The 144,179-nt window shown below is 46.6% G+C and overlaps 4 protein-coding genes across 6 annotated transcripts in view; 2 read left to right on the top strand and 2 right to left on the bottom strand.

Annotated features, from left to right (window-relative positions):
- The first annotated feature begins 31,166 nt into the window (after positions 1-31,166).
- Positions 31,167-41,277, top strand: LGALS3 (galectin 3). Its single transcript, XM_073638798.1, has 6 exons — positions 31,167-31,302; positions 37,731-37,751; positions 37,868-38,287; positions 38,449-38,531; positions 39,012-39,177; positions 40,972-41,277. Exons 2-6 carry the CDS (start codon positions 37,734-37,736, stop codon positions 41,125-41,127), a joined length of 843 nt encoding a protein of 280 aa, XP_073494899.1. The 5' UTR covers positions 31,167-31,302; positions 37,731-37,733; the 3' UTR covers positions 41,128-41,277.
- Positions 41,278-41,730: 453 nt separating this feature from the next.
- On the bottom strand, positions 41,731-75,471 carry DLGAP5 (DLG associated protein 5). The gene is made up of 19 exons (XM_073638797.1): positions 75,321-75,471; positions 69,353-69,607; positions 64,806-65,011; positions 63,860-63,946; positions 63,663-63,753; positions 62,946-63,041; positions 62,261-62,325; positions 60,387-60,607; positions 51,866-52,017; positions 51,256-51,379; positions 50,577-50,662; positions 49,814-49,974; positions 48,443-48,541; positions 48,068-48,290; positions 47,688-47,874; positions 46,321-46,381; positions 45,974-46,229; positions 43,409-43,464; positions 41,731-42,522 (listed from the first exon to the last, which is right to left on the bottom strand). Exons 2-19 carry the CDS (start codon positions 69,591-69,593, stop codon positions 42,466-42,468), a joined length of 2,469 nt encoding a protein of 822 aa, XP_073494898.1. The 5' UTR covers positions 69,594-69,607; positions 75,321-75,471; the 3' UTR covers positions 41,731-42,465.
- Positions 75,472-103,648: 28,177 nt separating this feature from the next.
- Positions 103,649-131,419, top strand: FBXO34 (F-box protein 34). Of its 2 annotated transcripts, XM_073638795.1 has the most exons (3): positions 103,649-103,906; positions 126,923-127,078; positions 128,432-131,397. In XM_073638795.1, the coding sequence occupies exons 2-3, from the start codon at positions 127,011-127,013 to the stop codon at positions 130,533-130,535; spliced, it is 2,172 nt and encodes a 723-aa protein (XP_073494896.1). In that variant the 5' UTR covers positions 103,649-103,906; positions 126,923-127,010; the 3' UTR covers positions 130,536-131,397. The 2 variants fall into 2 exon arrangements, with proteins under 2 accessions (XP_073494896.1, XP_073494897.1); XM_073638796.1 differs by lacking the exon at positions 103,649-103,906 and having other exon boundaries at positions 126,996-127,078; positions 128,432-131,419.
- An 8,498-nt stretch (positions 131,420-139,917) lies between these two features.
- Positions 139,918-144,179, bottom strand: part of ATG14 (autophagy related 14) — a 22,599-nt gene continuing 18,337 nt past the window's right edge. For both annotated transcript variants that reach the window (XM_073638792.1, XM_073638794.1), the window contains exons 8-10: positions 142,330-142,420; positions 141,296-141,381; positions 139,918-140,540 (exon numbers count right to left, since the gene is read on the bottom strand). In XM_073638792.1, coding sequence (XP_073494893.1) covers positions 140,234-140,540; positions 141,296-141,381; positions 142,330-142,420 — 484 coding nt within the window. In that variant the 3' untranslated portion in view covers positions 139,918-140,233. The remainder of the gene's footprint in view (positions 140,541-141,295; positions 141,382-142,329; positions 142,421-144,179) is intronic.

Genomic DNA, 144,179 nt, shown 5'->3' with positions numbered 1-144,179 from the left:
AAGTGTCCTATTACTGCTATGGTTAACTTGAATAATATTGCACTATTAATGGGAGATCAATCCGATATTATTGCACCAATGCCCCCTCAGGTATATTTTTAGGAATATTGCACCGTGTCCTTTTGTGCTATGGAGCACAATTATATTATGCAAAATTCCAATCTCACAAATTCAGCTCTTGGTCCTCATCCTAAAATGACCTTATTACTGCAAGGGTTAACTAGAATGGTGTTAGGAGATCCATCTCTTATTATTGCACAAATGCTGTCTCAGGTATACTTTGTTTGGAATATTGCACTATGCCCTTTTATGCTATGGAGCACAACTATATTATGCAAAATCCTAATCTCAGGAGGAATTAAACCCTTGGTCCTGATCCTAAAATGACCCTGAGCTAATAAGCAGGACACACAGGGGTGAACCCTAAAGGCTGCCCGATGTAAACACTCCTATCCTGTTATCAGAGCCTCCTATTTACTAGGAGCAGGGTTTATTGTTCACCTAATCCCTGTGCTAATCTAACTAGTATCACCTCAACACCCCCCCCCCAATGTAATAGTTATTTGATTTTTTATCAAAAATGATGGATAACGCACGTACTAAAAAAAACTGATGTTTTCCAAAATCGCTTGTGTGGCTAAAAGCTATAAGTGACACTAAGGCTATGTTCACGCGACCATATTTTCAGTCCAGGTGCTGTCCATGATAAAAATGAGCAGTACTCGGACCAATGTTATTCAATGGGGCGGTGCGGATGAGCGATTTTTTTTCATTGACCGAATTTACATATGAAAAAAATCCCAGCATGGACTGGTTTCCTCCATAAATCGGATGAGACTCAACCATTCAAATCTACGAGTGCGTGAAAAAAATCAGATGCCGTACGGACACAGAATATAGCGTCCCTATTTGACGGATAGATTGCAGTTCTGTAACATAGGAAAGTGTAAAAGATTTCGTAAATTATTACTAGCTGCTGTAAAAAAACGGATTTGATACCGGTGACGAGTGAGAAAAAAATTGGCCCGAGTTCTGTGGATGAAACTGGACGATTTTTTATTTGCTTGTGTGAACCTGGCCTAATCCTGATAGCAGAACACTGGGCCCAGACTGCTGAGACGGGATCATATAATAACCAACTATGGTTAATTCCTATACAAGTCCGTTGAAGCAGCAGTGTATGAAATCCTACATTGTTTCGCAGCCTCCGCAGACCCTGCTGGATACATTACTCCGGCCATTACAGAACACGTACAATCCAGTTTTACAGGCTTACTTACTCTTGAAAAATGTCAAATATTCTGCTATCCCTGGGGCGATAAATGGGTGAATTCTGCACAGGGTTTCCATCTCTGCCTGCAGAACGAGGCAGATGTAGTTTATGGGTGATGACTAGTGTTGAGCGAGCACTAAAATGCTCGGGTGCTCGAAGCTCGGGCCGAGCTCGCCGTGATACTCGGGTGCTCGACCCGAGCAACGAGCCCAATGTTAGTCTATGGGAGACTCGAGCATTTTTGCGGTGGCGCCCCCGGTAGTCTTTTAAAAGCCTAACAAGTGCCCAAAACGATAGTGACAGTGCTCAAATGACATGGGGACAGCATGGGGATCGCCCCAGGAAGCATTTCTGACCCCCAGGTCACTGCTGTCAACAACGTGGTCAGAGATATTAAGCCACTTTTACGGGCTCACAATAAAACGTTCAAAAACGAAAGTGAAACTTTTTTCCTGTGAAATATGTTAAGGAACATCCTTTCCAGGGTAAAGACTTGAGTATAAGTTAAAATAAATGACCAAAAACAAAAATACTCCTCCACACCTTCGGCTATGTTCACAAGTAGCATTTTTTATGCGTTTTTGCACTTTTGTATTGCTTTCAACTATGACAAATGCATTCACCGTGAAATGTCATTTTAACATTTTACAACCTTATCTGGCCATGTGCTGTGTGACACATGCATAAAGTGCTGAAAAGACAAGGGAACAGCATGGGGAAGACCCCTGGAAGCATCTCTGACTCCCAGGTCACTGTCTAAAAGTGTGCCCATCATAAGTGATCCTTACCGCATCAGAAGATGCAGACTTGCAACTATCCCCATGCAAGTTCTAGTCCCAGGGCAGTGTTCAATTGTACCTCCCCCATTCCTTGCAATACAAGCTCAAGTATGCAACCTGCCACCCACCCACCCACCCACCCCCAGGCTGCAATACCATACTGCTTGCTTGCTTGAACTTGAAATTGGGCCTTTTAGGCATGTGGAGGCGGAATCTAGCCACCACGTCATGGCTGTGTTGGCAGCCTGGAATCCATACTCAGTCCCCAGCCGCCCGGCGGCCGGGTGTCCATACTCGGTCCCCAGCCGCCCCGCGGCCGGGTGTCCACACACGGTCCCCAGCCGCCTGGGGGCAGCCGGGTGTCCATAAACGGTCCCCAGCCGCCCCTATTTCTCCTTGGAACATCCCCCCACACACTTTTCTTAGCCCGGCCTGCTTTAGGCAGCATTGGACGAGCCCACCAGAGAACCAGACTCCTCCGGTGGGCCCTGACTTCTCCATCGGTGGAGTTGAGAGTGCCAAGGTGAGGAGCATGATGATGATGACAGAAGTTAGCATCTGCTATGTTTTCTCTTAATGCAAGTGTAAGTGTGCAGCCTGCCACCCACCCACCCCCAGACTGCAATTCCATACTGCTAGCTTGCACTTGAAATGGGGCCTTTTAGTTTGGAGGAGGCCGAAGCTGGCCACTACCTCATGGCTGCTTCGGCAGCGAGGTATCCATACTCAGTCCCCAGCCGCCCATATTTGTCCTGGTGTGCCTTATACATAAGATTAAGCGCGTATACCAAAACATTACCTGTGCCCTCCCCAGTGCATTTAGTGGGAAGGAGAGCCTATTCCGCTGTAGTGTGTGCATGCCAAACCCCTGTTCATGGTACATGCGAAGATGCCTCCCACCTTGCACCTGTCGTTGCAGACTTGCAACTATCCCCATTCAAGTCCTTGTCCCAGGGCAGTGTTCAATTGTACCTCTCCCATTCCTTGCAATGCAAGCGCAAGTATGCAGCCTGCCACCCATCCACCCCCAGGCTGCAATACTATACTGCTTGCTTGCACTTTAAATTGGGCCTTTTAGGCATGTGGAGGCGGAATCTGGCCACCACGCCATGGCTGTGTCGGCGGCCTGGTATCCATACTCAGTTCCCAGCCGCCTGGTGGCCGGGTGTCCCCGCTTGCTCCCCAGCCTCCAGGGGGTGGCCGGGTGTTCATACTCGGTCCCCAGCCACCCCTATTTGTCCCGGTAACCTTTCCCACACTTTTCTTAGCCTGGCCTGCTTTAGGGCAGCATTGGCCGAGCCCACCGGACTATCAGACTCCTCCGGTGGGCCCTGGCTTCTCCATCAGGGGAGTTGAGAGTGCCAAGGTGAGGAGCATGAGGGAACGGCAGATGCTTTGGGACACGTGCTTGTGTAGTGCGGGGATGGCACACCGGGCAAAATAGTGTCGGCTGGGGACCGAGTACCGAGGGACGGCCACCGCCATAAGATTGCGGAAGGATTCCGTCTCCACCAGCCTAAAAGGCAGCATTTCCAATGCAAGCAGTCGTGAAATGTGCGAATTTAGGACTGTGGCCTGTGGGGCGTTAGCTGCGAATTTCCGCTTTCGTTCAAAGGTCTGGGATATGGACAATTGAACGCTGCGGTGGGACGTGGACATGGACGTTGATGCTGTTTCTTGAGAAACTGCCATAACAAGTGAAGACTGAGAGGAGGGGGCATCTTTACATGCAGTATGGACAGGGGATTGCCTCGCACACACAACAGGGGGTTCTATTGCACACACAACAGTGGAAGAAGCAGTGGTGACACCCGCTGACACTGGTCGTGGACCCTGGGTTTCGCCCCACAAAGTCAGGTGCTTTGCTGCAATGTGCCTGATCATGCTGGTGGTGGTCAGGCTGGTAGTTTTGTCACCCCTGCTGATGCTGGCATGGCAGGTGGAACATATGGCCTTTTTGGGGCTATCAGCAGGGTCTTTAAAAAAATTCCAGACTGTGGAAGACCTACCGCTTGTACTGGCAACGTCCCTCGTGTTGGTGTTACGGGGAACGGTTGCCTGCCTTCTGTCTGCGGCCACCACACTGCTTCTTCCTGCCTGGTTTGGTACTCTGCCTCCCTCCCCCTGTGTGCTGCTGGCCTCACTCTGCATGTCCTCCTTCCACGTTGGGTCAGTTACTAGATCATCCACCATCTCCTCCTCTTCCACTTGCACACCACGATCCTCCTCCTCACTTCCTGGCAATTGTGTCTCGTCATCGTCCACCTCTTGTGACAGATTGGCAACGTCGACTTCCTGTGGCCGTGGCTGTTCAAATATTTGGGCATCGCAACATGGGATCTCCTCTTCCACCACTTCAAGCGTATCAGGCGAGGGGCCCAAATATGGAAATGGACCAGTGAACAGCTCTTCAGAGTATCCAAGTGTGGGATCACTTGCTGTCTGACGACACTCGGCATGGTGGGAGGAAGGAGCATCAGGGTGAGGAGGAGTATGCGGTCGAGACTCACGGTTACTAAGAGTTGACCGTGTGGAAGACAGACCGGAGGTGGTGGTGCCCAGGTAACTGGAAGTATTATCTGTTATCCAATTAATAACCTGTTCACACTGATCAGTTCTCAATACTGGTGTTGTTCTGTGGTTCCCTAGTAATTCGGTCAAGAAGTGGGAGCGAGAAGATGTGGCTGTTGGTTGTGGCACATTTTCATCTTGGCCACGGCCCCGTCCTCTGCACGAACCATCACCAGAACGTCCACTTCCACGTCCCTTGCCACGCACCTTGTCCATTGTAAATTAAGTAAAATAGCTTACACTTGCACTATCAATGGAAAAAGGATAATAAAGAGTAGATTAGAACCGTGGAAGAGGAAAACCACAGTTATTGTTTACTGGGGTATACCACACATTTTTAAATAGAGATATTTGCGGCTGAACAGTGAGCGACACACTCAAACAGCTTTTTTTTTAGATACCAAAGGCCCAAAACTGGATAGTACAGCGATTTGACCCATGGAACTGCGAAACCACACTGGGATGTCGGGTCTACACAAGACTATTTTCAACAGATATATTTTTGTGTCACAACAGTCAGGAGACACTACTGTTTTTCTTTACAGAAAAAACTACCAAAAGCTGAATAATAGAGATTTTTTACCGTGGGATGGCAAAACCACAGTTATTGTTTACTGGGGTATACCACACTTTTTTAAATAGAGATATTTGCGGCTGAACAGTGAGCGACACACTCAAACTGCTTTTTTTTTAGATACCAAAGGCCCAAAACTGGATAGTACAGCGATTTGACCTGTGAAACTGCGAAACCACACTGGGATGTCGGGCCTACACAAGACTATTTTCAACAGATATATTTTTGTGTCACAACAGTCAGGAGACACTACTGTTTTTCTTTACGGAAAAAACTACCAAAAGCTGAATAGTAGAGATTTTTTACCGTGGGATGGCAAAACCACAGTTATTGTTTACTGGGGTATACCACACTTTTTTAAATAGAGATATTTGCGGCTGAACAGTGAGCGACACACTCAAACTGCTTTTTTTTTTAGATACCAAAGGCCCAAAACTGGATAGTACAGCGATTTGACCCGTGGAACTGCGAAACTACACTGGGATGTCGGGCCTACACAAGACTATTTTCAACAGATATATTTTTGTGTCACAACAGTCAGGAGACACTACTGTTTTTCTTTACTTAAAATATACCAAAACCTGAATAATAGAGATTTTTTACCGTGGGATGGCAAAACCACAGTTATCGTTTACTGGGGTATACCACACTTTTTTAAATAGAGATATTTGCGGCTGAACAGTGAGCGACACACTCAAACTGCTTTTTTTTTAGATACCAAAGGCCCAAAACTGGATAGTACAGCGATTTGACCTGTGGAACTGCGAAACCACACTGGGATGTCGGGCCTACACAAGACTATTTTCAACAGATATATTTTTGTGTCACAACAGTCCGGAGACACTACTGTTTTTCTTTACGGAAAAAACTACCAAAAGCTGAATAATAGAGATTTTTTACCATGGGATGGCAAAACCACAGTTATTGTTTACTGGGGTATACCAGACTTTTTTAAATATATAGATTTGCGGCTGAACAGTGAGCGACACACTCAAACTGTTTTTTTTTTTTAGATACAAATGGCCCAAAATGGATAATACAGAGGTTTGAACCGTGGAAGTGCAAAACAACACTTCTGTTTCTCTAGCCTACACCAGACTATTTTCAACAGTTATATTTGTGTCTGAAAAATCAGAGACACGCTTTTTTTTTTTTTGGGGGGGGGGGACACACCAAAAGGTTAATAAGACGGGTATTTGTACAGTGTGAAGGAGGGAAAAAAAAGGAGGATTTAGATGAAAAAAAAAAGGATTTTTCCTGGCCCCCGACACCTGGTGCTAAGTCCAGCAATTTCAGCAACAGGAGCACACAGGACTGTAATGCAGCGTTTGCTGGTATAACCACTGTGTCTCCTATACAGCCTGCCTGCCTGGTATCTGGGATGGATATTAGTCCTGGAAAGGACTGTTTGTTTGTTCTGGCAGCCTTTACACTAACTATTTTGCAGTTTATATCTCTCCCTAAATCAGCAGCGCTGTCCCTACACTGTCTAATCCGGAGCGACTGTGTCCAAGATGGCAGCGCCCGGTTTTAAATACTCGAGGTGACGCTGTGCGGCAACCCAATCACTGTAATGCCCACAACCAACATGGCTGCAGCATTACAGTGACTGGCTGGCAATCCCTGCATGTTCATTGGCTCTGTAAAGAGCGCCAAACATGCAGGGCGGAGACCCGAGCTCCCGCCCGAGTAACCCGGAAATGCTCGGTGCTCGCCGAACATCCCGAGTAGCGTGATGCTCGGGCGAGTACCGAGCAGTGTCGAGCATGTTCGCTCAACACTAGTGATGACTAGTGTTGAGTGAACATGCTCGACACTGCTCGGTACTCGCCCGAGCATCACGCTACTCGGGATGTTCGTCGAGCACCGAGCATTTCCGGGTTACTCGGGCGGGAGCTCGGGTCTCCGCCCTGCATGTTTGGCGCTCTTTACAGAGCCAATGAACATGCAGGGATTGCCGGACAGTCACTGTAATGCTGCAGCCATGTTGGTTTTGGGCATTACAGTGATTGGCTGGCCGCACAGCGTCACCTTGAGTATTTAAAACGGGGCGCCGCCATCTTGGACACAGTCGCTCCGGATTAGACAGTGGACAGTGTAGGGACAGCGCTGCTGATTTAGGGAGAGATATAAACTGCGAAATAGTTAGTGTAGGCTCTGTAAAGGCTGCCAGAACAAACAAATAGTCCTTTTCAGGGCTAATATCCATCCCAGATACCAGGCAGGCAGGCTGTATAGGAGCCACAGTGGTTATACCAGCAAACGCTGCATTACAGTCCTGTGTGCTCCTGTTGCTGAAATTGCTGGACTTAGCTCCTGGTCTCGGGGGCCAGGAAAAATCCTTTTTTTTCATCTAAATCCTCCTTTTTTTTTCCTCCTTCACACTGTACAAATACCCGTCTTATTAACCTTTTGGTGTGTCCCCCCCTCCAAAAAAAAAAAAGCGTGTCTCTGATTTTTCAGACACACATATAACTGTTGAAAATAGTCTGGTGTAGGCTAGAGAAACAGAAGTGTTGTTTTGCACTTCCGCGGTTCAAACCTCTGTATTATCCATTTTGGGCCATTTGTATCTAAAAAAAAAAAACAGTTTGAGTGTGTCGCTCACTGTTCAGCCGCAAATATCTCTATTTAAAAAAGTGTGGTATACCCCAGTAAACAATAACTGTGGTTTTGCCATCCCACGGTAAAAAATCTCTATTATTCAGCTTTTGGTAGTTTTTTCCGTAAAGAAAAACAGTAGTGTCTCCTGACTGTTGTTACACAAAAATATATCTGTTGAAAATAGTCTTGTGTAGGCCCGACATCCCAGTGTGGTTTCGCAGTTCCACGGGTCAAATCGCTGTACTATCCAGTTTTGGGCCTTTGGTATCTAAAAAAAAAAGCAGTTTGAGTGTGTCGCTCACTGTTCAGCCGCAAATATCTCTATTTAAAAATGTGTGGTATACCGCAGTAAACAATAACTGTGGTTTTGCCAGTCCACGGTAAAAAATCTCTATTATTCAGCTTTTGGTATTTTTTTCCGTAAAGAAAAACAGTAGTGTCTCCTGACTGTTGTGACACAAAAATATATCTGTTGAAAATAGTCTTGTGTAGGCCCGACATCCCAGTGTGGTTTTGCAGTTCCACGGGTCAAATCGCTGTACTATCCAGTTTTGGGCCTTTGGTATCTAAAAAAAAAGCAGTTTGAGTGTGTCGCACACTGTTCAGCGACAAATATCTCTATTTAAAAAAGTGTGGTATACCCCAGTAAACAATAACTGTGGTTTTGCCATCCCACGGTAAAAAATCTCTATTATTCAGCTTTTAGTAGTTTTTTCCGTAAAGAAAAACAGTAGTGTCTCCTGACTGTTGTGACACAAAAATATATCTGTTGAAAATAGTCTTGTGTAGGCCCGACATCCCAGTGTGGTTTCGCAGTTCCACGGGTCAAATCGCTGTACTATCCAGTTTTGGGCCTTTGGTATCTAAAAAAAAAGCAGTTTGAGTGTGTCGCTCACTGTTCAGCCGCAAATATCTCTATTTAAAAAAGTGTGGTATACCCCAGTAAACAATAACTGTGGTTTTGCCATCGCACGGTAAAAAATCAACATTATTCGGCTTTTGGTAGTTTTTTCCGTAAAGAAAAACAGTAGTGTCTCCTGACTGTTGTGACACAAAAATATATCTGTTGAAAATAGTCTTGTGTAGGCCCGACATCCCAGTGTGGTTTCGCAGTTCCACGGGTCAAATCGCTGTACTATCCAGTTTTGGGCCTTTGGTATCTAAAAAAAAAGCAGTTTGAGTGTGTCGCTCACTGTTCAGCCGCAAATATCTCTATTTAAAAAAGTGTGGTATACCCCAGTAAACAATAACTGTGGTTTTGCCATCCCACGGTAAAAAATCTCTATTATTCAGCTTTTGGTAGTTTTTTCCGTAAAGAAAAACAGTAGTGTCCCCTGACTGTTGTGACACAAAAATATATCTGTTGAAAATAGTCTTGTGTAGGCCCGACATCCCAGTGTGGTTTTGCAGTTCCACGGGTCAAATCGCTGTACTATCCAGTTTTGGGCCTTTGGTATCTAAAAAAAAAGCAGTTTGAGTGTGTCGCTCACTGTTCAGCCACAAATATCTCTATTTAAAAAATGTGGTATACCCCAGTAAACAATAACTGTGGTTTTCCTCTTCCACGGTTCTAATCTACTCTTTATTACCCTTTTTCCATTGATAGTGCAAGTGTAAGCTATTTTACTTAATTTACAATGGGCAAGGCGCGTGGCAAGGGACGTGGAAGTGGACGTTCTGGTGATGGTTCGTGCAGAGGACGGGGCCGTGGCCAAGGTGAAAATGTGCCACAACCAACAGCCACATCTTCTCACTCCCACTTCTTGACCGAATTACTAGGGAACCACAGAACAACACCAGTATTGAGAACTGATCAGTGTGAACAGGTTATTAATTGGATAGCAGATAATACTTCCAGTTACCTGGGCACCACCAACTCCGGTCTGTCTTCCACACGGTCAACTCTTAGTAGCCGTGAGTCTCGACCGCATACTCCTCCTCACCCTGATGCTCCTTCCTCCCACCATGCCGAGTGTCGTCAGACAGCAAGTGATCCCACACTTGGACACTCTGAAGAGCTGTTCACTGGTCCATTTCCATATTTGGGCCCCTCGCCTGATACGCTTGAAGTGGTGGAAGAGGAGATCCCATGTTGCGATGCCCAAATATTTAAACAGCCACGGCCACAGGAAGTCGACGTTGGCAATCTGTCACAAGAGGTGGACGATGACGAGACACAATTGCCAGGAAGTGAGGAGGAGGATCGTGGTGCGCAAGTGGAAGAGGAGGAGGTGGTGGATGATCTAGTAACTGACCCAACGTGGAAGGAGGACATGCAGAGTGAGGCCAGCAGCACACAGGGGGAGGGTGGCAGAGTACCCCAACATGCAGGAAGAAGCAGTGTGGTGGCCGCAGACAGAAGGCAGGCAACCGTTCCCCGTAACACCAACACGAGGGACATTGCCAGTACAAGCGGTAGGTCTTCCAGAGTCTGGAACTTTTTTAAAGACTTTGCTGATAACCCCAAAAAGGCCATATGTTCCACCTGCCATGCCAGCATCAGCAGGGGTGACAAAACTACCAGCCTGACCACCACCAGCATGATCAGGCACATGGCAGCAAAGCACCCGACTTTGTGGGGCGAAACCCAGGGTCCACGACCAGTGTCAGCGGGTATCACCACTGCTTCTTCCACTGTTGTGTGTGCAAGGCAATCCCCTGTCCATACTGCATGTAAAGATGCCCCCTCCTCTCAGTCTTCACTTGTTATGGCAGTTTCTCAAGAAACAGCATCAACGTCCATGTCCACGTCCCACCGCAGCGTTCAATTGTCCATATCCCAGACCTTTGAACGAAAGCAGAAATTCGCAGCTAACGCCCCACAGGCCACAGTCCTAAATTCGCACAATGCACGACTGCTTGCATTGGAAATGCTACCTTTTAGGCTGGTGGAGACGGAATCCTTCCGCAATCTTATGGCGGTGGCCGTCCCTCGGTACTCGGTCCCCAGCCGACACTATTTTGCCCGGTGTGCCATCCCCGCACTACACAAGCACGTGTCCCAAAGCATCTGCTGTACCCTCAACAACGCAGTTACTGGGAGAGTCCACCTGACAGCGGACACGTGAACAAGTGCTTGTGGCCAGGGACGGTACATCTCTCTGACGGCACACTGGGTAAACATAGTGGAAGCCGGGACCCAGTCGGACACTTGGGACGGAACACATCCTCCCCACACCGAGGATTGCGGGCCCTATGTCAGTCAGAGTTGCCCCCACAGTGTACAGCTCCTGCGCATCCTCCTCCTCCTCCTCCTCTTCATGTTCAGCCTCCATCTCAGATATCACCACATCAGTTACAAGCTGGAAGCATTGCAGTACTGCCTCCGCCAAGCGGCAACAGGCTGTGCTGAAACTCAAAAGCTTAGGTGATAAACCTCACACTGCTTGTGAGATGTGGGCAGCTGTGAAAGAGCAGGCAGATCTGTGTCTGAGACCGCTGAACCTACATCCCGGCATGGTCGTGTGTGACAATGGCCGTAACCTGGTCTCGGCTCTGAGGCGAGGTGAGATCACACACGTACCATGCCTGGCTCATGTGCTTAACCTCGTGGTTCAGCGGTTTCTTAAATCGTACCCCGAGTTGCCAGATCTGCTCGTGAAAGTACGCCGCCTGTCAGCTCATTTTCGCAAGTCCGCTACAGCTTCCGCCGCCCTTGCTGTGTTGCAGCAGCGTTTGCAGCTTCCGGCACACCGACTGGTGTGTGATGTCCCCACACGTTGGAACTCTACCCTCCACATGTTGCAAAGGATTTGTGAGCAGAAGAGAGTAGTTGTGGAGTACCAGCTGCAACAAGGCCGTCGATATTCAGGTCAGACTCCACACATAAGACCTCAGGAGTGGACCTGGATGTCTGACATATGTACCATCCTGACAAACTTTGAGGAGGCCACCAAGATGGTGAGTGGCGATGACGCCATCATTAGTGTCAGCATCCCACTTGTCTGTCTTTTGCAATGCTCTCTGCAGAGAATTAAAGAGGAGGCATTGCAGCCAGAGTATGATGAGATGGATCAAGAAGCCGTAGCGGGCGATTACACACAACCCAGCCTCATCTCATCCCAACGTGCATTGGGGGACAATGCGGGAGAGGAGGAGGAGGAGGAGGAAGAACAGGAGCTGCTATCATGCGTTGTAGACGGTAGTACCTGTACAAGTGTCATACCATTGGTTCAGCGTGGGTGGCCTGAGGACAGGGGGGAGGAGGAAGAGGAGGAGGAGAGCGAGAGCATGGTCAGTTGTCATCTTGGTGAGGACACGGAAATCTTGCAAGTTACCAGTCTGGCACGCATGGCTGACTTTATGTTACGCTGCCTTAACCGTGACCCTCGCGTTGTCAAAATGTTGGGTGACAGTCATTACTGGTTGGTGACACTTGTAGACCCCCGCTACAAGGAGAACTTTCACTCTCTTATTCCTGAGGTGGAGAGGTCTACAAAAATGGGGCAATACCAGAAGGCCCTTGCTGCAGAACTCTTAAAAAAATTCCCATCTGAACACGCTAGCGGCAAAGGTCACAGTTCGTTGCCCAACCAAGGCGTACAGGCGAGAGAGATGCAACTCCAATCCAGCAGAGGCAGGGGAACACTGTCAACGTTCTGGGACAGTTTTCTGACACCCGCCCAGCTTACAGGCCCTGAGGCGCGGGGTACTCTCACAAGGAGTGGAAAGTTTCAAAAGATGGTGAGGGAGTACCTTGCCGATCGTACCAGCGTCCTCCGTGATTCCTCTGTGCCTTTTAATTATTGGGTATCCAAGCTGGACACTTGGAATGAACTCGCTCTGTACGCCTTGGAGGTCCTGGCCTGCCCTGCCGCTAGCGTGTTATCGGAGCGTGTTTTTAGTGCCGCTGGGGGAATTATAACTGATAAGCGCACTCGCCTGTCAACTGACAATGCTGACAAGCTGACCCTTATCAAAATGAACAAGGGCTGGATTGGGCCAGACTTCTCATCACCACCAAATGACAGCAGAGTAACATAAAGTCAAATCCACTGTGTTATTTCGGGAGGTGCATTCACATGCACCGCTTCACACCCACACATGGGTATACGCTTCCTCGTTTCGGCTGTTTAATCTTCTTCTCCTTATCCTCAGCCTCCACCACCACTATACCACCTGGGTGCCAGCACTGCAAGTTCCTCCGTCCTTATTTTTGGCAGCTTTTGCTTGCAAGGCATAAGCAAATACTATGGGACACCCACTCCCCAATAATGGGACTTATGTTTGTAATATGCTGTACTGCATGGCTCTTGTAAGGGGCGTTGCAAGTTGCTCCGTCCTAATTTTTGGCAGCTTTTGCTGGGAAAGCATAAGCAAATACTATGGGACACCCACTCCCCAATAATGGGACTTATGTTTGTAATATGCTGTACTGCATGGCTCTTGTAAGGGGCATAGCAAGTTGCCCCATCCTAATTTTTGGCAGCTTTTGCTGGGAAAGCATAAGCAAATACTATGGGACACCCACTCCCCAATAATGGGACTTATGTTTGTAATATGATGTACTGCATGGCTCTTGTAAGGGGCATTGCAAGTTGCTCCGTCCTGATTTTTGGCAGCTTTTGCTGGGAAAGCATAAGCAAATACTATGGGACACCCACTCCCCAATAATGGGACTTATGTTTGTAATATGCTGTACTGCATGTGACGCGCCCCCTGGGCCGTGTGTACACGTGTGTGGGATACCCGGTGCCGGGTCTCTGGGGTCTATAGTCTCCGAGGCGGTGACCCGGTCCCGTGGCTCAGGCTGTTCAAACCAGTGGCAGTCTTTCTTAGGTTTTGAGGTTAATTGTCCGACTGCGCCACCCGTGGATTGCGGTCAGGGAGTACCACCGCTGCGAGGCAGACCGCTGAGGCTGGTGTTGTGTGCGCAGCATAGAATGGGATAACTCCCCTCGGGAGGAGTATAGCCTCAGGGCAGTGAGTGTGGATGATGGGGGTGATGGTGCATGAGCGCAGCAGGAATGACTCAGAGTCTTTGCAGTGCAGTTCAGGGTCTTTACTGATGATTATAAGGTAGACCCTCCCGGGAGTACTGGCTAGCATAAGAGGCCTGGTCAGTCTGTGAGCAAGCAGGAGTTCCCCTGGCCAGGTGGAGTTGTAGGCCTCCCCGTCTGTCTGCACTCTTCCTGGCTACCTTGCTGTAAGCGGGTAGAAGTAGCCCACGTCCCTGAGTGTACCGTGTAGTGCTCATCCGTATGGCTGGTGACTTGGGGCCTTCTGTTAGCCTCCGCTCCACGACGGCGGTGCTGGTCCCTTGTTTGTGACTGAGCCTCCGGGCTTCTATGGCCAGAGCACCTGAAATCCCCTGCCGGCTGGTTTCTGCTGCTGGATATATAAGTCCTCACAGCTTCGGACTCCTGTGTCCGGTTCCTATTGTCTTCTGCCAGGGCGAGCTCTGCTCAGCTTCCAGCCCCTGGTCTTTAGCTCCTAGCTCCTACAGAGCTCCTTGCTGTTACTTTCCCTTGCTCTCACTCTGACTCTGACTGTTCTCTGACTCACTCAACCCCGCCCCAGATCCAGTTTATAAGGGCAGAATTCTCCCCTCCCAGAATTGGGGCAGGAGGATGTTGCATGTTTAAGGGATCCTGACCAGGAAACCTCCCACTTGCACTCCGACGTAATATCTCTATTACTGTGGTGACCAGACCCCTGGGGTGCCACACATGGCTCTTGTAAGGGGCATTGCAGTTCCTCATAATTTTTGGAAAGCCTTCCATTCACTGCTTAGGCCAACAGTGCACGGGAGACCCAGTTGCTATAAATGGAAAAAAAGGTTTAGTTAACGCCCTCTGACCTCCATGTCATTTCCAAGGGGCATTGGAGTGGCTCGAAATTTTTGGCAGGCATTGCACTCACTGTATGCCCTATAACTGTGTAGCCGAACCGCTCCTTTTGTTACAGAAACATATCCTACAAGACATATCTGGTTGACTGGCCTGATATTGATGTGAATGGTCCCTGTTCCTCCTGCTCTTTCTCCTTTGCCACTACCTCATCCATCATTTATCACCTGAAGCTTTGTTTTAACGGGAGTCATAGAACTTGGATAGTAGCAGGAAAACATCCAGCAATCCTCGGAGGAGGTAGGATATGCGCCAAAACGCTGACCACCTCAGGCCTAGCCGCTACTACATACATGCGCTTGTGACTCGCCCCCTGGGCCGTGGGGCACTCGGATCTGGGCAATAGGGGGAACGATGGGAGTAGTAGTGGCAACCCGGCTCCGTGGCTCAGGGTGGTCAGGCCAGTGGTAGTCTGTTATGTGCTATTGATTATGTCCGACTACGCCACCCGTGGATTTGCGGTCATTAGGAACCGCCGCTGCATGCAGACCGCTGGGGCTGATGAGGTGTGCAGCTAGGGTAGTATGACTCCCCACGGGAAGAGTGCGGCCCCAGGGCAGTATAATGGATGGTGGGAGTGATGGTAATGAGAGTCCCAGTGCTGATAGTGCTGGAGGAGCAAGGAGCACGCAGACAACAGGTTGCAGTCCAGGGTCTTTACTAGAACAGGTAAACTGACCCATAAACAGTCCCGGCTAGGAGGGGACCTGGATGTCTGAGAGCAACGGGGAAATTGGCCCTGGTCAGGGTGAGGGTGTAGGCCTACCGTGCTTTCTGCGCTCCTTCTGGCTATCTCCTCGTTATAGGGTAACAGCCCACGTTTCCGAGCTTTCCGTGTATTCTCGACTGTATGGTCTGCGACGTGGGTTCCTTTCTGCTCCCAGCCTTGTACGGCTTTTCTGGTCCCTTCGGTTGTGGCAGGGCCTCCAGGCTTCTTAGGCCAAGGAATATACAGTCCCTTGCGGACTGGTTATCTGCTGGAGGATGTAGAATCCTCCCAGCCTCAGACACCAAAGTCTGGTAAAGTAAGTCTTTTTTCTGCCAAGACAGGCTCACTTCGCCTCTTGTCTCTGGCTTGTGGCTCTCCTCCTGCCACACTTCCTCTTAGGTGCAATACAAAGCTGTCTGTCCCTGCTCTGCTCTGCTCTGGGACAAGTCTCAGTCCTGAGACAGGCCTTCAAGTTCTCTCTAACCCAGCCCCCAGCACCAGCTTTTATAGGGGCAGCCTGCTCCCCCTACTGGCCTGAGACAGGAGGTACTGCATGCTAATGTTCCCCTGACTAGAGAACCTCCCCCTTGCTCTCAGACACAGCTTTAATTACACTTGTGGCATCCAGGCCAGGGTGACACATTCCCCCCTAGTAAAATTTAGTACTCCGGGACTAAACAGTAAACAAAGATAATATACATGACTATAAAACCTTAATAGTCAAATGACGCACAGGTTGAGTTTTTAGGGTCACAGTGTGGTCTGTGACCGGGTGTCCATATCACCAATACAACGGGGAGCCTTAACCAGGTGGGGGTCTGTCCTACCCCAAGTCCTTTACAGTCTTAGTTCATTCCTTGGTTAGGCTCCGAACGCAGTCCATACAAGGTCCCGGTTATAAAAAGTCCATAACCTTTGAGTCCTTACGGTAGCTGCAAGAAACTGAAATACACTATTAATAAAAATGCAGGTAACTTGGCAAACATTTCAACATTTGGCAACAGGGTTATTTACAATCTTAGTACACTCTATATTCTCCAGCGAGCAGGTATCTGTCCCTTTGTGCACCTGGTTGACCTCCTTAACCCACTGTCTGGTGGTGGACCGACTTGGCTTTCCCCACTAGCGTTAGGGGTGCAGCTACCAACTGGGTGTACAGGTAGGGCAGGCAGCTGTCTGTGGGTCCTTTGGCTTACCGCAGGCATGGCAGGCTCACTGTCAGCAGAGGGTTGACTCTCCTGGGCTGCTGGTACAGGCTCTTCTGCCTCTGGAACTGCTTGCTCCTCTTCACCTTCCGGCTCTGGTGTTGGTTGTTGCTGTGCCGGTTGCAGGAAATGCAGGACGGGTACCACTATGGCATCATTTATGCGAGTCCAGGACTGAGGGAACTCTCCGAGAACGGTGCTGATCATTTCTTCCTTGTCCTCTGTGGGTTCAGGGTCACTCTGATCCTCTTCTGCACTACGGAGTTGCTCGGGGCATCTTTTGAGGTGGTCTCTGGAGACGACACTAGTGGTTTCTCCTCCGTCCTTGGTGATTACGCACACCTTTGGGTTGTCGTGGTCAGACTGCAGTACGGTGTAGGGTTCCCTTTCCCACTGGTCGTCCAACTTATGTAGCCTTCTTTTTCGCTTTAGGACTTGCTCACCAGGTTCTAGGGGACCAGCAGGGGCGTGTTGATTGAAGAGTTTTTCTTGCCTCTCTCTCACCTGGGCCAGGCTCTTCTCCACACTCTCCTGTACCTTCTTGTACTGCAGTTGCCTTTCCGTATCCCAGTCCGCATCCGGGGAGGTGTCCTCAGGCGTCAGGACTCCCATCTCCAGGTCTACGGGCAGCTTACCTGGTCTGGCTCGCATCAGGTAGGCCGGGGTGCAGTTGGTAGCATTCACCGGGATATGATTGTATAAGTCTATCAGGTCCGGCAGTTTTTCTGGCCTCAGGCTGCGTTCCTCCAGGGGCAACGTCTTCAGGAGATCAATGACTATATTGTTCATCTTCTCACACATCCCGTTGGTTTGGGGGTGGTAAGGCGTTGTACGAATCTTCTTACAGCCATAGAGGTTGCAGAACTCCTGGAAGATTTCAGCCTCGAACGCTGGACCCTGGTCTGTCAGGACCTGTTCCGGATACCCGTGTGGACGGCAGAAATATTGCTGGAAGGCTCTGGCCGCTGTTTGGGCTGTCAAGTCCTTTACCGGGACCACCACTAGAAAACGGGAATAGTGGTCCACGATTGTCAGGGCATAGATGTATCCAGACCGGCTTTGAGCCAATTTGACGTGGTCCAGAGCTACCAGCTCAAGAGGCTGCGTGGTGACGATGGGCCTCAAGGGTGTCTTCTGGCTGGTACGGTCCTTCCTCCTCAGGTGACAAGGGCCACAGTCTCTGCACCACTTTTCTACAGCTCCTCTCATGCCGACCCAAAAGAACCTTCCTCTTAGCAGGAACTCCACTTTCTTCCAACCGAAGTGTCCCGCTCTGTCATGGTAAGCCCCCAGGACCATAGCTGCATCCCGCCTTGGGACCACGACTTGCCAGGTCAGCTCGTGCGTCCGGTGGTTAACAATCCTTCTGCACAACTTGCCTTCGTAGAGGAACAGCTTGCTCTTCTCCTTCCATAGCTGCTTGGCTTCCTCTGGGGCATCTGGATCTAGGCGGGCGTCTTCCCGGGTCAGCAGATCTTTCACCAGGCGGACTGCAGGGTCACTATCTTGGGTCTCGGCCCAGCTGTGGTGAGGTAGGGGATTGATCATCACAGTTGTTAGATCCTCCTCCTTCACGCGGTGAGAGTGTTGAGCGGCTCCATACCGGTGAAACGCGGGGAGTTCTACCTCCTCCAGCTCTTCTGGGTCTTCGTCACTTTCAGGTAAGTGAGGCATCCTCGATAGGGCGTCCGCGTTGGCATTGGTTTTGCCTGCCCGGTACTTGATCACGAAGTCATAGTTGGAGAGACGGGCCATCCACCGCTGTTCCAGGGCACCCAGTCTTGCATTGTCCAGGTGTGTCAACGGGTTGTTGTCCGTGTACACGGTGAACTTCGCGGAGGCCAGGTAATGCTTGAAGCGTTCCGTCACGGCCCACACCACCGCCAAGAATTCTAGCATGAAGGAGCTGTAATTCTCCGGGTTCCTCTCGGTGGGCCTCAGCTTCCGGCTGGCGTACGTGATCACCCGTTCTCTGCCCTGTTGGTTTTGGGACAGTACGGCTCCCAGTCCCACATTACTGGCGTCCGTGTGGAGAATAAAAGGCTGGCCATAATCAGGGTAGGCCAGGATCTCATCCCCCGTGAGGGCCATCTTCAGCTGGCGGAAGGACTCCTCTTCCGGTTTATCCCACTTGAAGGGTGGCTTTTGACTTCTGGACTTAGACTGTCCGATCAGGAGGTCCTGCATTGGAGCTGCCATCTTGGTGAACCCGGGGATGATCCTTCGGTAGTAGCCTACCAACCCGAGAAACTGTCTCACCTCTTTGATGTTCGAGGGGCTTGGCCAGCTCTTGATTGCCGTGACCTTGTCAGGGTCGGGGGCCACTCCTTCCGCGCTTACCACGTGCCCTAGGTACTGGACCTTTGGTTTCAGCAGGTGACACTTCGATGGTTTCACCTTCAGGCCATAGCCTGCCAGGGCTTCGAACACCTCGGCCAGGTACTTTAGGTGGTCCTCGTAGGTCTTCGAATAGACGATCACGTCGTCCAGGTAAAGGAGAACCGTCTCGAAGTTTCGGTGCCCTAGACAGCATTCCATCAGCCGCTGGAAGGTCCCTGGTGCGTTGCAGAGCCCGAAAGGCATGCAGTTGAATTCGCTCAGTCCCATCGGGGTGGTGAAGGCGGTCTTCTCCTTGTCAGCCTCTGCCACAGGAACCTGCCAGTACCCGCTAGTAAGGTCCAAAGTAGAAAAGAAGTTAGCAGATTTTAGTGCGGCTAAAGACTCCTCTATTCTAGGCAGCGGATATGCTTCTTTGTAGGTGATACGGTTGATTTGTCTATAGTCCACGCACATTCTCATGGTGCCGTCTTTCTTTTTGACCAGAACCAAGGGGGCTGCCCAGGGGCTACAGCTGTCTCTAATAACCCCAGCTTCTTTCATCTCTCTTAGCATGCCCTTTGCGTTCTGATAATGTGCAGGGGGTACAGGTCTGTGCCTCTCTTTTATTGGTGAGTGGCTCCCGGTGGGGATGTGGTGTTCTATCCCCTTTACTCTGCCGAAGTCTAGTGGGTGCTTACTAAAGACTCTCTCGTACTCCTGTACCACCCGGTAGACTCCTTGTTTTTGGTGCAGGGGAGTGGAGTCAGCACCCACATGGAGTTTCTGGCACCAGTCCTCCTTTTGTTTCTGGGAGCCATTACCCTCCGCCTGTGGAGATGGAGGCAAGGGTTCCACGGCCCTGATAGCTTTGTGTTCGACGACAAACAGTTTGGCGAGGGTAGCGTACCTGGGTAAGTGTACTTCCCTCTCCCCAATGTTGAGGATGCGGACGGGCACCCTCCCATGACGGACATCAACCACCCCCCGAGCTGTCAAAATGGTGGGCCTGCTGTCTGAGTACACGGGTTCTACCATGGCTTGGTAGTCTCTACCTCTCAACCCGATTGCAGTCCGACACCAGATCATCATTTCACTTTTGGGAGGCATGGAAATGGGGAATGGGTCACTCAGTCTTACGCTACCGATCTCACCACCAGACAGTTCTACCTGCTGCCGTCTCATCAGGGCTTTTATCTCCTTGTTGAGGACTCTCTGTTGGCTGGAACTAGCATTCACCGCCACCTGTTGTAAGATTACAATTACCTCTGAAAGACAATTTTCAATCATGTTAATACCCACAGTTATTTTAGGGTGACTTTCACGACGGTCAATGTCCACAATAATCACTCCCTATGCTGGTAGTTCAACTTTACCAATTTTAATGGTCATCTCCTTGAACCCCATCTGCGGCACGGGTAAGCCATTACTGGCGATGATGCTCAAGTTACTGTCTGGATACCGTGTGATATCAGCATCAGTCCAATACTGCTTAAAAAGTACATAAGGGATAGTGGTTACTTGTGACCCAGTATCCAGCAAGGCGCTCATGGGGATACCGTCCAGCACCACGGGTAAAACCGGGCGCCCCCCAACGTACTTATTACGCCAATTGTAAGTGCCTGGTGATCTTATGCCTGGGGGTTGGCCCTCTGCCCCAGGTTGGACCCGTTTAAATTACAGTACCTGGAAATGTGTCTGGGCTGGTTGCATCGACGGCAAATGGGCTGTCCATCCTCTGAGTAGCGGTCTGTGGGCCTCCCTCGGATTGACGGGATCCTCCTCTGTCGACGCCACGGGACATCCTCCGGACTTGAAGCCAGCTCGATGGGTCTTGACGGGTCCACTTGCAACGCCTGGACGGTCCTGGTCAACGCCGCGACGCTCCTGGTCAGCTCCTGGACTTGGTGGTGCAGGTCTTTCGACGGGGCTTGGTTCAGGGCTTGTGCATCAGCCCCCACGGGGTCCATAGAGGAGGGCGTCCCCTCCTGGTGGTAGGTGAGAGCAGGGCGCCGGGGGTTTATAGCGCCACTGGTTGTAGATTCACGGAGCACCCTTATGGCCCTGTCCTTAAATTGGGCAAAGGTCAGGCCAGGGTTCTGAAAGAACATGAGGCACAGCTGGGCCCTGTGGGCGCTGGACAGCAGACCTTCTATGAATTGTTCTGTTAGCAGCTTATTCATTTCCTGCACACTGCCAGGGTCAGTTTGTTGGATAGCCCTCAAGGCTTCCTGCAGATTTAGGGCATAGTCTCTGATGCTGTCCTGTGCCCGCTGCTTACATCCATAGAACCTCATTTTAATCTCAGCGGAGGTACGTGTGTCAAAGGTACCCGGCAGCCGGGCCAGAATACCCTTCACGGTCCTTTTCTCCTCAGTGGGCCATGATTTTACCTCCCTTTGGGCTGCGCCAGTTAACTGCCCTGTCAATATGCTGACCTTCTGTTCCTCTGTCAGGGGGTAAACCTGGAACAAACTGTACAGCCTTTCCTTAAAGTCAGTTAGGGCATGGGGCTCCCCTGAGTACTTGGGCAGCCAGGCCGCTCCAGGGATGTAGGGCAGGGAAAAGGGCATCACCGCTGCTGCAGCTGCGTTGGTGGTAGTGGGCGCCTCTGTGTCCGACATCTTCCTCCCCCCTAGTTAAGCGTGGCCTACCTTCCGACGATCCTCTTCTGTAGGCCGCGGCTCCGCTGCTGCTGCTATGGACGAGGACCTGGCGTCGCGTCCTGATGACGTCAGCGTCGTTCTCTCTCCCTTCCAGGACCTTGCGCAGCGTCGGTGCGAGGGGCGGAGCTTCGGATCTCGCGCGGTTTTGACGTCCACGCCCCTCTTCTTCCCACGCGGCGTCCTGAAGATGGCGTCCGATGGCGGGAAACAGCTGCGGATGGCGGGAAGACGGCAGAAGACGGCGGGAAACGGTCCAAGATGGCGTCTGATGTCGGGAATCGGCTCCGGATGGCGGGAAACGACTCCGGACGGCGGGAAACTTTGCCACAGGTAAGTTACAAAAGTCTTTTTCAGGCACACAGTACCCGGTGGTTGCGGGCACGAAATCCTGTCGACTACGCCAAAGCTTACTCGCCCCCTGGGCCGTGGGGCACTCGGATCCGGGCAATAGGGGGAACGATGGGAGTAGTAGTGGCAACCCGGTTCCGTGGCTCAGGGTGGTCAGGCCAGTGGTAGTCCGTTATGTGCTGTTGATTATGTCCGACTACGCCATCCGTGGATTTGCGGTCATTAGGAACCGCCGCTGCATGCAGACCGCTGGGGCTGATGAGGTGTGCAGCTAGGGTAGTATGACTCCCCACGGGAAGAGTGCGGCCCCAGGGCAGTATAATGGATGGTGGGAGTGATGGTAGTGAGAGTCCCAGTGCTGATAGTGCTGGAGGAGCAAGGAGCACACAGACAACAGGTTGCAGTCCAGGGTCTTTACTAGAACAGGTAAACTGACCCACAAACAGTCCCGGCTAGGAGGGGACCTGGATGTCTGAGAGCAACGGGGAAATTGGCCCTGGTCAGGGTGAGGGTGTAGGCCTACCGTGCTTTCTGCGCTCCTTCTGGCTATCTCCTCGTTATAGGGTAACAGCCCACGTTTCCGAGCTTTCCGTGTATTCTCGCCTGTATGGCCTGCGACGTGGGTTCCTTTCTGCTCCCAGCCTTATACGGCTTTACTGGTCCCTTCGGTTGTGGCAGGGCCTCCAGGCTTCTTAGGCCAAGGAATATACAGTCCCTTGCACACTGGTTATCGGCTGGAGGATGTAGAATCCTCCCAGCCTCAGACACCAAAGTCTGGTAAAGTAAGTCTTTTATCTGCCAAGACAGGCTCACTTCGCCTCTTGTCTCTGGCTTGTGGCTCTCCTCCTGCCACACTTCCTCTTAGGTGCAATACAAAACTGTCTGTCCCTGCTCTGCTCTGGGACAAGTCTCAGTCCTGAGACAGGCCTTCAAGTTCTCTCTAACCCTGCCCCCAGCACCAGCTTTTATAGGGGCAGCCTGCTCCCCCTACTGGCCTGAGACAGGAGGTACTGCATGCTAATGTTCCCCTGACTAGAGAACCTCCCCCTTGCTCTCAGACACAGCTTTAATTACACTTGTGGCATCCAGGCCAGGGTGACACACTTGCATTACAACAAAACAAAGCAGATGCTAACTTCTATCATTCTCATCATGCTCCTCACCTTGGCACTCTCAACTCCCCTGATGGAGAACCAGGGCCCACCGGAGGAGTCTGATAGTCCGGTGGGCTCGGCCAATGCTGCCCTAAAGCAGGCCAGGCTAAGAAAAGTGTGGGAAAGGTTACCAGGACAAATAGGGGTGGCTGGGGACCGAGTATGGACACCCGGCCACCCCCTGGAGGCTGGGGAGCAAGCGGGGACACCCGGCCACCAGGCGGCTGGGGACTGAGTATGGATACCAGGCCGCCGACACAGCCATGGCGTGGTGGCCAGATTCCGCCTCCACATGCCTAAAAGGCCCAATTTAAAGTGCAAGCAAGCTAGCAGTATGGTATTGCAGCCTGGGGGTGGGTGGGTGGCAGGCTGCATACTTGCGCTTGCATTGCAAGGAATGGGAGAGGTACAATTGAACACTGCCCTGGGACAAGGACTTGAATGGGGATAGTTGCAAGTCTGCAACGACAGGTGCAAGGTGGGAGGCATCTTCGCATGTACCATGAACAGGGGTTTGGCATGCACACACTACAGCGGAATAGGCTCTCCTTCCCACTAAATGCACTGGGGAGGGCACAGGTAATGTTTTGGTATACGCGCTTAATCTTATGTATAAGGCACACCAGGACAAATATGGGCGGCTGGGGACTGAGTATGGATACCTCGCTGCAAGCTAGCAGTATGGAATTGCAGTCTGGGGGTGGGTGGGTGGCAGGCTGCACACTTAGGGTATGTGCACACGATGCAGAAATGAAGCAGAAAATTTCTGCATCATTTCTGCATCTCCCTGGCAGAAAAAACGCATGCAGATTGTACATGCGTTTTTCCTGCAGAATACATGCGGATCCACATGCAGATTCACATGCGTTTCCGCATGCAGATTGACAAGCGCTTTCCAGGCGATTTTAGCATCACCTGGAAAGTGCTTGACAACTAGGTCACACTATATAAATCCATGCAAACAGCATGGATTTATATAGTGTGACCCGAGAGAGTGTATATACTTACCTCCGTTGGCCCGCGCTGTCCTGCTCACTCCGTTCTCCCGGCAACTTTGAATTGAAAGACCTGCCGACGTCAGCGTCACGTGACCCGTCACATGACTCTGACGTCAGCGCAGGTCCTACAACTCACTGCAAGTGCCGGGAAACAAGCGGGAGCGCTGCGCGGGCCGACAGAAGGTAAGAATACATTTATTTTTTATTTTATTCTTTTTTTACAGCTTTTTTAATGGTACCTGGGTGTGGATGAGAGTCTCCTCTCCTCCACACTCGGGTACCATCCGCATATTAGAACGCGCCAATAGCGCAAGTACAGATGCTGTCTTGTGGAATTGGCGCGTTCTAATGCAAGTCAATGGCGGCGAAATCGCCGCGTTTCCGCAAAATTAATTGACATGGTGCGGATTTTTGACCGCAGCGTTCACGCTGCGGAAAAATCCGCATCATGGGCACAGCACATGCGGATTTCCATTGGGGAACATTGCTTCCCTTCTACCATGCGTTTTTCATGCGTTTCCGCGGCGTTTACGCAACTGCAAAAACGCCGCGGAAACGCATGAAATACGCATCGTGTGAACTCAGCCTTACACTTGCATTAAAAGAAAACATAGCAGATGCTAACTTCGGTCATCATCATCATGCTCCTCACCTTGGCACTCTCAACTCCACCGATGGAGAAGTCAGGGCCCACCGGAGGAGTTTGGTTCTCTGGTGGGCTCGTCCAATGCTGCCTAAAGCAGGCCGGGCTAAGAAAAGTGTGTGGGGGGATGTTCCAAGGAGAAATAGGGGCGGCTGGGGACCGTTTATGGACACCCGGCTGCCCCCAGGCGGCTGGGGACCGTGTGTGGACACCCGGCCGCGGGGCGGCTGGGGACCGAGTATGGACACCCGGCCGCCGGGCGGCTGGGGACTGAGTATGGATTCCAGGCCGCCAACACAGCCATAACGTGGTGGCCAGATTCCGCCTCCACATGCCTAAAAGGCCCAATTTCAAGTTCAAGCGAGCAAGTAGTATGGTATTGCAGCCTGGGGGTGGGTGGGTGGCAGGCTGCATACTTGAGCTTGTATTGCAAGGAATGGGGGAGGTACAATTGAACACTGCCCTGGGACTAGAACTTGCATGGGGATAGTTGCAAGTCTGCATCTTCTGATGCGGTAAGGATCACTTATGATGGGCACACTTTTAGACAGTGACCTGGGAGTCAGAGATGCTTCCAGGGGTCTTCCCCATGCTGTTCCCTTGTCTTTTCAGCACTTTATGCATGTGTCACACAGCACATGGCCAGATAAGGTTGTAAAATGTTAAAATGACATTTCACGGTGAATGCATTTGTCATAGTTGAAAGCAATACAAAAGTGCAAAAACGCATAAAAAATGCTACTTGTGAACATAGCCGAAGGTGTGGAGGAGTATTTTTTGTTTTTGGTCATTTATTTTAACTTATACACAAGTCTTTACCCTGGAAAGGATGTTCCTTAACATATTTCACAGGAAAAAAGTTTCACTTTCGTTTTTGAACGTTTTATTGTGAGCCTGTAAAAGTGGCTTAATACCTCTGACCACGTTGTTGACAGCAGTGACCTGGGGGTCAGAAATGCTTCTTGGGGCGATCCCCATGCTGTCCCCATGTCATTTGAGCACTGTCACTATCGTTTTGGGCACTTGTTAGGCTTTTAAAAGACTGCCGGTGGTGCCACCGCAAAAATGCTAGAGTCTCCCATAGACTAACATTGGGCTCGTTGCTCGGGTCGAGCACCCGAGTATCACGGCGAGCTCGGCCCGAGCTTCGAGCACCCGAGCATTTTAGTGCTCGCTCAACACTAGTGATGACCTATTGATACTAATCATTCTGTGATAGTAACAATGTGATGATGGAGGAAATGTGCCAACCTGGCGCCATGATAAAACACCAAAAAGTCCTCTTTTCTCATATTATTTTTTGTTCTCTGCAGTGTATTGCTTTTTACGATTACTATACAGATTATTTTATCATTATACCTGCAAGCAGCGTCGTTCCCCTAGAAGTCATATCCAGGTCTACTGAAAACTATCACTGACATTGCCATGCATGATGGTGCATTGCCATAGGTGGTAGTGGGAACATTTTCATGGTACTTTCTTAAGCAACGAGCCACTAAACACATTAAGCAACCCTAATTATCCATCACTGATTTAGGTGGAGCTATATGTCAACTTTGGTCAGGTCTCATGTCCAAACCTCGCTGTATGCCGCTCTTAAATTGCAGCCTAATGCAGATGAATGTGGTCGCATTGTGACCTGCAAGGTACCTACAAGCTGCAAAAAGTGTGCTATTCTGCTAAGTATCCCACTGCCCACCAGGGATAAGGATGGTGCTTGAACCGCTGAATGCCAGGGACCTTATGCAAAATGAACCATTGACTGCCATGGGCAACGTGCCTAATATTCCACTCACTATCAGGTGCTGGATCATGAAGTTACCATCTGCCAAAATACTGCTTCTAAAACATAATGGGGAGTTCCCACATGTGTGATCCCTTCATTAGATTGTAGGCAGGTCCGTTTCTGGCTTTCTTGAGTCAAAAATTGTAATGGTGTCCCTCAGCAAAATGCAATATAAACCTGCAGTGAATAAACCCAATTTTGCTATTTTATTTTATTTTTCAGACTTGCATAGATTTTTTTTTCTTTTAGTGGTGAAAATTATTTTTTGAAGTTTGTTAAAAAAATATATATTTTGTTTTGCCATTTTCTTAGACCTATAAATTTTTTTTTATTTTTCCATACATGAAACTGGATGAAGGCTTCCTTTTATATAACAAGCTGTAGTTTTTACTGCTACCATTTTGGAGTATATGCAACATTTTGACCGTTTTTTATTGTACTTTTTAATTAAGGAGGTGTGATGGTGATCAAGCAACCCCAATTCTGATTTTTCTCTTTACAGCATTTAAAGTACACTTAATTAAAGCGAACCCGTCAGCAGGCTTTTGCTAAGTAAACTACAGGCAGTGTCATGTTGGGTCTGCTGCACTGATTAATAATCAACCTGAGGTATTGGTATGTGTCAAGGTTAATATTATGTATTGTAATGCCATGGCTATCTTCATCAATCACTGTGGAGTTTAAATTGAGCATGTTGTGAGGACACAGCTTCTAATCTTAATTAGCCAGACTTCTAAATTTGTTAGGCCAGTAGAAATACACTATTATATTTATGTTGACTTCTGAATTTACGTATTTTTCTTTCTTCGGGTAGAACAAGAAACATAGACTTTTGTCATAAGTCTGGATGTTGACCTCTCTTGGTCTGTGAACAATGAATGTTTGCTAAATATGTTGATTAACCATTGTGTGGACCCTGTGGCTTGTTGACTCGCACAGCAGAGGAGTATAAGTTATGCAAATTGATTATATGCTCAAACAGTGAGACATGAGTCCTGTACCTTCCCCCCTGACCTGTGAATGATGACCAGAGCCAAAGATGTAAATATAAAAAGGGATTTCTATCGTGTTGCAAGGAGGATCGGAGAGACTCTTCAGGACAGAAGCTTAGTAGCATGGCTCCATCCAGAGGGACACAGATTTTGATTCTACAGGATGCCAGCCTAAGGGAACACAGCCCTGCCTGGAAGAATACAGATCTGCTCCATTGACCATCACTGACCCTGTGGAGACGTTTGGGGAAAGCCAGGATTGTGACCCTCCGGTCACCTGGTCCCATGGATATGTTTGGGTTAACCAGGTTGGAACCATCCGGTCCCCTGGAACCCATGGATACACTCGGAGAAAGCCAGGTTGGGACCATCCTGTCACCTGGTCCCATGGATATGTTGGGTGAAGCCAGGGTGGGACCCTCGGTTCTCCTGGACTTGTACCTCAATGGACTGCCAGCTTCCTAAGCTTGCCGCTACCTCCTCTATGTTGGTATCCACCCAAAGCGTGGTTGAGGTAGTTGGCCCTGGAAGTCCCAAAGTCACAGCTGTTCTATCCCAGGCGGGCCATTGAAAGGTTGAGACTGTGTAATTTTGCACCATCTTGGGTATTTGCTGGGACTGTTCTATATGTTATTGTCTGGTGGTTCAATAAAGTATTGCCGCACTGTTTTACCTTCACCATGTGTTGTCTGAGTAGTATTATGCCCACTGAAGACCCTGGGTCTCCACACGTTTACCGCCTCTCTATTTACACAGAGAACTTTGAGACTATAATTCTCTGGACTAATGGGGGTCCCAACGTTCATACATTTATCACTTAAGCTATGTGCCCACGACGCAGAAATGAAGCAGAAAATTTCTGCAGCATTTCTGCATCTCCCTGGCAGAAAAAAACGCATGCAGATTGTGCATGCTTTTTTCCTGCAGAATACATGCGGAATACATGCGTATTCACATGCGTTTCCGAATGCAGATTGACAAGCGCTTTCCAGGCGATAGCATCACTTGGAAAGTGCTTGACAACTAGGTCACACTATATAAATCCATGCAAACGGCATGGATTTATATAGTGTGACCGTAAAAATAAAAAAAATAAAGCTATACTCACCCCCGATGCCCCGGTGTGTGCTGCAGCGCTGCTTCCTGTCTGGTTCCCGGCTGCCGGCATATCGCGAGACACAGCGGTGAAGGGCCTGCGGTCACATGACTGTGACGTCACCGAAGGTCCTTCAGCGTTGCCAGCATGCAGAGAGAAGCCGTCGGAAAGGTGAATATAACTTTATTATTTTATTCTTTTTTTACTGGTACAATGGTACCCAGGTCTGGATGAGAGTCTTCTCTCCTCCAGAACTGGGTACCATCCGCACATTGAGACGCATGATATCCGCTTGTACCAATGTACAGACACGGATTATATGCTTCTCAATGCAAGTCAATGGTGGCGCTTCCGCAAAATTAAAGAACATGCTGCAGATTTATGAGCGCTGCAGAAACGCTGCAGAAACGCTGCAGAAAAATCCGCAGCATGTGCATTGACATTGCGGAATGCCATTGCGGACCATGGGTTGCGGATTACCATGCGTCTTTGATGCGTTTCCGCTGCAGAAATTCCACAGCATAAATGCATGAAAAACGCATCGTGTGCACGCAGGCTTATCCTGTGGATAGGTAACAACTTCTTAGTAGGAAAACAAAAGGGTATGTGCACATGGCAGATTTCTCTGGCGGATATGCCGACATCTAAGGGCCCCGTCACACTAAGCGATGCAGCAGCGATCCCGACAACGATACGACCTGTCAGGGATCGTTGCTGCATCGCTAATACATCGCTGGTGAGCTGTCAAACAGGCAGGCTCACCAGCGATCAGGGGAGCAGCGATATCGTGGAAAGAATCGTTCCACGATGTCCTGCTCCCGTTACCAGCCTGCTGCAAGCAGGAGCAGGCTGGTAACTATGGTAAACATCGGGTTACTAAGTGCGCGTGTGCCCCTAGTAACCCGCTGTTTACCATGGATACCACTCCGCGCACCGTAGCAGAGTGGTATCCATGGTAAACAGCGGGTTACTAAGTGCGCGCGTGCCCCTAGTAACCCGATGTTTACCATAGTTACCAGCCAGATCGTTGGTCCCGCTGGTCACACACAGCGATGTGTGCTGGCCAGCGGGAGGCCAACGACCAAAAAATGGTCCAGGACACTTTGCAACGATCAGCGACCTCACAGCAGGGGCCTGATCGTTGCAAAGTGTCACACACAGCGACATCGCTGGTGAGGTCGCTGGTGAGTCACCAAAACCGTGACTCAGCAGCGATCTCGCTAGCGATATCGCTATGTGAGACGGGGGCTTAAGAGATGCTGTGTACATATACCCTTAGGGCATGTTCACACTGGGTCGTTTTGCTGAGATTTTGGAGCAGAAACTCTCCAAATCCTCATTTATTTGGGAGTGTCTTTGATTCCGCTCAAAAAAATCTGAAAAAAGACTTAGTGTGAACATAAGTAGTTTTGTACATGTGTGGCCATGCTTAAAAATTACGCTGCCAGTAGGGGGAAGTACTTCCAATAAAAACCTTCTTAAAGGAGACCTGACAACAGCCGTCCTACATCTCCTGTACACCAAGATGCTAGGAAAGTTTCAATTGTTTTAAATTCTGTGCATGCATAGTTTTTTATACGCAGAATTAATTCTGAAATACAAGACAAAGCCCTTTAAACAGCAGAGTAAACCTTATAACAGTGTTGGTCGGAGTGCCATCTAAAGTAGTGCCAACAACGTGATTTTTCTTTAAAAGTTACACTCCAGCCGAGGGTGGGATAAGCTCTATTGGTGGCAGATGCTGTGTTTTCTGAAAGTTCGTCACCACCATTAGCCCCTTAAGTATAGACAATTTGCCTCCCATTGCTCTTCTCCTCTGCAGTCTTGAGTGTTTTAGTTTATACAGGGAAATTGGTCAAAAATATGTAAAAGCAGAATATTGCTTTATATATGCACACAGGAATTGTGCCCTTCTTTATTAGCGCACTAGGCAACTGCCTACTTTGCCTGCCCTTGACTCTGTCCATCAGGAGGCTATATACAAGTATCCAACAAGCATTTGCTAATGTATTATTAATTCTCCTAGCGAGACTTCTAGCTTTGAGGCAGAGTTGCCCTCTATTTCAGGAATTGGTAAGCCCCCTCTATTATTTTTGGGAGAATTGTACACCATCAGGGAAGGTTAGTAAATATTTAGTTCTCATTTGCTTCATTGTCTAAACAAACCAGTAAAATTCAAGAATCCAGGATGCAAATAAGCTTCCTATCATTTCCATTCAGCCTGCAGTGATCTGTGTCCATACTATGCAAAATACAATCCCTCCTTCCTGAGAAGTGGTCGTCACGAGCGCAAATACTTTTCTGGTTTTCTTTTCTATCTTCACAAAAAAAAACAAAAAAAACACTTCAGCCCGTCTGTTAGCAGTAAATAATAGATAGGATTGATCCTCAGTGGAAATTCTAAATATGATAGATTTTAGGTTTTGTATCTCTTTAAGTGAGTGGGTTTCTATGAAACGCTCTGAATAAAACTTATTCTTCCTTAAAACATGTCCCCTCCCGCTAAAAGAATGTAAAAATGTCAGCTTGTAGCCTAAGCGGTGCCTGGTATTGACATTTGGGGTGTGTGACTGTTCAGGTTTGGGTAGATGTTCCTGGATAGGTGTGGTATTGCTAGGCGTGCTCCGCCGCCCCCTTCCACAATCAAAGCCCTCTTTATATCACAGCGCTTGCTGCTGCCTAGCTTGTGCTCACTTTTTTTTTCTGCCCTTCTGCTTGTGGCTCCTGCCTACATCCACCAGTGAGTATACTTTGCTCCTTCTTTATTCCTGCAGCTAGTTTTTGCTAAATGTATTCATTTTTGATAGTTAAATTGATTCTGACATATGCATAGGATTGTAAAAGAATAATGCGAGGGGCGGACGAGCCAGAGGGGCAACTCGTCCAGCTGCCCTAGAGGTAAGGGGGCCACTTCCACCTCCAAAACTGCAAGCGAAGATCCCTAGACGGGTGCATTATGATGACCTGTGAAGGACCCATGTACTGTTCTTGCACAGGCGCCCTGTTCTGTCTCTCAGCCCCGGGTATAGCCGAGGAAGTCCCTGTCGACCTCTGGTCTGTGGGGAGGGAGGCTTTGCTTACGCTGACCCCCCTTCTCCATGAACAAAATGATTCTGTGCAGGGTATTTCCTATTTTTGCATGCTACTAAACCACAAAAGAGATCTTCACGGGGGGGCACAGAATCCTTAATAACGGAAAAAAGGATTTTAAGGGGAGTAAGTAGGTGTCTTGCTTTTTTGTGCTAGAATGGGATATGTAAGTGTCAGGGCATGAACCTGAATGACTATGTAGTCCATTAATATGCATGAGCATGTTCGGATAATTATCACTGCAAGGTTTTTACATTGCTTGAAGGGATAACGAGAGATCTTGAAATTACTCCAAAGAGAATGTATTGTAACGGAGTCACATATTTGGTGAGATTTTAGTTTTGATTTTCCACACACAATCTACTTTAAAATACCAGCAAAGTGGCTTTTTTTTTTTTAAAAAAAACCTCTGCTTTTGTACAGAATCTGAATCCGTGCAATAGAAAGGGTGACCCCCCCCCCCCCCCACCAAATTTAGTAATGCACGTGAATTCTGCTGTTGAGCGATCCACTCCAACTCTGTAACGTGCGATTCCCAGCCTAAGGCCACATTCACACAGCCTTGTTTAACCACGTAGATGAGAAAATGGTGCCAGTATCATCCGTGTCGTGCATCCGTTTTTACCATCCGTGTCATCAGAGTTTTTTTTTTTTTTATGGATGGCTAAAGAAATAAATGAGACAGCTTCTCCTATGCTTTGCAATTTTGTACACTGATGCCATCCATGCGCTGTACGTGTTTTCACGGACTCCTAGACTTGTATTGGTCCTTGTCATCTCTGCTGTCGGATGGACACAGTCTGTGAAAAAATACTTATGTGTGAACAGCACCATAGATTATAATGGGTACATGTTGTATCTGTGGAAAAAGAACAAAAAAACAAAAACCAGATGCAACAAGGATGTCTGAATGAGGCCTTAAGGTGTCTAAGAAGGACAGCGCACTTCTCCTTGTGCAAGTCTTAAAATGGAAGTTTAAAATTGACATGCGACTGCTTGTTCTGTGGAACTTTTGAAGGCTAAAATGGCCACCTGTGATTTCTGCCTTATTACTTTGAAGGAAATGTGTCATCAGAAAATCACCTATTCTTTAAATGAGGTATTATGCCTTTTAACAATTTATTTTTATGTGTAAAACTTTTTAGACTGTTTTTTTTCCCTTTTTTTTTTTTCTTTGCTTTACTCACACACTGAGTCTTTGCCGCTGCGCTGACATCACATTGTCAGCGCTGCATCTAATAACAGAGCTCGGCAGCTTTGCCCGAGTTGACGAAGTACCGCTGTCATCACTGATTGACTGCAGCGCTGTTGAAGTGGTATCGCTTCTGCAGACAATAACTGACACCAGGAGCAGCATCAGACTCTAAAGTAGACCCGGGGAGGTAGGAGTAAAGCGCAGTTTGTGCTTTACAAAAAAAAAAGCTGCAACTGGGGGGACAAGGGGTTTTCTAAAATGTCTTAACCCCCCCTAATAGTGATCTCTTACTTCCTGTTCGGTTCATTATCTGGACATTGGCAGCCATAGACTGATCCCCAGACCCTACTTGTGGGCATACTCTAATCATGATGAAGTGAGGAGGAGGTGAGCTGTGACCACCTATTGTGAATCTGGATCCTGTGTCATCTTCTGTGTATGGAGGCGTTTTTTTCCTTTGTATTCCCGTCTGTGATGATAATGAGACTGCTAAAAAGTCTCCTGTAAAGAACAGGACAGCCGAGTCTAGTATAAGGCCTGTTGATCAGTGTGAAAATTGTTTGTTTTTTTATTTTATTTTTTTAAATGGTGAAATGCATAAAAGCTTGACTTAAACAGTATTTTTCTTCTGACCCATTCCTGTAGAAGTTATACCTTTTTGATCAGTTTTACTATATTGTCCTGTTATGCCTCCATTTTCTTAGGAGGTATGACAGTTTTTATATATCATATGCTCTGTGTATGGAGATTTTCTCTTGAGAAACATTTCTTCCAGACCTGACCAAGCCAGTATAGCAGCACACTGATAGACGGACATTGTGGGGCCATGACACATGTCTGTGCTGATACAGCGGCGCTCATTGCAATCATTCCAGTGAAATGGATGGAAGCAGCGGGGGGCTCCACTAATGTGCCTCTAAGTGATGTCCTAGAGCATAATGATTGTAAAACCGCTTAGAAAACATGACCTTCATCAGGGTGACTTTATATCGATGGCTGAATAATATCATGTGTATCCAGCGCCATTGCTTATATCATCTCGCTTGCAAATTTAGGCCTCAATTGAGGTGCGACAGGTAATTTCTCAGATCCATCGTAATCCCTGCGGCTATGTAGCGACATTCACACATGGGTGATAAAGATATATGGCCATCTTGTTATTACTAGTCTTCCTCTGGGACGGAGACTTCTGATGACTCTTCGCTTTATGAATGGTTACGAAACGGAGACTGGCTGTGACATGTCCATCCTATTATTTAACTGCAAAACGCTTGAAATGTTAGTTTTAATGGACATTTGTGAATAAAAAAAAAATGTAAATTTGGGTTAAAATGATGCTGGTTGGGGCCTACCACTTCTATGCAGTCCTGCGTCTCCATGGTTACAGGCTACTAAGTCTCTGTAGTTGTGGTAATCCCTTCCATAGCCCCCCTACTCCTTAGTAACCTACAGAATATAGATTAGTAAGGAATAGGAGGACGGACATGAGTAACACATGACTGCAGCATCCGACTACACAGGGGTTGTTTGTAGTCTGTTACTATGGCAACATGGCCTATAGCTCTGACGACAAAATGGCAATTAGGTTAAAAATTAATCTGACTAGGTGATCCGCATAGGTGTTAGCAAATGCCTTATGTGCACCACTACCCCCAAATTTAGATGCTAGAAGAAAATACTTAGATATACAAATAAACAAGGGGGTGATTAAGGGAGAAACAGTGACGGGTTATTAAAGATGGCGATCTAGAGAAATGCTGTATGGTAGGAACAAGACAGATCCAGCTCCTGCTGCTGCCACTGAATGTTTATGGGTGTAACAAGGATGAAATCTGCCTATGTTCAGGTCTTCGCCTTCCCCTCAGGCTCAGTTCTCTTTTATACTAGAATGAGTCATAACATTGAAATATCAGTTGACATGAAGGCACAATGCACCATTTCCTGCTTCATGTAAGCTTATAGCATATACATGTCTAGGAGTATAAAGTTATTTTAAAGAAAGGAGATTCTTTCACAGATTGAATGTGTACAAATTATAGTCCACAAAGGGAAAAAAAAAAAACCTGAAAACTTTCTGAAATATGAGATTCAGCAGGGCGCCCCCTAGGGTGAAATTTTCAGTTCTTTATAAAGAGATACAGGTATTCAGGCTCCTATTGAAGCTGTGCTATTGGGCACAACATTAGGAAAATGTACGTGGAACAGAACTGATGCATTTAACATTTATTTTAAGACTTATTAATTTTGCCTTAACACCAACTCCAGGGTGAAGTCCTATTCATCAGAAGCATGATGTTTCTTTTCTTGTTTTTTTTTTTAATGTTACTGAAGACACATTTGCAGTGTGTCTTCAGCAAAATGGCGCCGGACAGCGCACTCCTCCCCTGGCCTCCAGCAGAACAGGACACGGCAGCGCTGGAACACAGGGAAGAAATGTGAGTATGTGTGTACAACATGAAAGGGATGAGGGCTACCATGCATACCAGGATTGGGGGGTGAGGGGGTACCATGCATACCAGGATTGGGGGGTGAGGGGGTACCATGCATACCAGGATTGGGGGGTGAGGGGTACCATGCCTACCAGGATAGGAATGTGGGGTACCATGCCTACCAGGATAGGAATGTGGGGTACCATGCCTACCAGGATAGGAATGTGGGGTACCATGCATACCAGGATAGGAATGAGGGGTGCCATGCATACTAGGATGAGGGGTTGGGTGCCCTGCATACCGGGATTGGGGGGTGAGGGGTGCCCTGCATACTGGGATTGGGGGGTGAGGGGTGCCCTGCATACCGGGATTGGGGGTGAGGGGTGCCCTGCATACCAGGATGAGGGATACCACACATACCAGTATAGGGATGAGGAGTACCACGCATACCAGGATTGGGGGTGAGGGGTGCCATGCATACCAGGATTGGGGGTGAGGGGTGCCATGCATACCAGGGTAGGATGGTGGAGACAGGATGGGGGCAGCACATACCAGCATGGGAGACCATATTCCAATAAAAATGCTCGCCACCTGGGCGTATAACGGGTTCAATAGCTATACACCAGCTTGTAAATTATGGGGATTTTAGGTGTTCCTGTATTTGGCTCTTCAATGCACTATTAACAAGCGCTGATCTACGAGACACAAGTCAATCGCCCCTTGTTGACCGGACATTGATGAGTACATGCTGATGGCTAATACAATCATTCTGTCCCCACATTAGTATTGGATTATCAGCAGCACATCCACTGTATACAACAGGTGAAGTGCTGCCGAATATTCCTCAAATTAACAGTTATACCAGTAGGTGACCGATGCAATGCGGCACTCCTAATTATCCACCAGTGTAAACAGTTTGACGATCATCAGACTCTCGTTCTTTGGGGTATCAGATCATTTATGCCAGAAAACTATATATCTACTAGCTGTCAATTTTGGAGGGATTGACTGAGATCTAATGTGTACAGTAGCCTAATCGCCATTATCTCGCAGGAGGATGGGGTGTAGTTTGGGCATATTTGGATTCCATATGATCAATCCTTAGTTCTTGCATAAAATAAACTTGTGTTGAAAAGACCTTCACTTTGGCTGAGCTTGCGTGTATGATGCCGGCGGGGAGATGTTCGGACCTCAGTATGGCCGGCATAAGACCTTGTTCACAGATGCATTTCAGTCTGAATACTGTGACAAAGTAGCACTGTTCGAAACTTGGCGCCATAGATATTGAGGTAATATAGTCCAAGAAGTAGCATCTCAAGCAAACTCAGCAGCAGGCATGTACCTGTCGAAATATTGGGTGGACCCAGTTGGAATCTTTTCACTATGGAAAAGCAATTGTATTCTTTTAGGGCTTGTTGGTCCGTGAATGGGTTCATGGGGTGGTACAGGCTGAATCTATAACTCTACACCCAAACCTCCTCAAACACATCTCAATGTGGCCACGTTCCTGTCATTCTGCTTGTTTAACAGAGAACACACAATCGTCCTTTGCTTCTCTTTAAAGATGAGTTTGAGGGGTCTCTACCTAAAGCGATCATTGTGTAGTTTATACCAGTGTGATGCCCCCATTCCAGACAATGACCAATACTGGCACAAGTAGTAAATTGGCTCAATATGACATCCCAAACTTGTCAAAATTCAGAAGTGTTTTCATGAGGCCCTAAGGTTTTGTAAAATGTAATAAATTGTCATTTGGACTAAAGGATCTTATTTATGTCGTCCATCAAAACCTAGTCGGGTGCTGATTCTTTTTAGTCCTCCAACCTTTCCAGCAGGTCCTCCTCCCCGTTATCTCTAAAAACACTTAGATAAGTGGATAACTCATATAAAGAGGATCCGTTACCAAGTTGTAAAATTCAAACTGCGTACATTAAACAGGTCTATTAGCCCTGATGAGACAGGTGTACTTACCTTTGGAAATTCATGTCAGAATGAATGTACAATTATTTTGTAACCTTTTTAACCCCCTCTAGCCGAGTCAATTTTTGTTGTACTTTTTCTTTTATTTTTTAAAGTTGACATAGCTTTATCAGGTTTTTTTTTGAGGGGTGGACTGTAGATTTGAGGACACAATTTATGTTACATCATAACGTACTGAATAAAACAAACATTCTTTTTTTTCCCGCACCGTTTTAGTGATGTCGGTGCCGGCTCTCTTGACATGTCTTGTTTGGTGATTATCTATATTATCTGTAACATCAAAAGCTCATCTTGGGAACATAACCTAAATCCTCCTGAAAATATATGAATACATTATTTGGCTGTTACCAAACTCATAAATAAATGTTATGATGTTTGTATATAGGGGCTGAGCTGGATTGACTTGTCTCCTTATCATTGTTTGATTTAGATAATGTTATTAAGAATTTTTTTTTTTTCCCCCTTTCATTTCAGAAAATGTCTGACGGCTTTTCGGTAAGTGTGAACTGTCTTCTTACTTGCTGATTTCTAACTGAGATAGTGTTTGGATGGCTTCTAGGTTGGAATTGCCATCATTGTAATTGTGTGTTTTTTTTGTTTTTTTTTACCAGCTCGACGATGCTTTATCTGGTCCAGGAAATGCAGGCGCCCAACAATCACAAGGGCAGAACTTGAATAATCCTTGGGGAGGCCAGAACCCTGGACAACCTGGTTTTCCTGGACAGCAGTACCCAGGATTTCCTGCACCAGGTCAACAATACCCGGGATTTCCTGGACCAGGACCAGCGCAAGGACAAGGTCAGCAATATCCGGGGTTTCCTGGACCAGCACAAGGACAAGGTCAGCAATATCCAGGGTTTCCTGGAGCACCACAAGGCCAGCAGTATCCTGGATTCCCACCTGGAGGCCAGCAGTATCCTGGATTTCCTGCAGCTGGCCAACAGTACCCAGGTTTTCCAGGGCCGGGAGAACCCTATGCAGCAGGGGCTAAGACAGGCCCAACAGCACCTATAGTACCTCCTGGTCCAAAGGTAAGTCTGGAAGAATGGAAACATACAAGCATTTAACCAGAATGGTTTATAGTTTCGCCACTCAAGCTTCTTCTGGCACAAAAGCTGATGAAACGTTGGCAAAATGCTTTGTTTTGATGTTAAAAAGTATCACGTTGAACGGATTCTTTTTTATTTTTTAGAAAGTACCATGTGAATTACCGTTACCCTCAGGATGTACCCAAGGAATGATGTTGAATATTCAGGGCGTACCGACTGGTAAAAGGTAGAATGCTGATAACTAACTTCAATACTCGTCATACTTTGGCATCTCTTAGTCGTAATGGCCTCAACTCTGAAACACAGTGCAAACCACCAGTGGTGTAACTTTGACGCTCGTGAGCCCCAATGCAAAATCTCCAACAGGGACCCTAATATTTAATAGAAATTGTATTTGCCCCACTCCCCCACAAGCTTCAGGGCCTGTCCTGGGTGCAACTGCAACCCCTGTAAGCCACATAGCCCACCCATACAAAGTGTTGGCTATACCTTCCCGGACCCAATATGTAGAATTCTCACCTTTTGCAGACATGACACAAGGTTTGTTTTTTTGTGGACTGTACTTGGATCGAAAATATGGTTGTGTGAACATATGCTTAGCAGCAGCAGCAGCACGTCGCCCTTTTCTAAACAAGAGATGTGCAGCCGATCATATATCAATATATTTTCAAGCTTGCTCTGATATTCATATTCATTTTATTCTCAGGTTTTCCATTGACTTTGTAGAAGGAAATGACATTGCTTTGCACATCAATCCACGATTTGATGAAAAACCTTATGTAGTTGTGCGCAATTCAATGATTCGTGGTCAATGGGGACAAGAGGAACGTCAATGTCCAAAGTTTCCATTTCAGATGCAACAACCTTTCAAGGTAAAAAAAAAAAAAAAAAAAAATTCCCACCCTTATAACTTTATAAGGCTGTGTGCCCACGTAGCATTTTTCAAGCGTATATGCTGCGGAATTTCCGCAGCGTAAACGCTTGAAAAACGCATGTATATCCGCACCCCATGGTCCCCAATGGGATTCTGCAAGTTCTATGCACATGCTGAGGATTTTTCCGCAGCGTTTATGCCGCGTTCAAAAATCCGCAGCATGTCATTTAATTTTGCGTTTCCGCAAGCGGAATTGCCTTTGTCCAATGCATAAAAAATGCAAGGCAATTCCGCATGTGGAAAACGCGTGATAAACGCGCGAAAAATGCGCGATAAACGCGTGCGGAATTCCGCATGCGTTTTTCCGGGAGAGGACTTGCATTTATGCAGCAGAAATTTTCTGCTTCATAAATGCAACGTGGGCACATATAATACTTTGTAAATTACTGATTTAGGCTAAGTCAGTAGTGCAGGTAAAGATAACCTTCATTACGTTAAGGCTATGTGCCCATGTAGCAGATTTGATGCAGAGCATTTTTGCCTCTGGCAGAAAAAAAACGCATGCAGATTTACATGCGTTTTTTCTGCCAGAGAGAAGCGTTTTTACATGCATTTTCGCATGCGTTTTTTCAAGCACTTTTCTAAGCGATTTTGAGCATTACTTGGAAAAGTGCTTGACTAGTTGGTCACACAATATAAATCCATGCAACGGCATGGATTTATGTTGTGTGACCAACTTGGATGCTTTAAATGCTGCATCTATAGTGTAAAAAAAAAAAAAAAAATAAATAAAAATAAAACGTTAAAAATAAAAAAAACTTGTATACTCACCTCTCCAGTCTCCTCGCAGCGGCGATCATCTCTGTTCGGCGTCCCGCGGTGTACTGGCAGGACCTGTGGTGATGTCATTTAGTCAGCTGATGGTCACGCGACCATCACCTGAACGCTGACTTCAGCGGTCGCCTGACCATCAGGTGACTAAATGATGTCACCGCAGGTCCTGCCAGTACACCGCGGGACACCGAGGAGAGAGGACGTGGCCGGGAGCAGACCGGAGAGGTGAGTATACAGGTTTTTGTTTTTTTTTTCACCGCGTGGTAGCCAGGATGAAGAGGAGTTGTAGTCTCCTCTTCATCCCGGGTACCACACGCACCGCGATTACGCTGCAAATTCGCGGCCATTGAATTTAATTGAAACACAGCAAATCCACATATACCTGCGGGTTTGCTGCGTTTCAATGTAACTCAATGGCCGCGAATTTGCAGCGTAATCGCGGTAGAAATAGTCATGCTGCGTTTTGCAACGCAATGCAGATTCGGCACGCTAATTAGCGCATCATGTGCACAGCACATCCGAATTCACATTGCTTTGCATGGCAGACTTTTGTCGCGGCTGTAAAAACGCTACGTGGGCACATAGCCTAAGTGTGTATGGGCTCAATAGTAGGGTTATGAGACTATGCCACTCGCTGCTCAGCAGTATGTTTCAGAACAAACTCTTGAAAAATCAGTGGGGGGTAGGGGGGGGGGTCTTCTGTCTCTTATCTCTTGCACCAATTATTTACTCCTACTTACTGCTAAATCCATCTTGGGAGTCTTATTAGCTCACTGAGGTATCAGATTACAGCCACTGCCGATGAATATGGCAAAATAGTAAGAGGCATTGCTTCTCCTAGTGTTTCTCACCCCATTGCTGGCTTTATAGCGTCTGTCTAATGTCTTCCATGTTGCTGACTGTGTATTACAGATGGAGGTTTCTGATCTATATTTTTTTTTTTTTTCCCTTTTCTCAGCTTCAAATTCTTTTTGAACCAGACGGCTACAAAGTGGCTGTGAACAATGAGAACATCTGCAAGTACCCGCACAGGCTGAAAAACTTTGCAGGAATAAAGTGTATACGCATTAATGGTGCCGTCACAATCAACGACGCTTCAGTTACTATGGTGTAATATGTGTAGCTATTTCCTTACAAGTGTAGACAAATTCTTCCTCGTCCTGTACAAGCTGATCCTGCGCACATCTAGCTCTGCTGAAATACGAGATTTATAGACGCGTATTGTGTGAAGCTGGAGCCTACTAATAAAATCTGTACACCCTCATCCTGAATCTTTCCTCCTTTTTTCCATAGCTTCATGCATTTCTAGATAAAGGCAGTACTACTGTGCTGCCACCTGCTGGCTGAATCTGGTATTTCTCCTCTAAACCATGAGATCTGATTTTAATTGAACTAGTGCAATATGAAAGACCAGTTACTTCCCATTAGCAAAGTGTTAATTACTGTTCTGTATATCCTAAAAGTGATACTGCCTCCATGCTCAGTGTCCTAGCTGTAGACACCTGCAATTATCCTTACTTGCTATGGTTTCACATGGGAGCTGAAACCTGCCTTAAAGGGCTCGTTCCAGTTTCTTCTTGCAATTACATTTATTTTAGAATACTTTGTTCTTATCGCTCTGCTCCAGTGATTTCCCCATCAGTAATTGCCGATTATCGGCTTGTGTAGCAAGGCCAACGATTGTTCCCGATTATCACTCAAAGGACGAGCAAAACACTTTAATCAGGTGACTATTTTTAATGCATGTATAAAAATAGTTTACGCGGTGCAATGTGCTGCAGACAGAGGATTTGCTGTTGATCTGTACTGTACATTGGGGGAGAAGTCAGAATGATAATAATGTCAACCCCCAAATCATCGTTTGCATGCCTATATAGGAAACTTTCTGACCTACTTTAATAGTCAACTGACACTAGTATTTCGTGTGAATTTGGCCATAAATCACATGACGATTGGCTGCAGCAGTTTTGTGACCAACAGACAGGACATCACTTCTGATTCCAATGAAGAACATCGCAGCAGAGAATTTAAGGGGATTAAGTCATTGCATAACTTTAGAAAACTTTAAAATAAATTCTAGAACTTAAAAGCATATTTACAGAAAAATGTCATTTTGGTTTAAACATCCTTTACACTACAGCCCAGGTAAATGACGGGGTCAGAAGATTTTACGGCTTATTGCCCTAGTGTAAGTGATCTACTTCTGAGCTTATAGGGAAATACATTATGGACTAAAAACACGAAATACAAAGCTAGTAAAATATACAGAGGCAGACTTATAAATGACAGCGGCCCTGCTTACAATAAACTCATGATATACATGTAACAGATCTCACTATACAATCACACTAAACGCCAACAAAGCACAGACAAGGTTTGTAAGGCGAGGCTCATGGCTTCCAGTCTGTACAGGGCCGACGTAGTGTCGCTGCATTCTTCATAACAAAGCCGATCACTTCTCCATTGGTGAAAACGTTATTAAATCGACCATCATAGGCGAATGCTGAGCCTGCAAAGAAAGACATAAGTGAGGGCTTATCAGGTTGGGTGAAATCTTTGTAAAAGGTGCATTATTCCTTATCCAGGTGTTAAATGTATCACAGAGGTGCCATTAAGATGTCTACTTTTTAGGGGGATAATTTCCTTAGTCCTTTCACTTTTTTTGCCTTTACGTTTTAAAAAATTAAATCTTTAACATTAGGCCTTTTAGAGATTAACTTGCTTAACTCCTCGCAATAACAGTAATTTTGACCAGGGATACCCAAACATATACATGCCACTGCATCTAAATGCAAGTATGTGGGGATAGATATTTTTGCAATTGGGTTTGATTAAAAAAAAAAAAAAAAGACTGCCAGGCTGTGTAGTACTTTGTGCTCAAAACAGCAGAGGAGACTAGAAAAAAAAGTCATCAGTCTGAAGAAATCTCCATTAATTCATTATAAAGCCGAAAATACAGTTCAACTCGGGTTATAGACGAAAACTGGAGTAATGTTTATTAAGAACACAATGGCAAAAAAGGTTAGGCCAAAAAAGTCAAATAGTCTAACATTTAAAGGGGTATTCCACCAATAGACATATGGCATAACGGTAGTGCCCAAGGCTGTAGTAGATCCATTACTCTTTATAATCCAATACAGAAATGGGTCCAGTATGTAGCAGAAGCAGCTTGTAGAACATCTAAATCAGACACTGATCCCATTTTATGCCAATGACAGTTTTGGACCAGCACTCGAGGGAAATAAATAAAACTATACACACACGTGATAGAAAATTTTAATGTAGAACATAAATATCAGGACAAGACAGAACTAAGGCTATGTATATCTAAAATCTGGATCATTCCTCCATCAGATGGCAATGATCTACTGGGAGGAATTAAATCATTTCTCTACCATGGTCGGGGTGCAGCTTCCAAGAAAGTTGAGTGGATCGCTGGTGGTCTTCACATCTAAGAAGAAAAAAAAAAAAAAAAAAAGGCACAATCAGGAGGTTTATTAACATCTGGAAATAAAGTATTTAAGCACAATATCCATTCAGCTAGGAGTTACTACAAGTGTTGCTGTGCCAGGTACGGCTGCTCAGGCTGCAGTATAGGCACAGCCTACCATTAATTTTGCGTAATCGCTGCGTTTTCGCCGCCATTGACTTGCATTGAATCGCTTGGATTCCGCATCACTACATGTGCACATGCGGATATTAAGCGATTTAATCTGCGGATGGTACCTGGGTCTGGAGAAGAGGAGACTCTCCTCCGGACCCGGGTACCATAGAACCTGTATAAAAAAAAAAATAAAAAAAATAAATAAATAAATTTTAAAAATAAATTAACATTATACTCACCTTCCGATGGCCCCCGGTCTCCTCAGCGATGCGTCCCGGCTCCCCGGCGGCTCTCGATGGTCTAAAACAGGGGTCGGGAACCTATGGCTCGCGAGCCGGATCTGGCTGTTTTGAAGGCTGCATCTGGCTCCCAGACGAGTGACCGATCTACTTGCCACTGACAGCTTAAAATGGCGCCACTGCTTCTGATCCGCACCACAGGAAGCAGTCACCTGGGATATAAGGCGCCCGCTCTCCTCACAGCTAGAGTGGCAGTTGAGCGAGCGGCGCTCAGTTGCTGCTACGTGGGGCGAGTCATCATTAAGTGCAGACCGGAGGCGAGCTCACCAGCTGGTATAGGGAGTCCCCGCGCTGTCAGCTATCGTTCTCCTCACCCCAGCGTAGCAGCAACTGAGCTCCGCTCGCTCAAGCACCGCTTTAGCTGTCAGGAGGGCGGGCGCCTTATAGGAGTGACTGCTTCCTGTGGTATGGATCAAAAGAGGCGGCGCCATTTTAAACTCAACTGGCAAGAATCAGCAGCCGCATCAGTCAGAGAGCGCCTGAATACAGGTAACGCTCTTACTTCATACCACCAGTCAATTAGGGGGACGCCAGTTACCTATATACACAGTACTGCGGGGGTACAGTTTGCCCTTCCCCTTAAGAGCAAAGACGCCATCTCTGTTCCCCACATGGAATTAGCCAGGGACACCTCCAGCATATGGAAGTAAACTTTCCTCCTTTTAATCAAGTAGTCAGCTAGCTAATTGCAGAAACCCTTTTATTGAAGAAGATGGCTAAAAGAAAAAAAGATGAGCAGTATCGTACTTTTCAGCAGGAATGGACAGAAGAATTCACCTTTGTGAAGATAGCAAGTACTTATTGCACTTTAAAAGCGTTGGTCTTGTATAAAATGCACACATTTACTTGTATTTAGTTTTAAAAATATTGTATGGCTCTCACGGAATTACATTTTAAAATATGTAGCATTCATGGCTCTCAGCCAAAAAGGTTCCTGACCCCTGGTCTAGAAGGACCTTCCATGACGTCATTTAGTCATGTGACAGATCACGCGACTGCTGACGTTGGCGGTCGCGTGACCTGTCACATGACTAAATGATGTCATGGAAGGTCCTTTTAGACCATCGTGAGCCGCCCAACACACTGGACACACCGGAGGAGGAGACCGGGGGCCATTAGAAGGTGAGTATAATGTTTCTTTTTTTATAACCATTCTTTTACTATTAACTTGGTCACACTATATAAAGCCATGCCGGTTGCATGGATTTATATAGTGTGACCAAGTTGTCAAGCACTTTCCAAGTGATGCTAAAATCGCTTGGAGAGCGCTTGACAACCCGCATGTGGAAATGCAAGTGAAGAACGCTTCACTTCCGCTTGTCCCTGGCAGGAAAAATGCATGTACAATCCGCATGTACAATCCACATGTACAATCCGCATGAGTTTTTTCTGCCAGGGAGATGCAGAAACGCTCAGGAAAAATCCAGAGCATTTCTGCATTGTGGGCACATACCCTAAGATCTTAGGTATCGTGGTTACGACCATTGACATAGTGACAGTTAGCTAGTTACTAGTGGTCATAACCATGGATCTCTAAGCTACTGCAATGCCCTGCACAGGATGAAAAAAGAACTAGTGAATCAGAAGAACTATACTACATTTCTAAATGGAGATATTTGCTTATATTATTACATCTGCTACATATTGGGATAGGATCTTGGAGATGGGGGCACCCAGACCAGGGCAGTGTTCAGTTCTGCGGTTGGCATCCTCGGCACCTCTTGCATTTACTAGTCCTGAGCTGTTGTGTTCTGTCATCCCATACTGTACAGGTAACATCAGTTTTAGGAAGCAATGTGCACACGACTATCATTGTCTTAGCTGTATTGAGACCTCATGTGAGGTTATGGGTCCTAACAAATGCCAAAAAGGGGCCAAGATGCCGAGCCGCAAGTGCCAACTGCAGAAGTGAAATACCAGCCTGGACGCTGGAGCAGGGCAAGACTAAGCTTCCTGTTCATTTCCATCTACACTTTAGTACTTTAGGTTTATTGATGCGGTCACTAACATGGATTATGGCCGTTTCCACAAAACACGATGTATAGGGAGCTGCGTACCATCATCAGGCCCCGGTTCTGAAGTTTCCGGTAACGAGGGAGCTTGTTGTGCATGTACGTCTTTTTCTGGGCTGCACATGAAGACGTCATCAGTAGTCACATTTGTCTCAATATCCGTCTCAAGGTCACAGCTATCTTGAGTTGTTTCGCTTGATTCAAGGCCTAAACATTGCATGAGGCCTGGAGACTCCACCGCTCCCAAGTGGACCACACAAGTGGGAACCAAATACTGCGTCAGGTCGACCACTGCAGGGACCTATGTGAGGCACGACAGGACAGAAAAGTGACATCTATTCTACATAGATCCAAGACAAATACAGTAAAACATAAGATAAAAGTAAACTCACAGAATCAGCGTCTGTATGCTCCGGATTCTGCACTATGGGATCCGGCTCCTGATTCTGCAAACTGAAGATACAGTTGTGATAAGTTACTGATACATTGTTCTATGGAGAGAGTCAAGTCAGGAAATGTCCAAGTACATGGAAGGCTATGTTCACACGCTGCGTCTTTTCCCGCAGGCAGAATCTGCTCTCTTGGCAGTACAAAAAAAAAACAGCGTAAAAAAGCAGGTTTTTCTGCGTTTTTATTGCCTCTTGTGCATGCTGATCAAGTTTAGTGCCCCAAAGAAAAGGTGATGCAACTTCTTTTGTTTTTTGCAACAAAAACACAGCAAAACCTGATACCTGCATTGTTTTGCTATGTTTTTGCAGTTACCCATTACTTTCTATGGGTGTAAAAACACTGAAAGAAGGGACATGCTGCAGTTTTCCAAATCAGTCAGGGAAAAAACAAAAACAAAGTGTGTGCATGAGATTTCTGAAGTCTCAGAGCTTTCGCTGGTACTGTAAAACACAGCTTAAAATTTGCATAAAAAAAAAGCAACATATGAACACAGTCGAAGACGGACGGAGCTAACTAGGGACTGGAGCGATAGGTAAACCTATGTGACATGATATGACACGCCTGGTTCCTGACTTTTTTAAATAGTCTTGTACCACGGCTGGTTCCTGACTTTATTAAAGGCAGGAACCAGGAGAGGTGGAACACTTTAAAGAAAAAAAGTCAAGAACAAACTTTTAGTTTTTTTATTGCACCATGCCCGATTCCCAACATTAATATCAAGCAACTTGGGATTTATTTACATCCTACAACTCTATGGGCTGGCATGCATTTGGCATCTTTCTGCCGAGTAGCTGGTCAAATAGCAACGTCAAGTGCACAGGCCTGCAGAGCAATGTGTGAGGAATGGGCCGCTATGATCTAGCACAGTCAGGAGTTACTCTAGGGCTAACGTGCACATTGCAGGTTGTTCTTTTTAACACAATGAGACCCTAGAGTAGACAGATGCCACAACCTTCTAGACTGAGCCCATTGGTGATCTTATATACTGGCTAGTAGGTGCAAAACACAAGAACTTGGCTTAAAAATGACAACCGCCAGGACATCCATAAGCCATAGTACGGCATATTGGCCGACATGGACCCATTGTAATGATCCCCTTGGCATACAGAGAAAAACACCCTCATACTGTACGATTCATAAAATATGTGAACGTAGGATTGCAGGGTTCCTACAGCTTTGGATTTTTGCAGCAGCCCTACATTGCAATAGTCAATATAATGGCTACAGGAGTCCTTTATTACGAGGCAGCAGGTCAGTCAGATTTACAGCCTGATCTCACTCATAAAAAGGAATAAAGTGCAGAAATTACCTTTCTTCTGGCATACCAAACAGGGCTTTTCTTATAGGGGACTTTGCTGGGCTTGAAGACGTCTCCAGTTTAAGGTCTTCTGCAGCTTCTTCTATGCAATTAGTAATTGGCGTTCCAGAGTTCTGGGCAATTTTTTTTGACGATTTCGGTGTATTTGGCTGAGAAGAACATCGATTTTTGCAAAGGCCTTGAAAAAAAAAAAAAAGAAAAAAAAGAGAAGCAGAAAAAGAAAGTGGAAATCTCCAAAATAATATCTGAAGATTACGGAATTAAGTGGAAAATGACAAGAGAAGTCTCTGTCATGCTGCAGATATAACAGACTGCATGTCTGAACAAAGACCTGCAGTGATGGAAGCCGGTCGGGGCAATGAGTAACTTACTGCCGGGGAGTTTAGCAGGACTCTCAATCCTAAAGAATCCAGCATCAAACACGATGGAGTCCACTTGCATTGGGATCACTGGCGCTTGCTCTTCTGAGATCGGATCCTCCGTTTTAACTTTATTTTTCATTGCAGCTTTAATGGCAGCGAGGCGACTTCTGGCGGCCGCTCTCCCGATATCTCCTTGGTTCGGTTTTCCAGTTGCTGCAGGTGCAGTTTTTTTCTGAAAACCGAAAGAAGTTATGTAACGCACAGATCTTGAATACCGAGACCATATCGGCCCCCTCGAAGCGGACGCTCCTAAAGGGGCTTGTCCAGTGATGACATTTGCAGTTCCATCTACTCCGAAAAGGATAAACACTGAAAACGTCTTACCCTTACAGCCTTTTTCGCTTGAGTCTGATCTGTATTTTGCTGCCAGGAGTTTTCTTCTAGTTTTCCAAGATTAACAAACTTCTTATTCACATCCTCAATCTAAGTCACAAAAAAATAAAATGATAAAAATACGGCTTTTTTTCCTGTATAAACACCCCCACACCCTACAATAAAAAAAAAGGGCTAAGCTGCCCCCTGCTGGACAACGCTTGTGTCGCATCCACCAACATCTTTTATGCACACAGCACAAAACGGAATAAAGCCAAAGTGCTAAAAAGTTTCTAAACTGTCCTCTTATAATCCAAAATATTACAGGAAATATATTAAGGTGCAATTTACACTTGAATTATATAATAGGAGGACTCATTGTCTAGTCCTAATCCAATTATTAAGGTGTGAATTCTTTTACAACTCATTGCAGCTGATTAATGCTATACTTTAATAAATCACCATTCCTCACAAGAGATTGCATATAAAAAAGGCAATAGCCAAGTATAGGGACACCAGGGATAATCATTCACTAGCGGGCCCATGATGCACAGGTAATACATTTTGCCGCCATGCATATAACATTCTGTCATTACGAGCAGCGACCTCTACGAAAGGATGAATATAGAGAAAAGTTAAAATCCATGGCGACATCTCCTGAGAGGGAACGTATCACCCTCAACATTGAACATATGGGATTAATTATAACTGGGGAAGTGAGAAAGAGCTGACATTTCAATCTCCATTGAAGTAGGGACCTCCTGCAGTGACCAATTAATTACAACAGAAGAGTTGCTGTGAGACCCAGACACCACAACATGGATTAATTTACTTAGTACCCTTCCAAGGGAAGAGCTTTCTCTGTTAAAAGCACAGGTTCCCAGGTTTTTTGGAGCCAATGGTGAATATTGGGGTTTACATTTATCCAATATTTATGGGAGATACATTTTTGGCGCTGTGGCGAAAAGGATGAACATAATGAATTCACTCACATCACCGTGAGTGACCTAACCCCCTCCAACATGGTATCGGGTCCGATGGATGATGCTATCCACGTCATGTTTCATCTCTATAGAAGAATCACAATGGGAAACATGACGACTGTGTGTGCCGCCTGGGACCTCCAGGGTCGAAGATGTCCTGAAGGTTGGGGATCTCATGGACTTCTAAGACGTTGCACATCCCACAACCAACCCCCATATGAGCTCACTAAGGGGAGGTATGTGGGAGTAACCTTGATCTAATAAAACCCGAGAGCTTCGGTGTCGGTCATCTACAAAAGGATGAATACAACCCTTTACAAAGAGCCACTGTCTGAGAAAAGTAATGTAGACATGGTCCCAAGATTTTGGGAATACCCCATTCATTTTTGCAGGAACTCACCTGAAAATAGATCATATCCCAAAAGCCATCAAGATCCGTACATGTGGTTTCCTTCTCCCCCCTCTTAAATTCACAATTGTCAACCAGCCCCTCAAACTGCTTAAACCGTTCGGTCATCAATAGTCTCGTTTGTCCCACTGTGGTTCTGATCAGGTCTTTGGCTGGAGGAAATATAAAAAGGAAACACGTTGCACTGACACTGCTCCAAACAGAAAACAAGAGACCGATACAAAAGTGTGCAGATATAGAAATAACACAGCCAAGTCTGGTGTCAGTCAAACGTCATAGTAAAAACTGCAACAGTGCGCAACGATTTCTCACTAAAAGGAGATAATGCCATATACTTGCACTATTGCAGTACTAGGATTTTTGCTACTGCACCAGTAGAGCGCTTGTCTTAGTTGCTATTCACATGACTTACTTGTCTTGAGCAAAATCCACATGAATTTGCAAAAGAATCTGAGACAGAAACCAGAGGCTGGCCCTCACGTTGCCGCTATGGATTTTCAGCTTTAACTGCAGAGGGTCCCCATCTGGATTAGCCCAATACATTGCCAGTAAGCCACAATATGACTACCAGTCGTGACTTTTGCACAGAGCCCAGTACTATAGATCACTGTTCTTTCTGCAGTTGCATCAACGGCTAAGCGGCAGCAATTTGTACATGTTTGTTGTTTTTTTTGTACAGAAAAAAAGCACCAAAATCTGCCTGGAACTTTCAGATGTCATAATGGAGTTTTTTTGTTTATTTTTTTAAAATTACCATCTTCTGGAATATCCACGTCAATCCTTTTATCCCAGTCGCTACACAATAGTGTCAGCTTCTGAATCTCAGACTTCAAGATGTCCCTAGAACAACAATAAAAGGAATCACCTAAAACAATGCTACAAGATGCCGCCAGTGATGAGCCAACGTAAAGATACATGGAGAATCAAACCCATGATCACACAACAGACTAGTTATTATGAAAAATGTGCAACACAATTCATGTGCATAGGATTTCAGAAAACCCCATTCACACCATGTACAGAAAATCCCCAACCGATCCGAAAGCATGCTGTGTCCCACTGTGATTCCAATAGGGTCGTGCAGTGGATTTCACCCATTTTATTTGCTGAACTCTCATCTGCAGATATTTTCCACCTAAAAGGAATTGTACTTTGCAATCATTGTCTGCCCCGTAGACTTTTAACAGAGCTGCAGGGAGTAGGTCCATCTTGACCCCCCCCCCCATTTTGTGATTGGTGGGGGGCCCAGTGCTCAAATCCCTTGCGATCAGCAGGTTAGCACCTCGTGTATACTGAAAAGTCAGAACGCAATCTGATGTATTTTTTGATCGCTACTAATCTCCATTTGGATTTTTGTGCCATTTTGGCCAATAGAAAAATGAATATATCGGGCATCAAATGGAGACAAAATATCCGCCTTGGCGGTGACTTACCTGAAGTAGGGCACGTCATGCAGAGGCTCCTGTGCCGACATGGTCTCCTCTGCGCGTGGCTCACAAGGTGGTGGCGTCAGTGCTGCACTGGTTTGTGGGGCAGAACTGGCATCACTTCCACATTCTACAATTTAGACAAAAAAAAAACATTTAAAACACAACAATTAAGTATTCATTATTAGTTAATAGTGAACTTTAAAAAAATATATATTTTTATTTTTCTCCATATTAGTTATTATTTAAATTATATTCAATATATTATGTTTAAAATATTTAAATATTTTTCAAATAGCAATAGTGAATTAATATTTCAGTAATTATACTATAATAATTTTGTAGTTACTATTGCCATAAAAATATATTAAATAACGAAAAAAAAATATAACTATTAAATAATCACCATTGAGAGAGATATATATATATATATATATATATATATATATATATATATATATATATATATATATATATATATATATATATATATATATATATATATATATATATATATATATATATATATATATATATATATATATTAGTATTTAGAATCTTTATATAGCTATAGTGATATTTATATTTTACACCCTTGTTTAGGGTGCCGATATACCTTTATCCTGGGGAGAAGCATTGACGTTCTCGGCCTGCTTTACTTCCGTGGTAATCGGTGATGGTTCAGATGGTAACTCAGGATCACTCGATTCAGATGCAAACACAGGATCGGTCTCTTCTCTGCTATGTTCTCGTATAACTACAAAATTTCTACAAATAATACAATATCAATTAACACACGTGTCCTCATGTCTTAATTAGCGCATACCACTGCAAACTGAAGGTAACCTCACAGTCCAAGATTTGTATTCCTGGGGTTAGCGAAGAGCTATATGCTAGAAATATATTAAAATAAGTTATTTTATTCAACAAGATATATTAAAACAATTTTTACATAAAAATAGCAGGGAGAATCCGTATAGACAATCCACATATGAACCAGTGTAAGTCTATTGTAGCTTGGAGGACCTCAGGCAATGTAATGGTCAATGACAATTGTTCACAGTAAAAAACTATTCACATACATATGTAGTTAGATACAAAAATGGGATATAGGATGATCAAGATGAAAAAAATACAGGTGCCAAGATAAATCGCAGCCCGGGAAGGTCACGCAGAACCGCCCGCTGTGATTTCAAGCGAACCGCTCTCTGCCGCCCCCTATCATCCGGACAATTAAACGATTGGCTGATGATTAATGTAGAAGACTGCAGGCTGTTTGCATTAACAAGGCTAGTTATTGGAAAACTAACAGTGAGCGTATGGAATACACATCTCCGGATTCCAACACATTGAATATATGTATATCCCCTGTATGATCAATGCTAACTTCACAATAACCCAAGAAAGATTAGCTGCCACCACCGGTCAGGTTTTATACAGGCTGAATGGACGCCTGGTTCTGGTAGCATATGGCTTTGGGGTGCAGTTTACAGAACACAACATAACTATTACATTTTATATTTAATCCAGAACGATAGACATTGTTTATAAAAAAATATACAAAAGGTTTCACAAAGGGGACAAAACAATACAGAATATACAGTTACATGAAAAATGGATAAACTAAGAAACTTACTAGACCTGTTGTCACAGCAATAGCTTAAAAGCGCACCTGTCAGCAGGACTGTGCTTAGTAAACCACATACACAGTCAGGTGGGTGCCGTTACACGGAGTAAAATGATAGCTTTGATGATAAAATCCGTCCAGCGGTTCCTTTATAATCTTTAGTTTCAGTTCTACCATAATGATATGCTCGTGCTCTCATTATGTATTCATGTACGTGTGGCGCCCCTGAGGGTTCAGTCGCCAAAGAGGTACTGCATCTCACCCAGAGGTGTGGTATCTCACGCTCAGGTAAGGAAGGAGCACTGCCCGGGACCCTAACACCTGCATCCAACACTACACCATTCCAGACCAGCAGGAGGGGCAAGATGAACTGGCTTATGCTGAGCCCTGTCCCTGGTTGGAAGTGGGGGGAACCAAGTAGTGGGTGTGGGAAGAAGAAAAGGGGAGCACTTCAGTAGGAGTATAAGAAGAAGGGGAATCATCTAGAAGGGGTTCAGTTCAGAGGGGACAGTCTGAGGAGAAGTAGTGGGAGCAGGGGCTCTGTAGGAGCTCTGCTCAGAGTGTTAGGGCGAACATTTTGATATGTTCACTAGTTGCCTGCTCCTGGCCTAATGGAGATGATCAAGTGCATGTAAGAAAGAATAACATCAGATACACACAGTCGGATGTAAGCTCTCCTTGATCAGCTATGGCACAGCTCCAAGTCTCCTTTATTCAACTCCAACATAGATTTATATAAACTCTGTATATGGGCTCGGTTAGCCCCAGAATGTGAGTAACCAGATGTATTGATTGGTTAGTCCATGGGCAGATCCATGAGGTCATCAGGTGGGGGCGGCGTGATCCATGAGGTCATCAGGTGTGTGTGTGTGTGTGTGTGTGTGTGTGTGTGTGTGTGTGTGTGTGTGTGTGTGTGTGTGTGTGTGTGTGTGTGTGTGTGTGTGTGTGTGTGTGTGTGTGTGTGTGTGTGTGGGGGGGGTGATCCATGAGGTCATCAGGTGGGGCGGGGGGGGGGGGCACGTGATCCATGAGGTCACCAGGTGGGGGTTTCTCCAAGTGATGTGTCGCTCTGTGATTGGTTAGTCCTTCTTTAGAATTCAACTTCCTCTTGGAACTTCCTTGTACGACAGGATGTAGTCATAAATAAAGTCTCCACCTTTGCCACATGTACAACAGGATGCAGTCATAGGTCCAGTTGCCATCTTGCATAACAGAGCATGGTGTGATGAAACAGGAAATGGCAGACATCTTTTGATCTAAACAAGCTTATGTAAGGTGAAATAATACACTTTATGGGTCTTTTCTCTCAATCTCCTATGTCTTGAGGTTAATTAAGTATTTGATCCTATGGCTCTCCTCAACAAGAGGAGCGGGCCTAGATTGAGAGTCCCAGTAGGACTGGCTGGACGAGGAAGGGAGCAGAGGGAAGGCTCCAGAAGCGAGGGGATCCCAGGGGCACGGCGAGTGTCGAAGTCACCAGTGCGCCCGAATCTACCAGAGTGTGGAGGGATCAGGCCGCAAAGGGGACCGGCCCTAACTAGTGGAGAACTACAAGGCTCAGCTAGAAACCGGAGGCTTCTGTACTTTCAGGGTGCAGTTGCTCACAACCGCAACTAAATCGCTAAAAAAGGTAGCCGCTTAGGATTCAGGGGACTGCAGGTTGCCCGCCAAGATCCGAGGCTACCGGCTTGGGACACTGGTTGCGAGGCGCAGGGCAGGAGGGTGAGAGCCAGCGCAGGAAGACAAACGGGACCCCGTTCTATGTGCCTTCCTCGGTTAAGTACTCCTGAAACACCTGAGAGCTGCTGAACCCCTTCCTTGGTGAATGCAGGACGACGTTGGAGGTTACACACTGGCCCTGGTAACCTGGAGTCTTGAACATCTGTGAGAAAATCTGAAGACTGCACCCCACTGTGTCCTGGAATTATTGCTGCGCCATCACCAGCCCTGCACTACACCGCACCAACATCTACCTCATAACCTCATTATATACTGCCCTGGAGCGCTGAACCAACTCTGCTGCGTCACCATCAGCTCCAGAGAATCTGCACCACAGCGGCGGCCACATATAGCCGCATACCACGGGTGGCGTCATGAACATTAAACTATAATCCCCTTTTATTGACCGCCCTGGGTCACAGACCGGGTCACTGCCACTGTGACATCCCCTGCACCAACCGGCCCGGCACCGAGTACCCCACGCCCCAGGGAGCACGTCATATGCCTATCTCTGCCTTGTGATAGGTCACTGTGCTTTCAGTCACCTGTCTGCTATTTTAAATATTGCCTGTTTAATTCCTCTGCCCATGTGACATTTACATATCCCAAAATGGCCGCCCGCGCATGCGCAGTAGCATCTTTTGGTTGCCGAGAGATGCTCCTGCGCACACGCCATCTTGCTTTTGGAATAACAATGTGGGTGCAGCAATATGGCGCCACGCATGCGCAGTAGCATCTCGGCATTCGAGAAATGCTACTGCGCAAGTGGCGGGAGTCAAATTGCTGCAGGCAAGTTTCTTTTTCCCATAGCAAACTAGCACCCACGTGTGTGCAGTAGCATCGGCAAGCGATAGATACTAGTGTGCACATGGGGGCACCATTTTGCTAGAGGAAAAAAAAAATTTGCCTGCAGCAATATGACCCTCACTGCCCGCGCAGTAGCATTTCTCAATTGCAGAGATGCTACTGCACATGCGTGGCGCCATATTGCTGCACCCACACTCTTTTTCCCAAAAGCAAAATGACGCCCGCGTGTGCGCAGTAGCACCTCACAGTCATTTCCTACCTTTGATCCTAGAGCTAGCACACATTTCAGCAACCTCTCTAACTTTATACCCATCCGCCCAGCCCCCGCTTCCCCAGTACCGCTAACAGGAGCTCTATGGAACGCTCGCTCCGTCTGCAACAAACTTTCCTACCTACATCCATGATCCTTTCATCACTAACAAACTTTCCTTCCTCGCCATTACCGAAACCTAGCTCACCCCCTCTGACACAGCCTCACCAGCTGCACTTTCGAATGGTGGACTCCACCTTTCCCACATCCCCTGCCCCAGCGGCAAGCATGGTGGAGGAGTTGGCTTTCTCCTGTCAGACAACTGCTCCTTCTCACATATCCCACTGCCACCCTCCGTTACTCTCCCCTCTTTTGAAGTGCACTGTGTGCGCATCTACTCCTCCTCCAACTGGCCGTCATTTATCCCCCCTCCTCCCCCAGGGCCAGCTGCCACCTTCTTAGACCACTTCACTTCCTTTCCATTGACATCCCCACTATAGTCATGGGCGACTTCAACATCCACATTGACACTTCCCACCCATCTGTCTTTAAGCTTCTATCCCTCACTTCCTCCTTTGGCCTTGCTCAATGGTTTTCAGCCCCCACTCACAAAGATGGCCACACTCTGGACCTCATCTTTACCCGCTTCTGTTCCCTATCCAAAGCTCTTCAACTCTCCTCTTCCTGACCACAACTTACTCACATCCTCTCCCCCCTCTCCAGGTCCACAATCCCCAATTCAGAAACTTGCACGCCCTCGTAGAAATCTCTAACACCTCAACCTACACTCACTCTCCAAACCCCTCCTCCCTCTTCCAGACATATATTCCTTATATGATGCAGATACTGCTGCCGCCCTATATAACATCACAACAGCTGCAGCTTTTGAATAGGTCTCCCCCCCTCATACATACCAAAGCTCGCACAATCAACAGGCAACCCTGGCACACCAGCCTAACTAAAGAACCGAGATGGGCTTCCAGGGTTGCTGAGCGGAGATGGAAAAGGTCCCACTCCAACGAGCACTTCATCGCATTGAAACAAACCCGCACTACTTTCAGGTCCACACTCAGTGCAACAAAACAAACATACTTCTCAGCTCTCATTCTCCCTGTCTCACAACCCTAAACAGCTATTCAGTACTTTTAATTCTCTTCTCCGTCCCCTAGCACCTCCTCCCTCTCCACTCATCTCAGGTGAAGACTTTGCCTCTTTCTTCAAACAGAAGATTGATAACATCAGAGAAAGCTTTTGCCATAAGTCCCCACAGTCCCTCCTCATATCTACTCAACTCTCCTCCTCCAAAACCAGCTTCTCTGCCATCAGGGAAGATCAACTTTCCTCTTTACTCTTCAAGGTCACACCTCACGACCTGCAAACTTGCCCCAAACCCGTCCAACCTCATCCCAAACCTTACCGCAGTCTTCATCCCAACTCTAACACACCTCTTCAACCTGTCACGAGCAACTGGTGTCTTCCCCTCATGCTTCAAACATGCCTCGATCACACCCATCCTCAAAAAGCCCTCCCTTGACCTATCCTCTCTGCTTATCTATATCGCCCCATATCACTTCTCCCCTATGCCTCAAAACTACTGGAACAACACGTCCATCTTGAGCTGTCCTCCCACCTCTCCTTCTGCTCCCTCTTTGACCACCTCCAATCTGGCTTTCAACAGCACCACTCCACTGAAACGGCCCCGACTAAAGTCACCAACGATCTACTGACCGTCAAATCTAAGCGACACTACTCTGTCCTTCTCCTTCTGGACCTGTCATCTGCCTTTGACACAGTAGACCATTCCCTCATCTCTCGGCATCACAGACTTGGCCCTATCTTGGATCTCCTCAAGCCTAACAGACCGGACATTCAGCGTCTCCCACTCACACACCACCTCCTCACCTCGCCCCCTATCTGTCTGTGTTCTCCAAGGCTCGTTTCTAGGACCCCTGGTCTTCTCCATCTACACCTTCGGCTTGGGTCAGCTCATAGTGTCTCACGGCTTTCAGTATCACCTCTATGCTGATGACACACAGATCTACCTCTCCGGACCTGATATCATCTACCTACTAACCAGAATCCCACAATGTCTGTCCGCTATTTCATCTTTCTTCTCTGCTAGATTCCTAAAACTTAATATGGATAAAAATGAATTCATCATCTTTCCACCATCTCGCTGAACCTACCCATCTGACTATGAAAGTCATTGGCTGTCCACTCTTCCCAGTCCCGCAAGCTCACTGCCTCAGGGTAACCCTGGACTCTGATCTCTCCTTCAAACCTCATATAGAAGCCCTTTCCACTTCCTGCAGTCTTCAGCTCAAAAATATTTCCCAAATCTGCACATTCCTCAACCACGAATCTGCAAAAACACTAGTGCATGCCCTCATCATCTCCCGCCTTGACTACTGCAAACTCCTGTTCAGTGGCCTCCCCTCTAACACTCTCGCACCCCTCCAATCTATCCTACACTCTGCTGCCCGACTAATCCACCTGTCCGCCCGCTATTCCTCGGCCTCTCCTCTCTGTCAGTCCCCGCACTGGATCCCCATTGCCCAGAGACTGCAGTTCAAAACCCTAACCATGGCATACAAAGCCATCCACAACCTGTCTCCCCCATACATCTGTGACCTGGTCTCCCGGTACTTACCTGCACGCAACCTCCGATCCTCACAAGATCTCCTTCTCTGCTCCCCTCTATCGCATACAAGATTTCTCCCGTGCATCCCCCCTACTCTGGAACTCTCTACCCCAACATGTCAGACTCTCGCCTACTGTGGAAACTTTCAAAAGAAACCTGAAGACCCACCTCTTCTGACAAGCCTACAACCTGTAGTAACCCTCACTCCACCATACAGCTCTGCCCTCACCTACTGTATCCTCACCCATCCCTTGTAGATTGTGAGCCCTCACGGGCAGGGTCCTCGCTCCTCCTGTACCAGTCGCTGACTCGTTTTTGTTCAAATTATTGTACTTGCTGTTTGCTATGTATACCCCTTTGAAACATGTAAAGCGCCATGGAATGAATGGCATAATAATATACATTTTAAATGGGCAGAGAAATTACACAGGCAAGATTAAAAAAAAAAATAGACAGGTGACTGAAAGCACAGTGACCTGTCACAAGGTAGAGATAGGAATACATGAATACATGAGAGCACGAGCATATCATTATGGCAGAAGTGAAACTAAAGATTATAAAAGAACCGCTGGAAAAATATCAAAGGTATCATTTTACTCAGTGTAACGGCGCCCACCTGACAGTGTATGTAGTTTACGAAGCACATTCCAGCTGACAGGTGCGCTTTAACATCTAGGGAGAGAGGCTTCTTCAGAAAAACGGACAGCACCTACAGTGAACTGTGCCTCCACGTACTGACACGCCCAAAAGTTGGCAGTTGCCTTTTATTACCTCCTAAGTTATATCCACACAGGGTTGGACTTTTCAGTTTCAGAAAGTTGTAAAATTCCCTAAATTGACTATACCTTTGCTTCGGAAAGTCGCATGTGCTCGATAGCGGCGACATATTTTGCATCATGAATTTATCTTTACATCGAGACCAAAAACGCCAGGTGTAGCCTCGTCTATCAAGTTCGTATTTAATTGACAATTCTGGGCATCGTGCAACGACTTGAAACTATTCTTTTGCATTCGCCACTTGATAACTTTCCGAAAATCTGATTTTCCTATCTAGTGTATCGAAGCAGTTCATGCAAACCTCCCTTCTTACTTTTCTAAGACATTCCAGAAACTTAGTTTCTAAAGTGCTCATCTCGGTCGTAAATCTGCTCCACATTCCTGAAGCCGGGCCTCAAATTTGTGTAGCTATTGGCATATCTGTGGCTACCAAATTCCAAAAGGAGGGGGGTCAGCCACAAAAAGGAAAGTGCAAGCTCTCATCTATGGAAGCATTTTACTTTTCTCCATGACAGCAGACATAAGGGATCTCTCTGTATACCCCATAAACTCAAAATGCAATAATGTAATGAGTGTATCTTAACATAATTTGTATATTAAATAAGAAATCCAGACATTTAACAAAGTGCAGTATAACCTAAGTAAAGTGCAACTGCAAACACTTCTGAATGTTAAATGTAACATCTAATCCTAGATCCATTATCTCAAGCCAGTATGTAGTTTTTAACCAGATAAGTAAAGGTATATCCTATATATAGAGCAGCCTAGTATAAAGTGCTTTGTGCATTTTTCAAAGGCATTCATCTATATAGCCAACACTAAGCCTGAAAGTCCAGTAAACTTACTACTGAATACTTCTGCACATGTGGAAAGAGGACGACGTTTCGCCAGTGCTTCTTCCAAGGGGCGCCTCGACGATGCTCTCTACAATATACCTTTGCTTATCAGGTTAAAAATCTCCCATATCCCAATTTTCTATCTAACGACATATAAATGAGAATAGTTTTTTTTTTTACTGTGAAAAATTTGTCATTAACCATTACATTGCCTGAGGTCTTCCAAGCTACAATAAACAGTGGTTCATATGTGGATTGTTCATACAGATTCTCCCTATTTTTTTATGTAAAAAAAATGTTTCAAATATATCTTGAATAAAATCAGCTATTTTAATACATTTCTAGCCTATAGCTCTTTGTTAACCCCATGAATACAAATCTTGGGCTGTGAGGTTATAAATAATACAATATGCATCGCTAACTGCTCCAAACCCCAAAACAGTAAGAACTCTAAGTATAAAGCCTCCCACACATCGTTACCTTCCACCATCCTGGGGGCTCCATGTAAAAGTAGGGGTCAGAAATGCGTTGGCCCTGTTAGGAGTCATGGGTTGAAACTTGAATGTAGACAATCCGTCCAAAGGCTGAAAGACAAAGTTTTCGGGAGCGAAGGACGTCACTCGTATCCTTCCTACGCAGGAAGCTTCAGGGATGGTTTCGAGCTCTTGCGCTTTTTCAGTAGCTTGATCAGCTACAGGAGGCTGTGAGGAGAGATTAAAAGCCACAACTTACTGGCTTACATTAAAGAAGCATGCAGGCGGGGGGGGGGGGGTTAAACCCTTTCACGACCTTGCGATTTCCCATGGTTTTTTTTTTTTTTGCTCTCATTCTTCTCAAAGGTAACTTTTTTCCCCCGTCAATATGGCCATGTGAGGCTTTGCTTTTTGCAAGACAAGTTGTAGTTTTGAAAGACATCGTTGATTATAACTATATAAGGTCTTGGAATTTTTTTCCACATTTTTCAAGTGTGGTGAAAATTGCAAAAAAAAAAAAAAGTGTAAATCCACAATTGTTTTTTCATTTTTTTTTTTTATTTACTAAATGCTAAAACTGACCTGCCATTATAATTCTCCAGGTCATTATGAGTACGCAGATCCCAAACATGTATAGGTTCTATTTTTTATTTAAGTGGTAAGGGGGAAAAAATAAATAAATAAAAAAGCGCCATTTTCCGAGACTTTTTGGGATCTGGGGCCAGGTGAGGGCTTTTTTTGTGCACTGAGCTGACGTTTTTATCTATACCATTTTGGGGTAGATGCAATATTTTGATTGCCTGTTATTGCAATGTTGCAGCGACTGAAAAAAAAAAAAAAATTGTAGCGTTTTGATTTTTTTTCTCGTTCTGCCGTTTACAGATTGGATTAATTTCATATATTTGATAGGGCGATTCTGAACGCGGTGATACCAAATATGTGTATTTTTTATTCTGAATGGGGCAAAAACGAGGGGATGAATTGAACTTTTATTTTTTTTTAAAAAATGTTAAACTTTTGTCTTACTTCAATAGTCTCCTTAGGAGACTTGAAGCTGTGATCATCTGATCGCTTGTGCTACACATAGCAGGGCGGAATTAGCAAAAACCATAATCTCCTATGAACGTCGACCACTGCGATCATGCGACAGGAGCGCTGATGTGCGGGGTTTGTGATGCGCATCAGGTTCGTGCGAGTTAAATGCCTCTGTCAAAGATTGACAGCAGCATTTAACAGCCATGGGTGAATCACGAGTCCATCCGTGACTGTTAGGTGCACATGATAAATCAGCTGTCATGTACCAGTAAAGATGCGGGCTCAACGCCAGAGCCCGCATCAAAAAGGAGTGACATGACCTATGACGTACCCATACGTCATAGGTCGCGAAAGGGTTAAAAAAAGTTAGCTAATCTTATTTTTCAGAAGTCGAATCGATAATAATCACCATATTGGAGGATCGTCTTACATTACTGTACAGTGCGGAAGCAGCGCACCAAGCATGCTCATGTGGCCCCACACTGCCCTGGTAGGGAGCACTGACACGGGAGAGGCAGCGGATTGCACGATCTCCTCCAATTCTTCTGGCGGCTTAGTCTGTAACCCTTCTCTTAAATCAGTTCAGAAGATAATCTATCACCAAATCCAAGTTGAACTTTTACCATAAATCAGTTTAGAGATCATTTAGTAGGATGACATAAGGATCATAGACTTTGTGAGTGACAAATTCACTGACTGCATTCCGCAGCCTGCGCGGTCCTGTAGTATTATTATTATACATAAAGGCTGCAGAAGTCACTTTTTTATCAAATCCTATAGAGGAAAAAAAAATGGTTTGCTCCCCTAATCTTGGGCATCTCATTGAAATAGATACAAGAGTCTCACCTCACTTTTATCAACGACTATCTCTGGGGTGGTCTCCTTTGTAGTCTTCTTTTGTGGTTTGGTAGCTGCAGAAATAACAGTGAAGAAATTAACGAAAATGAGGGGGAAATGGGAAAAATCACAGGACCAGCTCACCTCTGAGGGGTAGAATTACTTGTTCTTAAAGGGATTTTCTCAGACACACCCCCTTTTATAGTGGAGACCATCGGGCGATCAGGTAGTTGAACCCCGCACCTTCCCGGATACCCCAGCACACAGGTGATTTTGTCTATGGCCGCTACAGATAGCGATTGTATTAATATGACAGGCATGTAATCTTACAAGGACGACTAAAATCCATCAGAGTCGGCACTGCCCAATTCTGGCCTACATTAGGGGGTCTTGAAAGGGGAGACCCACCTCCGCCCTCTTAGTGCATATGGAGAAAGGTTTATCTGGCAGCCCCATAGTGAATGAATGGAGCGGTCGGGCGTCGGACCTCCCACTCTATTTTGTAATAGCAATAAAAATGTCACATTCTGTCAATCGACGCAGGTGTCAGCTCTCGGACCCCCACCAATCAGCGATTAATCACCTATTCTGTGGATGGGCAATAAGGGGTTGAATAACGGTACTTGTACATGTATCCTTCCCCCATACATTGTCACAGGGGGTCCACAATTCTCTGCAGAGGAGTAGTGATTACCTGCAGCATTTTTCACTGGTGCTTTGCCAGCAGTCGTGGTCATTTTGGAGGTGGCATTTGCAGCTGATCTTGTGATTCTTGTAGATGGAACAGAAACTGAAAAAGAAGAACACGTTTTATTACTGATCATAGATCTGGTACTACAGGGGTGTAAAGTGATGTGCTGGCATGAACGGTAATAAAGGAATATGGGGCATTTGATTGCAGACCTGTCCCCCGTTTACAATGCAGGCAGTGGGACGGTGATTGACAGCTCCGTGCTCAGGTACATCGTCGCCCCGTGTTACATCACTATACACAGCGATTCATATGTGCAGAGAAAGTATAGTATTAAAGGAGTTGTCCAGGAATAAGAAACCAATGACTATTACTAATGCCGAGCCTGTCACACGTCCAAAGGAAAAAGATCAATAGGGGTCTGACCATTCTCCGTGTATATAAAGCACGGTCCTATTTTCTTACAAGTTATTTCTCCAGACGCCTTATTACGCTCATCCTACAAACGGCTACAGATGGATGGAAAAAGATTTGATCCCATCCTTTAGAGCAGTGATGTCAAACTCAAACACAGAGGGCCAAAGTGAAAAACTTGGACGATGGGCCCCGCAGCCCCTCCACACAGGACAACGGGCCCCCGCAGCCCCCACACACACTGTATAGGGTATATATGTATATACATATACACACACTTATCTCCATATATAGTATTTAATTCACCTTTGTTTTCCTTTTCATTCTTTTTCAGGACAGACGTCTGGCCCTGAGTTTTTCGAATTACACGATCTACTCCGCTGGTCAGCACATTTACCTGTAAAAAAAATAAATCCACATTTAGGAGTTACTCCCAACATATAGCTATATACAGAGCAGATGTCAGATGGGATAAGAAAAAAAAAATATATATATAATCTTACCGGAATGGCCTGAGTGCGGGTCTTATTAGTGGGAGGCTCTGCTTTTGCTATGGACCGTGTAATTCTTGTTACGCTGGGTGCAGTGGGCTAGGTGTGAAGGAAAGAGCATCAAATAATACAATGGTAAAGAGGGAGATTTTTTTTTTTACCCAAAATGCAAGTATTTAGGGCTAGAAATAATTTTTGCAATTGGGTTTGGCTTTTACAGACTGTTTCCCACAACAGTCAACCTTGGTGTGATCAGTGGAAAGGAAAAGAAAGGAAAAGAAAAAGAAACACACCACACACACACAAAAGAGTTACACTCCCAGAACGGGCTCACTGACGGTTTCTAGGTGAACTCGTTCAGCATCCCTCAATAGGCACTGCAGAAGAGATGCTATATGAAAGCAAACAGTGCAGAATTCTTAAAGGGGTACTCCCATCTCCAAGATAATAATAATAAATAATAATAATATTATATTATTATTAAAACAATAATTATTATTTTAATAATAATATTTTAATTTTATTTTAATTTTAGTAGTATTTTTGATTCACTATGCCACTTACCTCATGTGCAGGCAATACAGGACCTTAGGTATCCATGGTTACGACCACTAGCAGCTAGCTGTCACTTTATCAGTGGACGTAACCATGGATACCCAAGGTCCTGTATTGCCTGCACATGAGGTAAGAGAGATAGTATTTTTGATTCGCTATGTTACATTTATAAATTGGAGGTATTTGCTAATAATAATAATACTATTATTATTATACCTACTACATATTGGGATAGGATCTTGGAGATGGGAATACCCCTTTAATGAAACCCAATTTAAAAAATTATTCTAGCCCCAAATACATGCATTTACAGAAAGAAAAAAATTGTTTCCCTAAATGTTAACCGCTTCAAACGCGCAGCTTGTAGCGGATGTTTAATAATACATTTGGGGCATTTCACTACCTTCTCTTTCACTTTGGCACCGGTGTGGGTTATGAGGACAGGAATTAAGGACTCCTGCGGCCTGTAGATCCCACATTTAAAGATGCCTTTACTGTCCTTTTCTCTTTGTTCCTTTAGTTTTCTCAGTTGCTTCTCTTCCTTGTAGCGCTGCAGCATTGCCCGTCGTTGATCCTTGATGACCTGCTCTTTTGTCCTTCCTTGATTTACTGCATTGGAGAAGACAGGAAACAAAATGTTTCAGCCTTTATCAAACTTGTGAATTGTTTAAAAAAGAATTAAATACAAGGAACTTACAATGTACTTCCATGTTTAAAATCAAATCCTCTACGTTCAAGAGTAGAAGGATTTTTAATGTTATAGTTAACTGCTCCTACATGAGCGGCCACTGCTGCACTCCATCAGTGGTGGCCAGTTTCCTAGCCGAGGAGCAGTGCTTACAAGCTCTTTTCTTATGAGCACTGTTCTAAATCAGATAGCTGGATTGCCTCAATCTCCCTGCCCCTGCTTGCAGCATGAGAGAGCACAAAGTTTGGACCAGTGCAACAATGCCGCTGGACGGAACTGTTAAACTGGCTAGCACGCGCAGCTCAGTGTCTCTGCTGGATGTCAGGCTGAACGGTCGCTTCATGCCACTCTTCAGCAAGACATCTAGATGTAGCAGAGGTACTCGTCACGGGACAAATGGATTATCTTCTCGTCGGGACAGGTGAAGAATATGGTGGTTTATTATTTGTGGTCTTTTACAAGGGACATGGGCTTCAGTGGAATATATTCTCGTCAGATAGGTGAGGATAAGTTTGCTTTTTTATTTTTCTGATTAAATGAGAAAAAGAGGGACGGGGAGTGTTTACTTCAATAAAGGAGTGTCATTATTTCAAATAAAAGGACTTTATTCTGGCTGTGAATTATTTACAATTTGACTATGGGTGCGTCTTATAGACGCCTCTCCATTACTAACCCCTTGGCTTCATGTCAGCTGCCAATACAAAGCAGACATCAACCCCACCCTATTACCCCACTTGCCAAAGCAGATGCTATGTGGCTGAGAGCTGATATTTTTAGTCTGGGAAGCGGCCAATATCCATGGCCCTTTCCTAGCTTATTAATATCACCCCACAGCTGTCTGCTTAGCCTTTGCTGGTTATTCATTTTAAGGGGGACCTCATGTAAAAAAATTTTTTAAAAAAAAAAAAGGTCGGGATCCCTCATTTTAATAACCAGTAAAGCTGTAAGCTGATATTAATAGCCTGGGAATCTCCATGTCTATTTCTCCCTTCCCAGGCTATAAACATCAGCCCACAGCTGTTAGTTTTCCCTCAGCTGGTTATTAAAATTTCGGGGGATCCCACGTCATTTTTTTTTCTTTAATTTATTAAATACATGTATGGTAAGCTACACAAACAAAGCACTGATTATATATCTCACTCACGTATTTCTATGGTTTTAAGAATATTTAATTTGAAAACTCTTGAAATCTTGAAATTACATACAGAATTACTCTACAGTGGGTACGGAAAGTATTCAGACCTTTAAATTTTTCACTCTGTTTCATTGCAGCCATTTAGTAAAATCTAAAAAGTTCATTGTTTTCTCATTAAAGTACACTCTGCACCCCATCTTGACTGAAAAAAAACAGAAATGTAGAAATTTTTTAAAAAAGAAAAACTGAAATCTCACATGGTCATAAGTATTCAGACCCTTTGCTCAGTATTGAGTAGAAGCACCTTTTGAGCTAGTACAGCCATGAGTCCTCTTGGGAATGATGCAACAAGTTTTTCACACCTGGATTTGGGGATCCTCTGCCATTCTTCCTTGTAGATCCTCTCCAGTTCTGTCAGGTTGGATGGTGAACGTTGGTGGACAGCCATTTTCAGGTTTCTCCAGAGATGCTCGATTGGGTTTAGGTCATGGCTCTGGCTGGGCCAGTCAAGAATGGTCACAGAGTTGTTCTGAAGCCACTCCTTTTTGTTATTTTAGCTGTGTGCTTAGGGTCGTTGTCTTGTTGGAAGGTGAACCTTCAGCCAAGTCTGAGGTCCAGAGCACTCTGGAAGAGGTTTTCATCCAGGATCTCTGTACTTGGCCGCATTCATGTTTCCTTCAATTGCAACAAGTCGTCATGTCTCTACAGCTGAAAAACACCCCCATAGCATGATGCTGCCACCACCATGTTTCACTGTTGGAATTGTATTGGGCAGGTGATGAGCAGTGCCTGGTTTTCTCCACACATACCGCTTAGAATTATCACCAAAAAGTTCTATCTTCTTCTCCTCAGACCAGAGAATCTTATTTCTCATAGTCTGGGAGTCCTTCATGTGTATTTGAGCAAACTCTATGCAGGCTTTCATACGTCTTGCACTGAGGAGAGGCTTCCGTCGGGCCACTCTGCCATAAAGACCCGACTGGTGGAGGGCTGCAGTGATAGTTGACTTTGTGGAACTTTCTCCCATCTCCCTACTACATCTCTGGAGCTCAGCCACAGTGATCTTGGGGTTCTTTACGTCTCTCACCAAGGCTCTTCTCCCACGATTGCTCAGTTTGGCTGGACGGCCAGGTCTTGGAAGACTTCTGGTGGTCCCAAACTTCTTCCATTTAAGGATTTGTGGCGCCCCTGAGGGTTCGACCGCCACAGGGATGCTGCACTTCTCTAATTGAGTGTAGTGTTCCTCTTCTGAGGTAAGAACAGCGCGATGGTCAGGACCCAACCTTTACATCCAACACCACATTTCTCCACCAGAGGGGGCTAATATGCACTGGGTGCTGCCCTCCTGGTTACAGGGAGACTGGGGAACCAAGAGTTAGGGGAACCAGTTAGTGGGTGAGGGTGGAGGACTTACTTTAAATTTCATAGTTAATAAAAAGCCATCTTGGTTCTTGGTCCTTTTTGAGCCTAGCCCTTGTTAGTCAAGTCTATGGGCGGTCAAGCACTGTGATCTCCCACCCTGATAGTGGATCCTGTGTGGGCCTGCAGAGGTCGGAGACACAGCCCTCGTACCCCGGCCTTGGGTCAAGGGGCAGGTTGTAGACCAGGAATGTCTCAACCCGGGCGAGGACCAGGACCAAGAAGGCCCGGAGCTTAAGAGTGTAGCTCCACAGCAAATGGATCCCGGGGAGGATGCAGACGGAGCGGTGTACGCCACCTGTCCTCGCCAACCTGATATATTCAGAGGGAGTCCGGCTGCAAGAGGGGTACAGGCCCCCCAACACTGCTACTCCATGTCCTGGTCAGGAAAGCCCGGTAGGCCCTGAGGATCCCACCGGGTATCGGAAGGAGCGGAGCTGCCACCCGTGCCATTTTTCTGAGAGGAGTTCAGAGGGAGACCCGGCCTATCTACACACACGGACAGGATACGGTTTGTAGTTCAGGAACACTCTGGTGCAGGGTCCTGATTGAATGCTGGACTTGCTCGGAGGTTGTCGGACCCCCGTCCCTGGTGACCGCAGTGAGTCGCCTTCCTTCTGCCATCTCGAATGTGAGTAAAGCCTTGGAAGATCACCCCTATGGCCTCCGGACTGTTTATTCTGCACTACACCGCACGACGCGGCGCCCGTACTCCTCTACTACTACCCCCTTCATCCTGTCTCTCTGCCCTGAGGCCTTGCTCCGCCTGTGGGGAGTAGTAATAACTATGGCCGCCATACCACCATGCCTCAGCGGACTGCAACAGCGCTGGTGGCCCTCACCAGGTGCCACAGGTGGCGTAGTCGGAATCAGACACTCAACCCGGATAAGCCCACACCATCCTTTTTAAATTGTGACGGCCCTGAGCACGGGTCGGGTCCGGGCCACGGCTGCACCCCATCTCTCCATCACAGGACCCAAGTCCCCCATCTCCCAGGGTAAAGAAAAGGGCTTTCGAGTAGAGGCGTCACAGATTATGGAGCCACTGTCCTCTTAGGAACCTTGAGTAATGCAGAAATTCTTTTATAACCTTGGCCAGGTCTGTGCCTTGCCACAATTCTGTCTCTGAGCTTCTTGGGCAGTTCCTTTGAGCTCATGATTCTCATTTGGTCTGACATGCACTGTGAGCTCTTATATAGACAGGTGTGTGCCTTTCCAAATCAAGTCCTATCAGTTTAATTAAACACAGTTGGACTCCAATGAAGGAGTAGAACCATCTCAAGGAGGATCACAAGGAAATGGACAGCATGTGACTTAAATATGAGTGTCTGAGCAAAGGGTCTGAATACTTATGACCATGTGATATTTCAGTTTTTCGTTTTTAATAAATTTGCAAAAATTTCTATATTTCTGGGTTTTTTTCAGTCAAGATGGGGTGCAGAGTGTACTTTAATGAGAATTTTTTTTTTTTTTTTTTACTTTTTAGAATTTACCAAATGGCTGCAATGAAACAGAGTGAAAATTTAAAGGGGTCTGAATACTTTCCGTACCCACTGTATGTCAAGTGTAATGTTAAAATAGCATTGCATCTGTATGCTAGGTGAGAAAAATTGCATTCTATTCGCATGGCACTTGCATCTACAATCGTCTGACTTTTCAGGAACGTCGGACTGATTTTTCTTAAACAGTGTTGAGTGTGAACCCTTACCTGGCTTATTTTCATGCCCCCTCACATGATAGGACTCGTTCCCCTCTTCTACCACAGTCAGCTCCTGCTCCTTTACAATGGAGACATTGACGTCAGCCAGCGACAGACCCCGGCTCTTCCTGAACTCTTTGTGTCTGTTCTCCTTCTGCGTTATGGATTTACGGCGGGAGACTTTGGCTCTAAGGTTTTCCAGGCTCATGTCTTTCTTATATCGGCCTGCAAACTGGGAGCGAACTTCCATTTTTGTTTTGTTACCTAAAAAAAAAAAAAACATTTGAGGGCGTTCAGGATGAGTAATCAGGGCTTCTTACTAAGAACATCTCTAGGTCCATGAATGGGGACGAGATGAAGAATCAGACATACGGACAAGCAAGCCAAACCCAGGTCTAGAAACCAAAGAATACACTGTGTTCAAAGTTATTATGCACGTGTATTTTTCTTTGATTTTCCTAAATAGTCGAAACAAATGATTCAGTACAGTGTTCAAGTCATCAACCGTTAGAGGATAAATCACATTTTATTGGACAAAACTCTCAACGATAACAGGATTTTTCTCAACACAAACAAAAAAAGCTATTTCAAATTATTCTGCAGTTTCCAACCGTTTTATAGGTTATAAAGAACTGAAAATGGTCGTTTGTAGAATTTGCAGCAATAAGACGTCACATTTACTGAAATCAAAAGTATCTTAACAGGCCAAGTTACATGTAACATAGGACCCTTCTGTGATGTCACCTTCACAATTCTTGCATCCATTGAACTTGGGAGTTTTTATATAGTTTCTGCTTGAATTTCTTTGCAGGATGTCAGAATCGCCCCCAGAGCTGTTGGTTTGATGTGAACGGCCTCCCACCCTCAAAGATCTTCTGCTTGAGGATACTCCAAAGGTTCTCAATAGGGTTGAGGTCAGGGGAGGATGGTGGCCACACCATGAGTTTCTGTGCTTTCATGCCCATAGCAGCCAATGATCCAGGTCTTCTTTACAGCATGAGATGGGGCATTGTCAGCATGAAGATGATTATGCTACGGATCGCACGGTTCTTCTTGTTCCATGGGAGAAAGTGATCAGTCAGACTCTATATACTTTGCCGAGGTCATTTTCACACCTTCAGGGACCCCTAAAGGGGAAAGGGACCTACCAGCTCTCTCCTCACGATTCCGGCCCCAAATATGACTCCGCCACCTCCTTGCTGATGACGCAGCCTTGTTGGGAAATGGTGGCCATACACCAACCATCCATCTGGATCATTCAGGGATGCATGGCACTCATCAATAAACATGGCTGTTTTAAAAATCAGTCTTCATGTATGTCTGGGCCCACTGCAACCGTTTCTACTTGTGAGCAATATTAAGAAGTGGCCAAATGGTAGGTTTATGCACAACTTCAGCCTCTGGAGGATCCTACACCTTGGAGTTCGCGGGACTCCAGAGGCACGAGCAGCTTCATATACCATCACAAGTCAGCAAACAGGTATTTTAGCAGCTGCTCTCTTAATCCGATGAATTTGTATGCAGAAACCTTCCACATTATGCCTTTTTCTGCATGAGCTCCTCGGTGCTCTATATCAGCCACGAATCTCTTCACAGTATGATGATCACGCTTACGTTTTCGTGAAATGTCTAATGTTTCCATAACTTCTCCCAGGCATTGAACTATTTGACGCTTTTCGGCAGCATATTGCTTGAAACCTGTGGGCCTGCTGTCAGGCACACACTTCTCAGCAGGTGACGTGGGGTGCGCCTGCAACGGTTAATTTATCTCCTCTCACTCACTGTCATAGGCTATAAAGTGATCAGAATCACACCCCGACAGTCTGCACACCCCAGATACACAACACGCTGCCACCTCTCATCAATAACATGGGGTGACGAGTCCTCGAAATATGCTACCATCTGCCAATCAAAAAGGCCACACTCCCTGAAAGGCTATGGACTATTTAGAGCAGTGGTCCCCAACCTTTTTTGCACCAGGGACCGGCTTGAAGCAAGATCATTTTTCCATGGCCCAGCAAGGAGGGGGTGGGGTGGGCGGGGCTTTGGTCATATGGGGGCGGGGTAATGGAGGGATTTGGAGTTTAGTGCATACTTATCATATAGTGTAGACTGTAGTGGGCCCCTGTGCAAGAAATTTTTGGGGCCCCCCCCCCGCCCTTCATAAGGCAACAAAGTTATGTAAACATAACCCCCCCATGTGCATCTCTCACCCCCCCATGTGCAGCTCACCCCCGTGCATCTCTCATCTCTCCCCTCCCCCCATGTGCATCTCTCATCTCTCCCCTCCCCCCATGTGCATCTCTCATCTCTCCCCTCCCTCCCATGTGCATCTCTCATCTCTCCCCTCCCCCCCCCCATGTGCATCTCTCATCTCTCCCCTCCCCCCATGTGCATCTCTCATCTCTCCCCTCCCCCCATGTGCATCTCTCATCTCTCCCCTCCCCCCATGTGCATCTCCCATTCCCCCCACTCCTAGTTAATTGTATTTAAAAAAAAATAAAACTTGTTATACTTACCCCCATGCGATCCCTGCAGAATCCTGGCGCTCGTCCAAATCGCTGACACCAGGTTCTCCTGACTTCCGGCCATGTGACGGCGCCGTCACATGACCGGAAGTCAGGGGAATCATGAAGGTGCTGCCGCAGCAGCGCAGCGCTAAGATGTCCCAGACCCGGCGCTTAGCATGCGGCCGGGGGCCCCATGAGGAGAGAGACGCACAAGAGGGGGGCTCCGAGGGGGCTCCTACCGGCCGGGCCCCATACTGGAGTCAGGGCAGTCATGCCCTGATGGCGGCCCTGCTGGAGGCTGGAGGGGCCCCCTCTCCCCGCGGATCGGCTGAAAAACCCCAACGGCCCGGTCCTGGTCCGCGGACCGGCGGTTGGGGACCTCTGATTTAGAGCACACAAGGACCAAACTTAAAGTTTTAAGCTTTAATTTAAAATATATAGTGTTAGAAGAAAAGGGATAAAAATACAGCGACACACAAATATGCAAGACCGTTGTAAAATAAAAAAGGGGATACAACAGAAATACCCGAATGTTTCTGTCTGAAGTTATTCTTCTGTTTCCTTGGGGGAAGGAGAAATGAATTCTGAATCAGCAGAAGCCGTCCCACCCATGGGATCACCCTCCTATTGTGCAACTCATCTTTTATACAGCTGGTCCTGACCTCACATTTCCAGGACAGTTTAGACTGATTTCATTGATCAAAAGAGCTGACACACCATCCATGAGTTTGAAAAAAATATATATTTACATCTTTATGATACTTAGGCTATGAGCCCACAATGCAGAAATGCTCTGTATTTTTCCTGAGCGTTTCTGCATCTCCCTGGCAGAAAAAACACATGCGGATTTTACATGCGCTTTTTCAGCCAGGGACAAGCGTTTGTCAAGCGTTTTGCACATGCGGGTTGTCAAGCGCTTTCCAAGCAATTTTAGCATCACTTGGAAAAGTGCTTGACAACTTGGTCACACTATATAAATCCATGCAACCGGCTTGGATTTTATATAGAGTGACCAAGTTAATTTAAAAAAAAAAAAAGAATAAAAATGGTAAAAAATAATAATAAAAAAAAAACATTATACTCAGCTTCTGATGGCCCCAGGTCTCCTTCTCCGATCTCCCCGGTGGTGTAAAAGGACCTTCCATGACGTAATTTAGTCATGTGACAGGTAGGTCACGTGACCGCCGACGTCAGTGGTCGCGTGACCTGTCACACGACTGAATGAGGTCATGGAAGGTCCTTTTACACCATCGCGAGCCATGACGTACTGGATAGAAGACCGGGGGCCATCAGAAGGTGAGTATAATTTTTTTTTTTATTTTAAATTCTTTTTTTTTTATTTTTTTTTTACAGGTACTATGGTACCCGGGTCTGGAGGAGAGTCTCCTCTTCTCAAGACCCGGGTACCATCCACACATTGAATCGCTTAATATCCGCATGTTCACATGTAGTCATGCATATATTATGTGATTCAATGCAAGTCAATGGCGGCAAAAAAGCAGCGATTACGCAAAATAATTGGTTGTGCTGCGTTTTTTCCGTCATGATAATCCGCAGCGGAAATTTCCGCAGCATGTGCACAGCACATGCGGATTATCATTAGGGAACATGGCAGGCCTTCTATCATGCGTTTTTTAAGCGTTTCTGTGGTGGAATTGCAGCTGCGGAAACGCTTAAAAAACGCATCGTGGGCACACAGCCTGAAATGCAATTTGCATAATAATTTTGAACGCGGTGTATATGGGCACCGCTGGGGGAATCACAGAATTTTTCCTATAGAGAAATCAGTTTATTAAAGGGGTTATCCAGGACTATATTATTTTATTACTACAGGTCTAAGGACTAACAGGCAGACAATTTTAGACTACCAGCCTGTTGTACCCGGCGCCGGTCCTCTGCTGGCAATTTAGTGGCTTTGCTTCGCTCTGTTGACTGGGAGCAACTGCTGACAACATGTCTAACTGAGGGGAACCAACTGTCGAGCAGCAGCCCGGCAGGGGGCACAAGCAGCAGCCCGGCAGGGGGCACAAGCAGCAGAATTGCCAGCAGGAGCGGTCAGTGACAGGTCTGATCTGATGCCGTGTTGCACAGGCAGGTAGTCGCATTCTACAGCATCTACCTGCCTGCTAGTAAAAAATAAAAAGTCCTGGATAACTCCTTTAAATAAGTGCAATTTAATTTTACCGTTTACTGCTTGTTGCTTAGGTTATCGGACACAGCTCTAGTCTACCAGAGGTGGCTGATATCCAAGACAAAAAGCACCAGCTTGAAAAGTGGCTTCTGCTTGCAACATTGAAGACTACACAGATCCCCAGCAAGCAGGAGACAGGGACAGGGGGCTTCAGATGCAATATATAGAGAAGACCCCCATCATGGACAGGCCCTTTTTCTGCTTCCATGATGTGGAGTGACCATAAGGTCACGTTCACACGTTCAGTATTTGGTCAGTTTTTTACCTCAGTATTTGTAAGCCAAAACCAGGAGTGGAACAATCAGAGGAAAAGTATAAAAAAAAAACAGAAGTGGTGACGTGTTTCTATCACCCACTCCTGGTTTTGGCTTATAAATACTGTACGTGTGAACGAGGCCTTAGGTATCAGCTCCATCTTACACTCGGGCTACAAACTGAGGACAAAACAGGACCCCCAAGATGATCAATGCTCCCACCACTCACCAGAAGGGTAGCAAGTTTCAAAGTCACACACTCCGAGGCTCTACAGAGACGCTTCGCTTCTTTAGAGCAACAAGGAAAAACTATTGGAGGGGAGGTTTCAATTGAAGGGAATCTGTCACCAGGTTTTCACTTTATCAACAAGGGATTATTACTACAGGACTAGTAAACCAGCTGCCGGGTAGTCCAGCCCCTCCCCCACAGGCTGGCGATCATAGCAGCACAGTCATGCTAGCCATCAGAACACTATTCATTACACACCCACCCCAGGTCCAGCACCGCTGCTCCCAGTATCCCTCATTGTATGCAGCATTGATGTCACTTGACAGTGCTGCAGCCAATCAGTGAGCTCGCCAGCTCCTGCCATCTACTGAAACGCAGAGCTGAGTGATTGTCTGCAGCACTGTTGACTTGACAGCAGCGCTGCAGACAATAGCAGACCAGACACTGGGAGCAGCGGTGGTCAGTGGAGACTCATTGATGGACCTGGGGAGGGCGAGTAAAGAAAAGTTGCACTGCACCAGGGGAAAACCCATTTCATTGTTAAAGGAGTGTTCTCAGGATACCAAACTTGAGACAATCCCTTTAAGAGCCTCACACTACACAAGGCTGACCCCACAATGACAGCAGGAAGAGCCGGAGCACCGGCGGCCACTGATTGTCCGGCATCATCTGATAATCCGCCATGTGTTTATCGCTCAGAACTACAAGATAAACTACACTGCTCGTCTGCAGTAATCAGCGGGGGAGACCGATGTGCACATGACAGGCGATCTCACAGAATCACGATACTCACGGGACCCCGTCACAGAGCTGTCACCTCCTCCGCAGCTCCCGCACTCTCTAAATTCGAATCAGTGGAAGCTCTTCTCCCATTGGACGCGTTATTGCATTCTGATTGGCTGAGCCGTTAAAACTCGTTGATGCCTATTTGCTTTTGAAAACTGCGTCACAGGTACAGGGGGCGGGGTCCAGCCCGATACGCGCATGCGTCCTGCTGAGAGATGTGATAAAGTGCGCATGCGTCCTGCCGAGAGGTGTGATAGAGTGCGAATGCGTCCTGTTGAGAGACGTGATATAGTGCGCATGCGCATCGCTTCTGCCTTGTGTTTTGCAGCTGCTGCCTTAGGATAATAATTGCTTATACAAAACACTTAAAGGGATTTTCCATCTTCTACTTATTGATCAGATTAGTTGTCAGTGATTAGTGGGGGAATCACTCCCTTGATTACTGCCATGCTAAATTGCACGTGCATTAACCCTTTAAGGACGCAGCCATTTTTTTTTGTTTTTTGTCTTACGCTTTTTTTTCCCTCTGTATTTTTTTAAAGTGTCCTTTTGAATATCACCATTCATTTTTACCATACAAGGTACAAAGAAACGAGGAGAAAAAGTGCAGTGAAATGGTGAAAATAATGGCCTGGGGGTTTTTTTGTTCTGTTTTTATACTGTTAATTGTGCGGTAAAATTGACCCGGTAATATGCTTCTCCAGGTCAGTACGATTACTGCGATACCAAACTTGTATTTATTATTTTTATTATTATTATTGTTATTTTATTTTAGCGGCTTAAAACACAATCCTGAACTTTCAAAAAAAAATGTTTTGCCATTTTTTTCAGTCTCGTAATATTTCATTTTTTTTTCCATCCATGGAGCTGTGTGAGGGCGAGTTAGGACTGTCATTTTGATTGGTATTTTTACAGACGCGCTTTTGATCACTTTACTGCATTGTTTGTGGGAGGTGCTGCAACTTAAAAATGGCAATTCTGGCTTTTCAATATTTCTTTTTGAGATTTAATTTATGGATTAAATTGTACATTTTCATAGAGAGGACTTATATGGAGGCCGTGACGCAAAGTATGCCTTTTTTAAAATTTTATTTCTAATATTATTGGATGGACAAAAGCAAGGGGGAGGAGGAGTTTGAGTTAAACTTTTACGCTTTTGGATTTTTTTTTCTAAACACTATTTTACTTTTCACTTTGTTTTTTTAGTCTCCAAAGTGAACCTGCAACCATTGATAGCAATAGCTTGTCCCCATCAGAGCTCACAATCTACATTCCCTATCAGTATGTCTTTGGAGTGTGGGAGGAAACTGGAGAACCTGGAGGAAACCCACACAAACACGAGGAGAACATACAAACTCCTTTCAGATGTTGTCCTTGGTGGGATTTTAACCCAGGACCCCAGCGCTGCAAGGCCACCATGCTAACCACTGAGCCACCATGCTGCCCATTATAGGGTTTGTCCACTACTCTCTATCCCTGTATTGACACGCTGCAGATTTGTAAAAACTGCTTTGAATGTTTAAATCTGCAGGGAAAAAAAAGCAGAGTGTGCTTGAGATCTCAGCATTCCCATTCACTTTGCTGATACTGTAAGGCTATGGTCACATACTGCGTTTTTTCAGCATTTTTTTTTCTGCAGCAAAACCTGATCGCTTGGCAGAAAAGAAGCTGCGTAAAAAACGCAGGTTTTGGTGCGTTTTTCAGGATCCCAAAGGATCCACCACAGAAGCATGAACACAGGTCACTAATGTAAGACATATGTGAAACCATATTAACCATAATTACAAATGTAACAGCGGGGGAGGTGAATTGTTCAGGAATAGTTATTCTAAGACACTGGCAGTGCATTGAGCTTGTAGGACACTATTTACTTTCACACTATGATCTGTCATTCAGTTGCTCAGGTATTGTTCAATTTCACTCCTCCATGGGCCACAGGTATTGTTCAATCTCACACCTTGCTCAGCCAATGTTTACTGTGTCATCACTAATTTAATTAAACTGTTCTAATCCAAGCTGCCATCTCAGTGACCACAACAAGATGGTAAAATCACAAAAATAAATGAGTTTCACGTACTGTTGTACTTGCTTTTTTTCACTAAAAACGCAGCAAAACCTGACAGCTATGTTCACACTAGGCGTTTTTTTCACCACCCATTACTTTCAATGGGTGAAAAACAGTGAAAAAACGCTAATATGGTTTCACATACATCTTGCATTGGTGACTTGTTTTCATGTTTCTGTGGTGGAAACAAACTCTGAACTTTGGGATCCTGAAAAACGCAGCAAAACCAAGGAAAAAGCAAGCAAAATCCTGAACCAGCCTTCCTGGCCAGAAGCTTTTAGCGATCTTTCAGACTTTTTTTTTTGAGCGGAATCACTCTACAAAACTACTATAGCCTAAGTGTACATCCCAACGGGAGAAATCCACAGGGAAATCTTCAACAACTGCTGCAGATTTCATTGCAGAAATGCTGCGGATTTGCCACCGATTTACAATGCAAAAGGTGGAATCAGCAGCATACACACTGCTCAAAAAATAAAGGGAACACTCAAATAACACATCCTAGATCTGAATGAATGAAATATTCTCATTGAATACTTTGTTCTGTACAAAGTTGAATGTGCTGACAACAAAAATCACACAAAAATCATCAATGGAAATCAAATTTATTAACCAATGGAGGCCTGGATTTGGAGTCACCCCCAAAATTAAAGTGGAAAAACACACTACAGGCTGATTGATGTAATGTCCTTAAAGCAAGTCAAAATGAGGCTCAGTATTGTGTGTGGCCTCCACGTGCCTGTATGACCTCCCTACAACGCCTGGGCATGCTCCTGATGAGGTTGTGGATGGTCTCCTGTGGGATCTTCTCCCAGACCTGGACTAAAGCATCCGCCAACTCCTGGACAGTCTGTGGTGCAACGTGACGTTGGTGGATGGAGCGAGACATGATGTCCCAGATGTGCTCAATCGGATTCAGGTCTGGGGAATGGGCGGGCCAGTCCATAGCTTCAATGCCTTCATCTTGCAGGAACGGCTGACACACTCCAGCCACATGAGGTCTGGCATTGTCCTGCATTAGGAGGAACCCAGGGCCAACCGCACCAGCATATGGTCTCACAAGGGGTCTGAGGATCTCATCTCGGTACCTAATGGCCGTCAGGCTACCTCTGGCGAGCACATGGAGGGCTGTGCGGCCCTCCAAAGAAATGCCACCCCACACCATTACTGACCCACTGCCGAACCGGTCATGCTGAAGGATGTTGCAGGCAGCAGATCGCTCTCCACGGCGTCTCCAGACTCTGTCACATGTGCTCAGTGTGAACCTGCTTTCATCTGTGAAGAGCACAGGGCGCCAGTGGCAACTTTGCCAATCCTGGTGTTCTGTGGCAAATGCCAAGCATCCTGCACGGTGTTGGGCTGTGAGCACAACCCCTTTTTGTGTAGACGTCAGGCCCTCATACCACCCTCATGGAGTCGGTTTCTAACCGTTTGTGCAGAGACATTCACATTTGTGGCCTGCTGGAGGTCATTTTGCAGGGCTCTGGCAGTGCTCTTCCTGTTCCTCCTTGCACAAAGGCGGAGGTAGCGGTCCTGCTGCTGGGTTGTTGCCCTCCTACGGCCCCCTCCACGTCTCCTGGTGTACTGGCCTGTCTCCTGGTAGCGCCTCCAGCCTCTTGACACTACGCTGACAGACACAGCAAACCTTCTTGCCACAGCTCGCATTGATGTGCCATCCTGGATGAGCTGCACTACCTGAGCAACTTCTGTGGGTTGTAGAGTCCGTCTCATGCTACCACGAGTGTGAAAGCACAACCAACATTCAAGAGTGACCAAAACATCAGCCAGAAAGCATTGGTACTGAGATGTGGTCTGTTGTCCCCACCTGCAGAACCACTCCTTAATTGAGTGGGTCTTGATAATTGCCAATAATTTCCATCTATTGTCTATTCCATTTGCACAACAGCATGTGAAATTGATTATCAATCAGTGTTGCTTCCTAAGTGGACAGTTTGATTTCACAGAAGTTTGATATACTTGGAGTTATATTCTGTTGTTTAAGTGTTCCCTTTATTTTTTTGAGCAGTGTATTATTTCTGGTCAGTTTCCGCAGATTTTGTCTGCAATGTGTGGATAACATTTCTTCAAATATCATAAACTTTGCTGATACTGTAATACGCTGCTGATTTTCGGCACGCAGGTTTGTGGCTGAAAAACTGTTGTGTATCAGCCCCCTGTGGATGTTCCCTCGATAGGTGCAGCTTTTTCAATCTTTTCAGGTATTTCCAATGCCTGAGTAATAGTTCTAATCTTGCATGAAAGATTGCACCTGTAATCTGCTGGGATATAAAAGGGTGACTTTTTTTTGCATTCGGCTGGCATGACTGCTGCAGCCAATCATAGTTTGCAGCCATCATGTGCTGTACCACCAGTATCACCACTCTTCAAGAGGAGCCATGATGCCAGTAGCACTGCACGACAGCTAAATTCATCCAGTGGTCAGGACGCTGCAGTGCAGGGAAACACTGAAGAGGGCGCAGTGCTACAGCAAGGCTGCATCATCTTCATTCTCAGGAACGATGGTCGGACCCCCACTTATCATGAAGTGGTGACATATCCCTGATACATGGGCGCATGTAATAATGTACAAGGCACAATATTCCAGCAGAATATTTTCAACACCTGGTAAAATCTATGGCACAATAAATTCTGCAATTCTGATGGTCAAAGGAGGTTCAATACACTACAAAATGTGTGTCTCTAATACTGAGGCCATTCAGTCTGTGTGTCCGTAATTAACGGATGTACCATACGAAGTGTTACTGTATGTAGTATAGAAGAGGTATGTCTGGATATGATATAGTGGTACTATGAATGTCTGTGATTTGTCAGGACTGTGAATTTATGTGGTATAGCGGAACAATGTATGTGTGTGATGTAGCGGTACTTTGTATCTGTTATAGTGGAGCTATGTGTATATAAGTGATATAGCAGTAATGTGTGTGTGAAAAAGGGGTACTATAAATGTATGTGATATAGCGGTACTATGAATGTGTTTGGTATAGTGATACTACATAGCGGTATGTATATGATATAGCGCACATATTTCAAACTCTGGCCCCCAGGATAAGTATATTTGGTCCGCGCCACCGGGAAGGTCTCACGCCCGGCATCACTCTTTCAACTGTATCGGCATCCTGGAAGCCCATAGAGTTGAATGCAATGATGGAGAAAGGAGTGTCAACTGATGATCCCTCTCCCATCATTGCCCCTCTGTGTCTGATGTCTCAGTGCAGCGGGAGCGATGACGTCATTACATTGCGCCTCCTATGCTGAGTTATGCAGGGGATCAAAATACACCATGAAAAGACTGGAGCAGTGGGGGAATGAGGAGAGGTAAATATATATACTGTATATATTTTTTAATGTGGGGCCATTATTCTGTATGGCGGACTATGTGGGGCCCATTATTCTGTATGGAGGACTATGTGGGGCCATTATTCTGTATGGAGGACTATGTGGGGCCCATTATTCTGTATGGAGGACTATGTGGGGCCCATTATTCTGTATGGAGGACTATGTGGGGCCATTATTCTGTATGGAGTACTATGTGGGGCCATTATTCTGTATGAAGGACTATGTGGGGCCATTATTCTGTATGGAAGACTACGTGGGGCCATTATTCTGTATGGAGGACTATGTGGGGCCATTATTCTGTATAGAGGACTACGTGGGGCCATTATTCTGTATGGAGGACTATGTGGGGCCCATTATTCTGTATGGAGGACTATGTGTGGCTCATTATACAGTATGGAGGACTATGTGGGACCATTATTCTGTATGAAGGACTATGTGGGGCCCATTATACTGTATGGAGGACTATGTGGGGCCCATAATACTGTATGGAGTACTATGTGGGGCCATTATTCTGTATGGAGGAATATGTGGGGCCCATTATTCTGCATGGAGGACTATGTGGGGCCCATTATTCTATATAGAGGACTATGTGGGGCCCATTATACTGTATGGAGGACTATGTGGGGCCCATTATACTGTATGGAGGACTATGTGGGGCCATTATTCTGTATGAAGGACTATGTGGGGCCATTATTCTGTATGGAGGACTATGTGGGGCCCATTATTTTGTATGGAGGACTATGTGGGGCCCATTATTCTGTATGGAGGACTATGTGGGGCCATTATTCTGTATGGAGGGCTATGTGGGGCCCATTAGTCTGTATGGAGGGCTATGTGGGGCCCATTATTCTGTATGGAGGACTATGTGGGGCCCATTTTTCTCTTTTGAGTACTATGTGGGGCCATTATTCTGTATGAAGGACTATGTGGGGCCATTATTCTGTATGGAGGACTACGTGGGGCCATTATTCTGTATGGAGGACTACGTGGGACCATTATTCTGTATGGAGGACTTTGTGGGGCCCATTATACTGTATGGAGGACTATGTGGGGCTTATTATTCCGTATGGAGGACTATGTGGGGCCCAATATTCTGTATGTAGGACTAAGTGGGACCATTATAATGTATGGAGGACTATGTGGGGCCCATTATACTGTATGGATGACTATGTGGGGCTATTATACTGTATGGAGGACTATGTGAGGAACACTATACTGTATGGAGGACTATGTGGGTCCATTATACTGTATGGAGGACTATGTGGGCCCCATTATTCTGTATGGAGGACTATGTGGGGCCACTATACTGTAAGGAAGACTATGGGGGCCCCATTATACTATATGGAGTACTATGTGGGTCTATTATACTGTATGGAGGACTTTGTAGGCCCCATTATTCTGTATGGAGAACTATGTGGGGCCACTATACTGTAAGGAGGACTATGGGGGCCCCATTATACTATATGAAGGACTATGTGGGTCTGTTATACTGTATGGAGGACTATGTGAGGCCCACTATACTGTATGGAGCACTTTTTTTGAGCCATTATCCTGTATGGAGGGCTGTGTGAGGATTATAGTTGGGGAATCATACTGTAATGCGGTCACCGTACTTTGCCAGGGGGATTGAGGGGTGTGGGGGTACAATAGGGTCATCATACCGTGCGTGTGGAGGGTACTGTGGAGGAATTCACTGTGGGGATATCTTACTATGTTTGATGGGGACTTTTGCTGGCATTATAGTTTATCTGTATTATTCAAGGTTTTTTATCCTTTCTATTCAATATTTAAATTAGGCCATTGTCTTTACGCCACTGCTCTTACATATTATTCCAATATTTTATTCTAAGATCTATTAATTAAAACATACTTTGTTAGTGAGACAACCCCTTTAAATTTGTTCCATATGAGAAGGTTCATCGTTTTCATTATTGATTGTTCCTGGGTAGAAAGATGTGGAGGAAAAAGGGAAAGAGCGCGCTACCTGAGCATAGTAGGTAGAGACTAAAAATTTTAAAAGAATAAAAAATATTTTATGCTCCACTGAGCAAGTTGTGCTGATAGGCAGAACTCTATTTGAGGAATTTTTCTGTTATTAGGGTTCTCAGACCACGGTTTGCATGTCTTCCATAGAGGGTGGTGGTATATTTGTACTACCCGACAGACAGCCACCACGTGAACAAATTGAGACAAATGGATTCTGGAGGCGCTCCCGTGGAAGAAAGTGTAACCAAAACATTGTTGAATCTTCCAAATGTGGAGCAATCACATGGAGGATATTCCACAAGGGATTCATATTTGTAGGTTTATTAAAAAATCATAAAATCGTGAATACACATACACGCGTTTCTGCTCATAGAGCCTTCATCAGGTGTGTATATATTACATACCTGATGAAGGCTCTATGAACAGAAATGCGTTGTGTGATCCTTTTTAAAGACTCTCTTCTCCATTCCCTTTTTTGTACATCTATGTCCCTTATGTGTATTCACGGTTTTATGATTTTTTAATAAACCTGCAAATATTAATACCTTGTGGAATATCCTCCATGTGATTACACCACATTTGGAAGATTCAACAATTTTTTGGTTACTCTTTCTTCCACGGGAGTGCCTCCAGAATCCATTTGTCTCAAAACATTTTCATTGTTATATTTGATGATAAGGAAAATCTTCCTCAGTTGTAGACCTTTTTTTAAATAAATATCAAGGTTGGCCCGTGACTTTGTCCAAGCTTTTAATTTTGGCCCTTTGTGTATTTGAGTTTGACATCCCCGATATAGCGATACTACAGTGTATATATGTGTGTGCGTGATATAGCAGAACTATGTATTTGTATATGGTCTCCATCATGCTGGAAAAATCAATATTTCTCACCAAATTGCTCATGGATTGTTGGGAGAAGTTGCTCTTGGAGGATGTTTAGATCCAATTCTTTATTCTTAATAATTAGGCACAATTGTGAGTGAGCCCACTGCCTTGGATGAGACGCCCCCACGCATGAGGGGTCTCAGGATGCTTTACTGTTGGCAGACATGGGACTCATTGTAGCTCTCACCTTTTCTTCTCCGGACAATCATTCTTCCAGATGTCCCAAACAGTCTGAAGGGGACTTCATCAGAGAAGATAACTTTACCCCCGTCCTCTGCAGACTGATCCCTGAACTTACTGCAAAGGTATTTTCTCTGATTGATCAAATTCAATTAAAGGGTTTTTCCACTACAGTGTCACTGATGATTTATCTGTAGGATAGATCATCCGTATCAGATCAATAGACGTCCGTCACCTGGCGCCCCCCACCCATCAGATGTTAACAGGTGTATCAGGGGCCATGTGTAGACAGTTGACGGAGCAAATGAATAGGAGCTGGTGTGTATTTCCTGGGAGCGAGCACTAAACAGTGTGAGGGAGCTGTGCTGTTCTGCTTTGCTCAATGCTTACAAGTGGTGGCTACCAGTAATAGCCGATCAATGCAGGTGCCGACTCTGGGTACCAGCAATCTGATATTGATGACCTAAAACATAGATCACCGATCACTTTAAGGTGGAAGCACATTCATGTGTATGGTGGGGTGGCACACTGAATTTTTTTCCCATGGTAATGAGTTGTCTAGTTATGCCCTACATATGAATTATGATCCTACTGCTTATTTTGGCTATTTCTTACGTTTGCACAATGAATAATTCTAGTTACGTAATGATGTCACTGGCAATTAAGGGCCACAGACAAAGCTGCAGTACTAGACTGTACACAGCCACCTGGTGTCAATCTGTCCCTTGATCTGCGAGCCCTAGGAGGCAGGAAGAAGAGCACACCCCAGCCTTTGAGTAACTGGAAGAAGAGTGCGCCCTAGCCTGTGTGTAACTATGGAAGAAGAGTGCGCCCCAGCCTGTGTGTAACTATGGAAGAAGAGTGCGCCCCAGCCTGTGTGTAACTATGGAAGAAAAGAGAGCCCCAGCCTGTGTGTAACTATGGAACAAGAGCGCGCCCCAGCCTGTGTGTAACTATGGAACAAGAGCGCGCCCCAGCCTGTGTGTAACTATGGAACAAGAGCGCGCCCCAGCCTGTGTGTAACTATGGAACAAGAGCGCGCCCCAGCCTGTGTGTAACTATGGAACAAGAGCGCGCCCCAGCCTGTGTGTAACTATGGAAGAAAAGAGAGCCCCATCCTGTGTGTAACTATGGAACAAGAGCGCGCCCCAACCTGTGTGTAACTATGGAACAAGAGCGCGCCCCAGCCTGTGTGTAACTATGGAACAAGAGCGCGCCCCAGCCTGTGTGTAACTATGGAAGAAAAGAGAGCCCCAGCCTGTGTGTAACTATGGAACAAGAGCGCGCCCCAGCCTGTGTGTAACTATGGAAGAAGAGCGCGCCCCAGCCTGTGTGTAACTATGGAAGAAGAGCGCACCCTAGCCTGTGTGTAACTATGGAAGAGCACGCCCCAGCCTGTGTGTAACTATGGAAGAAGAGCGCGCCCCAGCCTGTGTGTAACTATGGAAGAAGAGCGCGCCCCAGCCTGTGTGTAACTATGGAAGAAGAGCGCACACCAGCCTGTGTGTAACTATGGAAGAGCGCGCCCCAGCCTGTGTGTAACTAAGGAAGAAGTGCGCACCCCAGACTGTGTGTAACTATGGAAGAAAAGCGCGCCCCAGACTGTGTGCAACTATGGAAGAAGAGCGCACCCTAGCCTTTGTGTAACTGGAAAAAGAGTGCACCCCAGCCTGTGTGTAACTATGGAAGAAGAGCGCACCCTAGCCTGTGTGTAACTATGGAAGAAGAGCGCGCCCCAGCCTGTGTGTAACTATGGAAGAGCGCGCCCCAGCCTGTGTGTAACTATGGAAGAAGTGCGCACCCCAGACTGTGTGTAACTATGGAAGAAGAGCGCACCCTAGCCTGTGTGTAACTATGAAAGAGGAGCACGCCTCAGCCTGTGTGTAACTGTGGAAGAAGAGCGTGCCCCAGCCTGTGTGTAACTATGGAAGAAGAGCGCGCCCCAGCCTATGTGTAACTATTGAAGAAGAGCTCGCCCCAGCCTATGTGTAACTATGGAAGAAGAGCGCACCCCAGCCTATGTGTAACTATGGAAGAGCGCGCCCCAGCCTGTGTGTAACTAAGGAAGAAGTGCGCACCCCAGACTGTGTGTAACTATGGAAGAAGAGCGCGCCCCAGCCTGTGTGTAACTATGGAAGAAGAGCGCACCCCAGCCTGTGTGTAACTATGGAAGAGCGCGCCCCAGCCTGTGTGTAACTAAGGAAGAAGTGCGCACCCCAGACTGTGTGTAACTATGGAAGAAGAGCGCGCCCCAGACTGTGTGCAACTATGGAAGAAGAGCGCACCCTAGCCTTTGTGTAACTGGAAGAAGAGCACACCCCAGCCTGTGTGTAACTATGGAAGAAGAGCGCACCCTAGCCTGTGTGTAATTATGGAAGAAGAGCGCGCTCCAGCCTGTGTGTAACTATGGAAGAAGAGCGCGCCCCAGCCTGTGTGTAACTATAGAAGAAGAGCGCGACCCAGCCTGTGTGTAACTATAGAAGAAGAGCGCGACCAAGCCTGTGTGTAACTATGGAAGAACAGCACGCCCCAGCCTGTTTGTAACTATGGAAGAAGAGTGCGCCCCAGCCTGTGTGTAACTATGGAAGAAGAGCCCGCCCCAGCCTGTGTGTAACTATGGAAGAGCGCGCCCCAGCCTGTGTGTAACTATGGAAGAAGTGCGCACCCCAGACTGTGTGTAACTATGGAAGAAGAGCGCACCCCAGCCTGTGTGTAACTATGAAAGAGGAGCACGCCTCAGCCTGTGTGTAACTGTGGAAGAAGAGCGTGCCCCAGCCTGTGTGTAACTATGGAAGAAGAGCGCGCCCCAGCCTATGTGTAACTATGGAAGAAGAGCTCGCCCCAGCCTATGTGTAACTATGGAAGAAGAGCGCGCCTCAGCCTGTGTGTAACTATGGAAGAAGACCGTGCCCCACCCTGTGTGTAACTGTGGAAGAAGAGCGTATCCTAGCCTGTGTGTAACTATGGAAGAAGAGCGCGCACTAGCCTGTGTGTAACTATGGAAGAAGAGCGCGCACTAGCCTGTGTGTAACTGTGGAAGAAGAGCGCGCCCCAGCCTGTGTGTAACTATGGAAGAAGAGCGCGCCCCAGCCTGTGTGTAACTATGGAAGAAGAGCGCACCCTAGCCTGTGTGTAACTATGGAAGAGCGCGCCCCAGCCTGTGTGTAACTAAGGAAGAAGTGCGCACCCCAGACTGTGTGTAACTATGGAAGAAGAGCGCACCCCAGCCTGTGTGTAACTATGGAAGAGCGCGCCCCAGCCTGTGTGTAACTAAGGAAGAAGTGCGCACCCCAGACTGTGTGTAACTATGGAAGAAGAGCGCGCCCCAGACTGTGTGCAACTATGGAAGAAGAGCGCACCCTAGCCTTTGTGTAACTGGAAAAAGAGCGCACCCCAGCCTGTGTGTAACTATGGAAGAAGAGCGCACCCCAGACTGTGTGTAACTATGGAAGAAGAGCGCGCCCCAGACTGTGTGCAACTATGGAAGAAGTGCGCACCCTAGCCTTTGTGTAACTGGAAAAAGAGCGCACCCCAGCCTGTGTGTAACTATGGAAGAGCGCACCCTAGCCAGTTTTTAACTATGGCAGAAGAGCGCGCCCCAGCTTGTGTGTAACTATGGAAGAAGAGCGCGCCCCAGCCTGTTTTTAACAATGGAAGAAGAGCACACTCGAGCTTGTGTGTAATTATGGAAGAAAAGCGCACCCCAGCCTGTGTGTAACTATGGAAGAAGAGCGCGCCCCAGCCTGTGTGTAACTAAGGAAGAAGTGCGCACCCCAGACTGTGTGTAACTGGAAGAAGAGCGCACCCCAGACTGTGTGCAACTATGGAAGAAGAGCGCACCCTAGCCTTTGTGTAACTGGAAGAAGAGCGCACCCCAGCCTGTGTGTAACTATGGAAGAAGAGTGCACCCTAGCCTGTGTGTAACTATAGAAGAAGAGCGCGACCCAGCCTGTGTGTAACTATGGAAGAACAGCACGCCCCAGCCTGTTTGTAACTATGGAAGAAGAGTGCGCCCCAGCCTGTGTGTAACTATGGAAGAAGAGCGCGCTCCAGCCTGTGTGTAACTATGGAAGAAGAGCGCGCCCCAGCCTGTGTAACTATAGAAGAAGAGCGCGACCCAGCCTGTGTGTAACTATGGAAGAACAGCACGCCCCAGCCTGTTTGTAACTATGGAAGAAGAGTGCGCCCCAGCCTGTGTGTAACTATGGAAGAAGAGTGCACCCCAGCCTGTGTGTAACTATGGAAGAAGAGCGCACCCTAGTCTGTGTGTAACTATGGAAGAAGAGCGCACCCCAGCCTTTGTGTAACTATGGAAGAAGAGCGCGCCCCACCCTGTGTGTAACTATGGAAGAAGATCGCGCCCCAGCCTGTATGTAACTATGGAAGAAGAGCGCGCCCCAGCCTGTGTGTAACTATGGAAGAAGAGAGCGCCCCAGCCTGTGTGTAACTATGGAAGAAGAGCGCACTCCAGCCTGTGTGTAACTATGGAACAAGAGCGCGCCCCACCCTGTGTGTAACTGTGGAAGAAGAGCGCACCCTAGCCTGTGTGTAACTATGGAAGAAGAGCGCGCCCCAGCCTGTGTGTAACTATGGAAGAAGAGTGCGTCCCAGCCTGTATGTAACTATGGAAGAAGAGCGCTCCCTGGCCTGTTTTTAACTATGGAAGAAAAGCGCGCCCCAGCTTGTGTGTAATTATGGAAGAAGAGCGTGCCCCAGCTTGTGTGTAACTATGGAAGAAGAGCGCGCCCCAGCCTGTGTGTAACTATGGAAGAAGAGCGCACCCCAGCCTGTGTGTAACTATGGAACAAGAGTGCGCCCCAGCCTGTGTGTAACTGTGAAAGAAGAGCGCACCCTAGCCTGTGTGTAACTATGGAAGAAGAGTGTGACGCGCCCCATGGGCCTGTGCTGTGCAGGGGATACCCGGAGCCGGATCGCTGGGGGTTGTAGTCCTCCGTGGCTGTGACCCGGTCCGTGCCCAGGGCGGCCAAACCAGTGGCAGTCTGAGTGTGATAACAAATGTCCGACTACGCCACCCGTGGATTGCGGTCAGTGGGGACCGCCACTGCGCTGCAGACCGCTGAGGCTGATGTTGTATGCGCAGCCAAGTATGGGATAACTCCCCACGGGAGAAGTATTGCCTCAGGGCAGCTTAGTGTAGATGATGGGAGTGATGGTGTGAGCGTCCCAGTACTGATGGTGCTGGTGCGGCGATGAAACACAGAGACGTGTGGTTGCAGTTTCCAATGCTTTACTCACAGTTGTTATTCGTGTCAATCCTGCAGGCGATGACTGCCCAAGCCGTGCTGCGTCCACCAGGCAAGGGGCTCGACCAACTCCCAGGCAATTCCAGAGCGTGGCACAGGGCTCCCTTCTCTGGCCGTCCTCACCATTGACCCACCTTTGTCCAGCTCCCTCGGGCCTTCTCTTGGCGAAACCTATCTCCGGTTTCCCTGACCCTATGTGGTATGCTTTCCTGGTGGATGTAGTGAGGGGTCGCACCAAGATGTGGTCACAACCTCCGGTCTTTGGCTGAGGAATCTGTTGCCTCCACCAATTTGGGTTCCGGTACCCTGCTCTGCCAACCCTTCACCCACAATCTCCTGGGCCTATGGGGTTCCTTCTTCTCTCGGGTCTCTGGGCCTTTCTTAATGTTCTGTTCCTTGTTTCCTTTCTCTTCTGTTCCAGTTCTCTCTGCTGTTTCTTGCCTCTACTCCAGGCCCGCCTCATGGAGCTGGGCCCAGACTGAGCCACAGCTCCCTGTCAGCCCTCTCTGGCTGAACTCCTCTCTGAACTGAACTGAACTAACTCTAAGATGGTGCCCACCTTATATACCTCCCTCTATGTGTGAGCCCAGGTGACTAGCAACCAATGGGCTCCTACCTATGCCCAGAAACCCTCTGTAACATACCTGGCGGCGTCCTTGCATAGTGGTCCATCTCCCACTGTGCAAGAGCGCGCACTTGATCTCCTGTCCAGAATGTCTCTCTGGCTTCCCTCCATGCTGTCTGTTTGTGTCTGTTTCTGCTGCTTAAGGGCGGCGCCCGATCACTTCCTGCTTTTTGTACCTGCTGTGGGTCACACCTCTTGTGCGTCCTCAGCCTATTGCTGTCTGTCACCTGGTATATAGCTCAGCTGCGCCATCTATCCCTGCCTGAGCATAGTGTTTCTTTCAGTGTGTGCTTGCACTCTGAAGGTGCCAGGTCCCGTTCTGTGTTCTCTTGTCTGCCTATCCTGGAGGCTGTATTTCCAGGCCTGTCTGAACACGCTCCTAGCCTGTTCCTCCTGCCTTCTAGGGGCCGATTACCTAGACCTGTTCCTGTATCTTGTCTGACCTGTCTGAACACGCTCCTAGCCTGTTCCTCTCGCCTTCTAGGGGCTGATTTCCTAGACCCGCTTCTGTATCTTGTCTGTCCTGTCTGAACACGCTCCTTGCCTGTTCGTCCTGCCTCTCTGGGGGCTGTACTCCCAGACCCGCTCCTGTATCCCGCTGCAGTGTCGGTCTCCTCCGTACACTCAGTTCCAGTCTGAACTCTCTCCTATCCTTTACCTGTTTTGCCTCTATGTCCGTTCCCTTCCTTTTTCTGCAGAGTCTGAACTCGTACCTAACTCCTGCTTGTTGTCTCTGTACTCCCGTTTGTGAGTTTGTGGTCCACTCGCTACTTCACTGCAAGTACCCTGTGGGTGTCTGGCTCTGCCTTTCCCTTCCTGTCTGTTCTGTGTGAACAGAGCCCTGTCCCCCCTACTCAGTCTAGTCTGCTCTGACTCCTTTGCTTACCGCTCCGGCGGTTCTAGCCTGCTCTGACTCCTTGCTCACTGCTCCGGCAGTCCTGTCCTGCCCTGCCCTGCTTCTGCCCGCTGCTCCGGCAGTCCTGTCCTGCCCTGCTTCTGCCCGCTGCTCCGGCAGTCCTGTCCTGCCCTGCTTCTGCCCGCTGCTCCGGCAGTCCTGTCCTGCCCTGCTTCTGCCCGCTGCTCCGGCAGTCCTGTCCTGCCCTGCTTCTGCCTGCTGCTCTGGCAGTCCTGTCCTGCCCTGCTTCTGCCTGCTGCTCTGGCAGTCCTGTCCTGCCCTGCTTCTGCCCGCTGCTCTGGCAGTCCTGTCCTGCCCTGCTTCTGCCCGCTGCTCCGGCAGTCCTGTCCTGCCCTGCCTCTGCCCGCTGCTCCGGCAGTCCTGTCCTGCCCTGCCTCTGCCCGCTGCTCCGGCAGTCCTGTCCTGCCCTGCCTCTGCCCGCTGCTCCGAAAGTCCTGTCCTGCCCTGCTTCTGCCCGCTGCTCCGGCAGTCCTGTCCTGCCCTGCTTGTGCTCGCTGCTCCTGCAGCCCTGTCCTGCTCTGTTCTTGCCCACCGCTTCGGGCGTTCCCTCTCTGCTGTGGTTGTCTACCGCATCTGCGGTTCTGTGACCCAGTCTGTACTGGGTCTTAACCTTTCTGTGCTCCAGCCCGTCCTTTCGGCCAGTACCTCCCTGCCTGCATACTCGCCTGTATCCACCCATCTGCATACCTGCTGTGTTTGCTTATATCCACCAGTCTGTGCCAGCCTAACCTGCCTGTTCCTGAGTCCCAGTGTGTACTGGGTCCTATCCCGCCTGTGTTCCTACCTGCTAGTGCCTCCCTGTCTGCACTCTAGCTGTGCTTGCCTGTACCCCTCTACCTGTATTGTTCCTGAGTCCCAGTGTGTACTGGGTCCTATCCCGCCTGTGTTCCTACCTGCTAGTGCCTCCCTGTCTGCACTCTAGCTGCGCTTGCCTTTACCCGCCTGCCTGCATACCAGTCGTGCCTGCCTATACCCTCCAGTCTGTGCGCCAGCCTAACCAGCCTGATCCAGTAATCCCTGTGTGGGTCAACCCCCGTGTCCGGAGTTTGACCTGGAGTAGCACCTGGTCCCTCTGCCCGGTTTCTCCCTGGTGCACTGGCGTCGTATGCCGTCGTGCCATCTTGGTCGGATCGGCCAGATACTTAGTCACGCCCCTCCAGGCACTCTCCGGTTCATGGTCCAGTGGAATCACTACAATCACACGCACACGCCGCTCAGCCCGGGCGTGTGCATAACACCCTCCCCTATCTGCTCCTACACCACTGGGTTTTCCTTCCCCTTCCCACTCCAGCCAGGGACAGATGCTGTCGTGCCTGCACTTCTGTCTCGTGGGAGCACCGTTGACCTGTCCCTCGGAAATGGGGTGTGTGTGGTGCATGCAGCCTAACGAGCCCTAGTCCACACTCCATCCTTACCCGGGAGTGGAATATCACACCTCTGGTTTGAGGTGCAATACCCCTGTAGCAGCCGAGCCCTCGGGGTGCTACATTCCCCCCTGGTAAATCACAGCACGTCCTCGGGCTGGAAAAGAGCAAAAACAATTTAAACATACAAATTTTTAAAGTGCACTCACATATAAGACATTAACCAAAAACTCATCCCTTTATGGGAGGTACTCTTTTCTTAGAACGTTACTGGCATAAAACATTATAAAATACCTGGCTAATGCCACCGGAACTCTTTTATGAAACAATATATAGAACTTTTGCATTACTGTTCTAGCAGCATATTAAACTTTTCACATTAAAGCATTTTCAAGTGAAACACATTCAAAACATATTCTTGAGTTCTGGCCGCTGTGCAACTTGCGACCAGGTAAAGGTGCAACAGTCCAGTTAATCTTGAGGTAGACATTGCAATTTTTGTATAAAACCAGTAGGGGGTGCTTTAAGAAGCGCAACTATTTACAAGGGTGGCCGCTCTCAGTCCTCGGCCAGTGGGGATAGGGGAATGGCTGCTCACAGTCCTCAGCCTGGTTAGGGATTAGGGGCACACAGGTAACAGTCCTTTAACAGTTCCACACTAGTCCCAACGGGGACCACACTCCAATCAGTAACAGTTCTCATACCCCGACGGGTAACTATATGCAGTTACTATTTTACCGTTCATTGGTAACGGTGTCCTCCTGATGCTCTTCTGGGTAGTCTTAAGGCCCATCCGGGCCCTCTTGGCACTCGGGGTCCGAATGGTACCGCTCCTCCTCTCATCCTCTGGACATGAAGGGCATACCATCCCTTTAGGCCTCAGTGTCGGGTGTAGGACACCAAGTCTCCTGGAAACAGATCCCGTTCCGGATGGCCCTCTGGCAGGTGACCCTCCACATCCCTCCTGTCAACATGGATGTCTGTGGCGGTGGCAGAGTCCCGAATGAACCCCCACTCTTTCTTCAGGTGGAACTTCACCACGGTCCCAGGTGTTTTAGGACCGCGTGATGCATGGGGGTTCCGGCGGGTGCGCGTCTTCTCATCTGCGCTTCGGGCCTGCAGCTGCTCCCTCTTCCGACGCCATGCCTGCTCCTCCTCCGGACCTGCCAATTGAGCATACAGGTCCGTGCCCAGGGGTGGTATGGCAGGGGGCCCCGGGTGTGGAGCAGCACCCGGTGGCACTCGGCCTTGCGACCAGGTCGGTGGTCGTCTGCTGGACGTGTCCGGGGAGGAACCGCCAAGGCAGGGGGCGCTGGTGAGGCAGCGGCGCCCGGGTGTACTAGGCCTTGCGTCCCGGCCTGTGACGTCTCCTGCTTTACGGCGCCCGGGTTCAGAGGGCACAGCGCGGGACGGGGCGTGACAGCGATGTCTGCAGCCTGAGGCCTAGCTGGCGGCGGTGGAGGCGTGGTATCAGGTACGGTCCCCGGGGCTTCGGGTCCCGCAACGGAGGGTGGGGGCAGGCTGGTGGTCTCAGGGCTTGGGGTGATGATGTCCCCGTTACCTGCCTCGGTCTCCGTGGCCTCCTCCGCGGCGGCGTCCGCAGCCGCCGGTCCACCTTCACCGCCCTAAGAGGCAGGTGCGCTGCTCGGTCCTCTCGGTGTCTCCTGCTGGCCGGTTACGTGCTGCTGCGCCAACTCCTCCTTCCACCCGGCGATCACATCCCGCTGCGCTCGGACCATCCTCCGGTCCAGGTCTTCTAGCGCGGCTTGCGCACGCTCCGGGTCCCTGAGGAGCTGTGCCGGCAACTCTGTCAAGCTGCATGGCGGTTCAGCCTGCAGCAGGCTACGGGCCAAGGTGCTGGTGGCGTTCGGTGCTCCTTCTATTCCCTGGTGCGGTATGTCCAGACTGATCCAGGCCGCACCCGACCCCCCAGTTTTCTTTCCTATCCGCCCCCATAGGGGTTGGTCTTGGGGGCATCTGCTGACAATCTCTTTCAGGGGTAGCCCCCCTACGTTGATGGACATTTCCACTGCTGCACTCATAGTTGCTGGGGGCAGGCCCCTTCCTTGGCGCCACTCTGGGACCTGGCCCACGATGGGAGACGGCTTCCTGCTGTCTTTTGGTGCGCACATAATGGCGTCCGCTCTGCCAGGGTGGGAAAAACGGATGAAGATGGCGGGAAACGGTCCAAGATGGAATCTGATGGCGGGAATCGGCTCCGGATGGCGGGAAACGACTCCGGACGGCGGGAAACTTCTGGAAATGGAGGGAGACTTCTTTTCAAGGTACATGTACAATCTTCTTCAGGCACGCAATACCCGTTGGTGGCGTGTTGGTTTGAATCCTGCCGACTACGCCAAAGTTGACTCGCCCCCTGGGCCTGTGTTGTGCAGGGGATACCCGGAACCGGGCCTCTGGTGGGATGTAGTCTCCGTGGCGCTGACCCGGTCCGTGCCCAGGGCGGTCAAACCAGTGGCAGTCTGGGTGTGATAACAAATGTCCGACTACGCCACCCGTGGATTGCGGTCAGTGGGGACCGCCGCTGCGCTGCAGATCGCTGAGGCTGATGTTGTATGCGCCGCCAAGTATGGGATAACTCCCCACGGGAGAAGTATTGCCTCAGGGCAGCTACTGTGGATGATGAGAGTAATGGTGTGAACGTCCCAGTACTGATGGTGCTGGTGCGGCGATGAAACACAGAGACGTGTGGTTGCAGTTTCCAATGCTTTACTCACAGTTGTTATTCGTGTCAATCCTGCAGGAGATGACTGCCCAAGCCGTGCTGCGTCCACCAGGCAAGGGGCTCGACCAACTCCCAGGCAATTCCAGAGCGTGGCAGAGGGCTCCCTTCTCTTTCCTTCTCTGGCTGTCCTCACCAGTGACCCACCTTTGTCCAGCTCCCTCGGGCCTTCTCTTGGCGAAACCTATCTCCGGTTTCCCTGACCCTATGTGGTATGCTTTCCTGGTGGATGTAGTGAGGGGTCGCACCAAGATGTGGTCACAACCTCCGGTCTTTGGCTGAGGAATCTGTTGCCTCCACCAATTTGGGTTCCGGTACCCTGCTCTGCCAACCCTTCACCCGCAATCTCCTGGGCCTATGGGGTTCCTTCTTCTCTCGGGTCTCTGGGCCTTTCTTAATGTTCTGTTCCTTGTTTCCTTTCTCTTCTGTTCCAGTTCTCTCTGCTGTTTCTTGCCTCTACTCCAGGCCCGCCTCATGGAGCTGGGCCCAGACTGAGCCACAGCTCCCTGTCAGCCCTCTCTGGCTGAACTCCTCTCTGAACTGAACTAACTCTAAGATGGTGCCCACCTTATATACCTCCCTCTATGTGTGAGCCCAGGTGACTAGCAACCAATGGGCTCCTACCTATGCCCAGAGACCCTCCCCTATCTGCTCCTACACCACTGGGTTTTCCTTCCCCTCCCCACTCCAGACAGGGACAGATGCTGTCGTGCCTGCACTCCTGTCTCGTGGGAGCACCGTTGACCTGTCCCTCGGAAATGGGGGGTGTGTGTGTGGTGCATGCAGCCTAACGAGCCCTAGTCCACACTCCATTCTTACCCGGGAGTGGAATATCACACCTCTGGTTTGAGGTGCAATACCCCTGTAGCAGCTGAGCCCTCGGGGTGCTACAAGTGCACCCCAGCCTGTGTGTAACTATGGAAGAAGAGCGCAACCAAGCCTGTGTGTAACGATGGAAGAAGAGTGCACCCCAGCCTGTGTGTAACTATGGAAGAAGAGCGCATCCTAGCCTGTTTTTAACTATGGAAGAAGAGCGCGCCCCAGCCTGTTTTAACTATGGAAGAAGAGCGCACCCCAGCTTGTGTGTAACTATGGAAGAAGAGCGCGCCCCACCCTGTGTGTAACTATGGAAGAAGAGCGCGCCCCAGCCTGTGTGTAACTATGGAAGAAGAGCGCGCCCCAGCCTGTGTGTAACTATGGAAGAAGAGCGCGCCCCAGCCTGTGTGTAACTATGGAAGAAGAGCGCACCCCAGCCTGTGTGTAACTATGGAACAAGAGCGCGCCCAACCCTGTGTGTAACTGTGGAACAAGAGCGCACCCTAGCCTGTGTGTAACTATGGAAGAAGAGCACGCCCCAGCCTGTGTGTAACTATGGAAGAAGAGCGCGTCCCAGCCTGTATGTAACTATGGAAGAAGAGAGCACCCTAGCCTGTTTTTAACTATGGAAGAAAAGCGCGCGCCAGCTTGTTTGTAAGTATGGAAGAAGAGTGCGCCCTAGCCTGTGTGTAACTATGGAAGAAGAGCGCACCCTAGTCTGTTTGTAACTATGGAAGAAGAGCGCACCCCAGCCTGTGTCTCACTATGGAAGAAGAGCGTGCCCCAGCCTGTGTGTAACTATGGAAGAAGAGTGCGCCCCAGCCTGTGTGTAACTATGGAAGAAGAGCGCACCCCAGCATGTGTGTAACTATGGAAGAAGAGCGCGCCCCACCCTGTGTGTAACTATGGAAGAAGAGCACGCCCCAGCCTGTGTGTAACTATGGAAGAAGAGCGCGCCCCAGCCTGTGTGTAACTATGGAAGAAGAGCGCACCCCAGCCTGTGTGTAACTATGGAAGAAGAGTGCGCCCCGGCCTGTGTGCAACTATGGAAGAAGAGCGCACCCCAGCCTTTGTGTAACTATGGAAGAAGTGCGCACCCCAGCTTGTCTGTAACTATGGAAGAAGAGCGCGCCCCAGCCTATGTGTAACCATGGAAGAAGAGCGCGCCCCAGCCTGTGTGTAACTATGAAAGAAAAGCGCACCCTAGTCTGTGTGTAACAATGGAAGAAGAGTGCACCCCAGCCTGTGTGTAACTATGGAAGAAGAGCGTGCCCAACCCTGTGTGTAACTATGGAAGAAGAGCGCGCCCCAGCCTGTGTGTAACTATGGAAGAAGAGCGCGCCCCAGCCTGTGTGTAACTATGGAAGAAGAGCGCACCCCAGCCTGTGTGTAACTATGTAAGAAGAGCGCGCTCCAGCCTGTGTGTAACTATGGAAGAAGAGCGCTCCCCAGCCTGTGTGTAACTATGGAAGAAGAGAGCACCCCAGCCTGTGTGTAACTATGAAAGAAGAGCGCGCCCCGGCCTGTGTGCAACTATGAAAGAAGAGCGTACCTCAGCCCATAACTGTGGAAGAAGAGCGCACCCCAGCCTTTGTGTAACTATGGAAGAAGTGCGCACCCCAGCTTGTCTGTAACTATGGAAGAAGAGCGCGCCCCAGCCTGTGTGTAACTATGGAAGAAGAACGCACCTCAGCCTTTGTGTAACCATGGAAGAAGAGCGCGCCCCAGCCTGTTCATAACTATGGAAGAAGAACACGCCCAAGCCTGTGTGTAACTATGGATGAAAAGCGCACCCTAGTCTGTGTGTAACAATGGAAGAAGAGCGCACCCCAGCCTGTGTGTAACTATGGAAGAAGAGCGCACCCCAGCCTGTGTGTAACTATGGAACAAGAGCGCGCCCCAACCTGTGTGTAACTGTGGAAGAAGAGCGCACCCTAGCCTGTGTGTAACCATGGAAGAAGAGCGCGCCCCAACCTGTGTGTAACTATGGAAGAAGAGCGTGTCCCAGCCTGTATGTAACTATGGAAGAAGAGAGCACCCTAGCCTGTTTTTAACTATGGAAGAAAAGCGCGCCCCAGCTTGTGTGTAACTATGGAAGAAGAGCGCGCCCCAGCCTGTTTTTAACTATGGAAGAAGAGCGCGCCCCAGCCTGTGTGTAACTATGGAAGAAGAGCGCACCCCAGCCTGTGTGTAACTATGGAAGAAGAGCGCGCTCCAGCCTGTGTGTAAATATGGAAGAAGAGCGCTCCCCAGCCTGTGTGTAACTATGGAAGAAGAGCGCACCCCAGCCTGTGTGTAACTATGGAAGAAGAGCGTGCCCCGGCCTGTGTGCAAGTAGGGAAGAAGAGCGTACCTCAGCCCATAACTGTGGAAGAAGAGCGCACCCCAGCCTTTGTGTAACTATGGAAGAAGTGCGCACCCCAGCTTGTCTGTAACTATGGAAGAGCGCGCCCCAGCCTGTGTGTAACTATGGAAGAAGAGCGCACCTAAGCCTTTGTGTAACCATGGAAGAAGAGCGCGCCCCAGCCTGTTCATAACTATGGAAGAAGAACACGCCAAAGCCTGTGTGTAACTATGGAAGAAAAGCGCACCCTAGTCTGTGTGTAACAATGGAAGAAGAGCGCACCCCAGCCTGTGTGTAACTATGGAAGAAGAGTGCACTCCAGCCTGTGTGTAACTATGGAAGAAGAGCGCACCTCAGCCCGTAACTGTGGAAGAAGAGCGCACCCCAGCCTTTGTGTAACTATGGAAGAAGTGCGCACACCAGCCTGTCTGTAACTATGGAAGAAGAGCGCGCCCCAGCCTGTGTGTAACTATGGAAGAAGAGCGCACCCCAGCCTGTGTGTAACTATGGAACAAGAGCGCACCCCAGCCTGTGTGTAACTATGGAACAAGAGCGCGACCCACCCAGTGTGTAACTGTGGAAGAAGAGCGCACCCTAGCCTGTGTGTAACCATGGAAGAAGAGCGCGCCCCAGCCTGTGTGTAACTATGGAAGAAGAGCGTGTCCCAGCCTGTATGTAACTATGGAAGAAGAGAGCACCCTAGCCTGTTTTTAACTATGGAAGAAAAACGGGCCCCAGCTTGTGTGTAACTATGGAAGAAGAGTGCGCCCTAGCCTGTGTGTAACTATGGAAGAAGAGCGCGCCCCAGCCTGTGTTTAACTATGGAAGAAGAGCGCGCCCCAGCCTGTGTGTAAATATGGAAGAAGAGCGCGCCCCAGCATGTGTGTAACTATGGAAGAAGAGCGCGCCCCAGCCTGTTTTTAACTATGGAAGAAGAGCGCACCCCAGCTTGTGTGTAACTATGGAAGAAGAGCGCACCCTAGTCTGTGTGTAACTATGGAAGAAGAGCGCACCCCAGCCTGTGTGTAACTATGGAAGAAGAGTGCGCCCCAGCCTGTAACTATGGAAAAAGAGTGCACCCCAGCCTGTGTGTAACTGTGGAAGAAGAGCGCGCCCCAGCTGTGTTTAACTATGGAAGAAAAGCGTGCCCCACCCTGTGTGTAACTATGGAAGAAGAGCGCGCCCCAGCCTGTTTGTAACTATGGAAGAAGAGCGCGCCCCAACCTGTGTGTAACTATGGAAGAAGAGCGCACCCCAGCCTGTGTGTAACTATGGAAGAAGAGCACGCTCCAGCCTGTGTGTAACTATGGAAGAAGAGCGCTCCCCAGCCTGTGTGTAACTATGGAAGAAGAGAGCACCCAAGCCTGTGTGTAACTATGGAAGAAGAGCGCGCCCCGGCCTGTGTGCAACTATGGAAGAAGAGCGTACCTCAGCCCATAACTGTGGAAGAAGAGCGCACCCCAGCCTTTGTGTAACTATGGAAGAAGTGCGCACCCCAGCTTGTCTGTAACTATGGAAGAAGAGCGCGCCCCAGCCTGTGTGTAACTATGGAAGAAGAGCGCACCCCAGCCTATGTGTAAACATGGAAGAAGAGTGCGCCCCAGCCTGTTCATAACTATGGAAGAAGAACATGCCCAAGCCTGTGTGTAACTATGGAAGAAAAGCGCACCCTAGTCTGTGTGTAACAATGGAAGAAGAGCGCACCCCAGCCTGTGTGTAACTATGGAAGAAGAGCGCACTCCAGCCTGTGTGTAACTATGGAAGAAGAGCGCACCTCAGCCCTTAACTGTGGAAGAAGAGCGCACCCCAGCCTTTGTGTAACTATGGAAGAAGTGCGCACCCCAGCCTGTCTGTAACTATGGAAGAAGAGCGCGCCCCAGCCTGTGTGTATCTATGGAAGAAGAGCGCACCCCAGCCTATGTGTAACCATGGAAGAAGAGCCCGCCCCAGCCTGTTCTTAACTATGGAAGAAGAACACGCCCAAGCCTGTGTGTAACTATGGAAGAAAAGAGCACCCTAGTCTGTGTGTAACTATGGAAGAAGAGCGCACCCCAGCCTGTGTGTAACAATGGAAGAAGAGTGCGCCCAGACCTGTGTGTAACAATGGAAAAAGAGCGCGCCCCGGCCTGTGTGTAACTATGGAAGAAGAGCGCGTCCCAGCCTGTGTGTAACTATGGAAGAAGAGCATGCCCCAGCCCTTAACTATGGAAGAAGAGTGCGCCCCAGCCTGTGTGTAACTATGGAAGAAGAGAGTGCCCCGGCCTGTGTGTAACTATGGAAGAAGAGCGCGCCCCGGCCTGTGGGTAACTATGGAAGAAGAGCGCACCCCAGCCTATATGTAACCATGGAAGAAGAGCGCGCCCCAGCCTGTTCATAACTATGGAAGAAGAACACGCCCAAGCCTGTGTGTAACTATGGAAGAAGAGCGCACTTCAGCCCGTAACTGTGGAAGAAGAGCGCACCCCAGCCTTTGTGTAACTATGGAAGAAGAGCGCGCCCCGGCCTGTGTGTAACTATGGATGAAGAACGCGCCCCAGCCTGTGTGTAACTATGGAAGAAGAGCGCGCCCCGGCCTGTGGGTAACTATGGAAGAAGAGCGCACCCCAGCCTATATGTAACCATGGAAGAAGAGCGCGCCCCAGCCTGTTCATAACTATGGAAGAAGAACACGCCCAAGCCTGTGTGTAACTATGGAAGAAAAGCGCACCCTAGTCTGTGTGTAACAATGGAAGAAGAGCGCACCCCAGCCTGTGTGTAACTATGGAAGAAGAGCGCACTCCAGCCTGTGTGTAACTATGGAAGAAGAGCGCACTCCAGCCTGTGTGTAACTATGGAAGAAGAGCGCACCTCAGCCCGTAACTGTGGAAGAAGAGCGCACCCCAGCCTTTGTGTAACTATGGCAGAAGTGCGCACCCCAGCCTGTCTGTAACTATGGAAGAGCGCGCCCCAGCCTGTGTGTAACTATGGAAGAAGAGCATCCCCCAGCCCTTAACTATGGAAGAAGAGTGCGCCCCAGCCTGTGTGTAACTATGGAAGAAGAGCGTTCCCCAGCCCGGAACTATGGAAGAAGAGCGCTCCCCAGCCTGTGTGTAACTATGGAAGAAGAGAGCGCCCCAGCCCATGACTATGGAAGAAGAGCGCACTTCAGCCTGTGTGTAACTATGAAAGAAGAGCGCACCTCAGCCCGTAACTGTGGAAGAAGAGCGCACCCCAGCCTTTGTGTAACTATGGAAGAAGTGCGCACCGCAGACTGTCTGTAACTATGGAAGAAGAGCGCGCCCAAGCCTGTGTGTAACTATGAAAGAGGAGCACGCCTCAGCCTGTGTATAACTATGTAAGAAGAGCGCGCCCCAGCGTGTGTATAACTATGGAAGAAGAGGGCACCCCAGCCTGTGTGTAGCTATGGAAGCAGTGCACGCTCCAGCCTATCTGTAGTTAAGGAATCAGTGTGTGCTCCCTCCTATGTGTATTTAAGGAATCAGTGCATGCTCTTACCTATCTGTAGCTAAGGAGTCAGTGCGCACTCCAATCTATCTGTAGCTATGTAAGTAATGCTCTCTCCCACCTATCTGTAGCTATGGAATCAGTGCACTCTCCCTCTTGTGTGTAACTATGGAATCAGTGCACACTCCCGCATATCTGTAGTTAAGGAAGCAGTGCACACTCCCACCTATCTGTAGCTATGGAAGCAGTGCACGCTCCCACCTATCTGGAGCTAAGGAAGCAGTGCACGCTCCCGCCAATCTATAACTAAGGAAGCAGTGCACACTCCCGCCTATCTGTAGCTATGAAAGCAGAGCACGCTCCCGCCTATCAGTAGTTATGGAAGCAATGCACGCTCCCACCTATCTAGTTATGGAAGTAGTGCACGCTCCCGCCTATCTGTAGCTAAGGAATCAGTACTCGCTCCCGCCTATTTGTAGCTATGGAAGTAGTGATCACTCCCACCTATCTGTAGCTAAGGAAGCAGTGCACGCTCCCGCCTATCTGTAGTTATGGAAGTAGTGCCCGATCCCACCTATCTGTAGCTAAGGAAGCAGTGCTCGCTCCCACCTATCTGTAGCTAAGGAAGCAGTGCACGAGCCCACCTATCTGTAGTTATGGAAGCAGTGCGCGCTCCCACCTATCTATAGTTATGGAAGCAGTGTTCTCTCCCGCCTACCTGTAGTTATGGAAGCAGTGCCCGCTCCCACCTATCTATAGTTATGGAAGCAGTGCACGCTCCCACCTGTGTGTAACTATGGAAGCAGAGCACACTCCCGCCTGTGTGTAACTCTGGAAGCAGTGCGCGCTCCCACCTATCTGTAGTTATGGAAGCAGTGCACGCTCTCACCTATCTGTAGTTATGGAAGCAGTGCACGCTCCCACCTATCTATAGTTATGGAAGCAGTGCACGCTCCCACCTATCTATAGTTATGGAAGCAGTGCACGCTCCCACCTATCTGTAGTTATGGATGCAGTGCTCGCTCCCACCCGTCTGTAGTTATGGAAGCAGTGCACGCTCCCATCTATCTGTATTTATGGAAGCAGTGCGCGCTCCCACCTATCTGTAGTTATGGAAGCAGTGCACGCTCTCACCTATCTGTAGTTATGGAAGCAATGCACGCTCCCACCTATCTGTAGTTATGGAAGCAGTCCACGCTCCCACCTATCTGTAGTTATGGAAGCAGTACATGCTCCCGCCTATCTGTAGTTATGAAAGCAGTGCACGCTCCCGCCTATCTGTAGTTATGAAAGCAGTGCACGCTCCCGCCTATCTGTAGTTATGGAAGCAGTGCACGCTCCCACCTATCTGTAGTTATGGAAGCAGTGCACGCTCCCACCTATCTGTAGTTATGGAAGCAATGCACGTTCCCACCTATCTGTAGTTATGGAAGCAGAGCACTCTCCCACCTATCTGTAGTTATGGAAGCAGTGCGTGCTCCCACCTATCTGTAGTTATGGAAGCAGTGCACGCTCCCACCTATCTGTAGTTATGGAAGCAGTGCGTGCTCCCACCTATCTGTAGTTATGGAAGCAGTGCACGCTCCCACCTATCTGTAGTTATGGAAGCAGTGCACGCTCCCACCTATCTGTAGTTATGGAAGCAGTGCACGCTCCCACCTATCTGTAGTTATGGAAGCAGTGCACGCTCCCACCTATCTGTAGTTATGGAAGCAGTGCACGCTCCCACCTATCTGTAGTTATGGAAGCAGTGCTCGCTCCCACCTATCTGTAGTTATGGAAGCAGTGCTCGCTCCCACCTATCTGTAGTTATGGAAGCAGTGCTCGCTCCCACCTATCTGTAGTTATGGAAGCAGTGCTCGCTCCCACCTATCTGTAGTTATGGAAGCAGTGCTCGCTCCCACCTATCTGTAGTTATGGAAGCAGTGCTCGCTCCCACCTATCTGTAGTTATGGAAGCAGTGCGTGCTCCCACCTATCTGTAGTTATGGAAGCAGTGCTCGCTCCCACCTATCTGTATCTATGGAGACAGTGCACGCTCCCACCTGTGTGTAACCATGGAAGCAGCGCGTGCTCCCGCCTATTTGTAGCTATGGAAGCCGTGCGCGCTCTCGCCTATTTGTAGCTATGGAAGCCGTGCGCGCTCCCGCTCATGGTATCTTTGGAAGCTGTGCGTGCTCCCGCTTCAGTGTATCTACGGATGTAGTGCGCGCTCCCGCCTATCTGTAGCACTAACTATGTAAGGAGTACGCGCTCCCGCTTTAGGGTATCGATGGAAGAAGTGCGCGCTCCCGCCGACAGGTACGCTCCAGTCAGAGGGCGATGGAAAGGGGCGGGACGACGTGTGAGTGGCAGTTCCCCTGGACCAATGAGAGACGTCGGCCTGGTTGGTTCTGGTGACGTATCGCTTATCTCCTCTCAACCCCATTCCTCTGGTGTCGGTGGCTCGGTATTACGCGGCTGTCTTTCCGTGGATGGTCACGTTACCGGAGGATCTAGCCTGCTGTACACTTACGGAGGAGAGCAGAGCGTGTGGTGCGGCCGAGCTGCTGCCTCCCCGGAGCCGCCGCCTCTCTCCCGCCTAGCCGGGGCCGCCGCCGATAGTCAAGGTAAGAACTGCCCGGGAGGGACCGGGCCCGGCCTCCGGTATAGAGCTGCTCTACGGCCCCTACAGGCCGCAGCCTCGGACTCTCCTGCGCGCTGGGTCGGGCTGCAGTCTGTGCTCGGTGCGGGGTTTGTTTCCAGCCTGTGGGTGCTCTCTGTATTTGTTCCGGTTTGTGGTCGGTTTATCTCCTTCCCCCGTGTCCGTACAGCATAATGCAGTATTAGGGCCGCGATCACACCATCCGGATAGGCGAGCGGTTCTCCTTCTACTGGAAGGACTACATCTCCCAGCATGCCGTCATAGCGTGCAGTAGCCAGGGCATGCTGGGAGATGTAGTCCCCCTCAGCTACAGATGTGTGCCTAGAATATCTGCAGAAAGGTGACTGATTGCTGCCTGTTGCCTTCCAGCCATTAATCTGTGACAGTGGGCGTAGTTTCTGGGTGCTGAGAGTTGTAGTCCCACATCCGCTGCAGAGGAGAAGGTTGCAGGCCGCTGACCTGTGGTTCCTAGCCTCTTACTATGGGGTTTTCTTTATGGCATGCCGAAAGCGTCCTAAATAAAACGCGTCCACCCGTGTTTGATCAATGGCGAGTGCGGAAAAATGCACCAAGTGACCATGGCAGAGAAAGTCCGCAGCTGACACTGACCTGCAAATTGAAAGCTTGCACCTCAGGAAATTTTCTGCTGCAGCTTTTTTTCGTTTGTTTTCATGTATTGTTTGGTATAAGACCTTGTTCACACTGAGTGTTCTAAAACCGAGTTTCAAGCGGAAACCGCTTCATGAAACGCTCCGATTTATAGACGAGTTTTTTTTGCAGTTTTTCTGCAGCTTTTTGTTTGGAGGAGGTTTCTAGCTGCAATTTTTTTGTTTCTCCGCCAGATTTTATTTTATTTTTTTAAATGTTTCGGAAAGAAAACTTTTTTTTTTTTTTTTATTTACAGCAAAGGGAATTTCCCAAATAAAAGAATAGTAAGAGTTTTTTAAGGCTTTCAGGAAATAGTTTTGGTCTCCCTCCCCCAAGTCCATTGCTGAGTCTCCGCCGCTGCTCCCAGTGTGTAGCATTAAAGGGGTAGCCCACTACTTGCACAGCCCCTACTCAATCCCTGTGTCTCCCCCAGTATAATAACACCTATACTTAGCTCCGGTACCGCTGCTGTTCCAGCAGTGTCGGCACTGGTTCTTCCGGAGATTGCGTGACATTGTTACGCGATCCCTGTGGCCAATCAGCGCTGGCTTCTCTCTGCTCTTCTTTGGACAAATAAAGACATACAGAGGAAGTGAGAGCTGCTGCTGTTCTCTCACTTCCTCCGCATGTCAGTTACGTCTGTAGGAGAGGAGAGTGATCCCAGCGCTAATTGACCGCAGGGATCACTTAACATAATGTTACACAATCTCCGGGAGACCTGTGCTGGAATGGCTTTGGTACCGAAGGTGAGTAACTGTTATTTTACTGGGGGAAATATTGGAATTACTTGGACAACCCCTTTAACAATAACGCATTGCCAGTGCGGCTGCTGAGCGTAACGATTAACCGCAGCGCTATGGACGTGACGTCATCACTGCAGCCATTATAAGGGTGCATTCATACGGTCATTTAACGCGGCGGATTGGATTGGACGTAGCACACTCGCGCTGCGTGCAATCCTCAGCGGCCAGATCTTACAGCATAGTGGATGGGATTTATACAAATCCCATGCCCACTATGTGTTTCCGTGCTCCTGCGGCTCACCCGCGGAGGCGGACATGCGGCACATCTTCAAAGACCGCACCATGTCTATTTCTCTTGCGGAGATGCTGTTCTCCACAAGAGAGATTCTATAGTGCAATGGATGGGATGTAGTGAAGCCGCATGGTTCAATGAACACATGCGGCTTCACCTGCGTGCAGCGCTTGGGACGCAGCATAGAGGATGCTGCATTCAAAGCGCTGCCAAAAAGGATCGTGTGCACATAGCCTTAGATTCTGGGAGCAGAGGCGGAGATTCTGCGCCAGACCAGGGCAGGGCGAGTAAAGCACTGTTTTTTTTTGTTTGTTTTTTTATGGAAACCTGTGTCCAGGGAGCAGGATTTTCTGTAAAAAGAAAGACCCCCTTTGAGGAGGATTTTGTTGTAGATCCACTCCCCCTGCCCCAAAACCTCTTCTTGCAAACCTAGCTTAATACATTGCTGATTTTTCCACTGAGAAAATCTTGATGAAAAATGTGCAGCTTATCCACTCTGTGTGAGTATATCTTTAAAGGGATTGTCCAGTAGGAGAATAGTTTGCCATCATTGAGTTTTGACAGTGATCGATGCTGCTGTGTTGCACATGCGGGTGGTCAGGCAATAAGCATACTCGCTGTCACGTTCAGCGTAGTCTCTCGTTTGCTTCTCCCCTGCAAGTTGCGTATACTTGGTGTTGTGACCTACTACATGCACTGGGGATACAATGTCACAATTAGGCAGTCACGCAATAATTGATAGCAGACTTTTCTTCTTCGACAAGACTACCCCTTTAAGGAACGCTTGCTTGCTTGTTAGTCTCTACAGCAGTTTTTTTTTTTGTTTTCTTTTTAAAATGAAATTTTCTGTTCCAGGGGAAAAAACTTGATACCAATACCCCAGTGAGGTGTTACCTAATGTTTAGACTCTTGAATGTCAACTGCTTATGATACATAGATGGGGAAGGAGGAGTCGCTCCATGTGTAGGCAGCTTAACCATTCCGGGATCTGAAGTGGTGCCTTCTAATGGCACATTGTCATCCTGCTTCACTAAAATATGGACTTGGCATTTTGCATATGATAGAGGAGCATAATTTAGGGATTCCTATTTACTAGCTGCACCAATAGTACAAGTTGTGTGCTCATCTTGTGTTTGTCTTTTATTCCTACCAAAATATATCCTACAAAAATAGGGATAGGTCTAAATGTTACTGTGCACTCCCGCAGTCAGACCTTATGGCGCGTTGCTCCACTTCTGCACGCCGGACCGTACAGTTTGTGTCCCAACTACATTACACCAGGATGGTATTGTACTTGGCATTGGACCCATGCATGGTGTGGTATCGCTACTGTTGCAATTTTTACAGCCCAACTTACTAGAAAGTTGTGGTCCATCAAAAAGTCTAACTGCGGGGGAATGAACGGCTTCTGTCTGTGACTAAAATATTGGCTATGAGACTGCATAAGAAAGGGAAATGTGTCTCGCAGGCTGGTTACTTCAGAGGGGAGGATGGCCATAAGTATAACTAATATTCGGCCCGTAGCTATCTGATCTACATCTGTCGGGCACATATGTACAACCATATGATGGATACGTAATACTGTGCCCACAATTCATGAGAAAACACTTGGACGACCCACTGCAGTTGCATTACTTCTGCATTGTGGAGGCAGACTACAGCGCCATATGGCAGCGTGTGTAATATAACACCATAGGGTGCCTGCGCCAGCTCTGCCTTATACATGAGCCTTTAGTGACCCTGCAATAGATACCAACCAAAAACTGATGGACTGAAAGCAGATTTCTAAGTGCACAGCCTTGGTTTTTGCCCTGTGTGCTCCAATTATTAGCACAACGGTCAGCGCTGCTGTGTTTGGCTTATTTACTCCGCTGGACAAAGCTTTCTACTTGTACAGATTGTTAATGAGCGTGGTGTAAGTGCCAGCCTCGTCCTCTGCCAGCTCTATTTGTGGAAAGTACATTGGTCAGTGGCACACATCTCCACCTGATATGCCGAGAGGGCTATCTACACACGCCGCTGATGATTGTTCCCCCTATTCTTAGCTAGGAGCAGGTCAGGAATTTGGAGCAAAGCTGCCGCGTGCACTGCAGGGAGGCAGTCACATTGCTGAGCCACTGTACCTGTGACCTTCACGACCGGGTACAGGTGACTCACACAGCATCAAGGATATGAGCGTCACTCATTGACATCAACACGTCCACAAAGGGAACAGCCACTTCTGTACAGACAAATGCAATGGGGCCTGCGCTGTTCGTGGAGAGGTAAGTGGGTTCTCTGCAGCTTTTGGCTTGGTTGCAGATACATTTTAGTGCCACCATTTCATTTTGAATATATAGGCATGTAGTGTTTTTGCAAAATATTTACTAAGGTCCTACTTTACTATTTTTATTTATTTGGTCTGCAAATACAGCGGATGGGGAAAAGCTGAGGTAAAGTCATGGAATGAATGAGATCTTAATTTTGGACTAAGTTTTTTTGCAGATTGCTGCTATAGGGGCACATATCATGTCTATTATTTCACTGTCCTAAATAAAATTGTAGCTTTGCTGCTCCTGGTCCAATGGTGTGCAATGACTTCTCGTGTCGTAGAGCGTGTCCGTGCATGCTCTGCACGATTATACACAACATTCCTACCACAGTGCTCACATAGGCCGGACCCCCAGCCTGCATGGCAGATGGGACAAGCTGCAGCGCACACAGCGACTGATGTGTGCAGGACGGTGTCGCCTCGCTTCATGTGCGATGTCTGCATACAGCTCGTCCAGGAAATCTCATCTTGTTGTGGTGTAATGGAGGAAGTTTACAAGTGCATCTGATGTGGGCCGCTGGGCTCGTCCAGTTTCTGTAACTGAGGAGCAGCTTTTATAGATTGACATCAAAGGGTTTTTACTTTTTTTTTGTGAAATCTGTCTTCTATGTAAGTGTAGTTTATGTTCTATGAGTGCAAGTATTGTAAAAGGAAAAGCTTTCTGCACAACTTTTTTGTCAACAGATGGCTACTTGCTTAGTTCTGAGGGCTCGCTCACACCACCGTGTAAATCGGATGAGTGCGGTTTTATTTTTTCTAATACTGTTCCGTGACCCTAGCCTAACGGATGATTACTGGACATGTGAACTTGGGCTAACGGGAACTTGTTGGAGAGGTGAAAGCTGGCCATGAAGGAGATGAGATGGTTGTCTGCCTAATGTTCTCTTCCTACTTCCCCATACACATGACTGCTTGGCCGAGCGTTCATTTGATTTCAACGGGTGGAGAGGAGAAAGCCACTGGCATACTACTCTGACAACTGCTTCTTTCTTGCAAAAAAATAAATTGGACTTTAAAATTCCAACGGTCTTTCTCTATCATCTGTCGGGTAGTCCCCCCTATAAACCTCAAATGGTCGCCCTTAGTTTATGTGCACCTGTCAAGTCTTCCCAGGCAAGGCTACTTCAGAAAACGCCGGAGGTAATTTTCCTGATGCCGCTTCGCTGTTGTTCTTCTGGCGACTCTGCCGCTGCTGTCTTTTTTACTTTTATTCTTCTAGGTATAGAGCAGGCAGCTTCATAGGTTGCAGTCAGACGGCCGTATAAATCACACCGAGGTCTAAACGTAATGCTTGGACTGACTGGCGACTCTACTGACCCGAGTGTGACCGCTATATAGAAATATATGGTTGTGAGATCTGCCGGCCAATCTGTGCATTGTGTTCAGACGCTGGCCTGATTTATATGGCCGTCTGACTGCGCCCTTAGCGCAAGCCGTATGAAGAATAGACAGATCACTTTTTATCCTCTATCAGAGTTTCCAAACCCTAAAGCTGTTAAAACAAGTGACGTAACACTGAACATATACACAGCAATGTTGTTTTGACATTGCTGTGCATTATGTTCAGTTAACGGGGCACTTTTTCAGGTGGGTTCTGGGCGGAATCAGCCTGAAAAATGGCGTGTTCATACACCCCAAAAGGGGTTTCCCACTTTAAAAAAAAAAAAAAAAAAATTGAAAAAACCCAAAACTTTTATACATCTAACAAAAACAGCAGGTGCTCGGCCTTCACTGGATCGAGAGCTGTGTTGTCCCTGCTGCAGTGGTGATGCCAGTCTAGACTGAGTGAGCCACTGAGCTCCGTATTTGGCTGCAACTTGATGCGCACTGACTGCTTGGAGGTGTCACGACCAGACCACAAAGACCAGCGCAGAGCCCGAGAGCTGGTTCTGGACTTGGGCAAGGTGATTGTTTGCTGTTGTATATAAGCATTTGGGGGGCCCTGTGTTTTTTTGTTTTTTTTTTTTTAGAAAATGGGAAAACCCTTTTGAGTTCACATGTGGCAGTATGGTTGGTCAAGTTGTATGGAATAAAGGATATTGGCTAGATGAAGGTTTAGTATCAGGATGAGGTTGCCCTACAGACACATGTGATGTGAATGCCGCCAATTGTGATCCATTTTACGGTCCAAGCTGGATCTGAAGTTGATACTCATACTGCAGATTTGTTGCGCGGCTTCTGCATTTGAATTTTGAAATGGCCAAAAGCCGCAGAAAAATTTTGTACAAAAAAACGAGCATACTGCTGCCTTTTAATTCCTTTGCTTGCATGGTGCAGAAATAATCGAAGAAATATGTGACGTTTACTGGAGAATTGACACTGATTTCCATTGGGGTCCACAGTGGTTTTTAAAAAATAAAAAAAATTCCACCACCTGGTGGTGGAGGGAAGGTTGGAGATAGATAGATATAATTTTTTTACTACTTTGTAAGAATCCCAGTGCTCCTCACAGAGGGGAAATCTTTTCAGTATGGTTTCCTCCGTTGAGGCTCCTAATCGCAGCGAGATGTAGTATGTGGCACAGAGGTACAGGGTTTGGCACATACCGCGCTGTAGACGGAGCCATCACTTTGAACAGATCCTTCTTTCACATGGAAAGTGAGATCTGTATCTGGTTCACACCAGCGCTGCACTTTTAGGAACTACACCCATGGAAAGCAAGTTGTGTAACTGGATATAAAGCTTAGGACTGAATTTACAGAATCCCTTATTAAATGGGTGTAATGTGTGGTACGTAACAAAACAGCCAAGACCAAAATAATAGGATGATTGAAACAGTGGGAGCCAATATACACTGTGTTCTGAATTATTAGGCAAGTAGTATTTTAGAGGATTATTTTTATTATTGATCAACAACTATGTTCTCAATCACCCCAAAAGACTCATAAATATCCAAGCTTAATATTTTTGGAAGTTGGAGTGTTTTTTTTTTTTTTAGATTTGTCTATCTTAGGAGGATATCTGTTAGTGCAGGTAACTATTACTGTGCAGAATTATTAGGCAACTTAATAAAAACCAAATATAATCCCATCTCACTTATTTATTTTCACCAGGTAAACCAATATCCGTGCACAAAATTTAGAAATAAACATTTGACATGCAAAAAACAAAAACCAAAATAATTAGTGATCAATATAGCCACCTTTCCCATGTCATTATTTTTTCTTCTTTTAGACCTTTACTGGCCAGCCACGCTGTGGAGTAGTTGGATGCATGTGATGGCGCATTGTCCTGCATGAAAATCATGTTTTTCTTGAACGATACCGACTTCTTCCTGTACCACTGCTTAAAGAAGTTGTCTTCCAGAAACTGGCAGTAGGTCTGGGAGTTGAGCTTCACTCCATCCTCAACCCGAAAAGGTCCCACAAGTTCATCTTTGATGATACCAGCCCATACCAGTACCCCACCTCCACCTGGCTGGCGTCTGAGTCAGAGTGGAGCTCTCTGCCCTTTACTGATCCAGCCTCTGGCCCATCCATCTGGGCCATCAAGAGTCACTCTCATTTCATCAGTCCATAAAACCTTTGAGAAATCAGTCTTAAGATATTTCTTGGCCCATTCTTGACGTTTTATCTTATGTTTCTTGTTCATAGGTGGTCGTTTTTCAGCCTTCCTTACCTTGGCCATGTCCCTGAGTATCGCACACCTTGTGCTTTTTGATACTCCAGTAACGTTGCAGCTCTGAAATATGATAAAACTGGTGGTGAATGGCATCTTGGCAGCTTCACGCTTGATTTTCTTCAATTCATGGGCAGTTATTTTGTGCCCTTTTTTGGCCAACACGCTTCTTGAGACCCTGTTGGCTATTTGCCATGAAACTCTTGATTGTTCGGTGATCACACTTCAAAAGTTTGGAAATTTCAAGACTGCTGCATCCCTCTGCAAGACATCTCACTATTTTGGACTTTTCAGAGCCCATCAAATCTCTCTTCTGACCCATTTTGCCAAAGGAAAGGAAGTTGCCTAATAATTAAGCACACCTTATATAGGATGTTTATGTAATTAGTCAACACCCCTCCTCATTACAGAGATGCACATCACCAGATTTACTTAATTGGTAGTTGGCTCTCAAGACTATGCAGCTTGGAGTAGGACAACATGTATAAAAAGTATCATGTAATCAAAATACTAATTTGCCTAATAATTCGGAACACGGTGTATACTGCTCACAAAAAGTTAGCGATATTTGGCTTTCTGGTGAAATTAATGGAAAACCTACAGTTTATGCTACAGTGATATTTTATTAGGGCATTTAAGTAGAAGCATTCAATGGTGATTTCCTCATCTCAAACAATTTATTGAAACAAAAGCCAACAACAAATGTCAATGTCTCAACAACTTGTCATGTGGCCTTGAGCATCAATTACAATTGACAACGACGTCTCCTGCTGTTCACAAGTGGAGTTATTGTCTGCTGAGACATGGCATCCCACTCTTCTTGAAGGGCGGCCCTCAGGTCAGTGAGGTTCTGGGGTACAGAGTTACAAGCCCCCTACACGGCGACTCAGCTGATCCCATAGGTTTTCTATGGGTTTCTGGTCTGGAGAAAGTGCAGGCTGCTCCATTTGAGGTTCCCCTGTCTACAGCAGCCGTTCCCTAATGATACGACCTCGATGAACTGGAGCATGGTCGTCCAGGAAGATGAAATTAGGCCTGTGGTGTTTATGCAGAGGCACAATGACTGGATTAATGATGTTATTCAAGTAGTAGGGGCTTGTTAAAGTGTAGGGCAGTTCTGTATTGACTAGACACCTGCCCACACTGTAACACCACCACCACTGGTGACAACAGTGGCTGATGCACAGCGCTCTCTTTGACATCTCCAACATCCTTGGTGGCCATCATTTCTTTTCAGCATGAATTGACTTTAGTCAGTGACCAGCACTCAGGCCACTGGTCCCTCGTCCAGCGTAGATGCTCCTTGTCCCATGGCGGTGTGGTCAGGTACCTTGCAGGTTGTCTTCATCAGCATGGTCCGCGTGCTAAACGGCTTCGACTGGTCTGACTTGACACTTGGGTGCCTCTCGCCTCTCTTAAATGTGCCTGGAGTTGTGTGGCATTCATAATCCGGTTCCTAAGGACAGTGTTCACAATGAAGCAGTCATCAGTGTGGGACGTGGCCAAAGGACGTCCACCTCTATTCCTTTCTGTGACTCTTCCAGTCTCCCTGTATCTCTATTACAACCTGCTGATGACTCTGTGACTCTAAGCTCAGTGGCCACCTCTGTCTGAGAACATGCTGCTTTAAGCCTCGCAATGGCGAAGTACTGATGAGCAATTGTTAGGTGTCCTTTTCGTCTCATGATGTCAAAATGTGAACAGCATGATGAGGGGGACTGTTTAATACCAATTCTAATTGAACCCTGAAATTTATAGGGAGATTCATGGATCAAACACCTCTTGTGAATTTTACCATTAAGTTTCTTGTTAGAGAACAGCAGGTTGTGCAAAGTACTGAAACATTGAACAATTGGACATGTGCATTCAAGAGTTTAGAGACGGTCACATTAAGTTCACCTAAAAAAGGTTAGAGGGCATTGTAGGATCAGCCTGAAATTTCACCCGAAAGCCAAATAGCCTTAACTTTTTGTGTGTGTGTTGTATGCCTGCAACCATAATCTACAGTAGCTTGTAAGTATTCACCCCCTTGGCCCTTTACCTATTTTGTCACTTTACAATCGGTCTTTTTAAATATTTTTGTAATCTGATTTGTGTGTAATGTATCAGCACGAACTAGTCTAAGTTAATGAAATGAGAATAATATAGGCTTACATTTAATTTATGGGATCAAATAACTAAAAATTGGCATGTGCATATGTATTCACCCCTTTAACTATGAAGCCTCTAAACATTTCTGGTGCAAGCAATTACCTTCATAAGTCACATACTTGGTGTCACATGTCTGTCAGTATACACATTACCTTTTCGGAAAGGCCACAGAGGCACAACTAACCAAACAACACCATGAATACCAAGGAGATCTCCAAACAAGTCAGAGACAAAGTTGTTGAGAAGTACAAGTCACCAGTAGGGAGATATATATAGATATATATTCTCCCTACTGAGATCGGACCCCGACACCAAAAGCGCCATCAAATCAATTATCATGAAATGGAAAGAATATGGTACCACAAAAAACTTGCCAAGAGAGGACTGTCCACCAAAACTCTCAACACGGGCAAGGAGGGCATTAATTAGAGAGGCATCAGAGACCAACGGTAACCCTGAAGGAGCTGGAGAGTTCATAAGCAGAGACTGCAGTATCTGTCCATACGACCACATTAAGTCGTACACTCCATAGAGGTGGCCTTTATGGGAGAGTGGGCATAGGAAAGCCTTTACTTACAATTTTTGTGTATAAGGCTCTTTTTGAGTTTGCCAAAAGACATGCGAGAGACTCCTTTTTGGCCACAAGGTAAACTGTTGCCAAACCAACACCGCTCGCCACCTCAAGAACACCATCCCCACAGTGAAACGTGGTGGCAGCATCATGCTGTGGGGACATTTTTCAGCCGCAGGGACAGGGAAAATGGTCTGAGTCGAGGGGAAGATGGAAGGTGTGAAATAGAGAAATATTCTTGAGCAAAATCTGTTTGTCAGATCTGAGACTGGGACGGAGGTTCGCCTTCCATCAAGACAATGACCCAAAGCATACTACTAAAGCAACATTCAAGTGGTTTAATCCCTTTATGACATGGTACGTAATGGTCATAACCCCCTGTTTAGCGCGGGCTCCGACATATGTCAGCTGAACTATACAGCTGACGTGCCCGCAACAGCCACGGGTGGAATCGTGATCCACCTGCGGCTGTTAACTAGTTAAATGCCGCTGTCAATCTGTGACAGTGGTATTTAACATCACCGTGCCGGAAGCACGTCACTTACCCCGCTCATCAGTGACCCCCGTCACATGATCGCGGGTTAACGACGGGTTGGCATGACAACCCGAGGTCTGCAGCAGACCCCTGTGGTTGTCATGGCCAGATTGCTATGAGCGCTGCCCAGCGGTCAGTGCTCATAGCAAGTGAGCAAATCTGCTACACAGGCGAGCTGATCATCGCCTCTATATAGCAGAGCCGATCAGGCAAGTGCTGCTTCTAGTCTCCCATGGAGACTATTGAAGCAAGCAAAAAGGAAAAAAAAAATATATTTTTAAAAATATAATTTTTTTTTAAATCACCCCCCCTTCGCCCCATTCAAAATAAAACAAACATGTATTGCCGCGTTCAGAATCGCCCGATCTATCAATGTAAAAAAATAATTCGATCGGTAAACGGCGTAACAGAAAATTCTAAACGCAAGAGTTACGTTTTTCTGGTCCCCACAACATTGCAATAAAATGCAACAACGGGTGATCAAAACATTGTTTCTACCCCAAAATGATAGATCTATAAAAACCTCAGCCTGGCGCGCAAAGAATAAGCCCTCAACCAGCCCCAGATCCCGAAAAATGGAGGCGCTACGGGTGTCGGAAAATGGCACCATTTATTTATTTTTTTTAGAAAACTTTTGGATTTTTTTTTTTTTCACCACTTAAATAAAAAAGAACCAGAACCTATACATGTTTGATGTCTACGAACTCGTAATGACTTGGAGAATAATAATGGCAGGTCAGTTTTATCATTCAGTGAACGTGGTAAAAAAAAGAAACCCAAAAAAACACTGTGGAACTGCACTTTTTTTTGCCATTTCACCGCACTTGGAATTTTTTCCCTTTTTTTCCCGTACACGATATGGTAAAACCAGTGATGTCGTTCAAAAGTACAACTCGTCCTGCAAAAAAATAAGCCCTCACACGGCCATATTGACCAAAATATAAAAAGATATGGCTCTGGGAACAAAATGAGCAAAAAATGAAAATGCAAAAACGGAAAATGCTCCGGTCATGAAGGGGTTAAGGGGAAAACGTGTAAAATGTTTTGGAGTGGCCTAGTCAAAGCCCGGACCTTAATCTGATTGAGATTCTGTGGTCAGACTTGAAGATTGCTGTTCAACAGAGAAAATATATATTCTTGTACCGTGTTAGCCAGTAGATAGAAAAATATTTAGATTTGAGAGTCCTCAGTGGTTGATACCTTTTTAATGGCTAACTGAAAAGATGGTAACAAGTTGCAAGCTTTCCAGACTACTCAGGTCTCTTCATCAGGCATAGAATACCACAAAATCTGAAGTCACACATTTATACACAATAAGACACACAAGAGAGGAAAAAAAATGCAATAGGTAAGACAGGTGATTAAAAGCAGAGTTATTATGGAAGAGAGAAACAGTTCTGGCTATAAATATTTTAGCAGTTAATAGATAAGGAGTGTGAAGGTTTTATTGTCCTGTGACCAGGTCCAGTGTTATGATGGCCTCACAAGTCTGAGGGGCACATTCCTTAGTTGATGTAGAATGACATAAATCCATGCGACACATTCATTCCTGCTCTGAAAGTGTTAAAGGTCACCATCAGTTTATATTCTGAGACTCTTCTTTCTCTTTGAGATTTGAAGTTACCTTTTAATACCAGTAATTTCATATCTTTTATGCTGTGATCAGGGGAACAAAAATGCTTGGCTACAGGCAGATCTATTCTTTTTTCTTTTATTGTGTGGCGATGATGATTCATCCTTGTTCTAAGTTTTTGCCCTGTCTCCCCTACATAAAGACCCCCAGCTGGGTATTTGGTACATTATTATTATAGCGCCATTTATTCCATGGCACTTTACATGTGAAGAAGGGGTATACATACAAGAACAATTACAATAATCTTGAACACAATGTGATGGCGACTGGTACAGGAGGAGCAAGGACCCTGCCCGCGAGGGCTCAGTCTACAAGGGATGGGTGAGGATACAGTAGGTGAGGGTAGAGCTGGTCGTGCAGCATTATTTGTGGAGTGGTGGTTACTGCAGGTTGTAGGCTTGTCGGAAGAGGTGGGTCTTCAGGCTCTTTTTGAAGGTTTCCACGGTCGACGAGAGTCTGATGTGTTGGGGTAGAGAGTTCCAGAGTAGAGGGGATGCACGGGAGAAATCTTGTATGCGATTATGGGAGGAGGAGATCTTGTGAGGATCGGAGGTTGCGTGCGGGTATGTAGCGGGAGACTAGGTCAGAGATATATGGAGGAGACAGGTTGTGAATGGCTTTGTATGCCATGGTTAGGGTTTTGAACTGGAGTCTCTGGGCAATGGGGAGCCAGTGAAGAGATTGACAGAGAGGAGAGGCCGGGGAATAGCGGGGGGACAGGTGGATTAGTCGGGCAGCAGAGTTTACATATAATTAAGTACACTACATTAGATGTGATACAGCTGAACGTACCTGGGATCTTATAGTCCTGATGTGAATTGGGAATCTTTATCTTGTCTGTTATCGTTATAAACGGACAGGCCCCCAAATCTAAGAAGCATCATTGTCAGAAGCTCCCTGTCATCTCCACCAGCTACAGGTACCTTTCCCTGCAACCAGAAAAAATATAAACGGACAGGTTTTACAATGACCACAGACAAGATAGATTCCCAATTCACATCAGGACTATAAGATCCCAGGTATGTTCAGCTGTATCACATCTAATGTAGTGTACTTAATTATATGTACCAAATGTCCAGCTGGGGGTCTTTATGTAGGGGAGACAGGGCAAAAACTTAGAACAAGGATGAATCATCATCGCCACACAATAAAAGAAAGCCTGTAGCCAAGCATTTTTGTTCCCCTGATCACAGCATAAAAGATATGAAATTACTGGTATTAAAAGGTAACTTCAAATCTCAAAGAGAAAGAAGAGTCTCAGAATATAAACTGATGGTGACCTTTAACACTTTCAGAGCAGGAATGAATGTGTCGCATGGATTTATGTCATTCTACATCAACTAAGGAATGTGCCCCTCAGACTTGTGAGGCCATCATAACACTGGACCTGGTCACAGGACAATAAAACCTTCACACTCCTTATCTATTAACTGCTAAAATATTTATAGCCAGAACTGTTTATCTCTTCCATAATAACTCTGCTTTTAATCACCTGTCTTACCTATTGCATTTTTTTTTCTCTTGTGCCCCGTTGTGTATAAATATGTGACTCTTCAGATTTTGTGTTATACTATGCCTGATGAGATCTGAGTAGTCTCGAAAGCTTGCAATTTGTTATCATCTTTTCAGTTAGCCATTAAAAGGTATCAACCTCTGAGGACTCTCAAATCTAAATATTTTGTTCAACAGAGGAAACCGTCTAACCTGAAGGAGCTGGAGCAATTTTGCCTTGAGGAATGGGCAAAAATCCAAGTAGCAAAATGTGGAAAGCTCAGAGACGTATCCAAAGCGACTTGCCGCTGTAATTGCCGCAAAAGGAGGCTCTACAAAGTACTGACTGTAGGTGGGTGAATAGTTATGCACAATGAAGTTTTCAGTAATGTTGCTCTATTTGTTTCCTTCTCAGTAAAAAAGAAAACAAATGTTCACAGTTGTAGGCATGTTCTTTACATGAACTGATGCAAGCCCTAAAAAACACCTTCCAGATTGTGAGGTAGCAAAACATGAAAAATGCCAAGGGGGTGAATACTTTTGCAAGCCGCTGTATGTGATGCAATAGGGCTGGAAAGTGACACTCTTGGAGGGCGTTTGAGGAGTCTGCGTTTTGCAAACCTTTTGCTGCACAGATTAATTTGTAACTTGGGTTGCAGGCAGGAGATCACCAACCTCTGGCACTCCAGCTGTTATGACACTACAACTCCCATATTGTCAGCACACGCTGAGAGCTGTAGTTTCACAAGAGCCAGAGTACCTGAGGTCGCTGAACCCTGTTCTAGGGGACATGCAAACAACCATATAACTGCCCCTTACAAGCTTCGGATGTTTAGACGTAAGAAGGCCGTCAATGGGGACATTTTTGCCTATGACTTCATAAATGTGCCTTTTTATTTTTCTAACAATACTCCATGACGTGGCCTGGAAAATGTGGCAGCCTCCATAACTCCCATAGATCATAATGGAGGTGAACTCCTCGCAACTTTCTAACTGAAAAGGATGTCCAGGCCGTCAGTCCCTATAAATTAGTAAGGGGTTATTGCAGTAGCCCTTTAATCGAGACGTACCAGGGGTGACACCAGCTTCGTTGCCCCTCGTACATTGTAGCTTGCAGGCCATAGGAGTTTTGTACAATGGTGCCATCCTGTGCAGGTGTCAGGCACCACACCTGATGTTTTTGCTGAATGAGCTTTCTCCAGAGCGGTATAATACCGGGCTATGCGGAGATTATAAACCACACGATGCGACACTAGTCGCCTTATGTAACACCCTGGAGCCACAGTTTGCCCGACCAGTGATGTAAGACGTTGCTTGTTTGGTTTTGGACAGACCTGCTTCCTTTTTTCTGATAATTTTACTGTTCGGTTCTAAAAAAATAAAAGCTTCTGTTTTGTTTTTTTTCCTCATAGGGTGAAATGTTCCCATGAATGGTACACTTGATGCCACACCTAAATGTGATTACACAATGTACATTCATGTCATTCCTCCATACGGCTCTGTAGCTACAGATAACAAGCACGGCCTCCACACCCTCCTGGATAATTACACCGGTAATGGTCCTTCTTCAGGCTGCTCCGCAGCTCCCGTCATGGCATTGACACTGGCATTAGAAAGTGACGAGGGTAAATTGTCCTCTTGGAAGTGCCAAGCCAATGTTTCTGTTCATATGCCAGCCGTAGCTTGTAATCTTTATATCTAAATGGGATTATGTCCTGCTGAAGCCTTTGATTTAGTGTCTATTTACCTGTAGAATGAGGACAGATGTGTGGGTAGCGCCCTCCGCCATTATAATAATGGGCTGTGGATGGCATGAAGCAGTGAAAATTCTCTATTCATTGCCTACATCGTTTCGAACAGTTCAGGCATTCATTAGGTTTTTTTTTTCCATTTGGAAAAGGTTTGTTTTTCATCAGAATACTCCATTTGATTTTCATCTTTCATACACACCTAAAAAATAAAATGTATATTGGATCTGTATGTGTAAATCTTTTGTTTGCATGAGAAAAACCCTCTACAAATTAAATAATTAAAAAAATGAAAGCTGACAACTCTATGGTAGGACATGGACGGTATCTGCATACTGCCTGCAGGTAGGTGTGTGTCTTTGTTTGAGCATTTGATGTGGGAGGGGAGGGGGAGTGGTAAACAATTCTAAGCTTTACTTGCCCTCCCCAGGTCCAGCTCCGAATCTCCATCAGTTCCCTGGTCTCATTTGTTTGCATGTGATGGTGACTGTGCGGACCCATAGAGTTAATATAGCTGAAACCACAGTTTCTGCCCCTACAGCATGCTGCTCTCAGATTACAGAACAACCTGCTGACAGATTCCCTTTAATCCATGGGTTGATGTATAAATTCTACTACTGTAATTTTGTGTAGTCCCTAACAATCATATGAACCGTTCTCCGGGATGTACGTCCATTTACAACGTTCAGAGTAAAGGGAATGTTCGCGTCTCCATTACTCATTTTTTCCTATATCCTAGTAGCAGATTCCAAGATTGTTTAATGTGGTATACACCCAGTTTATTTGGCCGACTTCACCGCTGCCATGAAAATAAAGTGGATTGTTCTCATCACAGTGTATGTTCTTTGGCAGGGTTTGTAAGTACCTATAATAATACGGCCATGATCTCTTGGCCTGTTTGTCATAGTATCTGAATGACCGAATTAACAACATGCAAAAGTGTGATTCCTATTATTAATGCCATTAAAATACCTTTTGTGTTTTAAGGAGAAAAAAAAAAACAAAACCGGGGTCACTCAATAATTTCTGTTCTCAGGTGCTGCAGCTCGGCTCCTGTTGATGGGAATAGGATCTCAGCCGCTGTTTTTGGAGAACAGAGCCGCGCTGCTCCAGCTCCTTACACTGTTGGCTGCACAGAGCCGCGCTGCTCCAGCTCCTTACACTGTTGGCTGCACAGAGCCGCGCTGCTCCAGCTCCTTACACTGTTGGCTGCACAGAGCCGCGCTGCTCCAGCTCCTTACACTGTTGGCTGCACAGAGCAGCGCTGCTCCAGCTCGTCACACTGTTAGCTGCACAGAGCCGCGCTGCTCCGCCATTCATCTATATATTATGCGTAACCAGTGTCATAGACCTCACTGTATCAGGAGTTTTCGCATATGTGGCACCAAGGATATGGCCTTAAAAACACATTGTTTTTTTTGTTTTTTTTCTCCCTCCCACCCCTTTTGTTAGGGGTTGTGTACAAAAGTAATAATCGTAGTAACTCAACTGTTGCTGTTGTCTCTCGGCTTCATTGGTGCTCCAGGCCCTTACCAGCATCCAGTCACTAAATCTGTAACCTGCCGGCTCTTTGTGTGGAGCGGTTGTCACCTTCTCAGTGTGAGGGCTCGTGCACATGACTGTAATATCGGTCCAAGTGCGATCTGACAAAATATCGGATTGCACTCATTTCCATGTTCTATGGGGTCGTGCACATGTTAATTTTTTTTTTTTTCCCTTGGACAGAGCCAGTCTGATGGAAAAATCGCTGCATATCCAAGTTTTATCTGATATTTGCATCGCATCCGACCATGCAAGTCAGTCCGTGGAAACCATCGGACTGCACTCAGATGACCTCTAAGTGCAGTCCGATGTCCACGCAGTGAGAAAATGGAGACACCCCCTCCTCCCTAATCTTCTCTTCTTCATCCAAGAAAATCTGCTCGCCATAATCATCCCGATTCTCTTGCATGAGAGAATACACCGCTATCTGCACGAGCCCGAAGTCTGAGACGCCGAACAAGGCTCTCTAGCCTTGTTTTTGGGTCTCCGATTTGCATTGAGAACATTTAAAAAAGTGACCTCTGTTCCTTAGCAAGCACTGTGTGATTTGGCACTCGTGTGATGGAGTTTAGATGTGGACCGGTGAGATACTACCACCATTACACGTGCACGCATGATCCTTAACAAATGTGAAAAAAACACTGGGGTGGCACTTTAAATCTGTTGCAAAATCCATGTGTTTTCCCATTTACAAGGGTAAAATCTAAGAGCAACATCTCTGGAAGACATCACGATTAGTGATGAGCGAGTATGTTCTATTAACCCTTTCGCCGAGTATGCTCGGGCCGAGCTCCGAGTATTTACAGCTGATCGGTGATATATTTGAATCGCTCCCGTGTGCATGATTTGCAACTGTTAGACATTCCTCACATGTAATAAAGCTGTCAAACAGCCGCAAATCATGCACATGGGAGCGATTCAACCATATCACCGAACAGCTATAAATACTTGGAGCTTGGCCAAGCATACTCACCGAAAGGGTTAATAGAACATACTCGCTCAACACTAGTCCTGATACATGGGGCGCAATGCAGGTTTGAAAATTTGATTTTATAGTATGCTGCAATCGCTAAGGGACCCGAAGGCTGAAGAGGAGCAACTTGTAAGAGTGCACTATTGGGCATGGCTGAGTTGTAAGGAGGGATTTCATGTTGTATGGCAATTTTCAGGTATAAACAAGTTTAAAAACTTCCCTGATTCATGCGTTTAATATAGGTCAGCAACCTATCGCACTCAAGCTTTTGTAAAACTACTACTCCCAGTATGCCCTGGCAGTTCATGTCCCACTTTATGGTAGACTGAGAACAAGTCCCTGTTTGCTTTCTACTGAAGTCACATAAAAAGCCCAATATTAAACAGCCCTTGTTTTCTGACATTGACGGCTCTGTCTAGACTGTGTGACCTTTGCATGTGTGGAGACCTACGTAATGATCCTTTTATAGTCGATACTGAGCAGTAAATGAGGGATGAGGCTGAGCGCACGATTGTACTTCCTACAGATCTGCTATAAAGTGCGCCATATTATGATTAGTCTGTGCCCTCAGATCTGTCATGGGTGTGTCAGAGGTGACAGTCGCCCTGCAGTTGGTTGCAGGAGATCTCTACATTTGGCATTACAGACATCTTCTTAGATGAGAGGCTGTCTTTAGGACCCAGCGGCTACCTCCCTCTGGCTAATTATCTCCCTGGCCTGAGTGTATAAATACCTGGTGTGTCTGAGAGGGAGGTGCCGGCGATATTCATTACTACTTGTGAGGCTTTAGCAAGAGCAGTACTTCTTCCTCTCTGGAGCTTGAGGACGTGTGCTTATTTGTTTGGAGTTGTCTAAAGCTAAGCAATTCCCCCTGTTTGTCTACCCTTGTTGTCTATAGAGTTTAGTGGAGATCGACTAGTTCTCATCTCCTCCCTTCCCTAGCCTTAGCCATATGCCAGGGAAAGTCAGGGCGAGGCACGCATGCAGCGATTGGTGAAGAGCCAATATAGGGACGGTAGTTGAGACAGGGTGACAATAGACCAGACTAGGAGGTCTCCACTCCCCACTTTCCATAGAGTCTGGGCTCTTTCCCTCTTCCCTCTCTGTTGCACTAGTCTTTCCCACACCTTGCGTGACAAGATCCTTCCATGTACTGACTACGGGGGAAAAAACTCACAAATGGAGGTCATTTGATATGAAATGGACGTCAATGATGATATGTCAATGCAGTGTATGTCCAGGGTTCGTCAGGCAGAACCCCAGAATTCACTGCAGAAACAGTGTGAACGGAGTCAAATTGGGGAGCAGCCATGACTGCAATGCACCATTATATTTGCCGTTGGCTGTTAGCTTGAGGTGGTAAAGTCATTTGACTGCTTTTTCTGTGACTGAGAAGCGGCTTCCTGCAACAGAAACCTTCTGAACCTGCTATGGGTATGTGCACACATTTTAGTATTTGCAGTAGACTTTTTTTTTTTTTTTTTTTTTTTTTTTTTTTCTGCAGGAAACTTGTCAGGAAAAACGCTGCATAAAACATGCAAGTTTGCTTTTTTTTTTTTTTTTTTTATTTTATTTTTATTTATTTTTTTTCTCTTTTAATTGTGTTTTTTATTTCAATGGGTGGAAAAAAAACTCTGCTTCAAGTATGCAAGAAAAAAATGAGCAGCGTGTGCATGTGATTTCAGAAATCCTTCACTTTGCTGGTACTGTAAAACGAAGGGTGTGAACAAGCTCTTACTGTGCAATAGCAAATTAGGCAAACTAAGCTCTGCCCCCACCGCCATGTTCAGGACAGAAATTCAGCGAAAAACCGCCTTTGCTTCTTTCTTTAAAGGGAATCTGTCAGCAGCATTTCACTCCCTCCAAACTATTTATATGTGGATATAGTTCTTCTAAAGACAAGTTCAGCAAGTCCATTCCTCCTTTTCTGAGAAATCAGCTTGGAAGCCCTTCTCTAGCCTCTGACTCCAGCTCTATTCCCCTCCCATTGCCTGCTCCTTTGCCTGTAGTCACACAGCATTGAGGCTGTCGGTCAAGTAGGAGGAGGTGGCAATGGCTGGAGTGACACTGGCTTGAGAGTTGCCTTTGTAACTTTGGGGGGATGTATCTGGATGGGACAAATGGGCAGTACCATGAGGAACAAAATAGGGGTGAGGGTGAGTGTAGCGCTTGCATGTAGGGGTTGTGTAAGGAAACAACACCTGTCAAAGCATGATGTTCCGTGGCTGGAGGAGAGTCTTGTTAAGATGACATTTTGATAAAGCGGAGATTATCACGACGTGAGTGCTGGGCTCACAGAAAGGAGGCGATCTGGAGAGTATAAGCAAGGTGTTTTTTTTTTTTTGTTTGTTTTGTTTTTTTAGAATTCACACCAACGCATTTCGGCACCTTTTCAAGATAAAAAAACAAAAACCGATGTCATTTATTTGTTTTTAACTTGAGAAAAGTGCAGAAACGTGTTAGTGTGTATAAAAAGCGTTGCTTGTATGTTCTGGATCTCATCCCTTCTGTGAGCGGAGCCCGCACATCATGATGCTCGAGAGTGGGTGGTGGTGGGAGGGTCTTCCATCCTCTTGGAAGTGTTGTCAGTCTTTATCTTTGTTTAGTCCCATGTTAATCAGTGCAGACTTATTTCTATACCTGTTGATTGCTCCTGACACTGTTACAAACCATGAAGCCTAATCTCTATTTTAAGATCAAAAGCAATAAAAACCAGTCCAGTTGCTCCTCAGATGTCCTGCACCGGTGTAGCTCAGTAAATATAGGAGTTGAGGAGAGTTGGCTTCAGGGAGTGGTGGTGACCTCCCACCGCTAATCCCTGTTGTAAAGTACTTAACCCTCCATAATTGACCACTGAGAAGTTTTCACCTTTTTTACCTGCTCGTACTCGGGTATAATTTCCTATTTTCGTTTAGTCACATAATCTGCATCTTTTATACCCTATAAAAAAAATCCCCTATTTTGTCCTGGCTTGTTCATTACAGATTGTTCTGTCAAAAATACTACATTTCCAAAAGCAAAGGACCTTGGACCTCAGGTGCGATAGATAGATAGATATTTTTTTGGGGAAGGGAGTCTTAAAACTTTTTGTCCACCTCTAATATTTCCTGCCCCTTTTAGAATGTGCCCTCAGCTTTAAGCCTTTCTATGGTTGCATTTCACAACCTATTAATCATTCACTGTAACGCCTATTGAGAACGACTTTTGCCGTCATTTGGATTCCTCCCTGATTTTATAACACCATCACCAGGTGACCAGGTTTATGTGGGTAGCCATAAAATGTACCTGATCTGTATCCATTACCAGGGCGGCCAACATCCCCTGGTTTCTGGACAGCGCGGCCAACGCTATTTATCTGCAGATATCTATATAAATGACCTGAGGATCTAGAAATACAAGAGATGTGGAGCTTAGTACAGTGAAAAACTATGCTCTGGGGCTCCCAGTAGGGTCATGGTAGAGGTAAATGGGTAGTCCACCCCTCCCGGGGACATCTTCAGCAGTGTAGTGTGCACACTGTTAGGATTCAGCTCCAATTGTCGCTTCATACAATAGATTCCATTGAGAAGTGTCTGAGACTCCTGATCGCGACTAGGCGAGTGCTGGCATTTCTCTTCCCTGCAAACACCCGGTTATCATTCCGCAAAGAGCAGTCTCCCTGCTAACAGTGGGCTACAGAAGGAAGACTGTGGCCCTCCTGATTTCCCTAATTCCTTACAGCATTTGATGTGTTCCTTTTGTACTCTAACCTTGTTTCCTGGAACCTTAAGTACTTCTAAGCGTTTTCTTTTCCCCTTGTATTTGCAGAATCCTCCTGCGTTTTGTTGTGTGAATGCGGCATGGTGCGGTACGTGTGGTCAGTGTCCCTGTGTTTTATACTAATTCTATGTTTTGTCTGCTCCTGTATCAGCTGCTTCCACTGTCTGCCACACAAATATAGATGTTTGCCCCATGGGGGGGCCGTCCGTGGGGCCTCTCTGTGCCCCTTGGGGGGGGGGGGGTGTCAACTCTGTGCCTCCCTGTACTGTGCTGTGCATGAAATTGGGGGCAGATAGGCTTCCATGCCCCATCTTTTTTGGGGAGGTAAGTCTGTCTGACAGCCGCTTTCTCATAGCTCCTGCTTTTGCTCGGCCAGCCCGCATGCTTGTGTGTATGGGGGAGTCTGCTGCCCGGATATTTGGCCATCCGCTAACTCCTGTATGGCCGCCCCATCCTCTGTTTTGGGATCCTCCACCCTGTGATGAATAGGCCTCCTGTAAGTGGCACAGTCTGGATTAGGAGGTGTTGGCCTCGGCTCCTGTATTTTTAGCCTCCTGGCAGATTCCCCGCAGTCACTAGTGTGGAGTTGTGGAAATCTTGAGTGTGGATATTTTTAAACCTGGTTTTTGCCTAAAATACATCTTGTAGTGTAAACGGGGCCAATAGTAAGTACACCTCACGTACGGCCATGCTGTGCAATCCTCCCACACAGTCTTACTAATTCTTCCAGAATTGTGCAATTTTTATTTTTATTTTTTTTTGTGGACATTTTATAATCAAACTCCTACAAAGAGCAATTCTGCAGTTATGTTCATGGCACTAAAAGTGGAGCAGGCGCCTCTATGTGCAATCTTATGGTGCTCGTTGCCTATAATGCGTCTTTCCATGATGTCCATTACCGGTGCTGGGGATGAACGGCACCGATCAGTCTGGCTAAACGCTCCTCTCCTGTTTGTGTTTCCACAGTTTCCCACACCTTTGTGACGGACAGAGCACACACCCATAACCAAGATGGACTGGCTGTGACGACACGCCTCGTGTGCAGGCAGCTAGGATGAGTTCCAGCAGAGCCGGCCTCCACAGGGAACCACTGAAATTCCACTCCTATCAACATGTCAAGAGGTAAGCATGGCCGGAGTCGTCCGAGCACGTTGTCTGTCAGTGTTAGAGGATTGTTCACTGGATACTTGCTCCAAATTCTGCACGGAGAGGTGAGCAGCGCAGTGATGATTCGAGCACAATCTGCAGACATAGTGCACATGTCCTAGCAGGTAGCAACGTCATCGCACTGCTCTCCTACCGGTGCATAAGCAAGTGGCATCCATGAAGTCGGCCAAACCCCTGTTTGCTCTCAGCTGATGTCAGGATAGAGAAGAATATGGCGATTTTAATATTGCTTGATCCTGTCTTCTCCTCCTTTTTGGAGATGAATCGCAACAAGACGTGTCCAGCAGCAGCTTACGCCCCATTGATAACACATGCATGCTAGTTGTCAGCCAAATAACCAACCAGATGTGTATGGGAACCTTTTTAGGTCCTTTCTCATGGGCGGTGTGTGAACCGCGATGTCCGCCCCGACCGGGGGTCTCATGATCTGAATTTGGCAATGTCCTATGTCTACGAAGCTGAGTGTGGAGATCAGGAGAGGCACGGCTGGTGCAGACATCACAGTCCACGCACAGTCTGTTTTTCTAGTGGAAAGTTAACTCGTAAAATCCAAACATTTGCCTTTGCTTTTACCTGAAGCACCTACATAGGAATTAGCCATTTAATCTGAAGGCCAGAACAGCATTTTGACCCCTGTGTGGGGCTAGCATTAGTCCAGAACAGGAGACCTGAGCAAAGAAATCCTTGCAGGAACCCTAGACAAGTAATTAATTTCCCTCTGATATGCATATATGGCGTATACCCAAAATATGCCATAAATGTCTGATAGGTGTGGGGGAGGGCAAACCTTCAGGGGCATTGGGAATATGGCCTCCATAGACTAGAATGGATATAGGCACAGACATGTGCTCTCATTTGGATGCAGAGCCATCTTACTGGTGTGAAACTAGTTCTCTGCGGATTATATAAATTGACTAAAGTTTATTCCTCTTTTTACATGAATTATTGTATTTTCAGCCTAATCTAGCATGCTGAGGTGTAACCTTCAAAATGACTAATTTTGCAAATGAAGCAAAATTGGTTAGGTGTGAGATTGTGGCTAATGTTGGGTTGTTGGCTCTCTCGGATGGCTCGCTCACCCTCATGATCTTTTTCAAGGATTACGGAGCGGCCCTGACTACATCAGCTGTGTAAAGAGCAGCAAATCTGTACAAAATCTGGCTACTAACGTGTTTTCCTACATAAGAGATTTTCCTTAAGGTGATGGGATCCGGCTGCATATGGTCAGCAGTGGGTTTTTGCTGAATGTATTGCTTTTGGGTTCTGCATATCGGCGAGTCTCACCGCCTGCACTTGTGTTTTTTGCAGGGCTTCTGGAATGCATTTAAAGCCATATCACAAGATACAGAAAAAAGAATCTCTCCTAGAACCAAGATCAAACAAAGGCATGCATCTGAACAACCAAAGCTCGGCAAAAGATGAAAAGCGTAATGTGGCCACCAAGAATTCTTTACAGTGTATGGATAATCCACCCCGCAGGCCATTGGGCACGCTGTCTCCGAACACCATGTGCAATACGGCAGGGATGAGCTCCTCCAACAGCTTCGAGGTCAAAGCAAAGAATGTTCCACCTGTAACCATCCATCAGGGAGACGAAGGAGAGGTCGCGTTGGATAGTTGCGTGCTCATCAAGCCCGGAAACACGAAAGAGAAGATTGCCTTTTTTGCCTCTCATCACTTCAGCAGCAATAGGAACAGCTCCATGAAGATTAAAAACACTGGGGACATGAGCGGAAGGGCTGCCAAAAGGCGAAAGAAATCGGTGGACATGAAACGCGTAAAGAACCATCTGGAGAAGGTGCAGGAAGCGCAGAAAAAGTGCCTCCTCTCAGAGTCTTTCCCAAGTGGAGTGGAAGACTGTTCAATAAGTTTTGTCACCGATAATGATGGAATTCTTCCTGGAAGACCCATTTCTGTGATAGAGATGGTAGCTTTTCTAGAGCAAAGAGCAAGTGCGTTACTTTCTGATTGTGCTAAACCCTTTTCCAATCCTTCAAAACCCACTGGAAATTCTAAATGTGCCCTTCCGCCCGTCTCCTTGATGGCACTCGCAGCCAGTGAAAACCCTTCTGAGAAAGACAATTCAGAGAAGGCCGAATTGGAGTCCGTGTGCGTCTTGGAAATGGTGGCTAAACTCGAGTCTGAATGTTTGAGGCGCCAGAACGACCGCGAATCGGGAGGACTCTCGAGAAACAACAGCTTCAGAAGGAATGTCGGCCGGATGTTGCTCGCCAGCGGCTCGCAGCAAGGAGCGAGTCCTCCGCAGGATGATGCATCCGATCCTGAAAAACACTCTGCTGCTGCTTCCGGGGTGGAGACAAATGTCTTGCAAAATGAGGAAGACGTTTCTCCGGTGAAATCTTGGCAAAACTGCCCTCCACCCATGGCTCAAGATTCTGAGTCTTTGCCTCCTATGGAAGACTTTTTTGTGGCCAACGTAGACCTTGAACTCGTAAGAGAGACTTATCTAAAAATGAGGTGTAGGGGCGATATTGCGATAACTGTGGATCCTTGTAACTTATCTATTTCTGTCTGTATAAAAGCTGTTGAATGTGTCCCTGATTCTTATGAGAGTCAATCGGTGAATGATGGTGCAGCTGATGAAAAGTCGGAGTGTTCAGATAGGATCCCTGATCCCTCCTGTAAGACTGCGGATGTATTAATGCACACACAGGATATAGGACACACACAGGACAAAGCTTTATCAGGGGACCCATCACCCGGGGTCTTATTTTTTCAAAGTGATCAAAACGATGCAACCCATGCACATGTACGGATCAGCCCTGAAGTAAAGTCGCAGGCGGACGCCCCAGAGAAACGCGCCTTTGACAATACTCTGTGTATGCAGAATAGCTCAATGATTGCACAATACGCCGTCTCCATCTCCTCACTTGGAACCGTAACTCAGGTACTCAACGCCTCCTCCGTAAAGAGGCAGGTGTCTCACGATTTTCTCGAGACCCGATTTAAGATCCAACAGCTCTTGGAGCCTCAGCAGTATATGGCGTTCTTGCCCCATCACATCCTGGTGAAGATATTCAAGTATCTTCCCACCCGATGTCTCGCTGCCCTAAAATGCACTTCCTGCTATTTCAAATTCGTCATCGAACATTACGACATCCGACCGTGCGACTCGCTGTGGGTGCGGGACCCTCGCTACAAAGACGACCCTTGCAAGCAGTGCAAGAAGAAGTACGCGAGAGGCGACGTGTCTTTATGCCTGTGGCATCCCAAACCTTACTGCCAAGCTTTACCTTACGGCCCGGGTTTTTGGATGTGCTGTCACATGTCTCAAAAAGAGAGCCGCGGCTGTAGGGTGGGACTTCACGACAATCGCTGGGTGCCCGCTTTTCACAGCTTTAACCGAACGGTGTGCAAGAAAGCTCGAGAGTCCGACTTCGAAGAAGACTGACAAACGCGGGCAGGAATCGTACTGATGTCGAAGAAGAGGAGAAGAAGAAGAAAAAAGATTTTCATGCCCCATGCTGTTTACATTGTACATAATCATGAGGTTTTTTTTTTTTTTTTCTTTTTCATGGGGTCGCGAAACTGCACATTCTTTAACACAAGAGCCTTTACTTTTTTTTTTCTTTCAACTGGATATTTAGCCCTTTATGTAAATAACTCCTAATAGATGTACATATAAAATCTATTGCTAGCTGATGCCACCTGAGCTTTACAAAGCAGCTATGGAAGTTGTCGTGGCTATAGGTGTACGGATGAACGGATGGATTATTTTCTTTGTTTTTTTTTTTTATTTTGTTTTTTTGCGTGGATGTTTTTTTTTTTTTCTTTTTTTTTTCCCTTTTTTTTTTATTTTTTTTATTTTAAGTGTCTTGTTAAATATGTATATCCTGTACGACGTTTCTAAAAAAACAAAAAAAAAACAAACTCTAAAAATATATAGGGCTTGAAGCATTTAAAAGTGTTTATCATTGGTTTAACTGGAGAGAGTTGTACTCGGAACTGGCACAAGTGTCTGAAATACTGTGACAAAGTGAATACATGAGGTGACTTATTGTATAGTGACAAACTATATGAGAAAGATATTGTCTGGCTTTACTTCAATAAAATGTGCATCCTGAATCTTGCTGAATGCATTGGCTTTCACCTTTTTGTTTAATAGTATTTTTGTGGTTGTTTTTTATTTTTATTTTTTTTTTTTTTGTTCTTCACTTTGCACTTTTTTTTGTTTTTTTATATTCCTTGTAATATGCAGTCTTCATCTATTGAAAGTTCTTTCTAAGCTGCGATGTTTTCAGTAGAGTTTATAGATGTACAATTTATGGAAATGTGGAATCCATTTTTAACAGCAAATCTGGTGAAATATTAAATATATAATAACTTGCCGCCTTGTCTAATGACATTTTACTGCAAAATTTTAAGTTTTGACACGCGTAAGGATAGGTCACCAATATCTATGTAGGTTAAAGCTAGGACTAAAGCCTTTTTAGTTTTCATGAACTCTGCTAATGACTAAAAACCTGATCATGTGCAGCCAATAAGGTTGTAGGGGAAAGTTTAGACAAACTCCTAGAATAATGAGTTGCCCGCAGAAGCCACTAGAGGGGGAAATGTATGGGTGGCATACTTCCCCAGCAGCGCTCCGCTTTGGCTTAGCTATAATGTCCCCTTTCAAACTGAGGTTAAACGACGACGTGTTGCGCAACACAGAACTGGCAGTGTTTATTGCGACATCACAGCTGATGACTTTCTATGGTGTCGCTCCACCACCGACGCAACTGCAAATGTTTCTGAATGGCGTGGATTTTCTGTTGCTGGTCGCAAGTTGCATGCGACTCACTTGCTAAAGACTTGAATGCAATTCAGGTGCATCCACCACTTGCGTTCGTCTTTTCTGCATTGTTTTATTATGAGGGGAAACTGTAAAAAAGCCACATGACAAAGTTACACAGATGTAGGCCCAGCCTTAGGGCTCATTCAGAAGTCGGATCTTCACATACGAGAGCTATCCGTCTTTGTTTTTCATGGATAGAACTTGTACCTGTTTACAGTCTATAGGGTCGTTAACATGTCCATTACGTTTCTCTAATTGCGCAGACATGTCCGATTTATGATCTGAGGGTCTGATGAAAATCGGCAATACAAGTTAATGGGTTGGTTAAAAAAAATTGCACTTGGATGGCAGCGGAGTGCAGTTCGATTATTTATGGGGAAGGCAGAAATTTTTATATATTTTTCTCACATGGAGGAAAAAAAAAAAAAAATTTGAATAATTTGTCTATTCTCATATGTGGAAAAATCAGACATCTGAATGAGGCCTCAAGCTGTTAACCTAATTCAGCTTTTGCATGTAAATAATGTTTCTTCTCAGCGACTGCACGCAGAGGTCTTTGAAACGGAAGCGCAGATAACCAAAGGTTTTTTTGTTTGTTTGTAGTGTTGCATTACTTTTCATGATCTAAGGAGTCTTATTTACATAATCTCTTTCTATTAACATAGCAAATTAGCGTGATTTTCCCAGATTTAGGGCTGATCTATTAGATTAGAGAATTTCTCAAATAAATGCCAGCTCCCCTAATCGTCTAAGTTCTATATGACGTCACAATAGAAGAGGCTAAGAGTAGATCTGATGTACCCGCTAATCCGTGTGATGGAGATGGGTAGATTTACCCTTCAATTACTACAGGAAAGCTGGAATGTTGGGGTAAATTACATACTGAACGTCCGTTCTATTCATCTCGACTGTAAGCCGGTGGATTCAGATGAATTGGACGGTCCAGAAATTTCTGCAACAAATCTTCGCTTTTTGTGGCTGTAAGGTCAACTAATTATATTGTCAGCATTCTGGATTCCATTTTCCTGTTTTTGGATCACTTTTCTGCATCAAAATCCACGTGTTACAATTTGGGTTTGCCACAGCTTTCACACTATGCATTACAAAAAATAAAATCCGTTAAATGAGTGGACGCACAAGGGATTTAATAATTTGCGCTGTCATTTTAAGCACCGATATTCCCTGCAGACTGTGAAGATTTGTTTTGAAATCGGTTTCACTTCTGATCCCACAACCGGCTGCAGATCGTCTGGTTAGAAATCAGACGTTTTATGCAAGAAAGATGTGACCGGTATATTGGGGTCTAAAAGATGTGTACATACTCTAAAAAGGAGCAACGCTGGGAACCCCCCCAAATGCTACAGAATTGTCAGGCTGTGACTTCTCATGCAGAGAAGATGCGGTGTAATACAGTAATAGCAGCGGTAACACAATGGATATTGGGCCAGTTTCATCCTTTACAACGATGTGAGTGAAATTGCCACCAGATCAGGATGCAACGTGCAGATTTTCCTGCAGATAATAAAATCTGCAACATGTGGATTTAGCCTTGATGTACACAGGGATAAAACAAGTACCTTAAACATTTATGTTTAAGCTATGGTGTGATGTGAAGGTGACTGTCCTACCGAACAACACATGGCATCGTCATCTGCTTCCATGGATGGTTTTTCCTTAGGAGAACTTAAACGCCGCAGCACTATGTGAGTTCACAGGGTCAGGAATCGCCCCTCTCTTTACCATAAATCTTAATGGAAGAGGAAAGCTGCTTTGTGTGAATAGACGGAGGCCATGGCCACTGATTAGTTGGATCATGTCCATGTCACACTTTCACTACAGGTTTTTATGCTTCTTCAGTAAACTTAGAAGTGTTCATCTCAGCTGCTTCTATTTTCCTCTAATGTCTGAGCATTACTATGTACTATAGCAACATAAGCCACAATGCCAGTCTGCCACACACCGGTGGTCACTTTAAGGACTTTTTTTTTTGGGGGGGGGGGGTTAATTATTTAATAAGTGACATTGAGAAGACGTTGAATTATTTATGGGAACGCTACTCCTCCAGCTCCATGGATCTGCTCCTCTCTTGTGTTCCTGCAGCTTTTCTTATTCCACTCTTCTGGGGTTGGGTTACATTTGCGGTCACCAAATACTGGGTCTAACCTGAGGGGCCATGTCTTCATCCCGCCCCACCATAATGGATGTGAATAGTAGAGTGTCTTCTTGATCTGCATTTTGGCTGGGGTGACACTAAGGGAGCAATTCAGCACTTTGTGCTAGAAGTCTGGTGCAAAACTTCTACGCAGCTCATCATTTTACAACAGCTTCATCCACTACTTGAAAAATTGGACAAAGCTTAATAGGAATGAGATTAATTATGCCGCAGCCGGGCACTTGTATGCCTGGGATATATGTCTGAGGCATCGGCAGGTGATGTGCTAAATTCATTAGAAAGCCCCATTCCTTTAAAAGGGATTTGTCCTCTTTCAAACAATCCCAGTTGGTTATTTAAAAAAAAAAAAAAAAAAAAAAAACCTTATTGTGCTTTGCTCACTGTCCCCAGGTCAAGGTGAGTGACTCTCGCTGCTCCAGCTTTCTGATATTGGCTGCAGGGCAGAGGTCACGGCAGCAGACGATCACTGAGCTCAGTGGCGCTGCCCGTGTCATTGGCTTTTTATGTGACGATAGAGTAACAGCAGATACAGTCATGGACCCGAGGAAGTGAGTCAAGTATGTGGGGGGTAGTTTTTTTTTTTAAATTACACCTGGGGCCAGGGATATTAATGAATTTAGCAAACTTATTTCAGCACACCCTTTAAAGACTGGCCAATACCATACAAATATTGATTAAGCAAGGCCTAAGACTTTGTGTAGTATCGCATAAGAATTTTAACTCCTTTCTGAGATTTTAGATAGGAGGGTTTGGATCAGTTTCAGGAACTTAGCCTCGGCACTGACTAGACCATGCGTGTCAAACGCTCGCCCACAGGGTGAATATATTTGGCCCGTGACAACAGAACCACCATCCCTATGTGGGGCCCGTTAGTCTGTATGGAGGACTAGGTGGGGCCCGTTATTCTGTATGGAGCCCTAGGTGGGGCCCGTTATTCTGTATGGAGCCCTAGGTGGGGCCCGTTCTTCTGTATACTCGTTGGTCTGCAACTTTGTCCAAGTTTTCATTTTGGCCCTCTGTGTGTTTGACATCCCTGCTCTAGATAAACCTGTCAAACACAGATTGCGCATGAGTCTCCGGCCTCAGACTTCTATATACTGATGCGGCTGCTTCACTCACTCTAGGAGAATTAAGAATCAAACTGAGGATGAGGAAACTATAAACGGAGCCACAGTGGACCGTGCCCTGCAGTGATGGATGAGCAGGGTCATACTGCAAGCAAAATAAACATTATAAATTAAATAATGCAAATGCTTGATTACCCTATTTCCTTCCAAAACACACAATTGCAGTTAATCACCATTTCAGTTAGTACACTGTACAGGTTTTATAACCGACTGCACACTTCATTCTTTTTAGAACATTGATCAGTTTAAATGTTTAGAAACAAAAACCTTTTACTTAAATTTGCTGCTCTCTGATTACCTTTAATGTGTCAGTTGAGCATAGGGGCAGAGACCCTGATTGCAGCAGGGTGTCCCTTATTGGTCTGCTTGATGCAGTTGTGATAAAATCCCAGTTTTGTCTGCTGTAGATGTAGCAGTGGTCAGAATACTGAGCTGTGTATAACCCCGCCCACTCCACTGATTGGACGCTTGCCGACAATGTACACAGGAAGCATCCAATCAGTGTTGGGGTTATACAATTAGCCTGACGGCCTGGCGCATGACACCTAGTCCTGCAGTGAATCTCCTGCTGATGAAACACTGATTGTAGTTGCAATACAACACAGCCTAATAAGTGACAATTCCCTGGAATCAGACTCTCTGCCCCCTACATTATGCTTCTCAGATAAATAGCAAATACCTGCTGATGGATTTAATTTAGAGAGTCAATAAGTTCAGAAAGTAACCAGTTTTTCAAAACTGAATAAAAAGTAACATTTTGATAAGGATATAAAAATGGATGAGACTAGCTCAAGGATGAGCTGCAAACACCAGACCGATGCAAGGCCATAGCCTGCAGCAAAAGCAATTTGTAAATTTTCTTTTAACCTAAACCACATAGCCATATAATGGCCGCATAGGTGCATTGGGCCTTCCCCCGTATCACTCAGATCATGGCATGCATGTAATATTAGGGAGGTGTAATAAAGTAATGCTTCTGAAGGAGATCTCAGACATACAGCACCTGAAGGCACACCATGCCACCTTGTATGAAGTTGTAGGGGAGTCTATGCACCAAGTCTGTGAGTAAATGGGGGCTGGAAAAAGCAGATATTTGGGCAAAATGATTTTTCTGTCAGCATCATTACTCTGACCTTTCTTGTGAAAGAACCGATAAGAAGGGGGGGGTTGCTGATCGCTTCTTTCTTCTAAAGAGTTTCCCCCGTCTTTGGATTGCAAAAAAGCAGTATTTAAGATATTTCCCCCGTTTAGACTGCCCACCGCATACGTGCCACTGTCTCATGGCAGAGTTAGGCTATAGTAAGCTGTAGCTAATGAGTACGGCGCCAATTAACTTCCCACTACTAGTGCACGAGACTCCTGCTCGGTGTGCCTGCCGGCTCAGTGAGATCACTAGCTGGTGTATATCTTGTGCAGACTGCTCCCTTTATAACAACATTACAATAATCCACCTCAATGTGATCACCCGAAAACAAACCACATCACAAATAAAAACACCAGTCACGTTGCCGCTTATCAAAAGGTGGAAATAAATACTTTATTGCCCAGTTAAACAAGCAGCGGTATCATCAATGACATGCCCGCGTCACATGGCATCAGCCGATAGGACTATGACGTACTAGCAATTTATATAGCCGGACTGATACAGGTCTATAGCTGTAACCCCGCACCACTCCAGCCATGGTTGGTCTATATGTGTGTAATAGGAAAACAGTCACCAGGCCAAGACATCCATCGATAACAAATGCATTTAAGTTCCATTTTGGATAAATGAACAGTTAAAATCTGAAAAATTCAACGTGTTTCATGTCAATAATGTCGTTGCATTCTGACGACATCCGAGTGCAGTCTGATTTTCATGGACTGACATAATGGAGAAGGTGGAGACATTTTTTTCTGTCTATGTCCAAGAAAAATTGTTGACACCGTTTCTCGGATGTGGAGAAAACGGTGGTATGACCATACTTTTACAGCTATTTTGTTGCATTTTTACCTACCAAGCCGGATATCCATTTCTCCGCTGAGTTACATCCCATTATTACACAATCGTGTATAATATGATTCTTGTTCTAATTGTTGCACGGCCCCATGGGATTAGTTTCCCACCACCTGTCGCAGGGTTGTATGAAAAGAGGGGTCCTTGCACAATTTGCTTGTTTTATATCACGAGTCAGAACGATTTATCCACTGCTGGCTTTAGAAGACAGTGTTGTCCACAAAATGACTGTCCAAACCAAGCACAGCCGCTCGATGCACCCTTGCTGTGGCCAAACAGTTGGGTGCACCTTCCCACCTACTTGTTTTCCCCATTTATCTCCCTCTTTCTTGATTGAAAGCTCTGGCTTTAAAAGGAGGAAGAGGAGGGCAGAGATAGATGGAAAACAAGTAGGTGGGAAGGTGCACTTAGCTGCTCGGCCACACCAAGGGTGCACCGAACACCTGCGCTTGGTTTGAACAGTCATTTATCGCAGACTGTTTAAGTTGGGGGGGGGGGGCAAAAGCATAATGGGAAGTGTAGTTCAACAACAGATGGGATTGCTGCAAACTTTCGAGCCTCCTATTCAACGCCTGACTGGTGTTTACAACGGAGTGCTGGGACCTAAAAGGTATGAATGAAAGTCCGGTGCACCCTTAGCACTCTGCACCATATATTACAATTGACCAATAGTTTCAAAGGACAAAAAGGATCTACAAGATTACCGTAGAGAACAATCTAGCGTTCGTTGTGAAACATGGCGTTAGAGGCAAACCTATTGACAGCTACAAAAATAAAAATCAGATCCTTTACAATTATTTACAGATTTGAAGAGATATTTTTTATTCCTCTAGGAGGGAATATCTGTCATTCCCCGCATTCATCACCCCTCGTATCACTGAGCCGGGTGTAAGGCACCGGTCCTCATGGGCAGGACAAGTGATCAGGCAGATGGCACGTGACCCAGCTCACGAGGCAGACACCAAGTCCATGGTGGCAGTTTTGGATACCATGCAGCATGTCAGGCTTCTTATTGTAGACAGCCTGCGGAAATGAGCAGGATTGGTAACGGAAAACTGTACAGTTCATTAAAATGTAATTACATTTATTTTACATACATTTTTCTCATTATAATCCCTAACATGTTTCTCTTGACTATAATCATAAATGCCTACTCTGGTATAAAGGTCAACTTTGCGAGAAGTAAAAATCCAACTGCATCAATATCATACAATAAAAGCTCAGGCAGTCAACGCTGCAAGTGTCTGTGATCCATACACGACTCCGAGGGGTAAAAGGTGAAATAAAGGTGATCATTTGTGGGTCTATATTCTGACCTCGTTCAATAGTTATTAAAATTTGTGTCATACTGCTGAGCACTTGGGACAATTAAATTGCTCCGTGTCATGTAATTTACTGGAAAGTCCAAGACATCATTCAGACTGGGGTATTTGATTGTAAGGGCACATTCATACTGGTTTGAGATCGGACCGCAATACAGGTACTGGCCCCAGGTCTCTTGACCTAAACGTGACAGATATATTTCTATCAGGCTGTCACGCTCAAGTCGGGAAACCCACATCCAGTCCGATTTGTATGGAAGTCTGAATGCAAGTGGCATTTACACTACACAATCACTGGGAACAAAAACTATATTTTGGCTTGCATAAGAGATCACCGTTCTCGGCAGCACATCAGCCTGTGTAAACAGGACCTGCGCTGCCGAGAACAATGGCACTGAACCACCTATTATGGAACTGAAGCGGGGGTCGATCTGTGTAAACATGTTGCCGGTTAGGGGTCAGTTAACGTTGCAACGACCCTAGGACCCTCGCTGTTCTGCCAGACCGGGCATAGGCATTGGGGTGAGATACTTCAGTGTAAATGGCCCAATGCAACTGGCTTTTTCTTAGAGGGGTCTTGGTGTATTTGCAGGCAATGTAAGATAGTAGCTGCTGCTGAAGAAACATTACTCATCAAACAGCAGAGCATCATGATCCCCCCCTATGGCAACCAGTGCTTTTACTCTGGGCTTATTGTAAAAAGTGCTAAAGGGTCTGACACTTATCAGAGGTGTATGATTCTCTACGTCTATGTCCAAAAGAAAGCTTCAAAGACTAACAAAAAAAAAAAAAATAATAATAATTATCCTCCAACCAATGCAAAAATTACAACTCTCCCCCAAAACTATACTGCAGTGTTTTACATGGTCAGGTCATTCTTTTTTTTTAGAAGCTGCTTTCAGCTGCTGCTGCTCTGCCAAAATCATACGCTATATGCAGAGTAGAGGAATTCCTGTCTGAGAAGAGCAGAGAGGCTCAGACAGGGAAAGTCCTGTGCCCTGTTTGTAAACAGTATGGATTTTGCTGAGCAGCAGATAAAAGCAGCATGTACTGACCATGTGGAACAGCACTGCAGCATGGTGTTCAGGAAAGATGGAAGCAAAACTATAACAATAGCTTAATGCCTGAAGGATAACCAAAAACGTCAGTTTTTCTTTAAGCGATGCCACACTATAGGCATGCATGGTTTCCTATAAGGTCCCATAGTACAAAGCATGGTATACTTTATTTTTTGCAGGATGCCTCTTGGCATTGCTGACACTATTCTATGCAGTCAGGTAAGTGGAGCTTTGTAGATACGCTTGAGATATACGACAATCAGAGCCTAAATCATATCATGGCACTATCCGTAATGGATAAGATAGGACCGAAGCAATAAAAACTTCCCATTATATATTTAGTGCAAGTCTGTAAATATACATATATATCTCTCAATTGAAATTCTTCAGCCCGTGTACTAATCCTGGGCCTGGTACAGGTACGCAGCACATCTGTCCAGAATGAAGAGCAGAGGACTTGACACTGATTACTGTTAGATTTTATAATGGGTGATAACATTAGAAAACTCCATCCGTGCACAAAAAAAAAAAAAAAAAAACAATATAAAGTTTTTTGTTTTGCCTGAAGTCAAACTACCTGTGTAAAAAGTTAGCGACAGTAGAGGTAATGCCATGTGTTCGTCCTTCACAGCAGTGTCAACGATGTCCAGTGTAAGCCTTAAACCATGAGGTGACTGAGGCGGCGGCAGAGGAGATCATGCCCCCGGCACTGCTGCTAGCGATCGGCTGGGACATCATCGTGCTCTGGCTCTCCTGCATCTCCAGCGGTTGAGAGGGGATGTCACAAAATTTGGGACTCGGCAGATTTTCCCAGTCAGTGCCGAGATCTGTTTCTTCATCGCTTACGTGCTCGTCTCCGCTCTCATCACTATCGCCGGCGCCGCTGGGATCTACGAATTCCATGGAGTCTTCAAGATCAGCAGTGACTTCAAAAGGCCCAGACCTAAGTAACAGAAAGGGGACAATCGTATTTGTTTTATTGGTGCCGTAATAGTTGTGTCACATGATTGCGCCACTTAAATGCTGCAGTGATTGGAGCTAGCTCTGATCACTGTCGTTAGCTACATAACACAGACGACATCTGCCCTGTATGGAGTGGGCTCAGCTCAGTGCCGCATATGCAAGTCATATGTCAAGAAGCAGTTATGGGGTTGTCCAGTCTAAAAGGAGGTGTGCTGTGAGGATTCTTGGACATCGGGAACGGTCACCTGATTGCAAGTGTGTGATATGCATACTCCCGACCAGAACCTGACTGACTCTTTCTGGCGCGCTCAATGCAAGTGCATTGAATGAGGCTGGAAACAGTCAGTTGGGTTCTGCATAGGAGTTTGCATATCGCACACTTGCAATCACATGACAGTTCCCAGCACCCATGAACCCTCACAGTTTGCAGTGCACGCTGTGCGAGGATTCACCAGTCTGCAGGTCACAACGAATGACCGCAGAGATGACATTTTAGACCTTCAAAGAACTTTTCAGAGCCAAGAGCTGCTGCGCTTTCATTCATGCACATAAAGTACGAGTTGTCACAGTGTACGAGAGCCATGAAGGACGTTTATGTTCCCCGAGAACAAAGGCTTATATACCGCCACACAATGCGCACTGCTGACACAATGTGATGCTCCGTCACCGCCGTACAATGAAAGCATTACAAACCGTTCTCAACAATACTGACGAAAGCCGACACTACAAGCTCACCTGCCCAAGTGCTCACTGTCTGGACTGACCAAGTACATGAGATTCCTGAGCGTATGTAGAGGATGCAGCAGATCCAGGTCCACGTGCTGCAGAACCAAGGGACACAACGTTATTTTTTACAGCAAGGAAATATTATTATTAATATATATACACACATATATACACAAATAAAGTGCATTTAGGTTTTAAGAGGATCTGATGGCTTTCTTGACATGTCCAAAGAAGAATGAACTGACAGCACTCAGCAAAATGGACGCCGGTTGACTCCAAGGAACAAACTTGGAAAAATTGCAGCACATAAGAGAAAAAAACAGCGTCCAATCCAGGGTGTTCAAGGTATCAAAATTGTAGTTTATTCCGCCAGATTACAACGTTTTGACCGTTCACCGGTCTTTATCAAGCTTTCCTGACATGTCTGGTTTTGTAAAATAACATTCCTCCGTTACTCCTCCTGTAAATGTAGGTTAGTTATTACCATCAATAGGGGGGTGTCCCTACACAGCACTGGCTGAATATAAGGTTGTATAGGGACAGGTGTGAATGGTAACGCAGAGTTGTCATACTTCCAGTAGGGATAACGGAGGGACAACAAAACAGAAGACTAATAAAAGTGTTGCCATATAAACCATACATGATGTCCTCTGGTTTATCACCCACAGAAGGTATATTTATGGGATGTAAACCTTTGTATTAGGATACACATGCAGCTAGTCTATGGATAGGCGCTGTGCAATAAGCTTAGACAAGGTCCCTATGATTAAGTTTAGGGACAGAACTATAAGACCTTGGTCACATTTGACTATAATAAACTACTACGGTTCCCTGTAGTGTGAGCGACGACTGGTTCACTACCATAGCATATCAGGCTGCATTAAAACTACATGAAGCCTGTCTAGGCTCAGATCCAAAGTCTGAACATGGCCTTAGAGTACATGGGGTAATACCATACACATGTTATTACATAAGCCCCATCATGTGTCTTTGGAGACTCATTGCATCTTCTACGATCAGGATACAGACCCCGAGATACTGACCTGAGAGAAGCACAGATAGAGGATGTTGGAGTTCAGCTTATTCACCGCACGATTAAATTTCCATCGACTCAAGTTCTCACCGCAGAATTCACTGTGAAAATTCAGAAACAATATAAAATCAGACCAAAGCAATATCCGTCCTCCAGTATAGAAACCAACAAGGTCTGTGCATCTCTGGAGGAAATCCCACAATGACATAGGTACATCAGGGCCCAAAAGACACTTACGGGGGCCGAATTATGGCTCTGCACAAGTCATGGAGTAATGCAGACGCGTGTACGAGGCCTTTTTTGGTAGGCCAATAGCCCACTTAACACTTTCCAGACATAGGATGTGCAATTACGTCCTATGTAAAAAAAAAAAAATAAAAAAGTGTATGGGGAAGGCTCAAGAGCAGAGCCTGCACTAGATCCGGCAGACTCCAGCTGCGTTATATAGAGCATATTCTGCACACGTCAGTTGCGTTATATAGCTGCCATCTACCTGAAACACCTGCAGAGACAGGAGTTTGTGCAACCATGATGGCACATCTCTTAGCTTCCATGGCCCTATACACCCTGCAAAATGTTTGTGGGGTGCCAGTGTGTTGACACAGCAACTGGGGGCATGCTGAAGACCCCAGTCGCTGCCACCTTGGTACTACTGAAGGTTTTCTATGAGACTCTTCTGTTCACTGCAGTATATAGTACAAGAAAACAAATTATTGTAGATTCAAATCCCCTAGAGACTGAAAAATACTGTGATGAAAAAAAAAAAAAAAAAAATGTATGCATGTACAGATGCTTCTCACAAAATTAGAATATCAAAAAGTTAATTTCAGTTCTTCAATCCAAAAAGTGAAACTCCTATATTATATACAGTCATTACAAACAGTGATCTATTTCAAGTGTTTATTTCTGTTAGTGTTGATGATTATGGCTTACAGCCAATGAAAACACAAAGTCATTATCTCAGTAAATTAGAATACTTTATAACAGCTTGAAAAATGATTTTAAAATCTGAAATGTTGGCCTACTGAAATGTATGTTCAGTAAATGCACTCAATACTTGGTCGGGCTCCTTTTGCATCAATGCGGTGTGGCATGGAGGCGATCAGCCTGTGGCGCTGCTGAGGTGTTATGGAAGCCCAGGTTGCTTTGATAGCAGCCTTCAGCTCGTCTGCATTGTGGGGTCTGGTGTCTCTCATCTTCCTCTTGACAATACCCCATAGATTCTCTATAATAGATTCTCTATGGGGTTAAGGTCAGGCGAGTTTGCTGCCAATCGAGCACAGTGATACTGTTGTGTGTAAACCAGGTATTGGTACTTTTGGCCGTGTGGACAGGGGCCAAGTCCTGCTGGAGAATGACATTTCCATCTCCAAAAAGCTTGTCGTCAGAGGGAAGCATGAAGGGCACTAAAATGTCCTGGTAGACGGGTGCGCTGACTTTGGTCTTGATAAAACACAGTGGACCTACACCAGCAGATGACATGGCCCCCCAAACCATCACTGATTGTGGAGACTTCACACTAGACCTCCAGCAGCTTGGATTGTGGCCTCTCCACTCTTCCTCCAGACTCTGGGACCTTGATTTCCAAATGAAATGCAAAATTTACTTTCATCTGAAAACAACACCTTGGACCACTGAGCAACAGTCCAGGTCTTTTTCTCCTTGGCCCAGGTAAGACGCTTCTGGCGTTGTCTATTGGTCATGAGTGGTTTGACACAAGCAATGCGACACTTGTAGCCCACGTCCTGGATACATCTGTGTGTGGTGGATCTTGAAGCAATGACTCCAGCCGCCGTCCACTCCTTGTGAATCTCCCCAAATGGCCTTTTCTTAACAATCTTTTCAAGGCTGCGGTTATCC

Source organism: Phyllobates terribilis, unplaced genomic scaffold, assembly GCF_046119375.1.
Source record: "Phyllobates terribilis strain yellow unplaced genomic scaffold, ASM4611937v1 Scaffold_7__3_contigs__length_470593459, whole genome shotgun sequence".
Taxonomy (NCBI): Eukaryota; Metazoa; Chordata; class Amphibia; order Anura; family Dendrobatidae; genus Phyllobates; species Phyllobates terribilis.
This window is presented reverse-complemented; position numbering and strand designations above follow the sequence as displayed.

Coding starts and splice junctions, on each gene's coding strand:
- LGALS3 (XM_073638798.1), top strand. Junction 38,288..38,448: donor TAGTACCTCCTGGTCCAAAG/GTAAGTCTGGAA, acceptor TTTATTTTTTAG/AAAGTACCATGTGAATTACC. Junction 39,178..40,971: donor AGATGCAACAACCTTTCAAG/GTAAAAAAAAAA, acceptor CCCTTTTCTCAG/CTTCAAATTCTTTTTGAACC.
- DLGAP5 (XM_073638797.1), bottom strand. CDS start 69,593: ATGGAAGTTCGCTCCCAGTTTGCAGGCCGATATAAGAAAGACATGAGC. Junction 63,947..64,805: donor GTGCCAAAGTGAAAGAGAAG/GTAGTGAAATGC, acceptor CTTCACACCTAG/CCCACTGCACCCAGCGTAAC. Junction 48,542..49,813: donor GGGATATGATCTATTTTCAG/GTGAGTTCCTGC, acceptor TTTGTGACTTAG/ATTGAGGATGTGAATAAGAA.
- FBXO34 (XM_073638796.1), top strand. CDS start 127,011: ATGAGTTCCAGCAGAGCCGGCCTCCACAGGGAACCACTGAAATTCCAC. Junction 127,079..128,431: donor TCCTATCAACATGTCAAGAG/GTAAGCATGGCC, acceptor TGTTTTTTGCAG/GGCTTCTGGAATGCATTTAA.